This window comes from Aulonocara sp. 'chitande type north' Nkhata Bay, linkage group LG4 (assembly GCF_057382095.1).
Source record: "Aulonocara sp. 'chitande type north' Nkhata Bay isolate Kocher_YH1m ecotype deep benthic linkage group LG4, A_spYH_male_GT1.1, whole genome shotgun sequence".
Taxonomy (NCBI): domain Eukaryota; kingdom Metazoa; phylum Chordata; class Actinopteri; order Cichliformes; family Cichlidae; genus Aulonocara; species Aulonocara sp. 'chitande type north' Nkhata Bay.
In genome coordinates this window covers 25,573,486-25,685,916 of record NC_141347.1, presented here as the reverse complement: position 1 = coordinate 25,685,916, position 112,431 = coordinate 25,573,486, and the positions used below count along the sequence as shown (strand labels likewise).

General features: G+C 41.8%; 2 protein-coding genes across 4 annotated transcripts; both read right to left on the bottom strand.

The window, feature by feature from the left end:
• Positions 1 to 7,928: 7,928 nt before the first annotated feature.
• On the bottom strand, positions 7,929 to 20,500 carry cdc42ep4a (CDC42 effector protein (Rho GTPase binding) 4a). Of its 2 annotated transcripts, XM_086289393.1 has the most exons (3): positions 20,251 to 20,500; positions 18,601 to 18,686; positions 7,929 to 10,987 (listed from the first exon to the last, which is right to left on the bottom strand). In XM_086289393.1, the coding sequence occupies exon 3, from the start codon at positions 10,849 to 10,851 to the stop codon at positions 9,805 to 9,807; it is 1,047 nt and encodes a 348-aa protein (XP_086145519.1). In that variant the 5' UTR covers positions 10,852 to 10,987; positions 18,601 to 18,686; positions 20,251 to 20,500; the 3' UTR covers positions 7,929 to 9,804. The 2 variants fall into 2 exon arrangements, with proteins under 2 accessions (XP_086145519.1, XP_086145518.1); XM_086289392.1 differs by lacking the exon at positions 18,601 to 18,686.
• Positions 20,501 to 25,662: 5,162 nt separating this feature from the next.
• On the bottom strand, positions 25,663 to 111,928 carry LOC147332715 (protein sidekick-2-like). Of its 2 annotated transcripts, none has more exons than XM_086289389.1 (45): positions 111,576 to 111,928; positions 62,901 to 63,060; positions 61,373 to 61,479; positions 60,960 to 61,107; positions 57,017 to 57,150; positions 53,269 to 53,380; positions 52,660 to 52,850; positions 52,330 to 52,413; positions 51,998 to 52,192; positions 51,419 to 51,535; positions 50,971 to 51,138; positions 50,357 to 50,459; positions 49,192 to 49,368; positions 48,768 to 48,904; positions 47,910 to 48,057; positions 46,597 to 46,737; positions 45,242 to 45,423; positions 42,079 to 42,194; positions 41,708 to 41,903; positions 41,507 to 41,605; positions 41,192 to 41,383; positions 40,921 to 41,042; positions 40,687 to 40,796; positions 40,266 to 40,416; positions 38,624 to 38,861; positions 38,422 to 38,537; positions 38,110 to 38,299; positions 37,825 to 37,923; positions 37,122 to 37,316; positions 36,821 to 37,022; positions 36,625 to 36,728; positions 36,302 to 36,372; positions 36,057 to 36,192; positions 35,837 to 35,893; positions 35,308 to 35,409; positions 35,073 to 35,188; positions 34,801 to 34,987; positions 33,357 to 33,494; positions 32,669 to 32,851; positions 32,448 to 32,573; positions 32,190 to 32,354; positions 31,970 to 32,110; positions 30,784 to 30,952; positions 28,192 to 28,321; positions 25,663 to 26,846 (listed from the first exon to the last, which is right to left on the bottom strand). In XM_086289389.1, exons 1-45 carry the CDS (start codon positions 111,730 to 111,732, stop codon positions 26,427 to 26,429), a joined length of 6,732 nt encoding a protein of 2,243 aa, XP_086145515.1. In that variant the 5' UTR covers positions 111,733 to 111,928; the 3' UTR covers positions 25,663 to 26,426. The 2 variants fall into 2 exon arrangements, with proteins under 2 accessions (XP_086145515.1, XP_086145516.1); XM_086289390.1 differs by having other exon boundaries at positions 30,784 to 30,928; positions 32,669 to 32,830.
• Between the last annotated feature and the right edge of the window lie 503 nt (positions 111,929 to 112,431).

Here is a 112,431-nt window from a genome sequence, read left to right as displayed (position 1 = left end):
AATGTCCTCTCCCTGAACTCTGTATGCCTTGCAAATATGTGAAGAAAGTCAGAAAGAACATCTTGATCTATACAGCCTACACCATCATCCTATACTGCTCTGGGAGGATTTAAGTCATAACAGTTCCCGCCCACTCTGTGGGATGTATTGTTGTGCTTTACGCATTCCAGATGAGACCATAGCTTATCCCCCCCCCACCCCACCCCACACCCATTTGAGAGTTTCAAAACATCTGTTCTTTCGAGTTCCTCTAAGAAATGAATTTTACCCTTTAAAGACTAAAAGTAGGGTGTGGTCAAGAAAAATGATGCAGAGCTGTGAAGAAAAGTGATTCAGCTTTCCATTTTTAAAAAAACATTTATTTTATTCAATAAAAAATGGAAATGCATGACTGAAAATGCAAACTCAGGCAGTTTCCATGACCCCAAAACTGTGGTTCCGAATGTGCAGCCGGAAAAATTACATTAAATCCCATACTTGGTTATACGGAGCAGGCAAATGGTGAACGGCAGAGAAGAAAATATACATGGCAGCTTGGACGGAACTCCTCACTTTTTCGGGGTTGTGGGGGATGGGGTGGAAAGGCTTAATTGAAGCCAGGGCTTGTTTTTATATTTTTCCATTATAAAGTTACCCTTTCAAAACAATTACCTGGGCTCCCATTACACTGAGCCCACAATGCAGCTTCAGCCTTGTTAAATAAGCTCTGCTCCTGCAAGACAGTCTTTTTAATAACTTGTGTGCTGTACAAATACCACAAGTACAAACATATGTTCACTATATAAACAACAGCAGAGAGATGCAGGCTCGTGGAAAATAGTTCTGTATTTGAAGTTGCAAACAAAATCTCTTTTTTCTCTCGCTCTTTTTGCTCTTTCTTACACTCACACATGGAAAAACTACACATACAATGCAGCTGACAAGCCCGAAATGCCACTTTGGGGATACGGGGGTTTTCCACTGAGAATATTTAATTCTCTGAGGTCATGGTTAGGTTTGTAGATCTCAAGTCTGTAAAAACTACACACATGGTTGTGGGAGGAGGGAGTAGGCAGTGCTAGCCAACCTCTGAGGATCACCGTTGTGCAATGCATCACTTGAAACTTCATGGAAAACTGGAAAACTGTTCCGCTCGCACGATCACTTCCAGTAATTACAGTTAAATATCCTTCATTTTCATTAATGAATACAACTTCAGTGAAGTTCAATGTGAGAAGATCAGTGAAAGTTTAAAAATGACCCATGGATCGTTTTCAAGCAAAATTTCTGGTGACCAGGAAATTCCAAACAATGTGTACAGCTCTTTCCATTGACTAATTCATCCTCTGTGTGCGTGTGTGTGTCTGCTTGAGTCACTGTCTGGCTGGCTCTGCTCCTTAAGTGAGAACCGATGGGACAAGCTGGAGACGACAGGCAGCTGGAGCAACGTTACTACACATACACAAACACATACACGCAAACACACATGGCCACTCTGGTCACACCCAAGGCATTCCAAGCATGCAGGGCCAGGCGCTCACATAGCGGTCTCTAAATACGCCTGGGCCTCTGTGGGTGACTCACTTTCACTACGCACATGTGTGTGTACATGGCTCCACATGTGAAAGAGAGGGTCAGTGTTTGATAGTGTTCAAAATGGCAGCTCTGTGTGGAGTACTGTGTGAAAGAGTCTGAGTATTTCTGATGAACGGTTCAATTAACAGTGCGATCGAAAACAGTTGCAACACTGAGCCAAGTGTCTCCTCTTTCCCCACAGACATCCGTCCAGCCTAGGTCCAACAACAGTGTGACCTCACCCTGCCTCCACCCTGTATCCTGCTCCAACACTTCCTTGCTGGCCTAAAGCTGCAACACAGCTGGATCATGCACCAAGAGAATACATAAATATATATTTATATATATATATTTTTTTTTTTTAAAGGAGTGGGGGAGAGATTAATGATCCATTCCCTCCCTATCTGATCCACCCTGCTCTGATTCGCTTTATGACTCTCATCCATATAGCTCACCAAGTCGGTCAAACACCCACATAAGCATTCTTCCATTCCTAAATACACAGAGATATACAAGTCCCACTCACATAAAGATTGATGCGTTTGCTGTCAACACGAGATTTTTCCTGGGATGGCGGTGTGCGAAAGCCAGTGTTTCGCTTGAGATGAATCCTGAACAACTTCCTTTGAGCACTGCAGAGCGGTGCCAATCAAAGTAAACAGCTACAGATGGAGAGGGCGGAGGGAGCTTAAACCAGGCTTTACCATGCTAGCTACTCTGCCAGAAGGCAGTTGTTTGATACAGGAATTTTAGGAGATGGCCTCATGCTCAGCTGGATCTTTTGAGCTGAGAGCCAGACACGCCTCTACATCACATGCAAAGCGTCACGCTGAGTGTTTATGTTTAAAATAAACACTGCCGATTTAAATTTCAAGGCTAAATCTTCCCAGAAAAATAAAGAAAAAAAGTCTCATGACAGATGTGAGAATGTTAAGGTTGTTTAAAAGATCAAATAATTGCACAGTGGTTTTTATCCAGCATTTACATTTATAGCATGAAAGCCCGTAGGATCGTAGCGGATGTTTGCCACTGCTGCTTAAGGTTTTTGTGTGACTTCTGTAATTCAGCATAAGGCAGAAATTGTATATGTGTGAATTGAATGCGTGCAAGAGATGATGCACATTATTCCGGGATGCTGAACTCAGATAACATCCTCTTCCTGAGTCAGTATGATGCCTGTTTTGAATTCAAAGTCACATCTTTAATTGCTTTACCAAAGTAAAAAGTAACCCAAGCCTAATTCAATGATCAAATCATAAAAAAAAAATAAAATAAACTCAAGTCAACCCAACCCAACAGAGAACACACTAGTACACACAATACATCTGTTTATGGGCTGTCAGCTCTGATTGGCCATGTGAACTTGGAGGAGGAGAGTTAAATCCTGGCCAGTAAGACGATAAAAAGATCCAGCATCTGTTGAAGTTTTCCCCCTCTCCTCTCCAGCTCAATCCTGAGGGGACCATGGCCAAAGGGAGTAGTGCATAAACTGGATGACGAAGTTGTTAAATGGAGGACCAACACCCAGTACAGTGTGTTTTAAAAATCATCTCTACACATGGAGCTCTGGGATTCTTCACCCTAGTGTTGTTTTCTATCTCCAGGCACGCCTTGATTTATAATGCTGCTGAGATTTGAGGAAAGCGAATGAGGCTTTAGGTTGCGGCAGTATTTCCACAAGCAAAAGTAGAGCTTGCGTATAAAGTCGCATGAAAACAGGAAGGTGATTGCTGTGACTGTAATGGAAAGTCTGTCTGGTTGCCCCTGCCAGTGCTGATATTAGTAAGAGCAGTATGAAATGAACAGTGGGCTCTGTGTTTTCTAACTACAGAAGCCTGAACACATCCCCATCCATCCGACCGAGTGATGTGAATGAGAATTAGTTTAAATATCTTTCATCTTAGCTGGGAAATCAAACATTTTTTGAAGCAATACCACAGCTATTGAGCTGCATATTTTTTTTCCACTTCATTGGCCGAAAAGGGAGAAAAAAACAACATTAAACATCAAAATCTGCTCATGCAGACTTTAATTTTGAAGTACAGAGATTGATGTGACAGACTGGAATTACTTAGATGCTTATAAATGTGCTTTATGCGGGCTAATAAATATTCAAAATAACTTTAGATTGTTGAATAGAAGAGATGTTTAATGAATGAAATGTGGTGCATGAAAGGATCCATTTATTTCCAGATTAGCGTCAGGCATCAATCTCTGTCGGCCCTTCAGCTCTCTCTGCCCTCGCTGTGAAAGCTGGACAATTATTACTCATATTGTCAGGAGAAAAAAGAAGGGCCGGAAGGTCAAAGTTTAAAGTTGGACAACAGGAAGTGACCCTTTGTGTTCAATTTCCAGGTCAGTTTTTGCCCCACTGTGGACATGCTGTCGCTACCAAACAAGGGGTGCATTGTGTAGACACAGTGCCTCAGTAGAAATGGCGCCAAGTCTCACTGTGTGATCAACACCTGAAGGCTTGTTTTATCAGTCGTAGGTTCCCAGTATATATACATGTATATATTTAAATCTATTAACTTTACATTTAAAGAAGCTGATGAATTGCAAATGTGTGTTGTTTTGCCAATAACTGTCCAAAACTTTATGTGCAAAAGCTTTACATTTGACAGAGACCGAATGTGTGGGTGTCCGGAGGAGTGCAGGAGCCGAGGTATACAGAGTGCTCGCCTTCCTCCAGTTTCAACCAGCTGTAGATGACTGGCATTGGAAGGAAAGCGGCCTCTGGCAGAAATAAGTGTAGAGATCAGCAGAGCCTCCAGCTCTATCTATTGTGGTCATGGGTGCATGAGTGCAGACTAGGCCAGACCTCCTGGGGACACACTCGGCTGCAGGACCTGTGCTCTGCAGCAGAATGAGATGGGGTGAAGGCAGTACCACACAGACAGAAGCAAAGCATGGAAAATGAAGGGTTGAATCATATTTTTTTTTTCATCCTGATGGCAAAAATTAGTCCTCCATGTTGAAGTTTAAGTACTACATGTTGGATGCAGAATAAAAATTTAACCACGTATCCTTGTGTTAAATTGTTCCAGTTATTTGATTGTCAACTGATTGCTATAACAGTTATAAAACATAGTGAACAAGTGAGCTACGTCTACAGTGATTTCAGCAAACGTGGTTCGGCTAAAGGGGAAAAACCACATTTTTACCATGAAGATTTGAGCCCAGTCCAAGGAGGCTGTGACAAAGTCTCCACATTTATAACGGAAACTGCTCATTGCACAACAACAGGAGGAGAACGAAAGAGACAGAAGCGGCTTCCTTTCAAATAACCTTTCCATATGGGGAAGCCATACCTACATTCTGAAAAACCTGCAAAAATCCATGACTGGGAAAGCCACACAGATGTCTGGAGTATGGTTTAATTTTTCACAGTCCTCAGTTAAGGCATGTGAAGCTCTTTACAGCAAGAACACCAGAGACTTTTTGCATCCTCTGTACTCCTCCCCCCAGCACGTGTGTGTGGTCTCCTGCTGCTGGTCGTGGAGAGCCAGGTTTTAGAGGTCAAGAGGTCAGTACTGGGTACTGGAGTGTTTATGTTAGCAGCTCCTGTTAATGCCAATATCCCTAGTGCTCCATCTCGCTCTCCTGAAGGGACAACTCAGCTTAAAAAAAAAAAAAAAGTATTTATGATAATAAATAAGATTGCGATTCTATACATTTTTTTAAAAGCAGATCTTCTCAGCAGAGTTTAGCACACCCTTCTGTACATTGTGTATATATTTGCTCACAGATGTTCGTATCAAAGCATGGGAAAGGATGTCTGGATAGCATCCAGTTTTTTTTTTTTTCATTCTCGCTACCAACCACAAACACACAGTTGGGGCTTTTCAGCCCTGGCACTAGCCTTCCACTTGTGTTCCAGCAAACATCTCCACACACACTCTCTCACACACACACACACACACACACACACCACAGTACAGCTATACTGGAGAAACGGCTGTTTGTTTATGACCCATTTAAAAAAAAAAAAAAAAGGAATTGCGAAATACTGCTGCAGATATGAAAAAAAATGTTGCATATGTAGCTTCTTGGGGAGTGGTCTGGATTTTTTGGGGGGAGGGGAATGTAGCAGAGACAGGCAAAGGACGGTATATGAGCAATTTTTTATTCTGTTCCTATTTTCCCCCACCTCCCCATTTTTTTTTTGATTCCCCTCTCTCTTACTCCTTTAGCCACCCCCCACCTTCCCTTCCTCAATCCCCTTCACCAGCAGGTTGTTTAATACTTTCCAGATTTCAGCATGCCTTCAGCCTCCTGGAAGAGTTGCAAGTCTGCTGATGGAATTTGGCGGAAAAGGGCTGTGGGTCCAGGCCGAGGCTCCTAACCTAATAAACCTAAAGGCAATGAGCGCCTCCCATTGGTGGCCCAAGTAAGAAAATACAGCTTTCAAAGAAAGTTGAAAGCGAAGGGGAAATGACATTTGACAGCCTCCGAAGCAGATGAAAAGCTGCATAATGGGCGCTTGAGAGAGGGTAACAGCTGCAAGGCAAGACTCAAATTACAATGATTTTCTATGGGGGAGGGAGGTGGCTTGAGCCCCCTGAACAAATCAGCAGTCTCCAGTGTGGGACAAACAATTGTGCTCACGTCCAAAAGATTACCCACAAGAAAACTCATTTGAATGTTTTCCTTTTGGACTTTGGTTTCTGAATGCATTTTTAAAAACAAGAGCAACATCAGCTAATACGTTCTTGGGTTTACAGTGCCACACAGGTATTTACAACCCTCAAAGTCAAACCAGCCCTTGTCCTGACACACCCATTTTTGCATGAGTTTCGAACAACCATTAGATGGCAGTAAATAACAGCTTTTCGGCTTACAGCAGGCAGCTGTATCGTAATAATAAAACAGATGGGAAACAAATTAAAGGAAAAAAACCTGAGCCCTTGACCCATACAGTAAGGGAAACTGGGGCTCCATTATACTGTGCGGACCTAAACCTGTCATCATTTAGGTGCATCTGTCCACTGTGAGAGAATGGTCTCTTCAAAAAGATCCACCTTTAACCTATGATGGAACATTTATATCCCAATGTGATTTGTCTATTTTAAGCTTAAAAAAAAAGGCTCTGATCCACGAGCCATAAAAGAGTTACTTACTGGCTCAATGAGTATCAAAATTATGCTAAACATATGTGATGGTGTGTGCTGCAACTCCTTTTTTGGAAATGACTCTAGATAGAGTCACTATCATCATCATGAAAACGTCAAATGAGCGATTATCCGTCAACGTCCAGTAGAGCTCCAGGGTCTTGGGGAATCAGTGGCAAGGTACACTGAGGTAGTTCTTGGTGACCCCTAAACTTCATTCCAATGCGATTTTCCCTTTACTGTCACCCATTTATATAACCCAGTTATATGAAGTAATTCAAATTGAGATTTTCAGAATCAAATGCCAAAGTGGTGCACAGGGAAGATTTAGTCTCTCTCAAAGAAAAATCCTAACAATCTGAGAGAAGAATAATGACTTTATAAAGGCAGAGAAAAGAAGGATCAATACCACTACTGGTTTGTATTGACCACAACAATCAATATAAATGGGCTGCTTTACCACAAGTGTAAGAATAATGACTTTTTCTAGCCCTCTGGCAGATTGGACACTGGCATAATGTGACTATGAAAAACTCTAAGTGGAAAGAGATTAAACATTCCCTGAAGTGGAGATGAAAGAGTAGAATCGAAATGAGACACCAAAGAGAAGCAGAGCGCTGCTTTCTGAATGCAGTTTTAATGCAGAGGGATGCAGGATAAGACCTTGAACAGTCTGCAGCGAGCGTTAACAAAACAGCGCGCCGGACTTTGCCCGTGCTGCGAGGGGGCTCACCAGGGCAGGAAAAGCCAAAGCACTGCCTTTAAAATCAAAAGTGACAGAGCAGCTTTGAGTCAGCGATGATGAGCAGGATCCCGGTCTCAGGTGAGTAAAAAGCTCATCCATCCTCCAATCACCAAGGTAAGAGAAATTGCCCGTCTTCGCTATTTGTCAATGCAGCACTCCTCGGTGATAAACTTTCCCCCCTGAATCCATCTTTCACCCCTCTCACACCTGCACGATCTTTAAAAAAAACTAACCAAAACATTTTTTTAAACTAAGCCTTTAAGTTAAGATGCTTTTCTCCTCCACATGCACTGCTTTACTCAAAACTCTTTTTTTATTGTATATTTAAGAAAAGTGTACAACTAAGGCCAATAAGGTCTGAATTGCTTCCTTCCTTCCTCTGCTTGGAGAGATGGTGAATGGCAGGAAACACGAGGCACTCAAGGAATTCCTTTGTTAATGCTGCTGAGTGGATAGCACTTAACACACGCTGCTTTTTGATGTACTCACATAAAAACAAACAATCAAATATGAAACAGTGAAAGTATTCAAGCTTTTATTGAAAAATATAGGTTATTTTGAGCAGTACAGAAAAGAGGCTGTAAATATACAGTGGGGACAAAAATATGGTGTAATATCACACAGAAAACACAAACAACTTCTCATTCGCACCCAATTAACAGTTGGATTTACTTGCGTGTATTTTGTAGTGCATGAGTGATATACATCCAGTTATGCAACCTCTTCAGTTTCAGGACATCACACCTTATAGCACTTATCTTAATTTGCATGCTGAAACTTACAGTGAATACTGGTAGAGAGAAGGAAGTGAAATGTAAGTGGCAGACTCTCCCAAAAGCAAAGAGAGAGAAAAGAAGAAGGAAAAAAAAAAAAAATCATAATTTGGCACATCTGTCAGTTTCAGTTAAGGCAGTGAAGTCAATCAGCCCAACTAAGCCTCAATACTTTCTGGCCATGGCTTTTAATGATGCAAGAAAGGCAGTCGAGCTGCAACGACTATGCAACTTGCACAAAAATAGCAAGCTTTTCTTAATGCTCTTGCATCCATTGCTGGCTGTCTCTTTTCTTCCCCCCCCCCACGTTTATTTTTATTTTTCATTTTTTTTTTTTTTAAATCCACTCTCCAGACATAACAAACACAGTAAAGATTTCTTTCTAACAAAGGTAGAGAAAACAGCAGGTATTTAACACCAAATACTAGTAGTGTCTGATTTACTTGTGCCTCCTGGTACACGTAATTCATCCGTCACATATACACTAAAGCCCTACTCGTACGTAGTGGTGAAAATAGTTTACACATATAGGTAGTCCCCTTGAGTAATGAAAATCTTCTACACAGATCACTTGCACCGCTGCAGTTGCTCGGATGTAACGAAAAAAAGGAAGGAAGTGGTTATTCGGTTTCAACTCGAACTTGACACGACTAAAGGAAAGTCACTTTGTGTTAATTAATGGAGATTATCAGGAAAACTGCATCAGAAAAGATATAAAAGACAACTAAGAGTGGGCTACACTACTCCTCACACCTCCAGTTTGCTGTAGTAACACCTTGCTTTCTATTTAGTTCAGCCCAATGCATCTCCGTTAGCTCTACTTCCTTTTCTACAATTCACAGAGTCTATGTGAAGGAGACAATTTGGTGTTGGCTTTGAGGTCCAGCTTTACAGCAGGAAATTGTACCCTTTAAACAGTGTCACAAAGACCCTGAGATACATAAGTTATACTAAGGGAGAAAGAAATCTGATAGATCTATGGTACTGCTATAATATCTTCAGATGAAAGAGGCTCAGTGCAGGGCCTCACACACCAGTGACAACCACAGCTCCCTTTATTGTGACAAGACACCCACCAGTGATCCTGTTGTGACAGAGGCCTTCTGTTTAGCTCAGGCCTCATGACGTCCCACAGCCAGAGTGAAGAAAAGAGGCGAACCGAATGAAAAAAGCACATGTGACACATCAAGCGAGAGGGGAGAGAGAGGGAAAGAGAAAGGCTGAACTGAGTTTTACTTGTGGAAAGTGTTTTTCCTACAAAAGTTCCTTTCTAACCACTACTCCCTGCTTACTTCTGGAATGTTCCATATTCAGAAAGTGTGTTCCCTTCCATGTCAGTTCCCTCGGTGTTCAAAAGGGAGTCACAGATTGACAGAAAGGGAGTGGAGGGTAAGGCTCTCTGACAGACAGAGTTTGGGCACATCCTAAAGGAGCAGTCACTCTTTCTTTGTAGCCCTTTAAAGGAGGAACCCTCCATCTTCTTCAAAGGGCCATTCGCACAGTTCCTGACTACAGTATCGTCTTCCCATTTAACTGCAAATCCACACTGTCAAAGGACTTGCCAGTTGCGCATAAACCACTTCCACAGCTTATTCTTATTTTTTTTTCTTCCACCAGACTCTCATACATGAATCTCATCATCTTCATCCTCCAAGAAAGAGGAAAAGTTGCTCTCCTCCTCTGGTGGGGCACTGAAGGTGGCGCTATCTGTATCTCCTGCAAAGATCAGGCTGCTGGGTTTCTCATCCAGAGCAGCAGACCCAGAACTGGACATGGAGCAGCTGTCTAGGTGCTGCAAGTGTTTGGGGCGTATCTCAGGAGTGTACTCTGGAGTGTAAGGCCCTCCGTCCTCCTGCCTCAGATCAACAGAGCTGGCTAGATGCATAGATGCCTGGTGCTGCAGCTCTTCTGCTTCTTCATTTGCCTCCACATGCTCCTCATCTTTTTCACCCTCTACATAAACCTCTTCCTCACCATGGGCGCCAAGCAGTGGCGAGGTGCAGCCCTCGCTGCTCTTGCCCTCCTCGTAGCCAAGATCATCATCCTCCTTCTCCATCACACCCAGGATTTCACCCAGCATGGACGGACCCAGGTCAACGTGGAAAGACATAACCGACACTGCATGCTTCATTCCACCTCCGTACTGAATTGAGCTCTCTGGGAGCTCAGTCAGCTCACCAAAACTTTGCTCTTCCAGCTCTAAAGCGCGAGTAGCTGCAACTGCACCTCTCCCATCCAAGTCGCTGTGGAGCTTCAGCGGACTTGAAGACAAACTCTTTGCCACCATGCTGTCGCCTCCGTCTTCATCATTGAGAAAGGGAAGGGACATGGCATTTTTTACATAGGTGGGTGATCCTCCGGGGACCACCAGGGCGCTATCTTTCTGTTGGTCCACTCGGTTCACCGACTGAGAGCGCTTGCTGCTCCTAAAGGTGCGTGACAGGAGTCCAGGCCGAGGAGAGCGAGGAAAGGATGTGGACTCGGGAGGGGGTTCCCCTGAGCGTGTGCTGAGAAAGGAGGTGTCACCAAAAGCATCACCGCTGCGGCCTACATGCATGGTGTGGCGAAAGTCACCCAGGGGAGCACTGATCATCTCCCTGGTCAGGTCCATACGGGAGCGACGCTTTGTCTGGGAGGAGGACGACACTAGCTGTTTTAAGATCGGCATGGTGGCTGATCAGGGGTATTGTTGTGCACTAAGAGGTAGCTGGGTGGCAAAAAGATCACCTGAATCTTTGGGAAAGTCCTTCTTTGAAATCTTGGAATGAATATTGATGGTCCTTAAATCCAATCAGCCAGGGAACCTGGAAAAACACACAATAAGTTAGAAACAGACATAATCGAATCAAAATTGTTTGTTTAGTCAAAAAAACAAAACAAAAAAAACCTTCAAAGTGTGTCCACTCACACAAATTGATTTCAAACAATAAATTGTAACTTGACTCAAAACCAGCAGAAAGCAAAAAGAAAGAATCTATATGGTCCAGCTAAAGTATAGATTTTAAATTATGTTGCCAAGAAAGTCAACATTCAGCCCTTTAATTCTAAGAAAAAAAAAAAAAAAAAAAAAAAAAAAAAAAAAACATATGAAGGAATTCCAAATGTTGCCACTAATTGCAAGAGCTGAAGCTATCAATTATTGAGTCTATAATGACGAGCAAACTCTGTGAGATGAACTCTAAAATACGCTGCAGAAAAAAACCAAAAAAAAAAGTAGACCACCACAGGATTTTACTTAAACAGCGCTATAACTTAGAGGAAAACACCAACCACAGACCAACATGAATCAAGGCAAGATAACTGAGAGCTGCCACAGATTTCTTTTTTTTTTGCAAAGTATACTTCACTGCAAGACCGAAAACTATCTTCTACTGACAAAAGGACAATTATACATGCATCAAAAACAATGATACCCCTGTCATCTAACTATAGAGCTGGATTATTGCAACAAAGAAATCACAATGTATTCCCCATCTTAGGCAGTGGTGTTTAAGCCCCCGGAGGTTTATGACAGCTGACAAAATTGTGTTTCTACGTTACTGAGAGCTCAGACAGAGGAAACCCCGCCACAGGCAGCCAGCCAGACACCGCTGTTTCCTCAGGTGATGCACTGGAGGGCAGGAGCAGGGTGTCTCATTAACCATCAGTCCAATTATATAAAATACACATGAAAAGAGCACTCTCATGGTGGCCCACAAAGTGAAGTGCAAGCGGTTTCCACACAAAGACATCAAAAACACATGCACAGCTGACTTGTGGATGGAAAATCTCTGTGGTTGTGCATAAGCATGTCTGAAGAAAAGGTTTATCTCGCCGGCTTGAGCGTGCGTCTCTCTAGCTTGCTCATAGTGCCGTTTTCTTTGTTTACTTAACCTAAGACAGGAAGAGGAACACTTAACCTTGACTTTAGCTTTCTTGTAAGAAAGCCCTTTAAAACATATTTAAGTCACTTCTGTTTATGCTGGAAGAGATTTTAGCTGTTTAAAGTGGCAGGCTTTTGCATGCATTGACCTCATTCTTCGGTCTCCACCCCCTGTCTTTGCCAGCTGAGTCTCTTCTCCGCTTCCTGTTAATGCCTTCACCTGCTTCGGTTTCCATAGAAACACCCTCCCTCGTGCAAGCGACAGCGTTTCCTGTCAGAGGCTACGGGCGGCTCCAGGCTTCAAATGCAACGTATGGCCTTCTGTCAGCCATAGCCTGTGCTCACTCACCTTGTGTTATTACTTTCTATTGGCCAAAATGGAAATCGATTAAAACTCAGAAATATTCCGGTGCTGTAGAAAAAAAACAACAAAAAAACAAATAAATAAATAAAGCAAGCAAGCTCGATAAACCAGAGGCCGAGTTGTGATGACAAAACGTTCCATGAACTCCAAATGATTTCAACAAGATACATAAACAAAGTCACTTTTTGCTGAAATGTGTTTATTTTTGTAGCTGCCTGTTCTGATTTGTTTCAGGGAAGGCCAAATATTCACACCCAGCCAAAATAACAGCCTTTTCTTTCCTGAATAGTTGCTCCTGGGTGGCACAAACAGGAAAGAAAAAAACAAAACAAAACAACTACTGGATCAAAAAAGCGGAGATGGTGAAAACCTCCCTCCCACTCCTCTATATCACCCTCTAGGCCAGGATCAAGCTGAAAAGCTCTATGGTGCCCATCGCAGGGATATGGATACAGAAACTTGCTATAGACCACCAGACAGCTCCAAACCACATCGTACCAGAAAAAACAAAAAACAAAAACCGCTGCAGTTCCACATTTACATCCAACCCAAGACCTTCTATATTTATGGCTTTGTCATATTTGCGGAAGTGCATGCACGCACGAGTAGGGGGTGGGGGAGTGGCAGATATAGATGGAGAGTGGAAAAGGGCCTGAGAAGGCAGCAGTTAGCGTGGGAACCGCTGGATCGCAGCACCAGGGGTGAAGGGGGGAGGATTGACTTTATAAACAAACTTTCACAACACTCATGATCTAACTGCAACAGGGCCCACTAAAATGCGGGACAGGAACGGGGATGAACAGCAAATGAAGCACATCTGCATTTTTTCAGTTTGACAGTACAGCTTCTTGAAAGCTAGAGCTGTCTAAACTGATGTGTATAGATTATGAGGTTGACTGACCTGCCTTGATGTGGTGTTTGTGAGCTGCTCGGTAAAAGCAGCAGTACATGCACGCACACATACTGCAGTAACCACGAGTACATTGGAATGTTTCCAAACAGTTGTGAGTGCTACTCCACTTCTTCAGTCATCTCATGTTGTTCTTTTTTATAAGCGGTATTATAACCCATTTTGCCAGATGTATTTAGGCTATGGAGTAGTTCTAAACCTGGAGGGGAAAAAAAAAAAAAAAAAAAAAAAAAAAAAGGAAATCTCTCAGTCAGGAAAAAAAAGAGCAAAAGAAAAGAAAAAAAAAATCTGCTGTTTTACTTCTACTAAAGAGGTCAAAAAGGAGCGCGCTAAATGAAACAGTAACCTCACTAAACCTGCAGTCATTTCTTACAGCTATAAACAAATGCCACACTGGAGGAAGTGGGGAAAGAAAAATAGCTACGAGTTTAACCTACGAGTCAAAATTCACTGAGATAATTAACCCGCATTCAGTAAGTTTTTTACAGCAAACCTTAGACGAGCATAACTTCTCACTTCTTGTCAATATTCTCGCACCAAGCCAATCAATACCGAAACACAAGAGATCACTTGCAGACACATAAACCGAGTCTCAACCATGACTTATGGGCCATTTCCGGAACTAAGTATTGATGCGCCTTCTTTGTGCTCTGTGCATTCTGCTGTCTGGAAGACGGGAGGGGTTCAGACTCGCTGTGCACATCATTTGAAGTCACTGACCTGGACGGACAATCGAATGACCAGAGGGTGAACTGACATTAGGGGGAGGAAAAGCCACATGATGCACCCTAAATCTGTGTGGAAATTAAAAAAAAAAAAAAAAAAAAAAAAAAAAAGGGGTGAAAACTGCTCTGCTTGAAAAATACTCCAATTATCAAGCAATCTGTAAACATTCTGATTGCTTGTGAAAACCCTAATTTATTCCCAAATGTTTAAGTGCGACACCACCAAGAGGTACACAGTTGCTCAGTAACAGGCTAGCACAGACTCTCACACACATACTCTACTAATTACGCAGACAAATGGCCTCCAGTAGATAGGTATCTGCCATGCAGCTCAGTTAGTGGGCCTGAATATCTCATTTAGGAAGGAGCAGCCAAAGGACAAACAGTGGAAATCACATTATCTCTCAATCAAACAAACGGGGGACAACAGACATCAAGCTGATGATGCCCTCTGAGATAAATACAGCAATGAGAAAACACACTGCTCTAATGAGAAATTACAAATAAAGCCCTTTTTCTTACGCTAAAGCCAAATTTAGCCGTTGCTTAAATCGCCCATTTGGGGCAATCAACTAGACGTGCCATTCGCTTGTGGTGTTGCAGCTTCAGACGTGTTGACCGAGAGGGTATCTTTGGTACGTTTACACCCTGCCACCCATTTCACCATGCAGATCCTATATAGCACGGAAGCTAAAACATTTCAGAACAGACACGATCACACTAAATAAGCCCTGATATGTTTTGTTTGTTTGTTTATATATTTAAAGAAAAACACCAATGGCTGAACAAAACAGGACAATTGGGCACATCACCAAGCACTCCGGGAAACTTCAGTGCACGACAGCCCCAAATGGACATGCAGTCAAATCAGGAAATCGCACACCCCAAGACAACCCATTTTCCAGAAAATGATGAAAAATAACACAGGGACCAGAAGAAAAAATTGTTTCTGGGGGGTTTTTTGTTCTTTTTTCTGTGACCACAAATACCTCACAAGCTGCTGTTAGGAGATATGCTGTGTTAGTGTCACACCTCACCCAGTGGGGCACACCGTTCTGTAGGGATCAAAGAACAAGAGGTTTTTAGAGCCTTCCTGCTAATAAAAGTGCCTGTAGGTTTTGGAATTGGTATTCATGTTGCTGAGTACCAAATCCGTTTCTATCCTTAGATAGACAGTGAGGGGAATATTTGAGAGAAGCAGCAAGAACAAACTGACAAGAACTTTTGATAAACCATCGTGTAAACCGAACAAAGCTCACGGGCCAGAATCCGCCCAACAATCCGCCCACTGGAAGGCTTTGCAAACTGAATAAATGCATAGATTTTGGACTTAATTGTATTTTCACAAGTTTTACAGCTTTTGTTTTGTATTGATAAAGACCTTCGTCATGACATCATTCAGTACATGTAAAAAATAAAATAAAAGTGTCATATAGTGCAATATCATATGTTTACGTTTCCTAATGTGCACAACAAGGAGAAGCACGTTTGGGAACAAGAGCTACAAATCGATGACATTTTGTTACCTAAAAAGAGAACGACCTCAAAAACCTCCAGCAAAGTGCAGCACTTTGCAAAATATGTGAGAAAACTCTTCCTGCTAAAGGTGGAAACAACAAACGAGTTACAGACTAGGACGGCACAGGAGGAGGAGATACTAGTAGCTGGCGATGTGCAAAAATAAACAAACTAATCAATCAAGCATCGCTAGCACTCGCTGGTTGCGCGCCGTACGACAGGAAGAGCAAATGATGAATGGAAATTACTTGGATGGATTAAATTATGCAGTAACATGATGGAAAAGCAGGGCTTTTAGCAAGAGGTAGAAAATATCTATTCATTTTTTTTTTTTTTTCATGTGACAATATTATGCAGGCTCTGGGTCAATGGACTTTAGGTTTTGTTATACTAAAGTTTTAAGCAGCTATTTTATACTTTTACTTAGAAGTTTAGCTTATATTTAATTTATGCTGTGTCATGACTGTTGCATGCTAATGATGCTGTCATTGCTGGCACCTTGTTTCGATTGAAAATTAGGAAGTGTGACAGTAGTGCCATTGAAAAATATTGGATGGAAAACATCTTTTATTTATATGTATACTTTTCTTTATCATCATAAATATCCTCACAAATTTTCTTGAAATATCAGGATATATAGTGAGGTGACAGATCAATATACAATCCATGATCACTAAAACTAGCCTGAAGTGGGTTACGCTCTACCACAAATATTCATATTTGACATGTGGGGAATGTGCTAGCTAGGTTGCAGACTTGTGGCTTAGGTCTGTTTGCATGACAGACACCAGTGTGTGCCGGTTTCCTGCACAACTGTTTTGTTTTTGCTTATTTACACACATTTGTTCATTTTACGACAAAGCTAGTAGGCGTTTTCTCAACATAAGAGGTGAAAGCGGCTAGCGTGGAACTCTACCAACATTCACGAAGCAACACTTTAAAATTGAAAATGCCACTGTATTCACCATGCAGACTATTCAAGTTGGAGCTATTTACAAGTAAAGCAAATCATCCAGCTGGAAGGAAGAAAAGTGATGAAGACCAGGACAGAAGGTGACACCTCGGCAGTCACTGAAAGGGATTGTGGCAGAAAACAGGCGTGCTCGACGTGCACCAGCTGAACTCAGATACCCAAGAGGGGATGACTTGTCTCTTACATTTACAGCCAACACAGCCTCCAGACATGACACAGCATCTCTTTCTCTCCGTCCTCTGCTGTGATCAAACTGACAGCTTCTATTACAGGCACAATCAGTGGATGGCAAACAATAATGCTGCATTGCACTTCAAGAATGAAAAGTATTCTTTGGGTTAAACAAGGCTGATAAACATTATTTTCATGGATCTACAATGCCTTTTTATAGACAAACAATGTTATCCATCCCAGCTCTGCTATCATCTCTGATCAGAATAAAAAGTTACTATTACGCTACTGAAAATGGAGCCAATATGGCTGGACACCAACGTCATTTGTGTACTGGGCATGCTATCTAAATACAAACAGAGGGTGGGAGGCACAACATGCATTTAGAGGCATTTAGAGTGTCTCGGAATAATTACAGGGAATTGACGGAAAGCAGGTTCACGCTGGCAATATCAACGAGTGAGCATGCCAGAGGTAACCACTTAACATTAAGCCAAGAACATCCCAAAAGGACAGGCTGAGAACCTTCACAGACACTTAACATTAAGCTAATACCTTTCCAACTTTTTCCATCCTGTTCCAGCTGGATCTGCAAGATCAACGACCAGTCTTAAGTCATTAACAACTGTCCCCTTCTGTATGCACGAAGACATTTGAGCATTCTTAAAATGTGGATGCACACAGTTGCAAAAGCATAACTTAATTACCACTGAGACACATCACTGAAAACCAGTCTCTTCAAAACAAGCAATTAGCCAAGAACTTCCCAAAAGGACAGGCTGGACATACATAGCTGCACATGATGGAGCCGTTTAATGAAGACACGTGTTGGAGGGTACATCCACAGGAAGGGCAGGGAGAAAATTAGGCAGTAAACCCTCCCATCCCTCCGGAAATCTTCTCAGCCTGCCCTTCCTGATCACTCATAACGTAAACAAGGCTTTTCTCCATAATACTGTGTTACAGACAAGCTAGTCAAACAAACAGCTCATATCTCCATCGACACCCTGTTTTAATAAGCCTGTAGGACATTGTGTGTGTATAAGCAGACTCCAAATGCAATATGTATCAGTACATGGAGAGCGTCAGGTCCAGGTGACTTTAATCGTTTTCGAAAACGATCACAACCGGATCTTTACAACACCAGGTAGCTGAGTCACAACAGCTGTTGACAGCTCTGGCCTCAGGCCCAGCTGTCTGTGTGGTTGGTGTTTTAAGAGCTGCAGAAGATGAATGAGGTTCTATTTTGAACCATTTGGGAAGAAATCTGTTCTTGATGGAAAGAAAACCAGAAAACATTTTAGAAATCAGAAAAGCAATAGGATTTGGAGACTCCTGTTTGAAAGTGCTGCAGTGCCATAACTATGAGGTCAGACAAGCAAAGGAAAGCACAGGCTGGTGGGACATGGACGAACTCGGTTTATTTTTTTTTATTTCTTATTTTAAATAAAATAAATATGCTTGTGTATCTATGGCACAATTGTAATGGACAATGAATGTCACACAAATGCTAAACAACAAATCAAATAGAGTGAAAGAGGACATCTCTGAAAGCATTTGGAGTTTAAACAGAAGTCCCTGTCATTGTCTTTTGGTACAATGACATCAACTCCATGCAATACGTGCATCCAGTAACAAGGAAACAGAACAAACATGTACCTCTTGCTAACAGGCCCCAGCATACAGTGCAACAAAGCAGCATGCAGGATAGGCCAAGAACACAATGCAGCCAAACAAAAGGCAAAAAACCCCAAACAGACACAGCATTCACACACTGTCATATGATAAACTCTCAGTATTTGATATTTGGACAAGGTAATAAAAAGGTAAGTGGCAGAAAACTAATGACAGTTGCCATATGTCAGAAGCCAAACTGGCTAAAATACATCTTTACTGTGTAAGTGTTGAAAGACAAGTTCAAATCCAAGGCTCTTCTCCAAAGTAACCCAGATATTCCCTACTACCATCCTCAGAGGAATTCTGGGAAAAGAAAAGAAAACACAAAAAAAAAAACAGTTTATACTGGTATTTCCTGGAATGTGAAGGGGCTGGACAGGACACACACAGCCTCAAATGAGCACACAAACTGCAAACATGGGTGCAAGACTATTTAGCCAGTAGCCACAAATAACTGAGTTTCCCTTCAGCATTACCGCAGATGTATTTTGGAATATCCACATTAAAAGTGAGCAACTTTGCTTGCTCTTGTAAACAAACTTATTAGCAGGTTGCTCTTCCCAGGATACGAGCCAACAAATCCTGTCTACACTGTGCCTTGCATAATAACAGGGTGCTTGGCACAGTGTCCAACAACACAAGAGGGAAGGATAACTTTCACCTTCGGGCACTAACCACCTCCTGCAGGCAATTAGACACCAACTTTGTAATTTAAAAGAAGAAGAAGAAGAAGAAGAAACTTGTGCTTGTGGTGCTTGTGCGGGCTGGTTTAAAATCCTGTCACTTTGTATAAAATACAAAGTAAATAGGCTAAAGAAAGCCTAAAACATGTAAATCTGGTCAACTATGCTTGCATGCTTGTAGTGTCATCAACCTGAATCCATCACACCACTTCAAGACAACCTCACATCTCATAAAAGGCCCTTGCACATTTTGAAAAAGGCAGGTCAAATTTCCTAAAAGCCACCGTAACGTCCTCACAAGCACAGACCTCTGATAACATCACCTCTTCAGACAATTGCTGTAAGTTCTTATCAGTGCAGGGTGATGGAGAGATAGCCCGCTGACCTGAGGCCCATTACCTCACACTACCAGTCAGTGACCTCATCAAGTGCCAGCCTTACCAGGAAAACTGTACAAAGACCTGGACAAAGTGAATGTGCACTCCAAGGAGGCAGAAACTGTATAACGTATCTTTCTTTCCCAGCCTTATCTGATCAAGTCAAAGCCACCTCCAACTTCGAGGAAATGTGCCAAATCACGCCCTTCTATCACCTTCCACTCACTCTAGAATTAGTTCCCAGAAGCAAGTCAAAGTGTTTTAAGAAAATATGAAGGACCCCCAATACGCACAGCCATCAAACACGTTACTGGCCTAATTATGAGAATTTTTGAAGTTTATCATGTGTTCTAAAAGTCAGGCCTATGGGAGTTGTCGTTTGTAGTAAAGTCAGGGGTTAAAACAAAAGGAAACATGGTGTATCCGATTAAACCTGAAAACATCCCCAAATAAACTAACAAACAAAAAACACAAACTCAATTTGTTTCTGAGAGGACAAAATGGCTCGTTTCTTTCGACAACAGACACACAAAGAAATAAGCGCTAATTCCGCAGCATTTGATTCACTCTTGCGCTCACTGCCGATCAGCGAGATTTGATCATATACAATAAAGCGCTGATTCTGGGTGGGTCAATAGCAGGAGAACAATAATAGGCCAGCGGACTAGAAGCATGAGCAGCCCCGTGCGCGCAGGTGAACGGGCCGATAAAATGTCGGTTTAAAACGCGTCCTTGAAGTGCACACACAACCCAGAAGATCAGTTTTATGTTAAGTGCAAGTACAAATATTAAAGTACACACGCTTACCGAGCATCCCCATTCATAAAAGCCGGGTGCTGCTCCACTTTTAGGCCCCCAGCAGACCAACAATGGGGGTGCATTCATCAAACGAAACAAGCTGTGAGGCGCTCAGATTAGTTCTTTCTGCTCCAAACAACGCGGATCATGGACCCGTGAGTGTGGCGGTTTTTTTTAGAGAAATATTACAGCTGCTGTCACAACATCCTTACAAACGCTGCTGCTACTCTGAAGCGCATGAACTCACTACAACGCCTGCTGCGGTAGTGCGCTTGAACACGCCCTCTTTACATGGGTCCTTAAAGACACAGGGTGCCAGCATGGGGCCACTCAGACTGCCTTGACGCACTGACACAAAGGAAACCTCGAGGATAATTTATTAAATCTTTAATAATAAATATATAAATAGGTTAGCCAGTTTAAATACTTAATAATTAATGTACCAAGAAAATGTACTTGAAAGACCCAGGAACATATTAAGCCTTTTATTGATGCTATTATATACCAAGGTGTAATAAGCATTTATCAATAAGCAGTGTTGTGCATTCTTTAAAATGATTCTTCATATCCTTTCTAGTATTATACAATACTCATTTGCGTTTGCCTTATTAGATATTTTCGGAGAGCAAGAGTAGAGAATATCTTTGTTCATTTGTCAAAGGGGAAATGATGTCATCGTTTTAGTGCCTAGCATTGCATGTTTTAAGATTTAAGTATTAAATAAATCAGTAAAAATTGGCAAAGATAAATTTATACGGGACTGGTGTTTTCAGAGGGATTTGAAGGCGTGACATTGCCAAACTGCTTAAAGGTGAGCTTTGCCCTTCGTTTCTTTTACAGTTCCAATAAGGATGTTAGTCAGAATTATTACACGTCCACACATTTTTCTCTGACAACAGCAAAGACTGTATTGAGTTAACAAACCCTTTGATCTTGTGCATTGATCTTGTGTATTGAACTTGTGGTTGATGAGCTGACATCGGTCAGTGTCCACTCATTAGTACCTTCTGTAATGCAAATAAGCAGAAATATGCACCCCAGGTTTTACCTCAGGAGAAAGGTATGCATAAATGGCTGATAATTACTAAAGGACACAAGTCATTCTACCCAATGACATGACTATTCGCTTTCGTACTTCACAAGGTATGTAGTGACGCAAGTCTGTCTCTCCACGCTGTTCTCTGAAACCACAATGTTCCATATTTAACTGCATGTCCTGGCGTCCTTTACAAATATTTGAAAGTTATTTCTGCCTTTGCTTTTTTCCGACGATCTGTCCCACCAGCTGATGAGAGAATATGGCTTTTTATGATGAGAGTAAACTTAAACTCCCTTGGTATTTAAGCCTTGTGGGAGTGTTGCTGACCCACTATTGATCATGTGCCTCATCACATGAGCCACATACCTGTGACCCAAACTGAAGAAGCTTCTCAGATAAGAGGTGAAACATCTTCAAGTAACTTAAAGAAGTCTAGTTGTTTTTCTTTCCAAGCTCCTTACATTACTGTGACCTGGATGGCTGAGAACATGGACAGACACTCTATAGTATCCCATCTTCTTGTAACAGCAGCCCGTGGTTTGAATTGAGTGCCACTAACAAGCCATATGTTCATTCTTGTCTTTTGTCCAGAGGTTACAGTGTCCATGTTTTTCAAAAAATAATTTCAAATTTCAATTTACCTGACCACAGAACAGTTTTCCACGTTGCCTCAGTCCATTTACACGAGCTTTGGCTCAGAGAAGATGGTGTTTCTGGATCATGCTCACATATGGCTTCTTCTTTGTGTGACAGAGCTCTAACCTGCATTTGTGGATGACACGTTGAATTGTGTTCAAAGACAGTGATTTCTCAAAGTGTTTTGAATTGGGTAAACTGCTGAACCTCAGCCCATCTTTACTTCCGTGAAACTGTTGCCAGTTAATCTAATTACTTGAAGCTAATATCATTGATAAAACAGTAATATGTCTCAGTTAAAACATTTTATATGAGTTCTGTTTTCTGTTGTAAATTATGGGTTTTTCTGATTTAGAAATCATCACATTCTGTTTTATTAACATTTCATGCTGTACTACTCTTCCTTTTCATTTGGAGTTGTATGAAGTGAGCTTTTTTAAGCAACTGCCAGGTGGATATAAAGGAGAAAAAATCATATTTTCTTTAATAATGGAGGTGATTTCCTTTTTTCTATCCATTTTCTGAACCTCTTATCGCACTTAGGATCGCAGCTCATACTGGGCTAAAGGGTCACATTGGACAGATTGCCAGCACAAGGCCAACGCAGAGAGACAGATAATAACACTCTCACATCCACACCTGCGGTGCGTTTAGAATCACCAGTTAACCTATCTTTGATCCTTGTCTAATGAAACATCAGAAAATGATTTTTTATCCAATATTGTCTGGGCTGCACTCCACCCCATTCTTTAGGTATTCTTGGTTGTTCTCGTTTCTGTCGTTTGACGTTAATTAAAATCATCTGGCTTTTTGCTCTCATTCTCAAACGTTCAATTTAAACTTTATAGTGTTAGCAGACTGGAGTAGGGTGGCTGTGAAGCTACTGGATGCAAGATGACCATTTAGCCATGTCACCGCTCCCCAAAATACATAACTTTGCCCAGTTTGAGATCAATTTAGCTGTTCACTACATATAAGGGCAAGTATAATGGCAAATGCTTATGCAGTTCTGCTTGATTGAACTAGTGCATAAAAATTTCTGCATACTGCAGAGAAATGTTGTGAAAAGAAAACAGTTGGGGGAGCATCTCCTCAGGTTTTTAACTGATCTGGCAGAAGAGGCTTGAGCTAAGTGTATGTAGAGGAAATGCACTATGTGTACTGTATCTATGAGTGAAATAAGATAAACTAGAAGACTTCTGGTTTAACAATAACTCTCCCCCACATTAAAACAGTTTGAAAGCTGTAACTTCTCATTTTTCTCTTTATCACACACCATAACTTGGCCCCCGCCAGTCAACCAGACAAGTTAACTGTGCTGCCAATGCGGTCTTATGAACTCCAACAAACACAGTCAGAAATAGGACAAATTTTGTTTAAGTCAGTCCCATGAGGAGACGTTTCACTGAAATGTAAAACTGTGCCAGATTTGCAGATCTATCTCTTTCCTGCTCTCTGTCCCCATCTGCGTGAGCGCCTCGCTTTCTGTCTCTGTCTCACTCTCTTTGGCTTGAATGTGTGTGAGCAGAAGATTTGTCTGTGATCTCCTTAGAGTGAAGAGCTCAGTCAAGTCGGAAGAATTACATATTTATATATAATATATCCATGGTGGAAAGATGTTTTCTGATTTCACCTTACCCCTAAACCTTTGAGCCTGATCCTTCTGTTCTTTGGTTAAGATCAGTGTTTTCTGGCCTGAAATAAAGGGATTACCTGTCCAACCATCCCTAAGATTTTCAGCATGCTTGCACTGGATCAGGTTCTTCTTCAAGTTCTTCCCAGTATCTCATGCTGTTTTGCATCCCAATTATGGTTTTGTTTAAGATTCAGGTCATTTGTACACTGTAGGATTAGGTGTCACTTAAAAATGACTTTGCATTCCAGATCATACAAAATGCTCTACTTAAGACTGTCTGTGCAAAATTAATTTCTACAGGTTTTAAAATGGTTTAGATTTCCTTTATAATGAGTTTGTTGCCAATTCTCTTTATGTCAGAATCATAAATCCTGTAATTATTTTCATCAGTGTTCCACCATTTCATTATGATTTATGAGGAAAAGGTCATTACAAAATAGAATGTTTTATTCTAAAGAGTTAGCATTAACATGGCTATTCTGCCTTTTTCTCTTTTTTAATGATGTACACAGAGATGTTCACACTGGAAATTGGACAGATTACATTTTTAGACCTTGAAGACTGAATGCTTTAGTGTGCACACTATAGGTCACACTCCAGCACAGCAAAATCCATTCACCTTTTCTAAAGAGACAGCTTTGCAAAAATGTCCTAGAAAATTTCTCACTATAATATATGCCTATGGTACCATGAGCTGTAACACGAATCATGTATTCAGAAATTATATAAATGCAATCACACCTTGTAACATGAACAAAAAAAGTGACAATCCATTCTGACGGATTTCACACATCATTATACTTTTTTCTCCTGCCGCACATTATCATTTACTCTTTTGTATCTTTGTAAGTGACTGATTTCCTGTTTTCTTCCCAGTACATCAAGAAACACCCCAAAATTTGAGGTAGTTTTGAAAAGTAAAGGTTTTGTGCTATAGGTAAAATCTATTGCATTGTGAAACCCTTAGTGGATATGGATACTCTCCATTCTCTTTTAAACTAACCAAAATGAGTTATTATTTTCTTTCACTGACAGCTATTAATATATAATGATTCATATGCTTGTTAATAATACATGCATTGGATGCCCATACAAACCTGACAGCATCTCACAGATGGTGAAGATTTTTAAGCTGTACATCAATTATATGAATCTCCTACTCTAACCTATCCCAAATTTGCTGTATTGGATTGAGATCTGGTGACTATGGAGGTCATTTGAGTGCAGTGTAGCGTTCAAGAAACCAGTTTGAGATGAGCTTTCTGATATGGTGTGTAAACCTGGCTGTGCCCTTAAACAATGATCAATTGGTACAAAATGGTCCAAAATATGCCAAGTAAGTACCCCTCATGCCATGGAGCGATCAGGGCTCAAGAGTTGGGAGTTTGCCTTGTAATCGGAAGGTTGCCGGTTCGAGCCCCGGCTTGGACCGTCTCGGTCGTTGTGTCCTTGGGCAAGACGCTTCACCCGTTGCCTACTGGTGGTGGTCAGAGGGCCCGGTGGCGCCAGTGTCTGGCAGCCTTGCCTCTGTCAGTGCGCCCCAGGGTGGCTGTGGCTACAATGTAGCTTGCCATCACCAGTGTGTGGATGGCTGGATGTGTAAAGCGCTTTGGGGTCCTTAGGGACTAGTAAAGCGCTATATAAATACAGACCATTTTGCACCCGCTTAAGACAAAGGCAGGAGGCAGGATAGATCCATATTTATTGTTGTTTACACCAAATCCCGACCCTACCATTGGAACCTTCTATTTTAAATTTTGATGAGGTAGATCAGCAGTTTTTGAAATACTCAACCCACCTGACACCAACAAACATGTCACCTCTCTTCCTCATTCTGATGCTTTCTTTGAACTTTAATCATGATCATATCTACATGCCTAAATACACTGAGTTGCTGCCATGTGACTGGCTGATTAGATGATCGAGTTCAATGAGAAGTTGAACAAGTGTACCTACTAAAGCGGCCGATAAGTGTATGTATCTAATGAACCAAGGGGATTTGTGCTTTTGGGTCTTAGTAATTTTCTGTGAATAACATTAAAGCAAACAAATACACATTATAAAGCTTGCCTTTGCTTGTATATCTACTGACATGAGCACACAATCAACATCCTCAGACTACTATAAAGGTGCCACAATGCTTTAATGTGATTCATAACATTTTCACTAGTGATGCTCTGAAAATATTGAGCTTGAAGCTGCTTGATATAAATATCTGGTAAACAAGATGAGACAAGTACATATAGTAAATACACAATGCATTTCCAACAATGATTAGGCAGAGTGAGAAACTTAAAGGCAGCTGAGGGCTACAGTGACCGCAAGTGCCTCTCTCCAACTCAGAGTCATTTTCTCACAACATTTTGTCCTTTGTTAGGCATCGCTTGTTCCATAAGAGTCAGTTTTTCCATTGTCCAGTCTCAGCAATGCAAGTGGTCCATACTCTATATGGTTCTAAGGTGGTTGTTTTCAATAAAGCTCTCATGTTAAACAATAATACAGGGGTTTGAAAACAAGGATTTCTTTTTCAGAACTTCAGGTCCTGTTCTCTCTTGTTTACATCGATGATCGTTCAAATGAATTTGCTAACGCAACACAAAAACTTTCAAATGATTGTCTTTTCATAAAATACATATTACACAGATTGACCAACCGTACACACTCAGCACAATCATACATACACTCTTCACAGAGGAGAAAGCACTATTTAAGATGCCTGCAATGCTTAATATTGAGCAACAACTCTGTCGGTAAGACAGAACTAAAGATCAAAAAAAAGAAGAAGAAAAGGAGCAAAATACAAATAAACCAACAACAACAAAAATCAAAGTTTCGTCCTCAGGGTCCTGTTGTTATTGGAAGGAGAGCTGTGTGTCAAACAAAAGAGGAGAAGCCCGCGGTAGGTGCCTGAGCGGCACAGCCGAGGCTGCTGGGGGGCCGGTACAGGGTGCTGTGCTGGCTGGGGGGGTCGGAGGACAGCAGGGAGGGGGTGGGAGTCCGGCTTCCCTTAGGCCTGAAGAGGGTGCCCTGGCCTTGGCACTGGGGCTGTGGTGACTGGGCGCTCTGGGGGAGGAGAGGGGGAAGAGGGGGCAGGGGGGGTACGGGTGGTGGGTGTTGTCGTGACTCTTGCTCCACCAGGGGCTCGGGCTGGGAGTAGCCGTATGCCGGTGGACGAGTGACGCCCTTCTGTTGTCGCCGCCAGGAGTTGTAGTAGGTGGGGTCGCTGATGTAGTGGTTAACAAAGGAGTGGGTCTTCTGCCGACTCTGATCCATTTCGTATTCGCTGTCGCTGCCCTGTCAGTCAACAGTTCAAAGTCACTTTGGCAAAAAATGAGGACAGTAAGCAGAACACGTGCTACGACGCTTACTACAGAGTATAATGACAGCTACATTTTCATGGTCTCAAATCAAGGCTAATTCTATTTCCAGTATTGTACAGCTGGTTGACAAACAACACAGTAGCTACTGAGTCACGGCACAGCAGGACATATCTATTGACAATGGGAAATCTATGAATCCATGTGCATTTCTATGGGCCAGATAATCACTTCTATTGAGAATCTTTGAGATGTAGAAGCTCACCGATAGCTGTATGGAGTACAAACATGATACATGTAAACAAGTGTGTCCTAGAATTAGAGAAAGATAATGTTTACAGAATTAATCTCCTTTTCTTGTAACACAAAACCATCAGGCAAAAGCTTGTCTGAGTGAATCCTCTTGTTATTCTGCTACATGTATTTGTTTAAAAAAAAAAAATAGTAAAAGCCTCCCACAGAAAGCATTACACATTTGGCACATTTGTGTGCCTGATGAGCACTTGCTCATCTACTGCTCTATTGAGACACTGTAGCTCAACAGATGTTGAAGCACCATTTATTTGCACAAGTGTCAGGTAAACAGTGGGAGGCTACGCAGAGGAAAAGAATAACACCAGCCTGCGTCTCCTGGGAGATCTGTTTTTTCTCAAACTGGGATGAACAATGTTTTGCCTGTGCAGGTACCAGACAAATTGGCCAGGGAGACACAGCGCGGGTGTGGGAAGATAAATGTTCAGAATCTGCTACAATCGGCTTCTCTGCCAGTTGTAGGTACCATCCCTCATCACTTCAAGCCTCCCATCTCCTCACTGGGCCAAACTATTCTATGCACACACTCATCATATTGCGAGCTGAGACATGGAAGCCAAGATTAACAATTTCTATTTGACAAAAATGAATTAGTTGTGAAGATATTTCAGCACACGCGAGGCACGGGAACCGGCTGTGTATTCCCCTGCCATGAAAGAAATCAGTATTAAAAGATCCAGAAACGTCAGCCATCACTGCACGACGCTAACAGAGGGTATTTAATTTTGAGGTGATCCACTTGAGGCAGATATTGCTGCAGAATGTCATTAATTTATCATCACAAATGCTGCTTCATAATTAGACAGCTGTCTTGCTTCTGCATCTAGCAAAGCGGTGACTGTGACAAGCTGAATTGAGTTTATCAAGAGGATAGTTGCCAAATGTAACAAAAGAACAGAAAGTTGAACCAGAGAAGTTTTTTTTTTTTTACTTTAAAAAGGTTACAGCTTTGCCAGACGCATTCCAGACGCAGGGTCGGGCATAGACTGTAAGCCTGGGTCAGCGCTTACCTGCGAGTCAGATATCTCCGAGGGTTTTTCAGTCAGACTGCTGCTTTCTGCTGGGATCAGGTCATTATACTTAGTGCTGACATCCTCATCTGAGTAGTGCAGACTTCCAGGACTTGGTCTTGGAGGAGAGCTGAATTTAAAAAAAAGAAATAAAATACATTAAGAAAAGTAGAGAGTTAAGAAGGAGAGTTATAAAAGCAAGAAGATGATAAAGAGCTAATGTTATATAAGAAAAAAGAAGTTTCTTTTGATCATAATTGCATTCTCCGAACTGATTTTCTTAAGCTCTCACTTTTTTTTTTCATTCGGGAGTAAAAAGCTGTGTCAATCCTGTGACTGACACCACAGAGACAACTAAAGAAAGCCACCAAAACAGTTCTAAAAATGAAGCTTCAGAAGCCACAGGGTGTTCAGTGGGAACAACATGAATAGATCCAGCACAGACTTATTGATTATGAAAAAAAATGATTCAGACAAGCACAGCATGGGTTATTTGTGCATTCCTGGAAGCCACTACATTAGGCAGGACAGAGATTAGAATTGATCTTATACTTTTGCTATTCTTTTCTAATCTTTCAAAGTGTTTGTGGAAGTTTGGCAGTGGACTTGTGCCAACCTCATGAACAGAATTTATGCAAAAAAGAAAAAAGATCATGAAGATCATGAAAGCACTCTGTGGCGATTAGAGCTGAATTAATACACAGAGCGACTCAATCAGAGTTTTAGACTTCCTGCAGAAAAGCTGGGTAACTAAGCGTGGACTTGAGCTTTGTGAGCATTAAGAAGTTCTCATACAGTATGAATGCAAGTCAAGTAAAAAAAGAACTCCTTAACTTCTTTCGGCTCCAGTCATTAAGTCCATGAAGTGAAGCAGAGAGAAACATCTGTGCAGACAATTATTTTTCTCCTTCTGCTGTAATGACTACTGCTGCGTTCAAGGTCTGCTGAGATTGAATTGGATGGTCTGAAAGCCAAAACTGGACCACTACCCTCGCATCACTGCGCTACATCAGTGGGCTCAGTATGCATCTCAGGCTAATACATTAAAAGAAGGGTTTGCTCAGTTGGTTTCAGAAAAAGAGACTAACGAATTGCATAAACTAGACACTGCATGAAAGTAAATGTTTAAATGATCTGAAATGGAAAATGTATGTGGGGGCAGAATAGACAAGCATAAAATGCTGTGATGTCAAGTGGAATATTAAGGCATAAAGAAGACAACCTTGACAACCTCTCCAAAAAAAAAAAGTTAATATGTACACACAGGCGCTAAATCACCGGGAATGCCAAGAACAGGCTTAGAAGACACAACATGACAACGGCCATGAAAAGGTTGACACAACAAAGGGATATCTCCTCTGGGTTAAAGGGGATGCCGTGAGGGGGTGGACTGTGGAAAAAAAAAAACTACATTAAGACAAGGTTGAACCAGACATAAAAAGGATGGAGCCATGTGAGTGTAGGGGAGGAGGGGCAATAGATTCTGAGCTTTGAATTATTTAGGAGCACTGTATTTATCCCCTTCGCCTTATCTGTCTAATTCATCCTTCTTTCCTTCACCCTTTCAAATATCCCACAGGGAGCTCTTCTGCTCTTCCTCCCTTAGTCTACAGATCATTAACAAACAGTACGGTACCAGTTTGGAGCTCTTCAAAGAGAGGGAGCTACTCAAGGCTCTTTGATCCCCTTGGCCTCCTTGGTCAAGGAGAAAATAACAGATTCCTCTGCCCTTTAGTGCACCCCTAACACATTCCACCACAATGTGCACACTAATGTGCAAAAAAACAACATCTATTTTAGTGCTGTGACAAGAAGCAGACGCTGAAGCACCATCCCCCAAACACAACCAACTGACCATTCCTCCAGCCCTGACCTATGTCTACACACGTGCTTATCATGCTGCAGCGTTTGGGAAATTCTATTTATCTCATGTTTGCATAATCATTACCAAAGACACAGCCTACCAAAGTCCTGCTGACATTATTCTGCGTCGTGATAGCCTGCGTAGCACTGCGTGTAAGAGAACCTCTGCACTCATGCCCAAAAATAAATAGTCGGTTCTGTCTCATAAGTCCTCTTTATGTTATTTCCTGCTGTCTTTTGGATTACCTGGAATAACAATTACATTTTTTGTTTACAAAGTCTGTTTCAGAACTCTGCATTTGGGTCTGCAGCCCGCGATCCATGACAGTCCTTGCCTAAAGCTTTGATGAACAGACAAAGAGGTTTTGAATGTTAATTAGCCAGTATTGTGCTGTCCCCCAATATGTATTTTTGCACCACTCAAACACTGAATGTCAATGAGAGGAGATGAAGGAGGCTCAAATCACCAGCTGGTGCCCTCAAGGTTCAGTTGTTTTCACTCGCAACTGTTGAACTGTTGTTAAGGGAAGAGGGGAACACACAACAACAAATACTAATTCTTGTATATATTGTAAGTAATACAAAAACACTTGAAAAGGAAACGTGACAAAACTGACAGCAATATATCTGAGAAATGGAATATCTGCTTGCAAGCTTTAAAAGCAGTGGCCAGCTGAATACCGTCGGTCATAATGCACACAGGAGGTATTTACGGTGATGCTGACTGACCGGGTATAGATGCCGTTTTTACGGCAAAAAGAGTTCTTCACAGAGAGGCGTCGGTTGTTCAGCTCCAGGGCTGGGAAGCGTCCCTCATCGAGCCGCACCATCTCTCCGTGCGTCAGAGGCAGCGACGTGCAGTTGGAGTGGTTGCCTGGACGGGGGTATGAGGATGACACTGTGTGGGTTGTGGAATGGAATAAATGAATCAAATCTAAAATACATTTCAATACCTTGGATTATTTTATCACTGTATTCGGAAAACACAATTTTTGACACACAAAAAAAGACTTGCACGGTCATTCTGTTAATGGTTTCTCCTTAATTTATATTTGCAAAACCTTGCTAAAGGTCAAAATGCTGTTTAAGTACAGGACAAGCTGAGGTAAATACCACTTAGTCAGGCCCAATGTTTAATACTGATTCCAGATAAAACAGCCTCCAGTTGGCAGTACAGGTTCACAGCTAGGAAAGCTGGGAAATGTTTGGGAGGGACTAAGAGGTCATCTTTGTGTCCTCACACACATACAGTCCTTGTCTGAGCTGGCCAACCCTGATAACCTTGGCACCATGCTGAACACTGGCTAAGCTAAAAAGTCAGTAGTAGGAGGCATTAGGAAGGCTTGCCCTGACTTTCACTTCTCCCCCAAACATTGCTCCCATCTGTTTAATGCGACTCTTGCGTGTCAGTCATAATGTATTAATAATAATACCAACAATACGGCTACTTACAATGATTAACTTCCTGTACCGTACCCTTGCGTTTAAAGAAAATAATTGACTTGTTGATACAGTGATACAGGAGCAACCTTTGCTGTTGTTAAATAATTACTCTCAGTCTATCTAATGACCTGAGCATTAAATCACTGCCAAGCCATTTATTCCAGTATTGATCCTTGCTGCAGTAAAATACGAACAATAATATTTATTCATCTGCCAATTTCTGCTGTTCACTGATAACATTAACCCTCATCTTTCCCCTGTCAGCCAAACAACGGAGGGAAATCAAGGCCATTTGTCTAACTGTGTGAGCCTTTTTGCTCCCGTTTAACAAGATAGACTTTGGATGCTGCAGTCATTAAAATGCAGCGCTCAGCAGACCTGTCTAAGAGGAAGACAAATTCCACTTGATTGCCTGGGTTGCAAACAGAGAGAGAGCCTGAGATATTAGCAGAGTTTAAGGTGTGTTTCATACCTGAGTCTGCTTTTTTGGTATACTTTTTACTCTGGCCTCGGATGATGAGAATGAAAATAAGGAGGAGGATAAAGATGAGTCCCACAAGAGCAATGACTACCAAGAACCACCACTCCTCATAGAAGGGAGACACTTTCTGGGCTGAAACCAAAATAATAGATATTAATATCTGATATTTAGCACAACACTGCGTAAGTCTTCATTTTATATTACAACCGACCTGATATGGAAGGGGACGGGGCACTGGGGGACCCGTAGCCATAGTCGTTGACGGCAATTACTCGAAAGTCGTAGGTGACCCCTTCTCGTAGCATGTCCATATTAAGCGTGTAGGATGTCACTTCTCTGGGAATGTCTTTGATGAGAATGTCCCACAATCCTTCATCTAAAGGCAAAATAAGAAAATCTGTGAATAAAATTAAAGTGTACGGTGGACAGATTAAAACTCAAACAACATGTATGTTTGTAATTGGCCCACCAGATGGTCTGGCCTCTATGACGTATCGCGTGATGGGTGCACGGCCTTGATCGCCACTTGTCCAATGCAGTGTGAGAGCTGTGCCATATCGAGAAATAAAGGGTTCTCCTGGAGGGCCTGGAGCTCCTGAGAAAACAAGAACGGTGGATAAAAAATGACAAGGGAGTCCTCAAAGGATTTGATTACTGACACTGTAATAAAGAAAAGCTATAGCATCCCACCTTCTCCGGGTCCAGTGGTGATGTTGGCCTCAACCTCGGGGCCGTAAGTGAGAGTTTTGGCCCGGATGCGAAAGTTGTATGTGACACCATCGGCCAGGTCTTTGATCTTCATCCACTGGGGAGCACTGCCCTTCACATCTACTGTCACTATCTTACTGACACCTGGAGTGCGAGGAGAGGAGTCTGTACAGGAAACACTAAGACTCTAGATACTGCTTTCTACAAGCGACAAAGAGCCAAGCTTTGTGCATAAGCGCAGACATACAGTCACACACAAGACCAGATAAACTCACTGTCAGAGACGAGGAAAATATATTTATTGCTTTATCTAGCTTAACTCTTGGTCGATTAGCAGATAGCCACAGGACCACAGCAGCTCAGCGTTCCACCTCTGCTCCCAATTACTCGACAATCTGGTTCAGGCAACTGCATTTAGCTGGCTGTTAACCATGTTGCTCTCACTGAGGGTAAAAACTGTACAACACTCCAACATATTTTATCAGCCATGCCATATATGTTACTGCAGGGCCTACACTCATCTGTAACAAATTAGAGCATAAGCTTAAGCAGCGCAGGTCAAAAAAAAGAGTATGGTTAAGAGGCTTGAGGTCGTAAATCACTGCGTGAGAAAAGCAAGCTGAGGAATGTCAAGCAATGGCAGAGTTGTTAGGTTCCAGGAGTTTCTCACCATCAACTGGAGTGCAGGGCTCATAAACCAGGCGGTAGCCCTCAATGATGCCGTTGGCCTGCTTCGGCTCTCCCCAGGACACGTTGACCGAAGTGGTGGTCAACTCGCTGAAGTGCACGTAGCTCGGAGCACTTGGCGCTTTTGTCAAAGAAAGTGGGAAAAGTTGAGATGTTAATATAACAGTCGTGAGATGAAACCATGTATACAATGAAGACTTGGTCACAACACTGCAAAGTACTGACCAAGAGATGTCGGTGAAGTAAATATGAATAGTTTTCTTTAAAAACATTTTTTATTAGTTACTTGTGCTTTTTCCTTCAAAGCTACACTGGCAACAAAAAGTTTTGGTTTTTGGATCAGCAAATCAGTGAAATCCATGGGCAGTGCTTAGTGTCTACAGCCAAGAAGAACATTTGCCAAATTCATAAAAGACAAGCTATGCAAATTAACACAGAAATTGAATACTAGGACAGTTCAGAAAAAAAATAAATAAAAAGAATAATCAGCAGAAATTAAATGTTGCATGTAATTCAAAAATTTGGGTACCGTGAAAGAGGACCAAACAAAGTCCTGCACAGCAGTATAGGCAACTAATTCCCCCAAACCCAAAAGAAGACACTGAAGTGACACTAAAATTCATTCTGTGACCTTGAACAACAGCTTTGAGAAATTTGAGTGCTGAACCAACCCAGATCCAGCTAAGTGTCAGGATTTAGACACAATTCTGCATAAAAATCACAAAAGCTTGTGTTGGCTCACTTCCCAGTACCCTGTTGTGTGAGGAGCCAAAATTCCTGCCTGTGTTTTTAAGTTCTCAGCACTTTGTAACCCTTGCCAATGTCACAGCCTTCAAGGGGGTGGGAGAGACGTGAGAAATATACACTGTAAACCATTCTCTGCAGAAATCGCAGAGGAGGGACTTTCACTAGCTCGTAAACACAGACATCTTTGTGCAGTTGTAGCCAAAAAATACTAATCTACATATGTCCCCCCGCACTTTGTATTCTTTTCTCCCCTGCTGTCATTAGGCTGCTTCCCCCATGGCTTGTCCAGTAGGATGTGCCAAAAAGATCTCTAATACTACATCTCACATGACAAAACTAAACTGTTCAGTGAGAATGTTTCCTGCTGAATAGGAGGGAAAGCTTTTATGTTATTTGTCTTAAAGCTATAGAAACACAATGAGTCAATATGAAAACACCTTTTGTATCGCTCTACTCTTCAAAAGCTTTGAAAACCATGTATCCACCGAGCGATGTGGTTAAATAATGAGCCGTCTCGTTGTGCAGATGACAGGGGGAGGGGGGATTAACGAAAGATAAAGAGGAATAAGATATATAGATCCAAAGACTGCAAAAAGCACGATGCTGCAAGATAAATCCCTCTGGTCTTTTGAAGGATCACTGTAATCTTTCTGTCCACGTCTGGATTTTGCGTGACTCACCTGCTTGCTGAGTGCGCCCTCTGGTGGGCAGGGAGCGGGGCCCATCCCCTGCAGCGTTGAAGGCTGCCACACTGATCATGTAGGTGGTGTATCCTGTTAGATTTTTAAGCTTCACCCCAAGCTCTGGCAGGAACAGGGTACGCAGGCGCTCTGTCTCATTTTGGAGCTGAAACTCCCAAAAATAGATCTGGAAAGAAAATGACAGAGTTTGGGATTCATAAGGTTTTCAATGAAAAAATATAAACATGGACATAAATACACATTATTGATACCTTGTAGCCCTGTATGTCTCCATTCTGGGCATCCAGAGGAGGTGGGTCCCAAGTAACATCCAGCTGTGTTGCTGTTGAGGACTGGACCACCACATTTTGCGGAGGGGCTGTTGGGACTAGATAAGGGCAGGATTTAAGTAATTGAGCTATTATGTGATATAACTGCTAAAAATTGAATAAAGATAAAGGGTAAGTAGTCTTGCAAACTTGCTGCACAGAGAGAAAAGAAACATACCCGCCTCTCCAACAAACACTTCCTGTGGTGCACTGCTAGGACCCTCCCCCACTGCATTATACACACTGAGACGAATCTCATAGCGTTTGTGTTTACTCAAATCTGCAAGCAGAGAACCCATAGCAGTATTTTAATAGAACAGTTAGGATGAAAGAGTAATAAGAAGTTACTCCGGTGAGAGACAGTCACAGTGATGCCCGTGGCAGAACAATGGAGTGTGAGAATTAAGAAGCATACTGATAAAAAGATGAGGTTCTTGTGGGGACGTGGAAGATTTGTCAGTGATTAAAAAGACAGAACGCATGCTGAAATAATGACAGGGAAGCTTGGAGAGATTAAAGTCATTTGCACACAGTAAGAAACCGCGGTGGTCCCTTAGTGGCTACAGATGAGTGGGAGGATGGAAGGCACACTTGCTGTAAATTAGTATACAAATGGCATATTTTGTGCAAATAAACTTTCACAGATGACATGCAAACAGATGGAGGGTAATGGAAGAGAGGGGCATAAAGAGAGATACGCGACTTACTATCGAGTTCATACTGGGTGAGCGAGGATTCACTCAAGTTCCTGACGCTGTAGGGAGCTGGAGTTTAAATAGGAAAATAGGGAGGAATAAAAGCGGGTTTAGAAAAATGGCAAAGAGCGCATTTCTGTTTATATTTTTTGGATCGCCTGCAGCATTCGGTGATGCTAAAGTGAAGGTATTTAAATAACAGGCAAAAGCTTTCAAAAAGTAGCTAACTCACCAGTAAGATCAGCCCAGTTGGTTGAGGGACTGTTGACTGTGCGGACAGTGAAGCTGCGTACTCTGTCATAGTGTAGCTCCCTGTACCTGACTCTGAACCCCAACAAGACTCCATTTATATGGTCCTCAGGAGGAGGCTAGGAGGAGAGGAAGTCTGCTTAATGATGGCCAATTAATATTAGTTTCTATTCTATTATCCTTTGCAAAATAAAAGAAAGGAAAAGCATTTTCAAGCTACCAACCTACCTGCCATCTGACCAGTACAGAGGTGGTGGTGTGGGGTGTAACAGACAATATTGTTGGTGCTTTGTCTGGAGCTAGAAAAGATAAAAAACCAACAACATTGTGTTACCAGTTCAGCATAGCTGTGGAAAGCGATACGGCGTTCAAACAGTGTGGTGGAGAACAGCTCGACAGTAAATACACATACTGTTGACGTAAAGTATTCACTGCGATAATTCAAAGTCAAAGCTTAAATGTAAAGGCATGCTTTTGCAGTTAGAAACTCAATGGAAAAATCAATAGATAATGTCTCTGTGGTGCGTGCTGGGTTAGTCACAAATTCTTACCATCCTGTAGCGTAGTGATGGCTTCACTCTCCTCACAGTATTCACTGTCTCCAATGTCATTGGTGGCTTTAACACGGAACTGGTAAGAAGTAAATGGCTTTAACCTTGAGGGAGAGAAGAAGGCATGTATATGTCACACAGAGCTACTAACAATAATAAGGGTAATGCAGTTATTAAAGCAGACTTTTATGTTTACCTGTCCACTATATAGGAGTTTGTTTCATGACTGACTGATGCAGAGTGAACAGTCCAGTTGCTGTCTGGAAGCTCTCTGTACTGGACTGTATAGTAACGAACTGGGGACAAGCCATCGCTGCCTGGTTCCCATGACAACAGCACTCTACGAGCCTGGACTTCCTCTTGAGGCACTGTGGGACGGCTCGTGGGCTGGGGTCGAGCTAAAGGGCACAGACAGCCACACACGGTCCCTCTCAGCCTTAATATTTAGAGGTGGATCATTTAAATAATACATTTTAGCTGCAGCATTTTACACTAACCTCTCTTCTCTGTTGTGACCACCAGAGCCTCAGCAGCCTCCCCCCAACCCTTGCGTGTTTGAGCAGTGAGCCGGAATACATAAACCATCTCTGGTTTCAGTCCTGCTGCTGTGTACTGTCGTGCACTGGGGCTCAGCACATCTACGGTGGCAGCATTGCTATTTGAAGAGTTTCTTCTGAATGTGATCTGATAAGCTAAGAAGACAAACTCATATCAAAATAAAGTCGTGCATAAAAAGGGATAAGCAAGAAGAACAAATTGGCTCCAGTGCAAAATCAAACCAGAGGAGATGGGGAAATTTGAAGGGAAATTCCACTCTTGGTCAAAAAAATTTTTTTTAATCATGGCTTAAGACTTAAGGCTCTTTTTCCCCCCTCATTTTTATGAAATTTAATTTGGGACACTCCAGAACTGAAGCTGAGCTGTAAGTTTTTATTTTTCTGTTTAATTTGTCTTTTTTATTTTAACTGATTTTCATCTTCTCGTATATTTTACTCATTTTACATCCCATTAATTTGTGTCTGCCTTCTATGTCTTTTATACCTTTGCTTAATGTCTTTAATATATCATTCACTGCCCTTTATAACTCCTACATATTGAAAGCTGTTATAAAAATAAAATTCCACTGCCTTGACCAGCCTTGACTTTCTCTCCCAATGCTATCAAAGTCTATAGTAGAAGTTCTGCTTATTGTAAACTCACCCAGTATAATTCCATTAGGCTGTGCAGGAGGTTGCCAGATAAGCCTAACAGAGGTGGTTCTGACTTCTGGGAACAAGATGCCAACTGGAGGGCCTGGTACTGTCACAGCAAATGAAAAATCATTAGGCAAGAATATCATACATAACAGAAATCCAGTGATTTAAGAAAAGCAAATGTATACATTTGAAAAAAGAACATTATTGATATTACATTTGTTTAGAGATGAAACATGAAGAGCTTCAGCTACAGCAGAAAGGTTAAAGTTGCTTGGAAAAGTTAATTTACCATCATCCAAAGTCCTCTCTAGAATGGACGGTGAGCTGCACCTTCCGTCTCCGATTCGTGTGAAGGCTAATACCTGGATCTCATAGAGCACATACTTGCCCAGACCAGTTAGCTGGACACTATGACTGGTGTTTCCCTCTACTGTCCAGAAATCTGGAGCTGTGTCTGAGTCCTTCTCCTTATAAACAACCTGAAAGATGCAGAATATTTTACATAATGACTTTAGGAGTATTAGCACTTAGAAGCACATTATTTATATGAATTTTACTCTGAAATCTGTTTCAATTTCAGACAAACAGTCAGAGCTGTTACCTTATAGCCCAAGATGAGTCCATTGCGGTCAGTCTCTTGGACCTCTCCCCACCGCACCAATATGCTGCTGGAGGTGGTGGCGAATGCTGAGACATTGGTGGGGCCGCTGGAGGGGACTGCAGCAGAAGATAAAGGAGGACATTTAAAAGACTTCAATGACATTTATGTGATTTATGTTGCCATAGGATATTTATTTTCTCACCAGACTCCCTTGTCCTGCAGTGGACTGGCTGACTCCATGGTCCAGAGCCAATACCGTTGATGGCCTGAACTCTGACCTCATACTCTGTCCATTCTTCCAAGTCCTCTATGGTGAACTCCCTCTCTAGGCGGTCCATTATGACGTGAGAAAGGACCCCCCCTTTAGTTCCGGCTTTGGCGTACTGGATGCGATACCCAACCAGATCTGGATTGCCATTGTACTCCCACTCTGGAAGAGGCTAAGATGATTTTTTGTTGTTGCTGTTTTTATATCCACAGTTCAAGCAAGATCAATAGAAATTTCATCATAATTGACAGTAGGTACAAAGTGTTGCCAGAACAAGAAGAATTCGTTTGAATTGCAGGGATTAGCTTAGATTTTAAAATGCGATAATGTTTTAAGAAAACTGTAGAACTTTAAATCAGGAACTACAGGTTCATATTTAGGCTACAAGTCTTGAAAAGCAATTAAAATGTAGTTGCTTAGCAGGGCATAAATATAGCTTTTCGGATTTTTAAAAATATATTATTACTGAAATGCAACAATATTCTTCCAATCAAATCAAATCAAATCACTTTTATTGTCACATCACATGTGCAGGTACATTGGTACAGCACATGTGAGTGAAATTCTTGTGTGCAAGCTTCACAAGCAACAGAGTTGTGCACTTTCACTTTCACTTAACTTTGTCTGTCAGTACTAATAAGATTAACATAGATCAATTATTTGAGAATAGTAGCTATCACCAGCACTTGCAAACAATTGATGTTTGCAAGTGCTTAAGTGCACTGAACATAAGGAGCTGTAGTTTTTAAATTAGCGCAGTCCTGATTCATAGATGCTTCTATGCCACAGCCATGAAGTGAGCCACAAAATTTTTACGACAGTTTAACACTCAGCTTGTGAAAGGAGGTCACGATCAGTGAGCTATGTCATCAATTTGTAGAGCCTATTACCCAGCTGACACCTATTTGCTGGTATATCTACCTTTTTTAATCCTTTTAAGGAGCTGCAGGAATGCCACGAGTCTCTGTGTCTCGGTGCTTAGTTGACACCGCGGTGACGCAAAGAGAACCTTGCTGACACAGAAATTAGCCATAACCAAGGACATAGTGCATGTGGCTTTCTGAACCATCGTAAATATCATCTCCTTTATTTATTCATCATATAAGAGAATCCAGAGAAGAGCAGCAAATTTGCAGAAGCAAAAAAAACAACATAAAAAAGGTTTCTAAACTAAGGCTTTTGAAAACAGGTTTATTTATTTTAAACTGTCAAAGTAATCATTTTATTGCAAACTTTTTATTATGTGATTTTTTCCCCACGATTTTTATGGGACCGTAAAATGTAAATGGATGGATGAATTTTTATGTCCTTCACCAAAATCAGATTTTTACAAAGCTTATCTTAATAATTTTAACAACCCAAGGGCATTTTCCCAATTCTGTCTTATCCCAACCATACTTTCCAACATTTCCAGAAGAAAAAAAAGTAATTTAAAAATAGCCTTTACATGGTGCATGCAAAAACATGCTAAAATCTACATATCCAAAATTGAGTCCTGACCTAATAATATCTGATGAAACTCAATAAACTTCAGACTAACTGAATTGGGACCAATGTGAAATGAAGGGTGGCTTACCACCCAGCGAAGCCACAGGCTGGTCTCACTAGCTGTGCGCAGGGTGACATTTGCTGGGGCGATGTCTGGAGGGGCCTGCAGGGTCTGGATCTTTCTGGACGGCTGACTTGGAGGACTTGTGCCCACGATGTTTACCTGACGCATTCGGAACCTGCAACAAAGGAAGCCAGATAACTGTGGATAACATTGTGGATAAACTGGTGTTGATCATGATACAGAGGATTAGAACTGATCTGTTACAGGTCTGATGAAATGGGGCTTTAATGATGTCCAAAAACAAAGTCGGTCAATGTAGCAAAAGGGAACAGGATCTTTTTATGAGCAGAGTTAAAGGCTAAAATAATTCCTAATCTAACATTACACAGGAGAGACAGTTTCTGTGTGTGGAGGGTGCGCAGTGGTTTGATGCGTGTGCACTCACCTGTAGTAAGTATAAGGGTTCAGGTCCAGAACCTCCAGTGATCTAGCATCAGGTTCATTAGCCAGCTGGTGAACCATTAGCCACTCTTCATTCTCTCCAATTATACCAATCTAAAATGCATAGGGAAATGGAGTGGTATCAGCAGCTGAACAAATGAAACAAAAATGACAGTTCAACCTAAGCATGAAAATAAAGATAAATACAATAATCTTAAAATGTCTAACTAAATCATACCTGAGCTTCAACCTGCCAACGGGAAATGGATGTTTTGCCATCATAACCAGGTTTGAACTGGAGAGTGACAGAGCGGGGGCCGATGTTGGAGATGGCTAAATTGGTTGGAGGGCCAGGTAGCTCTGTAGTGAAGAATTGAATGAACACTTGAATAGTAGTAATTGAATTGTTCATAGAATTTAGAGGTTGCTGAACAGAAATCCGCTCAGTAAAATTACTATTCTAGTGTCTACCGAGTACTAATCGTTAAACTACTCAGTAAAGGCCTGACCTGGGGGTACACCAGAGGAAATAGTGGAAGCAGAGAGCTGGCCTTGGCCCTTGGAGGTCATGGCTGCCACCTGGATGGTGTAAGTAGTGAGAGGAGTGAGCCCCGTAACCTTGTACTCCTGAGTCAGGTTGGGCAAATAATGGGTTACTCTGGTATTTGTCCTGTTGAACTCCTCCCAGGAGATGCGATAACCTGAAAGTGGTGGGGAATTACCAAACAGTTACGCAGTAATTTCAGTTTTATGTCTTGGTGACTTAAAACAGTGGACAACGCAAAGGGACATAATCATGTTATATAGTCATCTTTAATGGTTACCTGTGAGAATACCATTTTTCTCTTGTGGCTCCTTCCAACTAACTTTTAGAGAGGTGTCCAATATGTCAGTGAAACTAAGGTGTCCCACTGCACCAGGGGCTATAAAAACATAATAAAAACAAATAGCGTATGAGTAGGACAACAGCCTGGCACATAATGATCTTTAAATACCAACATAACTTCCTGAACAGGGACACATACTATCCTCATGTGTGCGTAACCGCTGAGGCGGACTGCGGGGACCGTCTCCCGGGGTAGTGAAGCATAATACTGAAGTGTAGTATTCTGTGAACCTTTTAAGGCCTGCTATATAGCCAATGTGAACGCTGTCCTGAAAGTTGGGGCGCACTGTAACCACAGCGACTTCGTTGGGCCGACTTGGTTCCCAGGCCAAAAGCTGGAAATTGAATAACAGGAGATGTTATTGTGGACATTTTGGGTGCCAAAGATTTTTTTAGGATTTATCAAGTGAGTTAAAAAAAAATAATCTGACTGATAGTGCTTGTATACTGTAACAACAATGCCCTTCTTGACCACCAGAGTGCACCAGTTTACAGAAAGAAGCTGCTCACCTTATATCCCTGGTTGATTCCATTGATAAACTGCGGGCTCGGGGCAGTCCAGGTAAAGCGCACAGTAGTGGAGTTGACAGCCTCGGCTTGTACATTTCCTGGTGGCACAGTGGGCACTGATCCAGAGGAAGTAAAAAAAAAAACATTATGAGGTGCAGGCAGAGTGAAAGATTAAGGTAGAGGGAGAGAGGGGCAGACAGATAAGCAAAGGAAGAGAGAAAAATGGGAATAGTGATGAGACATGGAAGGAAAAGCCTTCAAGAGGCGCTTTCAGACCAACCTCATTTAGAGCGTGAGAATCAGGCTCAGGGAATTTTTTATTTTTGCTCATTTGGGGAGGTAAGAACATGCCAATCACACCGGGTGTGAAAGCAGTTGCCTCAGGCAGCTTCCAGGTGAACCCTGCAGCAGTTTGTTTGAAGCGAGCATGCCACTCTGATGTAACACCGGAAAACAGTCAGGGAGTTGCACATTAATGAAGCTGACTGGCCGGTACTGGTCCTCCTGTCCTTGTGCATTTCTTAATTCTCTTGTATTGAAATTCAGAGCATAACCTGCTCTTCTGCTCTTCTGTCTTTAATGGCACGAATGATGGAAACATCCAATTAACGAGAGCTCAGCTAAACATGTTCACTGCTCGTCTTCACTAACAATGACACAGATGATGAAACCATTTTTACATTTTTTGCAAGTGAAGAGAAAAGGGAAATAAAATTGCGACATATGCTATACTTTCCAGGTTTCATAGTTTTGCTAATTCGCCACAGCACGGTTGTGCTTCTCCACACATTTGTTTAATTGCAGATGCAACGGATTCTGAGCTGGAATCGATCATTAACTGGCTAATTGATCAGACATTACACAAAATGTGTGCACAAATTTCCAAGGTTTTAAGATTAGTTGTGCCAGACAGATTCCCTCATTTCAAAATAAAAGTTTGTCGTTAGACAAAACAAAGCGTTCAAAGAGACAGCTTGTATTCATCTCAAAGACACATGTAGGGCTCATTACACAAATGAACAATATTTATACAAAGGGCTATGTATGGAAGAATGCAAAGAGGAAACTGAGGGAGAAATGAGAAAGCACTCGAAGAGCAGTGTTTCTTAAAATAAACAAAAGGCATGTGCTGCTGAAGCTGCGCAATTATAATCATAACTAAGACAGACACAAGAGCTCTGTGTATTTATTTCCATACTATAGGAACAAACTAAGAGCCTGCTCTCACTCTCTTTTACGCTACCTGACATTTAGACTTGAAAAGAGTGTAACAGACTAGTAATGCAAAAACCCGAGCGCCTGTAAAATCCAAAGAAGTCAAAAATAACTTCTGAATTTTCCTTGGATAACTGTTTCTTAGCAGGAAATGGAACATATGATGAAATGTGAACCCTCCCAGTTTTCTTATGGATGCTCAAGGGAATATTTATTGAGTATGGTGCAGAGATCTCTGTTCATGTAATGGATTTACCACGACAGGCATCCAGAGATATGTGTTAAGCCTGTCAGAGCTTTATATACAAGTTAAAGGAATTTAAAATCACATTCAACGTCAGCACAGTGCATCTGAATCAGAAGGCATTTGGTAAAGTATAGAAGGAAGATTTCTAGACATACTGTCATCTATGGATTGACCTTGACTGGCAGCAATGATGACATCTTTAAATCTTAAAGTAAAAACTCAGATTAACCTTTCAACACGCTAACACAAAAGCTGGAATCTACAAAAAGTCAGCATGTTACTGTGTTACAACGTCACGTTGGAAAAAAATATGAAGCCAGATTTCCGAAAGCTAAATATCTAAAAGCTTGTTCCCTTCAGATCTGCTGCCACAAAGGCAAAAACAGATTTTGCTAATTTGACTTTTATCCTCTGAAGATTTTGAACAGACAGGGAAACAAGAAGCCTAAGGTGTTGGAATCAGTAGGCGTGTCGAAATATGTAGCTGTATGACACCGGGGAAAGTTCACAATATGTGTTCTAATTACACTACTCAGCATGTACAATGAGAAAAGAAGCCAACCGAGACAGGTTCTCTCTGCAAAAATCAAAAGATATGTCACATATCTGACACTCATCATCACTCGATAGTTTATATGCAGAAACAATTAAATCTGTGCTGAGAAAAACAACCAAAGTCTTTGGGCTGTCAAAATAAAGGTTATACTTATGGAGCCTGGGATGTCTGTAATCAGTTAACCTAATCTCACTAACTGCATGTCTTTGGATTGTAGGAGGAAGTTTAAGTCCCTGGAGACAACCTATGCAGACATGAGGAGAACAAGCAAACTACCCATAGAAACGTTGCCGATTCAAAACTACAACCCTCTTTGGACCTTGTTGTGAGGCAACAGTGCTAATCATAGCGCTGTTCCTGCTGCCACTACTGTATAACATATTATTATTATAATAAAAACCAACCAACCAACCAGCCAACCAACAAACAAACAAACAAAAACATTCTAAAATAAAAAAAATAAGGACAAATGCAAAAATCTGGAAACTATGAAACTATGAAAGTCTGAACAACAGCATGCATTTTAATGGGGCACTCAGTAAAAAAGACACACATTTTCAAAGAAAAACATATATATTTAAAAGGTAGTAAGCATGTGTTATGCATAACCATACAGAGATATGTGATAAAAATAAGCAAGGACAAAATTAATGAATCTAGATAAATCTCAAACCCCAAACTAAAAGTTAAGTAAAAGCCTGGGCTGAAGTATATGATGACGCTTATGGGCTCATAGCTGTATACTGTGTTTATCGCAGCATTTATTAAGACTAAAAATAAGCAGCGTTGAAAGGAAAATAGCACTTACTTATGACTTGTCATGCCTTTTACAGACCTTTTTGCTGCTCTGTGCTGAATGCTGATTTATGATTCAAGATAGGAAACAGAAATAAAAAATGTAGTGGCTGTACTCTTTAAAATGTGTACACATCACCATTTCAGTGGTAAATAAAAAAATGAAAACATGATTGCATGATTGATAACTCTTAATTTGACATTAAAGAAAGATAAATGTGTCAAGTTTCACGTTTCAAGCTTAATTTTAAGTAAAAAGGGAAACTTTGAAACCCACAGCGTGATGCCTGCAGACAACGATTAACTTGAGCCCTGCTTTTACTATAATATTGTCTGTTTGCTACTCTCACCTCCTTGCAGAGTCCACTCAGTGACTTTGTGGCTGTAGGTGCCCCGGCCTGCTCCATTGTACGCTGCCACCTCAATCTCGTAGTTGGTCCAGATGATGAGGTCCTCCAGGAGCAAACTTGTTTGGTCTGGGTTTGTGATGTTTTTCATCTGACAATCAACTGGAAGCCCAGACAGACAGTACCTGAGAGCAGAGTAATTGAAGGATAGAGAAAGACAGAAAGACAAGGACCGCACAGACCATTCAATTCAGTTCAGTTTTATTTATACAGCAACCAAATCACAACAACAGTCGCCTCAAGGCACTTTACATTGTAAAGACCTTACAATAATAGAGAGAAAACCCAAAAAATCAGACCACCCTGTGACCAAGCACTTGGTGACAGTGGAAATGAAAAAAAAAAAAACCTTTTAAAAGGAAGAAACCTCTGGCAGAGCCATGCTCAGAGAGGGACAGCCATCTGCTGTGACTAGTTGGGGGTGAGGAAAAAAGGAGATTAATAACTAATAATTAAACATAAAGTGTTATATAAACAAATAGAAAGTGAAAAGAGGTGAGAAGAAGAAGAAATACTGAATCCATAATGGAAACCCCACAGTAGCCTAGGCTTATTGGAAGCATTCAGGCTCACCTGATCCAGTCCTAAGTCTAATCTTAAAAAAAGAGAGGATGTCTCCTATATCCAAACTGGGAGCTGGTTCCACAGAAGAGGGGCCTGAAACATGAAGGCTCTCTCCCATTTTACTTTTAAATATCCACAAGTGTGTTAGGGAATATGAAGTAAACCAGCAGTCTGAGAGGGAAGTGGTTTTTCAAGGCGATATAGTTTTTAGAATAAGATGGGGCCTGACTATTCAAGACTTTATATGTGAAAAAAGGTTTTTAAATCAGATTCTGGATTTAGCAAGGACAACATGAAGACAAGCTAAAATGGGAGAAAAATGGTCTCTCTTTCTAGCCCTGTCAGTCCTCATGCTCCAGCATTCTGGATCAACCGAAGGCTTTCGGGGAGTAGACAGAACACAATAAACATATATTAGGATTTTACTGGCATTTTTTTGCCAATAGCGAGGGACTGAGAGCAGTAAGAGTACGAAAAAAAAAAATCATGCAGAGCAGTTATAAAATGGCTACAAAAAGAGAGGTGACAACAGATGGATGTAGAAGAAGGTATTTAATTTGCACCAATTATTCTACAGACACAATGAGCAAGAATGAAGCAAAATGGAAAGGGAGAAAAGGGACTGGCATAACAGTTATTATCGCATCTGAATGGCACAGGGCCAGACAGGCGCCTATCCCTGGATAAAAAAAAAGAGAGAGAGAGAAACAGGCAGGTTGTCATGGTCTTTTTACCTGATGATGTAGCCCTGGAGTGGACCATTTTGATGACTCTCAGGGGGTGGCTGCCATTGGATCATGATGGACTGATTTGTGCGGCCACTTGCGATGACTGTCTGAGGGGGGGCGCTGGGAGGTTCTTCGGGGAGAGTTAGTCTGCAGCGAGGAGCAAGGAGAAAAGAAAGAATAAAGGAGAGGTAAAAGCAGAGACAAAGTGAAGCCGTGCATTAATTATCCTGGGTTTCTGCATATTTCTATTCCATTTCATCATAGACATCAAAACATAATAAAGACAGCTTTTTGTGTTTTTTTCAGAACACCATAAAGGAAAGTTGGGTTAAGTGTTGCTGTGTCTTTGTCCAAAACATATTCTCTATAATACTGTCCGCAGAGGGACAGCTTGCTGTGGCATGAAAAAAGATCAAAGAGGCCTTGGTAAAAAATGGAGCAGCACAATGGAGAGACAGGGCGAGTGAGCGAAAGATATAAAAGAACAAGAAAGAGAGATCCAGGCAGACTTTTCCCTTAAGTCAATTTAAGATGACATCTTGATTTCTTCCCAGTGCACCGGAGCACTGCTCTGGAGGAGATAAAGCAGAGTGTTTAGGATCAAAGAGGTGTGCCTCAGAAAAGCCCTGCACTCACTGACGCTCAGTCACCCTCCTGTGGTGCATTCTTGTCTGGGGAGATTCACACTGGAATTTGGCTCCGCGAAAGTGTGTGGTTTGAGGAGGGTCTTTCTGCAGTTAGAAAAAAACATCCAATGGGTTGTGTTGATGCGCGCAAGGTCAGACAGTAGTGTGCATAGGTGAATAGTGATGAGCTAAGAATGTGTGTGAGAGTGCGCGGAGGTGGGCCTGCATGTTTATGACAGCTTCTTCTTCCTAGTCAAGAAAATTCACTTGAGATTTGAGTCTGTGTTGAGCTCTGCCACTTTCAAGCCTCTCTGTATTTTACTCATGAAGTATGGCAAAGGAAGTTAATAGGAGGGAGCGAGACGAAGCTGGGTCAGCGCACCCATCAAGTCTTCACAAAGCGCAATTTCAGCTCATTCACAGTTTTATCTTGAAAAGGCCCATCCTGAAGCCGGCTCATCTCTCCCTCACTCCCAGAGGAATGAAGACCAAAAAGTGGACTTACAGGAAATAATCACAGGATTTTCTATTGAACTGCCAAGACGAGCGGGGAAGAACGGCTTGTTCCAGAACAGTAAAAGCCCTCCAAAGTGCAACGCTTGTCTCGCGGCCAGTGTACACATTAAAAAACACAGTCTACGAGCAATATTTTTAACATTCAGCAGATGCATAACAGCTAAGTGCAGCACCCACCGGTCAGTCTCTTTGCTGAACTGGCCTCTGCCCACGTCATTTACGGCACACAGGCGGAACTGGTATGAACGCGCCGGGATGAGGCCACCAACAGTAACCCCAGTAGACTCTGGCTCAATGTTGGCCAGCAGCACTGTCCAAGGCGCATCTGAGATAGAGAGGACACACATAAAGATAAAGCTGTGAGCAGTAGCTAGAGAATGATGAATGACCTTGTGAGGTCATTAAGACTTGAGAAAAAAAACCTCTCTCCACCACTTGCGAACTTAAATTTAAATTCATTGTTATTTCTGACTATCCCTGCACACCACTGTTTCGTTTTTTCAGTAATAATAGTGCAGCTACTGATAGGAGACAAATAATTTATTTTGCATAAAGTCCCTCTAAATATCAAATTGCAATTCAATTATCCAAAACCCAGATCCCATCTGCATCCTCAGATTCATTTTCCTTATAATGAGTTGTCATCTACTCAGTTAGCCTGAGCTTCGATGAGAAATGGTTGAGCAATTTAGTCTCAGTGGGTGAAAACATTCCCACTTCTTTGATTTTATCAAGTGAAAGGAAGATAAGAGTATTGGACAGCAAAACAATTTGGTCTCCCTGTTCATTTGTAAGGAAACGCACAAGTGAGGCAATTGAGTTATACAGATTGAGGAATGTATGAGAGTGTGCAACTGCCAATTTTAGATACACAATTGAAATGTAATATAATAGGAGGGATTGCAAATTAGTGTTCCCTTTGAGAACAAACTAGCAATATCACTTTTGAAATTACTAATAAAACTATTACATTTGTGAGTTTGCATTAGGTGTGCATGGTTAAAGGTGATAGAGGTGCTTGGTGGAAAAACTCACTGTTTTCTGAGACCTCCAGGATGTAGCGGATAAGGGGGCTGTTGCCATCGAAGGCCTGGGCCCACGTTAGGTTGATGGCCCTCTTCTCAGTGGTACTCAGAACTGCTACTGGGTTTTCTGGAGCATGAGGTAACTGCCTGTACGTGTAAATGTGGGTGAGAGGGAACAAGTGATAAGAGAAATAGAATCAGACAAGAAGGCAGAAAATAACAGAGCTGAACAGTTAGAGTGAGAGCGAGGCATTGTAAATATTCGAGGGGTTTGATGGATTAGAGAGGAGAGCAGTGATAAACCACAACAGTGGAGGAAACATCCATCCATCATGTCCTGGTTGCATGTAAAAGAAAAAAAAAAAACACAGAGGAAAAAAACCAACTAAAAACAGCACGATAAGACTGGGGAGACATTGGGTAAATATGCAAACCTGACTCGGAGGTGGGCGCTGCGAGAGTCATTGCCACCCACCGAGGTCACCCTGCAGGTATATGTTCCAATGTCACCCGACCACGTTTGGGAGATGTGCAGGGTCCCGTCAGGATCCAGACGCAAACGCGGGGACGTGTTCACGTCAATCACAGCGCCGCTCTTCTCCCACACATGTCTGAAAGCACGTGCGTGACAACGTAACTATGTTACCCACGAAAAAACAGACACACGCATACGCAAACTTTAACACTTTACAGTTACAGCAAATTTGTTTGCCCTTTATGAGTTCATGCGCCAAACACAGAAGGTGCTAGCAACAACGAAAAGCGCAACAAAGCTGGCAGCAAAGTGTTTGGATCAGAAAAATCTCTCTCTGTGTCACAACTTATCATCCGCGGATTTCGCTCCTCGTTATTTAACCCACCCACACATATGGACACCCCCCATTACATGCGCACATGCATGCAGACATGCAAATATTAGGAGCTCCCGTGATTAATAGCGACTATTCGCGCTCTGCAGCTAATCTCCTCTGTGTTGCGTTTAATTAAAGGCGCTGTCTGAAGTTATTACTCTGTTTACATATTCATCTGTTTACCCTGCAATCTGATCAATGTCGTAGGCCCACAGGTGACAGGCTCTCTAATCACTGGGCTCCATAGACATCATTTCACTCCCTCTGAGACAGATGCCTGTACACACACTCTGTCATGCTCAAGACTGTCTAAAGAATGAGGGAAGGCAATGGACTAATTCCTAAATCTGACTCCAAGCATTTCGAATGCTTCCCATAGGAAGTCTTCTAAGGGTGGATAAACACTATGAGATCTCATGCAGATTTCATAAACTAATTAAGTACAACACTGATGCCCAAGCTTGTTCGCAAGGCTGGGAGTGATTAAAAAATATGGGATGGCCTTGGCTCAGGTAGTAGAACAGGTTGTCTACAGTTCCCATTGTTGACATGATGTCTGTCAACTCCATAAGCCAAAGTGTCCTTGGGCAAGAAACTAAAATCCAAGGTGATCCTAAGGGCACGTTACTGGTAAGTGAACGTATACTGCTCTTTTTGAAAAGTGCTACTTAATTGCACAACATTTACTTACATAAAAAGAATGAGGAGTAAGACCAACAAGAAAAGAGAGCATATTCCAAAAAATTACCTTACAGTGACACTGGGATCATGGGTTACACCACAGGTCATAACAGCCTTAGTCCCTTTGATGACACTCTGGTCTTGTGGCGGTTTAGTGATGCGGGTACGTGCTGTGAAAATGCCCAAAGGCTGTTATTCAGAGACTGTTTGATCAGTGAACCGAACAGAGATTACAGGAATTGGTCTCATCTTTCACTCAATATCTCTCTGAAATAGCATAAATTATATTCTATTTTCAGTGGGCAAAGTATTTTGCAAGGTTACAGAGACTTGTAATGTGAATTTAGTCACAAAAATGAGTTCACGTGCAAGTCCAACTGTCTTGACAATGACCTCTAGGAGAAAAAAAAGCATGTAATTCTTCTAGAATTTAACACGTCATGTATTTAATAATAACAATACAAAAAAGACATTTTCTCCTTTTATTTTTTCTCATATTCCAAAGGTCTAGAGTAGGTCTCATCATTTTCAGCAAGTTATACAAGTGTTGAACAATGTAAAAAATAAAGAGAGAGATTAAAATAGAATAGCTTAAATAGCTTAGATCACACAGTCTTATGGTGTGCTCCAAAAAACTTCTATTCTGTTCTACAGAGGGTGTCCAGTTGCTGTTACGCTTACCCCAGACCAACAGGTCAGCTGAAGCCTCGTCAATGCCCCTCGAGTTACTGGCCATGCAGGTGTATGTTCCAGCGTCAGACAGGTGGGAGGGGCTGATTAGTAAGCTGCCCGATTCCAGCAGGGTGAACCTGGGCAGCTGGACCGATCCACTGGCCAAGACACGTTCACCTGCAGGGAAGGGTGGAAGTGATCGATGATATGGGAGAAAGGACGGGGAACAAAAAAAGGGGGGGGGGGGGGGGTGTGGGGAAAGAACAAGAGAGATTAAAGTATTGGAGAAATGTCAGGGAAAACAAACAGAAGGGAAAGCAGCACAGCAACAGTAAAGAAATACAGCTTGTTTGGAGAAAATATATATTCTGGATCTTTTTCATAGCTCTTGTCTAACTGACGAGTCAAAATGCAGCATAATAATCTCCCCAATACCTCATGCTGTTAGCCCACGCACCTTTCTGCCAGGTGATGGCTGGCCGCGGGGCTCCCGAGGTTTCACAGTGTAGGATGACTGACATGCTGTCAATCACTGCACTGTCAGAGGGGCCAGCGGTTATGTTAGGAGCAATACCTGGATGGGGAGGGGTCAGGCATATGAGACACACGCACAGACACAGAGAAAAACGCATAGGTTCAAGCAAAATCAGGTAAGACAGAGGTGATAATGAGAGACATAAACAGCTTTCTCCCTAATAAAGCAGGTAGCAGCTGAGAGCTTAATGGACTTGACAAAAGGGGCAGCTGTCAAGTCTCATTCTCAGAGACAGCTCTGAGAATCTGACAAGGCGCCTCTGTCTCTCTGCTTCTCCTGCTCATTCTCTCATTCAAAAATAGGCAATAATTGCCCGAGCATCCAAGGCTGACAAATCTGTCACTGCAAAGAGATATATAGATAGATGGGTGTAGAAAGGGAAGACAGAGAGTGGGACAAGAGAGGATTAGGAAAGAGAAGAGAGGAAGGAGCTGAAAGACAAACAGAATGAATCAGCAGACGTGTGGATAACTTTGAAAAGAAATTTCAAGGGGGACATACTAGTAACGGCAAGGTAGGTGTTTGTCTGGATTTCTCCTGCTAGATTGCGAGCAAAGCACTGAAACATCCCTGTGTCATCTGGCAGGAGACCGTTGATCTGTAGACTGCCTCCTACCAACACCCTGTACCTGGGGATCTTCACCGGGCTGATGGGCACTGCATCTTTATACCACACTATCTCTGGCTGTGGTGTGCCTGCAGAGGGAGGAAAGGATTTACTTATTTTTTGTCTCTGGTCACTGTGACCCTGTAGTCCATTTTCTTTTCTTTTTTACTGCTTTTTTTAGTCTTTCACACATGCAGGAGCATAGTGGAAAAAAAACACCACAAACCTCGAGCCTGACAGGGGATATCCACTACCTTCTCCATTTCTGCGCTGATGTGACTCGGCGACTCTTTTACAAACAGAGGATATTCTGTTCCGAAGAAGAAAAGTGATTGCTCGCTAATAGCCTTTAAAAACAGCTACAAAACTAATGCGTGCTTTTTATCATCACCGTCATCTGGCAATAGCGCATTTACACGACTTTATATAACAGTATTAGCGTTAATACTGAAATATAAACTTTGAATGGAGACTCTGAAAGCTTGAAGATTAGCACTGATCATTTAGGCTAAGCTGCTTTCTGTAGGGTCAAAATGTATGTTGTAACGTTGTTTACCAAGAACATGCAGGTAGGCCCCGGCCGTGACGGAGGGGACACTGCTGCTCCGAAGTGACGCTTCACACTCATAGTAGCCACTATCGCTAACTGCAGGCAAGCTGATGACCAATCTACGGCCAAAATCGCGAATCCCTGTATTGACCACTGCCCCGTCTTTTCTCCAAGTGATACTCATTTTGACAAGAGGCCTGAAAAAGAAAAAGATGAAAAAGAGAAAAAGAGAGCAAGAGACCGAGAGCGTGGTTTTTAATATAGATTTATATTCTGTTTCAAGGTTACAGAGCACTGGGGGAGCAATGGGATACATCTGTCATTCTGATTAAGTCTTTGAATTTGAGATAATAGTCAGATTTCAGAACCGGGATTGTGCAAGATTGGAAGAACAGAGTGAAGCCCTGAATCAAAGGGAAGAATGGAGGAGAGGTACAAAATGAGAGATGTGCAAAACACTTTTTATTATGTTCAAACAAAAGATTCATTTAAATCACAAAATATCAGATGCGGGGGTGGGAGAAGGTGGTGGTGTTTTGATAATGTGTGAATGCCTGACTGTGTGTATTTGCAGTCTCCTCCTCAGGATCTGCATGTCTCTTTGTGAACATTTACCTTGCATTGGCAACACACTCCATGATAGCTTCGTTTCTCCCGACTGTTACACTGGTGTTCTTTGGGGGGATGATGATGGAGGGGGCAATGGGGTCTGCGGGTCCTCCCACATCTATCACACACACAGAAACGCACAAAAGTGAAAGAAATCTTTAAATTGCATGCCAGTCTCAGATTAAGCCTGTGCCTCTGCCTGATATAGCCAACTGAGCATGACTAGATCCTTACACAGAGACTGACAATTTGTCACCATCACAACCAAGTAGCCAGCATGCTATCAACCAACTATTAACGCCCCTGTCTTTACTTTAGATCCTCTTTCTAGTGCACACGGCATTTACTGAGCATGGTGTTAGCCCAGGTGTTAAGAAGCCATTATGTAACATAATTGAGACAAACAGAAAAGGCGATTAAATGCGGCACCATCACTCACGGGTTTCACAGAGCCTCCAGCCAACCATCGATTCACTGCCCTCAATCAGTGATCTCTCTCTGAATCTGATCTCATTTTCCCCCCACCTCCCCGGAGTACGGGTATGGGCCTGTGAACTTGTATATGTCTGAGTGATTGGACATTTACAGTGTGCTGTGTGCATGCATCGCTTTGAAGTTTGTTTCCGGATGTCCGTGTGAGACCATCTCAGGTTAATAAGGGCTCTAATTAAGTTTTTATTATTGTTGTTGTTATTTTGCAGCACCTGATTATAAATCTCAACCTTTTCTTGCTCAGTCCTGTAGAATCTCTACAGTACTGTAGCAATGCTTCCTCTACAAACACTGACTAAAAATAGACCTGTGAGTTATTACCACTTTGACTCTACTCGCCATGTGATTACTGCATAGTTTCCTGATCATCAGTCAAATAAATACCTAAAAAAAAAAAAAAAAAAAAAATAATATATATATATATATATATATATATATATATATATATATATATATATATATAAAACAAATTAAAATGCAGTATCCAAGTATCTTCAAATTCTTTCCAGAACATAACATGGAAGGAAACAACAAACAACACGAAATTAACATGCTGCTGACATTTCTTCAGAACGAATTAAACATTTCAAAAATAAACAATTAAAGTTAACGCCAAAGAATTCCCAAATATCCAAAGATTTTCTTCATGGCGGCACAGAGATTTAAAAACACACACACACACACACACACACACACACACACACACACACACACACACACACACACACACACACACAAAAGAGAAAGCAAAAATCATTTGTAGGACGCTTGACAGACGGAAATGAACAGATAGGAATGTTTTGCAGTCATCATCTCGGAAATTTGATGAGAGATCGAGATGAGCAGTTAAATGTTTTGCTCGTTTGAACCTTATTCAAAATTACTTTTATATTTCTAGGCAACAAATTACCTATTGATTAACTGGTAAATACATAGAATTGGTGGTACTGCATCAGTCTGAAGGCTTGGTATTATTAATTAAATCCTTTCATCAACGTATCAAGTATCATTTTGAGTACATTGTTGACATTATTAATAATCAGCATAATGAAGACCAATCAATCCATCTATAATAGCTGCCTTTTAGTCCCTAGAAAGCTAAAAAAAAAAAACCACACAAAAAGAAATAAACATGCTACAATGATTTGCCTTTGTCCAAGAGCTTAGTGAGGAAAAATCGTAGTTACTTGGTTCTGCAGTTACTGGCTATACTTCTGTGAGATTACAGAATTTGGCAGATCCGTGTAAATTTTGCGACTAATTAACAAGCAAGACTTTGCGTAAGGTTTGATTGGCATAGGTTTCAGTCGACAAGTAAGTGTGAAAGTGAAAAATGAGAAGAAAGAAACTGATGGAAAAGAGTCACTCAAACAGCATTAATATTAATCTTCTACAAAGAAGATTTAAAGCTGAAAATCACCAAGATCACATATAATTTATGAATGATTTATTAAATAGAACTCTTGACAGAGTCATGCTGAAGCTGCTGAAAATGTGATGATTGGCATGTTGTGTGAAGTACTCGCCTTTACACAGAGTGGCTGTTAACACTTTAATTTTGATTTGAGTTTTACTAAATGTTTTACAAATCTGTGTAAACACGGAAATTGAACAGTTTTGTTTAATTAAGTGAAATGCCCCACATATTTGGCTGGAAATGTAGCCCGTGTTTGCCAACAACGCAGCAAAAAGTGGGATTCCATTTGACTTATCAAAGAACTCATTTAATTTTCCAGTAGACACGACTGGTTCCTCGGCACACGGTAATTAATGCATTGCAGTTCATGAACTCCCAGTGTTGAGGATACCTCAAGTGTGTAATGCAAAAATTTATGCGGTGACTTGCATAGCAAATTCTCACTACTAAGGGTGCCACCCTGTTTACATCTGTCTGTATCTAAAAACAACTGTAAATCCAAGTCAACTACAGAGCACTTCACAATCTAAGGAATATTAAAAAGGATGCTGAATGTCTGCGTGCATGGAGCTTTATCCGACTCCAGTTCGCCTTTCACTATTACACCCAGCTCTGTCTCATTTGTATGCTCCCTTAGGAAGATGGTGCTCCCTCTACTGCATATTGTTTAGTCTTTTATCCAGAGAATTGCTACAACGAACAAATGCAGTTGTAAAATTAAATAAACTTATTGGCTTTCAGATGCAAACTACAACGGTGTTATCTGCAAGGTCAGACTGGGTGATATCCAGTGATATCTGATCCCCGTGCGTGTTGAGCACTGAATTACAAATGATGCATTAAAGATATGATGAGCAGATGCTGGCGCGAGAAGGAAGCTGCCATTAAAAGTGCGCAGAACAAAGAGTTTTTAATTTTCAATATTACAGTTAACATCCCACTGTTAACCCTATGGTGACTTTTATCATGTGGATACTATCATGTGGAATTCTGTCCAGATAGCTAGAAAAATACACTGAGTGACTCCTTTAATTGGGTCGTCGAGGTAGGCGAAGAAAGACTGATGTTGTTGAGATGAAAGTAAATAAGAGGCGCGAGCATTTGTGTGACTTTGTTTAGATAAGAAACGGTGACAGTAGGTGGGAGGATAAGGAAGCGGCAGGTTCAGTTAAACTACATAATCATTTGACTTAAAACCATGCTTCTGCCGCCAATGCCGAACTTTATTTGAAATTATGCACATGTGGGTTTTATAATTGAGGCCGACCTTCTGCTTTGATTTGTGTGTTGATGTAGGCGTGTGTATGCTTAATCATTCCCTGTGTGCTCAGCGTCATTTTCAGAATTCATTTTTGGTTTTTTTGTTAGGAGGATTTCAACCAAAGTTGTACTCCATGGGGCCTTTCTGCCTTTTCACAGAGGTCCTGCTGGAGTTCCACCTAAAACATTGTAATTCGCTATTGAAGCCAGAGGTTGGAGTAGGCCTTGGAGAATAAGAGGACATCTATTATGCTGCAGGTAATGAGTATGATAAGCATGTATTTTTTAGAAAGAGAAATCGGGAAATAAAGAAAGCACCTGTCAGTAGAGGGCGCTATCTCTGTTTCTACTGTTTTTGGCTGAGCAACCTGTTGTGTTGCCACTGTGTTAAATAAAATGTGTATCTAAGTGATGCGCCAAGAGGAAATACACAAATTTAAAAAAAAAAACACAACCCAAAACTACATTTTCATCTGCAACAACATGTTGACACAAACAACCTGCTGTGTCTTTACTCTGTGGGCGAAGAAGTCTGTTTCCTGTGTATACGCATGTACACATGTATGCGCACGTGTGAGTACTTACTCTCCACTGTGAGAGTGATGGGCTGACTGGTTTTGTTCTCCCCGTTTTTATCATTAACTGCCTGGGCATAATAACGTCCTGCGTCAGGGGCCACGGTGGACAGGATGACGAGCGTGTTGTCCAGGGCGATGGCACTGAGTATCCATGCAAATAAAAACACGCATTAGTTTTAAGGACAGTGCATTAGTGAATAATAATTCCTGCAACAATCACCCTAGTCTCAGAAAGCTACAAACTGCCTTTAGGTAGTGTGCAGCTGCACCAAATTAAGGCCACCAATTTGGCTTCCAATTAAAAGGTGCAAAGAGTGGTAGAAATTTCCAGTCCATTTCATTTCAGCCAACTGCTGTACATTGCAAAATTCATCCTCAAACAAACCCAAAACCGTACATTCGCACACATAAACACATTAACAAGCACACAGAAACACTCAAATCATTAAACCAGTGAGTAGTTGTTTCACACAGTCAATAAATCTGAAGGGTAAACTGACACACATACGCATACATATCACATAAATTACCACTGAAAAGAAGCAGAGAGAGACAATTTTATGAGCACTTCTCTCTACAATATACACAGTGTGTTTAGGAAATAACTCAGAACATGTCTTGCTTTTTATTATCTGCTTAATATATAAAGTACTTCATTAAAGGGTTCACTGTCATTTTAATTGTTATAGATCCCAGAGGGTTTCTACAGAAACACACTTGCGGCCAGTCTGAGTTTTGTCCATGGAAGCAGTTGCTTGGCTGGCTATTGACGCTGTTGGCTATTTCTCTTAATAGACAGCTTGGTGCAACTAATGAACTTTGATTTCAACATATTTGAGGTATACAAGAGACATCAGGATTCATCTTTATGCAGTTCTTCCTGGTTGATGGAGATTTGAAAAGAAAGTTAAAAAGCAGTAAAGTAGTATGTAAGGTTTAGGCTCTCACGACCAATACTGATGTTGATATTTGGTTAAAAAGCCGTTGATTCAGACATATTTCCTTAACATTTGCTGGTTGTGACATCTATGCTTAGTAAGGACTCAAATAAGATGATATGATAATGCAGTTTAAAAAATAATGAGTTTTTATTGTTTCAAGTGGATTACTCATTTTTAGATGTCCCATTTTGGCTGGTTGTTGTATTTGTGGCGTTCCCTATTTTTTGAATGAGGGAAGCGAGCGTAAGAGGGAGAATACCTTCTGATTGACAAACTATGCAACATCATCAGTCATGGGTGTTTCTCTTCTTTACTTTTTAAATTTGTATATTTCTTTAAATTTGTATATTTCTTGGACTGAAATATAGGCAAATATCAAATATTGGCTCTATTTCACAATAAATCTAACAACCGCTCGAGTAGTTATTTATGCACTTAAAATGGATTTTTCTCACGGTAATTGCATTTGTAGTATTTATGACAATTTTCAGAAAATACACACACATATAAAAACCATGAATGTGTAAAAGGTGCAGTTTTCAAGTCCAATCTTTTCTGTCACTGCTGTGGCCCAGCACCCTCTTGAATGACTAAATGTAGGTTAGGCTGATGGTTTGGTGAAAATGAGAGCTGACGCCAAGCATGGGGCCAGATTAGGCTCATTGTATCTGCCAGCATCCACCTGATCGGTGCAGGATAAACAGACAGACTCCTGGACAATTAGGAGCTGAGGCTCTTACAGATTCAACAGACACTTAAAGAAACGCACATTGATACACAGACACACACCTGTGAATATCAATGTGGCCTGACACAAAGCGAGCAAACAAGCGGTAAATGTAGAGTATCCTGTCAGTGACTCACATTGTCACGGTGCAAAGTTTCACTGCTTTGCTTCTAATAAGATTCACCTCTAAACAACACGATAACTAGCTCTGGGATTGGTTGGACATTCATGGAAAGGACTGAGATTTTTCTTACAATATTCCTCAGTGCTTCTACTGCAACTTTTACAGCTGGACTCCGAAAGTACTTTCACCAAATCTATGCTTTAACCAACAACATGCAGCCCAGGGTAAATGTCTTCATGTCAGCTATGACATGATGGTGATCATAGATAAGGAGGTGCTTTCTGTGACATTATAGACAGCCTACATCTCTTTTCTGGATAACAGATATTAATTTCACAGTATTTATTAAGGAATATTGGATATTTCCACATAATTCAAAAAACAGAAACAGATAAATAAAGAAAAATTCACTACACAGACCGGCACTTGGAAATGTGTTTCCAATTGGAACTGTCCCTGTGTGAAATGTGTCCTCTGAACCTAATAACTGGTTGTGGCAGCAAGAACTGCAGTCAAGCATTTGTGATAACTGGCAATAAATCTTTGAGATCGCTGAGGAGGATTTTTGTCCTACTCTTCCTTGCAGAATTGTTTTAAATCCACAACAGTGGATGGTTTTCAAGCATGAACAGCCTGTTTAAGGTCATGCCAAAGCATCGAAATTTGACTGAAGTCTGGACTTTGATTGACATTTATTTTGTTTTTTGTAGCCATTCATAGGTGGGCCTCTTGTCCTGCTGCACTACCCAAGTGCGCTAGAGCTTAAGACGTTCTCCTTCAAGATTTTCTGGTAAAGAGCAGAATGCATAGTTTCATCAAGTAGGGAAAGGCCTTAAAGTCCAGGTCTTAAAGCTGCAAAGCAGCCTCAGACCACCACGCTGCCACCACTATGTTTGATTGCTGGTATGATGTTTGTTTAAAACTAGACATATCAGAACCCGAACCTTCCAGATAGTTCTGTATTGATAGTCCACAGAGTATTTTCCTAAAAGTACTGGAAATTATCAAGACATTTTTTGCAAATGTGAGACGGGCCTTTGTGTTTGTCAGCAACGGTTTTCATCTTGAAACTCTTAATGATGCCATTTTTGTCCACTGTTTTTTCTACTGTGGAATCATAAACACTAACCTTAAATTAGGCGAGTGAGGCCTGCAGTTCTTTAGATGTTGTTCTCGGTCTTTTTTTTGGGACCTCCTGGATGAGTTGTTGATGTGCTTTTGCAGTAATTTTGGTTGGCCTACCACTTCTAGGAAGGTTGACCACTGTTACAAATGTTCTCCAATTGTGGATAATGGCGATCACTGTGGTTTGCTGAAATCCCAAAGCCTTAGAAATGGTTTTATAACCCTTTCCAGAATGATGGCAGTTGGTGAACTGGTGGCATGGTGGTTTTTTGAGATCTTTTAACCTACTTCACTTTGTCAAACAGCTTTTACTTGATTTAGTAGGTCTGGCAGTAATCAGGCCTGCTTGTGGTTAGTGAATTATTGATTTAACAAGGGGGGGAAATACTTTTTCAGTTATGTTTGGATAGCCTTTTCCCCCTTAATAAATGAAATCATCATTTAAAAACTGTTTGAAATACATAAACATAACAAATGTCTGCAAGATATGCAAACACACACATGCACACACACACACACACACACACACACACACACACACACACACACACACACACACACACATAGACCCTTCAAGACAGAAATCTAACCAGGGGTGAGTGCTGTCAGTCAAACCTATCATCAATTGAGGCCTTTTGTCCAATTTTGTCTAATTGGTTCCTCTGCTGCCTGCTCTATCTCTACCCTTCAATCATTCTGCCTGCAAAGTCAATAGGGCCAATATAATAACCCGCTTTATCACTGAGAGGCGATTCAATGATGAACACAAGGCCTGTGCCAACATTCGTTCATCAACTATTCTGCTCAACTTCACTCATGGTGTGTGGGGGGATTGGAAAAAAAAAAATCTGTGAGCAGTATTGAACCTCTTAGAGTTCTCTGAAGTGAAAGATATTCTATTTCAACAGCTCTGCATTCATCTACAGCTCATATATGAGAGAACTTTCTGAGACAGGCACAGAAAAACACAAGTAAGATGCATAAATGCTTTGTCTAAACTAAAGCAATCAAATTGGGGTGAATGGAGGCTTACATGCGACTGCTGGAGGGAATCTTACGCCCATCTCTGAACCAGGTAATCTGGGGCCTGGGGAAACTGTGTATACGTGGTGCACGGATTAGAGCACCCTCGCCCTGGGACACAGTTTGAGACCTCTCACCTTCCACAAAACCCCCCATATCTAGGAGACATAAAAAGTGAGTTAACAAGAGGGAGACAGAGAAAAGATACTAGAACAGAAAATGCTGAAAATGCCTGCCAGCAAAAAGGATGGAAATAAACAATTGCCATTATTAGCATTAATGTTATGTACCTTTTTCAAAAGCTAAGCGCCTTAAAACAAAGTGACTCATCCACATAGTGTGCATGACGAGCTTTTCACAAAAACAGTGTCTTGCCCTTAATCTGCCAGAATGGAGGATGTATAGAAAGAATCCTTTACTCACAGGCAACCTGCACTTCAGTGCTGCACTGCATTATAGCACCAACTCGGTTTCTCACAATACAGCGGTAATGGCCAGCGTGCGATCGGTCCAGCGAGGGGATCAGGTACCTAATGGGCACACGCAACACAACTGCAATTAGTCATCATCAGCATGACAGACAGCAACATTTGTCATCTTGCTGCTATTATCACCCACACTCAAGATGCTAAATTAATTGACATGTTTCAGTGGGCACCTGAAACGGTGCCTTAATGACATTCCTCTTTGTAATAAGACATAAATGGTCTAAAAAAAGGAAAATAACAGCGCATCTTTGAAGTGTTATTTGCTGCTGATGTAATCCTGGACAGTGGAAATTTTAATGTAGAGCGCAGGTCCTGACTGGCAGGACTCACAAAACGCGATTCCTCCATCCAGATGGTGCATGTGAAATACTAGCAAAATAACCTAAGCAGTTACTCCCGTTTGCTACAGCCACTTAGGAGTGTAGCTTCCACCCCAGCCATGTTCCCCCCTGCACTGCAATTCGGGGGGTAAGGGGGGGTGGGGGGTCTGATTAAATGGATTCCAGTTCTCCTCTTTGATCAGGGCTGGTGAAGAATAACAAGCAGAGGGCTGGCCTGCAAGGCAGACCCAGAGACTAAGCCACGTGAGAGCGCAGCCAAATGCTTAGGAAAGACAAGGAGAGAAGAAAAAGATGAAGGGGAGAGAGAGGATGTGTGAAAGAAGGTAGGTATAACAGGCAGCGAAGGGATGGTGGGGAGGGGGGCAGCGATAGCAATCAGACACTACCACCTTAGCGTGTCTGTCCATGTCTAGGGTTTTGGTATGACTGTGAGTGGAGTCTAGGAAACTGTGCTAAAATTGGATTGAAAGTGACTTCCACTGTGGACTGCATCTGTCACCTGTTAACTCGCATGCAGGCATAATGCTACACAAGCATACTGTACATGTAGAAGTGGGCACACACGCACACATGCACAGAGGACTTGTTAGCGCAGGGTGAACACTTCTTTTACCACGCTGAGTTGTTCCAATAATTCAACATTGTGTTTAGAGGCTGAAATATGTAATACGAGGTGTCCAGAACATCTCCAAAATAAGTGAAAAAGCATACTACAGCTCACAGATCAAAGTGGCCCATCCACACCATATAAGCTGATAAAAAAGAATTTGCATTGTCTGATTTTATTACGGCAGTGATAGTTTCAGCAAACCGCAAGAGAGGGGAGAGTAAAGAATATTTATCTGCACACACCATCTCGGAATGTTGAATGCAGTGTGAGATACAAATCGGAATAAATTTGATAATCCCTTGAACACAAGATGCTATGTTTCAAGGGAGATATGCAGCCAAATCAGTCCTGAATAAATCCATAGAAATGAGTTTGGAATATGAATAAAAATGAGCAATTGTGCTATTAGTTACAATTAAATGCCTCTAAAATGTCCTCATGTAGTAAGATACTTAGGGTTAAGATAAGGGAAAAAAAGAATTATTGCAGGCAAGCAAGGTTGCATTCCTCACCTGTATTCCAAGGAGAAACGTGTAAGCTCAGTACCATTGTAGATCCATTTGAATTCCAGGGGCCAGCTGCCCTCAGCCATGCAAGTAAGTACTAAGCGATTTCCCTCCAGGTGAACCTGGGTTTGAGGAGGCTCCATCTTAAAATAAGGTGGGACATCATCTATTAGAAAAAGAAAGAGAAGAAGAAGAAGAAGGAAAACTGAGTCATACAAAACATAAAGGAAAAGATGAGTAAAAAGGAAGAAAAAGAAGGAAAAAGCGAAGCAGCTGAGTGAGGGTAGTAAAAATGGCAGTGATTCAGTAACCTCTGCGAGGAGACACAACACAATTTGAGCAATTCACAGGGAAAAAAAGAGGACTCAGAACAAGCTATTTCCATTTTTCTTCTGCACTGATTGGGAACTTGAAGGTCAACAGAAAAGCCTGCCAAAAAGCACACGGAATAAGTTGTTACCGCGAAAGCAGCTTACTCCTTTATTTCAAATTGAAATGTGCTGGCATAGAGGTAGAAGAGCAATTTGTGCAGCAGAAGAAGTGTAAATGAACACTTCCATACCTCTACATCAGTAAAAGAGGATGGGGAGGGAGACAGGCAAGAAGAGGGAGATGGAGGGAAGGGGGAAGTGGAATAGGCCAAAAGCAGATGGAGAAAAATACTGCGAAAAACAAGCATGCTAGAGGTGGAGAGAGTGAGAAATTAGGAAGCGTTGGGGGGTAGGGGTGATAGGGGCTGCTTTAGAAAACACAAAGTTTCCCCGTCTTAAAATCCTTTCTGTGACAGGATGAGTTATACTCTGTGCCTCCCTTCATTTATCTTTATAGTTCCCTAATGCAACCAGATTATACAGGCCTCATCCGCAACACTGCACACAGCCAGTACAGCCACAAAAAGACTTTAAGGTGATATGCAAGGTCCAGGGCTGAGCTTGGAGACAAAGTGCTTTCATTTGAGCTGATGAAAAAGGCATGATCAGACCTATTGATCTGTCTGCCTCACGAGCCATGGGCGACACTGAGCTGATTGTGCCAGTGTTTGTGGCGGGCTAATTAAAGTCTGTATTAATAGCTGCAGTATGCCGCTGTGGCCTGGAGCATGCCTGGTACTGTGTCTACTAGGTGAGTCACTCTCATGGCTGATTACTGGAGCCACCCTTGCTCTCCGCACCCATATGCAAGTTCACAGCCAAGATTTATGGCAGTAAATGCAGAGGATGGTGTGGCGGAACTGGGTGAACGTGAGGGCAGCCTTCGCTGGGCAGAGAAGGGGATACAGCAAATTGGACCTGATTGAAACAGAAAATAAAAGAACGACTATGCACCTTTGTGTTTCACGTCGGCAATCATGCTTGCCACAAATCACACACTATGCTTAGCTGCAGCTTAGTCCATTTTCTATCATACAAAAAGATCAAAACTTGCAATTTTTTTTCTTCTTTTTTTGATAAAACTACCTGGGTAATCCATTCTTTCTACCACCCTTACATGAACTTTTCAAAAACAAACACTGTTAAACCCAACAGCCACTTCAAACTGATCTTTGTCTGAGCCCAAATGGAGAAGCCGTCCCTATTTTTCCCCAGACACTAGCTGCTGAGTGGTGGCTTTGCTATAATTCTGTCCTCTAGTAAATGCATTTGTACTTGACACACACACACATATCTGCACATACACACACAGAAAATCCCAAAACATACACTTATGGCTGAATAAACACACACCCAACCACTTCCAGCTGGTTTGGGGTTTTGGTGGCTATGTGCACTTAGCGGTATGGCTCTATCAAAAAGCCACCATTAGAGACCTGCACATGCAACTCACACATCGATTGTCTGGGGCAATACATAATACCAACTTACTGTTGTGAAATTGTGGACTGCGGAATTGAGTGCCCTGTAATCACCACCGCAGTTACCTGTTTCAGCACCATTCATGCATTCACATTTTTTCTGCCTCATATGACACATTCACACAAGCTCTAATAATGACTCCCCGAACAGTGGTTATCTGTGGCACTTGTGACCAATTTCACATCTAGAGCAAAGTGTATATTTTCAGGACCAAAGCCAGCACGAACAGGAAATAAGTCTTGCATGACATAAGTGTGCAGAATTTCTGCTGCGTACCCCAAGAAATGATTGCTATCCACACAAGACCCAGCTGAAGTGATCTTCTTTTTGAGACTCTGTAAGAACTTAAATGACCTGTGACCGCCAACAGTTCTTAATGCTGACAGAAGACAAGGTCAGCTCCTCCGAAGACTGGCCTCTGGGATCTAATGAGTTTCCAGTGGAGAACCTCTTGTCGGATGCGGATTTCTCTCTCCCTCACTGTGCTTTCTGAACTTCACAGTGAAACACTGAGGACACACGCTGCTGATCCATGTTGGTGTCAGTGGTAGGCTCTGCATGTGTGGTGTCAATGGCAGGATTACATTTTCAAGTGTGTTTCTTTTTTTTTCATGGCAGAAAAATACACAAGTGTGAATAGATGCACTGTCATTGCATAAGTCAAAGTTAGGATAACTTTTTCTTTGCATGCGAAAATTGACACGCATGCTCTTACAGGAGCACAAAGTTCTGTCAATACAGAGTGTGCACATGTCAGGACTCAATGAAAAGTATTCTTCTTAATTTTTATTGTTTAGCAAGACAAATGTGCTTTGGCTTTGACATATCAGCACGATCTACTTCTCATCATCAGTCTAAATAGGTTCGTCTTGCCCAGCAATGAATACTAAAAAGAATACTTAGCAGCGAGTGCGGGTTTTCTGTTTGTTTTCACATTTGATAGGCACAATAGAGCTTTAAGATTTGGGGGTCAGTGTACCGCACCTGTGTATTATATCTTACAACACTCTGGTGTCACAGGTAATATTTCTCTTAGGGGTCATCTCTTTTTAAACCACTGTGGCCTTGTGGAGCAAATTCTACAGTATAATAGACTTGCACTAGGGCTGCCACGATTAGTCGACTAGTCACGATTACGTCGACTATCAAAATCGTCGACGACTAATTTAATAGTCGACGCGTCGTTTGAAGCTTTGTAAGATCACAAAAGACGCAGGAATCAGTAGTAGGATTTAAGAGTGTAATAATGGACTGAAACAGAAGATGGCAGCACTGCATGTCCAAGGATGCCAGCTGCCGTTAAACCCCGAAGAAGAAGAAACTGTGTCCCAGAATTCATAGCGCGGCCCATCGCGGCCCTGCTTAGTTTCCAACAATGGCGGCAGCTGGTTAGTTTTAATATTACTCTTATTATTCTTTCTGGGTCACAAAATAAACGTTTAACATATTTTCAGGCGAGAATGTAGCTGTGTAAACCTCAAATATCTGCTCAGTTTATCAAGACACCACATATTTTCAAAAGCGCTCCGACGTTTTCTGAGACGTCTGTTACCCACTAGCTCGATAGCTAGCCGGGGGCTAGGCTAACTAGAGCCGTGAGAACACGGACTCCCGGCAGATCGTTTTCAAACCCACCGCCGTCTTTTGCTACTCAGGTTAAACATGATATATGAGTCACTTAGATAACTTCAAAATGTTGTTTGGCTTTTTTCAGTGTTTTATTTGTTCCTGAGTAAATCGGTTTGGATGAGATTAAAGTTATAGTTTTTACACAGCTGAATAAACGTCAAGCAGACAGCTGATCATCAGAAGTGTGAGATGCTGGAGAATTTACTCCGGTGTCCTGTTATATTTTAGATAGCAAGGAGTTTATTAAACTCCACCGAAACACTCTGCAAATGTCATTAAAATTTAATAAACTATCATCTTGTCTTTATTTTTAGTTAGCACATACCTTAAACACTTAAAGCTGAAAGCTAATGATAGTTATATAAGAGCAGATGCTGCTGGTGCAATAAGCTGTATGCTGTATGTTCAATGGATGATGATCTGATTAGTCGACTAATCGCAAAAGTAATCGCTGACTAGTCGACTATCAAAATAATCGTTTGTGGCAGCCCTAACTTGCACACACATATTATATCCACTGCATTCAGAAAGTGTTCAGCTTTCTTATAGCTCAATGCTAAAATTTCTTCATGCCCAATCTGTTTTTTTATCACTCCACACAAATCACCCAGAAAGACAACGAGAACTTTAAAAGCGTTCTTAAAACATTAAAAGAAAAAGCACAGGAAACCATTATAGACCCCTTGCTATGACAAAGGATGTGAATTAGGTTTGGGTTTGGCATGTGCATAAAATTTAACTTCAATCTCTCATTTTTTTTGCTTGATTCTCTGTGCTTCAGTGAAAAATTCCAGGAGTGGCCTTCAAAAGACCTAAACATAAGACATCAGTAGAATATATGATATTTCCCAGAACTTGGCCAAGCTAAACTGAGTAATCAAGGAAGAACCCTCGGAGGAGAGGTGACAAAGAACCCCAACATCTACTTCTTAGGTCCAGTGTGAAGGTGGGAGAAACAACACTGCACTGATTTTGGGGTTTTGGTTTTTTTTATGGTAGTGTGAGGAGACAGATGAAGTCTCTTCTTGTTGAAAAACATAACAGCAAGCTTTGATGTTGCAAAAGATTACCTAAGGGAGTCTCAGGATGTGATAAACAAGATTCTCTGGTCAGATAAAACCAGAACTTTTTTAGCCTCAGTTCCTAACGTTACATTCTGAGGACACCAGACACATTACCGGCTAGGCTCATTACCTGCTTGATACCATCCCAACAGTGAAGAATAATGGGGGCAGCATCGTGTTGGTCATGGCTGATGAGACGCTATGGAAAACAAGTCAGTGTCCTTTATGCAAACCTGTTCCAGAGGATCGCAGAATATAAGTGTTTAAGGAAGCTGAAAAGTTCTTTTCTTCCAGAGACTGGAATTAACCAGAGAACAGTTCCCTTCCTATGAAGCATGAAGTGATAGTGCAGTGTTTGGCAGGTGCACAACATTGTTACCTGCAGGTTTCATGTCTAGATGGAAAGCTAGGGGAAATTCCTTATAGAGGAACAATTCTTACACCACTATGACCAGAGGTAAAAGCTAACTGAAGCAAGCAGGTCTATGGATGACCGAAAACTGGCATGGAAGGACCAGGAGGGCTTTTATAATGTGGCTGCTGTGCAGAGCAGCTGCCCCTAACAGTCAGTCTGCACCACCACAGCCCATTCACCACAGATATAAAAACACCTTATTCTAACCTGACAGCTGAGGTTGAATGGTGGCATGGCTCCAGCCGGGTCCCCCGCTGCATACACACAAACGGTGTTCACATTCAGCTTTTGTCTTATATTCATTCTCTAGCTTTTTTTTTTGCCTAACCTTCTTACCCCAGCTCCACACCAGCAGCAGGGAGCTCTTCTGACCTCTGTTTAATCCTCAGCCACCTGCATTTGAGCCGACGTAACAGCATCCTAGCTGGCACTTGGCTCAAATGCATCTCTGATATTTAGCTATAGTGGTTAGCGGTGCCTGTTTCCTTTGAAGGTCCATTTGTATTCATTTCTCACTCTACCTTGGAAGCTCAACACAAATGCACTCATACTGTATATGTGTGTATAACTTCCCACCTTCAGTCCACCCATGGTGCATCATGTCATACTGGAAAATTTAGAGCTGTCATTTAGGCTCTTGAATTGGACCTTAAGATACGAAATGGGCCATGGTTACCCTCTGATGGGGGTTATGCAACTGTCATGGCTATGACCTTGGCCTAGTAATGGGATGGTGTAAGGGTGTGGGTTGCGGGGTTGATGGAGAGGGGTTAAAAGCATTTTGAAAGCTGATGAAGCTCTTCCCTTATGAATTCGCACATACAGAAGAACACTGACACACATGTATAATAGATCGTCTTAACATGGTGCTTCACGAGTTGAGATAAGAATGCTGGAGTGAGGATACAGAGCTCTTTAGAAGTCACATAAGCGCACACTAAAAAGTGTATATACCCCTCAGCGTCCCACCCCCACCATCACCACCACCCCGCCCACCTGCCCTTCGGAACATGGTTGGTTCTGAAGGTGAGGTTGCGTCACCGTGACAGCAGGTACCTTGTCGATTTACACTCTATCACCTAGTCGAGTCAGAAAGCAGACCGACACTAAAGGAAGAATTAAGCAAGCGATTGAGTGGGAGAATACAGAGAGAAGGAAGCGAGAGCGGCATTGAAACAGATGGTAAAAAGAAACACAGTGCTTAATGATAATGTCAAAGACACATTGAGAATTGGTGTAAAGAAATGATGAGATGAGGAAAGTGATAGTAGGGAGGAGAGCAATGAAAAGATTGAGGAGTGTGTCCTCCAACACAAGGCACCAAGGTGAAGTGACCCATTACAGTAGAAGTCAAGCAAGCACGCCAGACCTGAAACAGGAAGACGAGATGAAGAGCCTTCATTTAGGGAAATGGCCCATAGTTCAACATCTGTATGTGGTATTTGATAGGTTGATGTCCACCCACAACTCCTGCTTATGCTCTTTTGTTCGCAATCCAGAATGAACAAGCCCCCTATGAGATCTTATGCTGTGGAAATATAGAACCCGTGACATGCTATTTAAAGCTCATATACTCCTATAATTATGCTCTCTGCTTGGAGGAGGAAATGAAAAGGAACTATGGATTTTTCATGTTAAGTTGATCTGAATTTTTGAATTTTTTTTTCTTTTTGATGCAGCGCCTGCTTTGATGTTGCAGAAAGAGTCCTCAGGTTGCTACAGATGAAATGCTGCCTGCATCCCAGCTGTGTTTAGTGGATTGCCATGGGTTAATTGATGTGTAATTGATGTGATTAATTGAGGTGTAATGTACCGCGGTGACGTGTCTGGGATCCTACCCACTGCAGGGCCCGTGTGTGTGTGTGTGTGTTGAGGTGTGCCTGTGTGTCTACAGGAGGCTAGAGCAACACAATTAGAAGCAGTAGCATCCAGCCAACAAATGGAGATTTAATTAGGAGTGAAGACGGAGCGGGAGGCCAGTCAATGGGCAGCAGATTGAATTATCTGGACACACACTCCAGCCGGCAGCGTGGACAAATTCACAGTCACACACACACTCAAACGCACACACCCTTTCTGTTTGGAATTCTTCCCTGTTTGCCTCACTGCTCCGCTGAGTGCTTTCCTCTACCTCTCAGCTATGCTCTGCCTGTCTCACACTATCTTCCTCTTTTTGATTTCCTCCTCCTTTTTTCTCTTCCCATCTTAAGTTTCTTTTCTTTTTTTTCTCCCCCCTTTCCCCACAATAACAGTTTCCTTTCTGCATGTTGTGACTATCTCTCCGTCTCGGCAGCCTTGATCTCTCCCAGTACAGTCGTTTTCCTACTTTCTTTCCCTGGCCTCTCATCAGTTGTCATCTCTCACACACTCTTACTCTCCATGTCCCTTCCTTCTGAGCTCTCTGCCAAGATGTCTCTCCATCTTTTTATGTCTCTTTGCACCCCTCCTCACTCTGTATCCTCTATCCTTTAGTCCCACTCTCTCTCACTTTCCTTACCAGTGTTACTGAGTCACTAGCAGTATATTGTATGGCGTACCGAGGGACATGTCTGTGATATCCAGGAGCCTAATTAGCAAGTCCAGCTCCTGGCAGAGAACACGGCACGCAGAGGAGCATAGGCACAAGGCCCGGCATCAATTAATGAGACCTCGCACACCCACAACCACCATTACACACCCTCTGCAGCATTGAGTCTCTAGTCAGCTCAACCTTGTCCGATGAGCAGTAGAGGAAACCGCAGATGAACAACTGTAGCTAGATTTAAGAAAGTTGTGTCTTTAATCATGAAGGAATAGTCATAGCGCTGTACAAGATAAAGCTGGGAATCCTCCCTGACTTTGTGGCACTCAAACAAGATTTATGCACTGCAGCAGCGAGCTGTGAACATAGCCTTGCATCCAACAAATCAATGTATCATAGAAATGTACGCTAGACACAAGGCAATTTCTTCCTTTCAAAGGACAAAATGTATGAAACTGTTTTGGTCTTAAGGAAGTGAGGTTTGGAGAACTCTTTTGGGTTCAGTGCAATGGGAAATGATCCAGACTTCCCACCTGGTGTAGTGTGACTGACATCACAGTATTATTTCCCAGCTGTGACAGACAGCCTCTACAGTTTGGGGGAAGAAGTGAGCCTTTGTGCGCAAGATCACATACACGTATCGTTATGACTTTCCCTTTTTTTTCCTACCCACTAGAGAGAAGGCAGGTGGTTGTAGGTGGCAGAAATAGGTACACATTTTTACTTGATCTTTGTGAGATCTAATTGATATTTTTCAAAAATAAACCCAGAGAAATAGATAAATGCCAGTAAGTGAAACAAGGAGCAAATACAAGAAGAAAAAAAAGGACTGTAAGAGCATCATTGGGAACAGGAAGAGGGGTAGTCTTTTCTCGGGGAATGAGAAGGTTGAAAACAGGCCTAAGTGAATTGAAAAAAAGAAAGTAGGCTAATGGAATAAATAAATAAAATAAGCAAGTGCGTTGAAATGTGAATTCTACAGGGCCCCAGGTCATTAGAGTTAATACTGTGCATAATGCCATCTGCTGTGATTGTTTACACTAGGCTGGATAATTAGATCCTAATTAGTAGATGGTATGGTGGGGGAAACATTATTTCACACGCACTGAGACAGAGATAATCAGATCCACCTGCAATGCTGCCTTGCCTGTCCATCTTGGGACCCGTGGGCAGCTCAGCAAAGATGCAGCTATTAGACAAGTCTTGATTTAATTGCTTGATGCGTTAAACAAATCTGGGCCAGTTCCCCTCATCATTAACATACAGATAAACTTGTACGCTTTTGGACTCACTCTCTTAACAATCTGAAAACCTGTGTGGTACTTGTTCGCCTCTGTCCCTCACGCTCCCGTGTGTACAGGTGTGTCCCTGTGCATAAAAATGTGTGCTCACATTTTCAACCTCGCGCGCTTGTGACAGTGTGTCTTTAAGATAAAGACACCAGAATTTTTATGAGGCTAAATGCGTGGACTCAAACTGCCATGTCCCATCCGTGCTTTTCTCCCCAACCAAACCCTTTGAACCTCTGAATGGGAGCGATGCAACTGGCATGCTAATAGTGTTTTGCTAAGTGCAAGGTATCACGGTGCCTGCCATTATAATATATGCGCGTGGAATAGCTGGTGATTGTGATTCTTATCAGTGTGGCAGAGTGCATGGGCGCCAAGCAGTGAACGGCAGGGGCTGGCAGTAAATGTTAATGGCAGAGAGCAGCTGACAGAAAAAAGAATTATTATCTCCCTTCATTACATTTACACGGCCTGCCTGTCTGTCTCCCTTCCTTCCGCTGAGCCTAGGAGTGAACAGCAATCAGTGTTGGCAATGCTTTATTTACCTGTTTTGCAGAGAACAAACACCTTCTTTGGTGTGAATGCATAATCCACTCAGGGACTAGGAGTTTCTCACACTTACGATAGGTCAAACAGACTCGATTACTTGTGAGCAATAACGGGTCTTTGACGGGAAAGAGTCACAGATATTATATTAGAAGAGCCAGAGAGTTAGGGGTGGGTTTTTATAATCGATTCATCGATTAAAATCGATTCTGGCTTGGATAACGTGAAATCGATTCATTAAAATCCTGAATCGATTTTTTTAATATAAATTTATTTTGCCCGAAATGCCAGAATCTCTGGTGACATCTCACAAAATTTCAAGAACCACCAAACAGTTAAGACAGTAAATGAGAGCAGGAACACGGATTCTGCACATAGACTTAAACACACAGCGCGACCCGCGGATCAGAATCAGTGAGATGTCGCCTTTCTCACCCGACGGCAAGGACACGGTCGGGGCTGAAAGCCGACAGCTCGCTGATCCTGATGTTTCGGCGGGTCCAAGCTTTGTGTTCACGCCCTTTATGCGCCGATTCTAAAGCTGTTAGTTTGATCTCTCTCCAAACAATATTGACCGAACCAGCAGCAAAAGAAGATTCACATAAACATCGTCATGTATTCACTCTGACTTTTACTGTTTTGCTTCCACCGCGATGCACAGCTCTCTCTCTCTCTCTCTCTCTCCCTCCCCCCCCCCTCTCTCTCTGTACTTCAAGAACAGTTTCCCTTTCTTCATTATTCGCTTGCTTGTTACGCACAAGTCTACTGTTGTTTACAGCGCTGTCAGCCGCTGTTTTTTTCCCTTTTACATTCTTCCGAAAAGAAAACCTAATTTCTGCTGTTCAATACTGAACAAATTTAAACTTTTTAAAATTATTCAAAATGCAAAACGCTTAACCGTGTCTCTAATAAAACCGCTGTAACTTCAGAGGTAATGTTCATATGTTGATTAATGGTTTTCTTTCGTTTTTGATGTACTGCAGAATATTTTTATAAAATCCCAGGCCAGGAAAATCACCTTCATGTTTTTCTGTGTTTTATCTTCAGCTACTTTGACACAAAGGTATCTGCTGTGACGCTCACACCTTTGATAAAGTCTTGCGTGTGTCAGCTTCCTTTTTATTGATACAAAAATATGTAAATGTACTGATCTGAATTATAATATTTCTGACTGTCAAAATATCCCAGATTTAAATCGAATCGAATCGAATTAAATCGAATTAAATCGAATCGTGGATCGAATCAATTCGGGACCTTGTGAATCGGAATTGAATCGATTCTAGAAATCAGTGACGATACCCAGCCCTACAGAGAGTGTATGGAAGGTGGAATACATGCTTGTTTTCATGTTTTCTAATTTTGGTAAGTCTGACGTGTACCAGATGCTCCCACGGGGTGCCCTGTGCTCCTACTAGGCAGTCTGTGGGAGCACAGAGCCCCTTTTCCTAATTGAGACCTCTGGAATGTAAGAGCTGACAGAACGGAGCTTGTCACATCACTCCCTGCCCAGAACACATTAAAGAGAGGCCCACGACCATTATTTTCTTCCAACATCCAAGCTGCTGTAGACCACCAAGTACTTCTCTGTGTGGTGTGACAGCTAACCCCTCCCCCCCAATTTTGAGTTCCTTCAGATGGCCACTCAAAACTGCCAGCCTCCATGCAGGTCACTCATCTGACCTTTGAGACATCAACACAGTTCTCTTCGCCGGTTCTTTTCTCTGAAGTGCACGCGCACCTCAAGCAGGAGCGAACACAGAGGAGAAACACAGCTCTGTGGCACTGTCTGAAGACAGGCAGCCAGCACTACGCCAGCAGGCAGACAAAGATCTGAACGCACTGACATTATGCTAATGGTAGCGTTTGGCTGGTTCGTACATGACTTCACACCACATTGCTCATCTCAATTACCCGATACAGTAACGGGTGCTGAGTGGGAAGCGTGCAACTTGAACAAAGCAGGAAAAATTCGCAGTCAGAAATACTAATTGTTTCGCGCTCTTCTTGACAATCCTTTAAACAATCCTTCTTAAAACTGCTGCGCATAACAACGTCCTATGTGAATACTATAAATGTGTGCGTGCTTGCGAGTGAAAATAATGAATAATGATTAAACGCTTAATTTTTACAGACCGCACAAGAAGATTAAAGGTGTGATTTTAATTGAGGTAATTTAAGGTAAGAAAGCGGAATATCTGTCCTCTAAATTTGATTACATACAGCATTTGTTACACACACACACACATATCTTTGTACCTTACCACCCATCTCCTTCAAAAATGCCTGTCATCGCTTCTCCTCATGATTAATGCAACAAGCCAGCATTTCTACTTGAAAAGACTGTGTCATTTTGATCTATAAATTGCAATCTACCTCACAGGAAAACCATACCCCTTAATCAATAGCTTTTTTATAACACTCACAACATAACTACAGCTTTGAGCCCGGTGCCAACAATGCTATCTAATATATGAGGCTGATGATGTTTTTCTAATTATACACTTAAACCCGCACTCACAACATCGCTCCAAGTGCTGCAGTGATATTGGCAAGGATGTTTTCTTCCATTTTGGAAAACAGCAAAGATTAAGAACCAGAATCCAGCCTGTCCCATCCTAAACCTTTAACTCTCTGCACTGCAACATATCCAGTTCCCATGCAAAGGAATGTTGAGTGGAAAGGTGCTAGGAAGTTTTAAATTTCTGAAAGTAAAAACCAAGGTTAGCTCTATTTGTGGCACAGTCTTATACATATGCAAGTAGCACTTTATGTACAAAAAGGAATTACAACCACAGCAATTTTAGTCTTCACACAATGTCATGTATATCCTGAAGGTTATCGTTAGAAATTACATAAATTTAAATAGCAACACCATCTTTCATCAGGTTAATGTATTCAGTGAGCTTTTTTTTTTTCAACACTGTGTTATTGAAATGTTCCCACCAGTGCTCTTAACACGCCAGTGTAAAAAAAATCATGTTGGCAATTCTCTGAACTTTCTCCGCCTCTAAGGACCTACAAAGTGGAGGGATTGACTGCTGTTGGCTGCAATAGCACACTGAAATATGTGCAGACGATCAAGCAGATATGGCATAATGTTACTGGCGCCCAAGCAAAGGCATGAGTGATTTGAAGGCTTAATGTGGCCCTCCACACCACACAGAGTTATAGCTTGTGATTTGCATCATAAACGTCTGTTAAATTTCCACTTTTGGGAATGAATATCGTTAAATGACAACCTGACAGGGAGCCAGATGGGGGAGGTAGGAGTGACACTTTTTTTGCATTCATATTTTCCACTCATGATGGGACCTAATTCCATATTACTACATCTATAAGCCGTGCATAAATACACATCAAATAGTGCATTTTTCAAACCTCATAATCCCTGGATAATCTTCATCTACAATATGAGCAGCACTAAATTGGAGAGAAGATTTGCAAATGAACATATTTACATCAGTCCCATTAGTGAGACACTGAGGAGATACTGCACAGAGATCTGCTGCTGCTTTGAAATGCCTGTAGGGACTTAAGAATTTTATTAGAAGCACTTTAACTTATCATGCCATGGTAAGTAATGCGCTTTAATACACATATAATGCTGTGGATTACAACTCTGGATATTAATAAATCATCAGTTTTTTTATTTAGTATTGCTCTTTTAACATATTGAGTAAATGAAGTGCTTTAATGAGTAGCATGGATTCAAGGACTTTTTGTGCTTCACTGCATGTGTGTCTGTGTGTGTGTGAGAGAGATGTGGCAGTAATACTAGAAGTGTTCACCTTCATTTGAGTTTTAGATCATATCTGCTCAGCCAATCACATGGACGCATTTGGACATGAAAACTGTAGAAATGTTCAAGATGACCTGTTTAAGTTCAGACCGAGCATCATAATGAGGAACAAAGGTGATTTAAATTACTTTCAATATCGGATAGCTGTTAGTGGGCTGGCCTGAGCAGTTCAGAAACTGCTGATCTACTGGGATTTTCCCACACAGCCGTCTGAAGTGTTTATACAGAATAGTGTGAAAAAGAGAAAAAGGTATGCTGTGTTGGGGGTCCAACCCACTTTTAGCAAGGTGCACCTAATAAAGTGTCCAGTAAGTGTATAGAAGCTGTGACAGTGCGTGTATGTACATATCTTTCTATAAGGTGCTAATGTATATTTGAATTGCTGATCAGACTAAAGGGATGTGCAAGTAGTCGACAGCTCTTTAATGACAGACAGATCAAAGCCTATCATGCTCCGCTTTGAGATGAAAGGGATCATTAGCTGCGGGTCAACAAGTCATTATCAATGAGCAAGCTACCCATACTCTGCTTTGTGTGCACATGCGTGTGCATGTGTTCATGTGCCTTCAGATGCCCATCACAAACATCCATATTGCTCTCTGATCTCTGCACAGCATGTGGGAGGTTCACTGGTCTCTCCTGGGGCCCATTTCCCCACAGACAAATGCCGCTCCAGCAGTGAGAGCTAGCCTCATCTATTGTACCTCCTGCCTCCATCAACTCACTTTCCATCTATTACGACCCAACAGTCCGATCTTCATGGCTGAAGCTCATTGTAAAACCCTAGCCTTGCTGATTCAATAGGCTCTGGAGGGTTCTGACAATGACCAATTCACTCATGACTATTATTCATCACAAAACCTTTCCAGCTCTCCAATAAAATCCACCACCCACCTTTCCTACTCTGTTTGGTATGCTGTAACAATCCATCACTTCCAAATGTTCTGTTGCCCCTGTCGGATGTAGCATGCACACACAAACACACGTTTACACACGCACATAACTTTTCTCATACAACTCCACTGAACAAACTCTTTCTCACCTCAGAAATTGCTATTTTGGTGCAGGGCTATTCCTTCCCTCAGCAGTTTCACATAAATTCTTTCTTCCTTTACAAACATTCGCTCCTGGCTTCTTTCTATCATCCACCCTTCTCAACCGCAAACTGCTCTTTTCCACTGCCAACCCTGTCTCTCACCCTCCCTCTCACCTTCAGATGCCACCCATCCACTGCCTCTATGCCTGACTGCTTTGACAGGCCTAAGACTCAAGCGGGGGAGATTTGATCCCTTCCAGAAGTGAAGCTCTGGCAGTGGGGTCCACTCTCCAACCGCTGGACGTAGAGCCCTGAGCCACCAATTAAAAAGTCATGAAGGCTTTTAGGGCCATGCAGGACTGTATTTTGCCACTCTGCTGAGGATTGGCTGCCTGAAAATAGTCTTTGTGTTCCTGAGACAACAGTAGAATATGCAGGGGGTGGGGGTTGAGTAGATGCGGGTTAACAGAGCAGCAGTGCGTGGGCCACTTCGCTCTCCCTTGTGCTCTTAAGCAGCACTCTCCCGGCCCTTCATTTCCTCAGATTGGATGAAACACCCACTGTTTATATGTATGGTTCATCACGGACCCCTATATGAGCGCTGCATATAGGTTTCTAGTGGTGTGAGAGTACAATTGCCTTAACTCATGAGGGTCCCCACTTCCTTTCCATCACATCAACAACAGACTGAGCTACAAGAGGTTACATCCAAGGTTTATGCCTTATAACAACATACATTTTTTCTGATAGTAACTAGCGTACTATGGCATTCTTTTAAGATGAATAATATGCACAAAGAAAATGTAAGCTTGTATGTCTTCCAATCGTTTGTTTTAAAAATGAGCTCACAAATTAAGCAGGTGACCATTTGTGTCACACTTTTCCGCAAAAACCGGCTATATGCAACATTACACGTGTGAAACAAGATGTTAATGCACTGCGAAAAAACCAACTGGCCTTCCAAAATTAGTTTAGTCTCACCAACAGCAACCATCCATACCACTGTCACAAACAGCAGCCAGCTGTTAATGGAATCAATAAAGCTTTGCAAATATTTACAGGACAAGAGAGCCTCAAGGCAATCAATTCCAATCTATAGAACGATGGAAGGTTCTTCTGTGGCTATGTTTCAGGTTAGAGAAATCAATAAAGTCAGCTTTGGATAAAAAACAGGAAAACAAAAATAAAGAAATAACACCTGTAGTTATGACTGTGCCCTTCAGTCTTCCACTCCTAGGTCCTGTTCTTCCTTTCATCATCCTGACCCTTGTGTTGGTTCTTCTTTATTCCTCCAAAGTTGTCCAAGTTTGACATCAGCGGGTGTGACTCCCAGCAGGTAGCGGGAGCCGCGGGGAGTGCACACAGTGAGGTATTGGGAGACAGCTTTTGAAGAAGGAAGCAGGTAGTGGATGTGACAGGCTGTTGAAAGCCAGGAAGATAACAGCATCTGCTTCCGGAAGTCTTAACAGGTAGAAAGTAAATTATAGGGTGGTGGCAGGATGTATTGGAGGGGTGAGAAGGCCAGGCGAATTCTCTGGATAATGGGATATAAAAACAATGTTGCTCGGTTTCTGCATACATTCACAGCCAACAAGGATGGCAGGCTGAGTGACAGAAGTGCAGAAACGCTGCAGAGAAGGAGAAAGAAGGGTATATTAAAAACAGATTGCTTCCATTTCTCTCCGGGGGCAGATTTTTTTATGCACAAGGTTGTAATCCCTACTTTATGTTCTGTAGTAACTAGCTCGATAAAATACATCAACCCAGCACATTAAAAGTGAATAAAATGGAGTATATAAAAGTGTGTCAGGGTGGCAGGAATCTATAGAAGTCAAAACCCCCAGGGTGATTGCTGATTTATTGATGCATTGATGCCTGCTAATACACTGACGAGTTCAGCAACTTCAACAAAATAGGCAATAATGTCAGGATTTCCTTTGCTAGGCATCCGGTTATCAAGTCTCATGCAGCTCCCTGATCTTCAGCCTAACGATCAGGTAGTTGGAGGCAAAGGATGAACTGATCATAAAGAGACTGTTTCCCTCTGATGCCACTCTGTTTTTACTCTCTCGCACACAACAATCCTCGAGAGAAGGAGGGAGGTTCACAGGGAGCTACGGCGTCTGCCAGCGGCCAGCAGCATCTGTTTAACAAATCCAACCTCCCTTTCCGGTAACATGCATGTGGGGAAAGTGAGTGTACATTAAATAGCCACACAAAAACCCTCTGGTGGCCAGATTTAACATAAATGGATCATTCTCAGAGCAGCTGGAAGGCTGTACAAACAGTGCTTCTCAAGGGCATACTGTACAACAAGTGCACGGATAACAGTGGAGCAGCATGTGACTGTACATATTACAAAGCATCCCACTGCCCCAGGGCTTGAAAACCTGGTTGAATGCTTCATCACTTAAAGTGAATGCTTTACCGTGTGTATGCGAGTTACCGTACAGATAAATCAGGCAGATATGTGCATAAATCAAATGTTACCAACAGTTTATATTTTGCACTGTGTGTGTCAAGGAGATATGAATACTGCATGGTTCGCACTCTGAAAAATGACTGCATCCTCATCTGATAGATATTTCACAGCATGGCTCAATTAATCGGATTTTTCAACTGAGCTGCAAGAGAAATCCATAAAACAGATCAAACTGAAAATGCACCGGACAGAAAGCGCGTGTATGTGTGTGCACAGTCTGTTTGAGTAAGAGAGGAAAGTAGAGAGACACTGACCACACAAACTTGAGGGTCCACTTGGCAAAGCACATGTGGTTATGACTGCCAACTTGTGAGAAATGTCAATTACTTTCTCTACATCTGAAACTTTTATGAATGCTTCTAGGCTGTATCAAAGCCTTCCACCTCACCAGCTCGCTCAAAAATGTTTTCTCTCAGAGAAAATCAGCTTTAATTATTAAAAGCGTGGCTTCAAGTTTATTAGTGTTTTTCAGGACTTCCTTCAAAATGCCGTCCAAGGAGATGTCGTGCATATCAAAACGATTCTATTAATTCTAACCTCCTTTCTTTGTTGCAAACAGACAGACTGTCAAAATCCTCAGATCTCCTGCCTTCAGTCAAAGGCTTGTGATGCATTACAAAGACAACTGTTTGCAGACACACAAGTCATAATAATAAGGAATGATGCCAGTGATCAAAGCTTGGAAATAGCAGGTGGTCTTTTAGTTGGCCACACAGGGATTCCAATCTTTTGACCCCACCGTGACTTGACCCAGCCTCATAGCCTTCTCTACAGCAGAGAGCTGTATAGCTTTCCCAGCAATGCATCAGATAGACAGAGAAACAGACAGGCATGATCTTTCTACTTGTATAAGCAAGACTGTTTTAATCCCTTCAGGATCAAAGGCAGCTGCAAACCTTGCCTCCCTTTCATTAGGGTGTGACAGAAACCCTCCCTTTTATTCAGGACTGAACGGCCAGGTTTGATCAATCAATAGCAGTCCACTAACTTCGGCTTAAGTGGCCCTGGTCTAATCATTCCTTTCTGAAAAATGGAGGATGAGGTGGTGTGATCAGACACACTCCTGCACTGTTTCATCAAAACAGCCTCTGGTCTGGGAATGAGTCAAATTACACCATGCTTTGTTATGTTCTGTTTCAGCAGAAAATCTGCTGCCTGACAAGCAGAACCTAAGACTTTAAGTCCCATAACTCAAAAAAATGAAACTCAGAATTCTGGTGAAAGGACAGAATAGGGATCAGCCAGGCTGTTAGAGTGGCTAACAACTGGGCTGCTGTCTGACTTTGCTATTGTTACTCACTGGAGGAATGTAATCTTCTTAATCACAATCTAAACCTGCAGAACAATTGACCCATTTTCATATGCAGCTTCTTATCTCTCAATGCATGCCCATATCTCATTTAGAAGTGTTAGAAATCCCTTTTCAATCTAGGTGATCTCTTCTCACCAACCTGCCTCCACATTCCTCTAATCCACTCTGATATACTCTAATGCATATCAGCCAAACAGTGTCATGTTTATATACTGAGTAGCAGGTTCTGCTTTGCTATGCTATTCTGTCTATTCCTATCCGCACTCATCAGAAAAAAATGCAGGTTTTTCACTACTTTTTTCTATATACTTGTATTTAATTAAAGTGTAATATGTCATTCCTTTCATTGCTTACTCACTGGGTCCTTTTTTATACAAACGTGCCTAATACATTCCATAAATGTAAGCTAGACTTCACAGGATGTATTTCAAACTCTGAAAACAAATTCAAGTATTACAGAAGGCTGGAAATAGATTTAATTTCCAGTTTTAATTAAAGTTTAAATTTTGAAAAAATTGTGAGTTATTGTGATACGCACCAGAGTCATAGATTTAAACTCACTTTTGAAACAGGATTAAAAAGTCGCAATATAAAACAAAAAAAGAACGCAATAGCATTAATCTGGACGAACCACACACCCGCATTTGAACGCGATGAATGTGTGCATGTGTCTCAGTATAGTGCATATAACATAAATCAGTCATGATTTTTTGACAGGTTTCCAGTGGAGTGAGTTTGACATATTTTCTGCTCATATCGCACAAGGCAAAAAGCAAATGTCTAATGATTTTAGGTGCAAACAAGCAGCTGTGCTGAAATAGTAACCACATTGACATTTGAAGACATTTGAGGAGTATTTTGCTGACATCAAACACTTCCATGTACATATGTGCAAATGAGGTGATTTTAGACACAACAAATCTCCTGCTCATTCTTCTTCCTGGGGAAAACAATGACCTTTTGTCAAAGCAGCTGGCGTGTCTCAGTTAAACACACGGTGTCCTTTTGTTATGTTGCCCGATGCACTGGGTTATGGCTACTGGGTTATGGTCTGTCACTCCCAATGTGTCATTTTTCATTGTGCAGGGTTACTATTATAAAGAAGCGCATTGTAACAGCGATCAGTCTTTTTCTAAGCAAATCCTAGTTTTTAGTGACGAAGGAGTCCCGTAAACTCCCTAAAAAAGAACCCATTACTTTTAAATACCTAAACCGAATACTTTCTATGGCCCAAACTTAAACAGTCAGTGAAACTAAGTGAAAAGGAAATAAATCTGCTGGTGAAACAAAGCATAAAAAAAGAGACAAAGTGCAAAACAGAAGAATCCAAAGTGGACATCCAGTCCTGGTTGATAAACCAACAGGAGAGGTCTATAAAACATGATCATAATCATAAACATAATCTCTTGGTGTCTAATATTGCAGCGGCTGATGCATCAAGGTACCAAAGAGATGCAGGTGGCGTCTAACAAAACAGCATTAAGTGACATCCTGGGAGAACAGTGCATTGACTGCTCCTACTAGAACCAGCTCAGTGTTCAAAGCAAATTAAAATCTCCAACCTTCATAAAAATTAAAAGACCTCCAAGCTTAGTTGGTCATCATTAACAATGCCTGTTTTTTTGTTGTGCAGTGTTTAGATTTGATTATTATAATAATTAATTAATTTCCATTGGTACTTGTTTATCTATTACTAAAAGTGTTATCATATATACAAGTCGACTATGTGTGCACAAGCCTGGTTTATATAATCCACGCATGTGTTTTTCAATCTGACAGCCGAAGAAGGGTGTTGCTGAAGGATTACCATAGTGGTGGCAGACCGTCTGGAGATCAAAAAACTGTCTTTTGCCTTGACTGGATGCCAGTCTGTCTCCCCCTTCTTTCCCAATACTCAATTTCTTTCCCCCTCTCCCTCTCTGCATTCCTTCTCAATGGAATGAAAGGGGACGGGCTCTCTTCAGCGTGAGCAACGGTGGCATTATTGTCAGCGTGAGCTGCCTATCGTTGTCATGCGTCTGGCTGGACCCCTCCTGTCGGGCTGTCACCACGGTGTGAAGATGAGACGTGAAAACTTTGGTAAATTTGTCGAGGGGGAAATAAAGCATGGCGGCCCACTGATCTGACACCCTTATCTTCATGGTATCAGTCCCCTCAGACATAGACAAGTCAGTCAGCTGAATCAAATGTAAGTAATACACACAGGCACACAGATACACACGCAAAATCAATATAAAGTACATCAAAGATTGCCCATCTACTAGTCCATATGAAATTAATATGACATAAGCAGCTGATGCCAAGTCAGGGAGTATCAGAGAGAAACAAAGCCTGCTGCAAAGAAAGCTCTGACCTACATGAAACTGCTTCGGCTATATAGTAGACTGGACAGTACCAGAAATAAACTTTCCTCTATTGCTTTCAGTATTGATCCAAGTTTAGAAATCTGTAAAACTGTCTGGAGGAAAAAGGGGGTTTCAAGAAATCATACCGTCTATAAAAATGCAGTTTCTAAAAAAAATCTGCTAACCATTCTGCATAGGTATGTATGTGTGTATATATATATATATATATATATATATATATATATATATATATATATATATATATATATATATATATATATATACATTAGGGGTGCAATATCGATATTGAACCGTTCGATACAGTGCTTTCGGTTCGGTACGCATATGTATCAAACAATACAAAATTTGTAATTTATTTTATCAGCTTTCCTTCTGACGATGCTGTCTGTGTTGAGCGCTCAGTGAATCTGCGTTCGACTACTCCGCCTAGGCTGCACTGTCGAGCACAGATCCACTGAGCGCTCAACACAGACAGCATCGTCAGAAGGAAGAGCGCAGGGCAAGCCAGCGAGACAGAAGTTAAGGTCTCCTTGTAACATGGCAAATTGAACCTCCCCCACCCTCATTCAGATCTGGCGTTTGGAATTATTTTGGTTTTCATGTGACGTATGACCCTGAAGGTATATATATATATATATATATATATATATATATATATATATATATATATATATATATATATATATATATATATTATATATATATATATACATAGTAAGGCTGTTGTAAATAGGAGTGAAGCCACCAGCTGCTGACCTTTCCTAGGATCACAAAACTGCAGGGGGTGCCTTGGTTTACCTGGCTTACAGCTTGAAAACAGCTCATCAAAAGGTCTCTAATGGGTTACCTACCACCTGTGTGTGTTTGTGTGTGTTTGTCCATTTACTGATGTGTCTCTATTTATATACCAGGTCATAATGTGTGGAAGTATGTCTCCGCATGCATAATTCTGCTATGCATATGCTCATGTCATCTTTTGATTATAAGTCAAGAAGGAAAAGGAAATTACCTTTTTTGATCCACTAGAAAGTGGATGTGGGCTGTGCTGTGAAGGCCCTCAAAGTCAATGTGAGTCAGTAGACTTTAATAAATCTGAGTTTCACGCTCATCCTTTAATTTGTGATTACCAAGACTGTTCCCAGCACTTTTGCATTTCAACAACAAAACCACTCATTAAAAAGTTGCAAAGGTCAGATAAGGTCACAGTCTGTTCAGCATGGACTAAATAATTTTAAATAAAACTACATCTCATTTACAGTTCTGCTTTCATTAGGCAAAGCCATCTTAATATTTGACACCGTCTTTGCGAGACTTGCTATTAATTAGCTGTGAAAGTTTGTACTTGCTGCTGAAGTTTTATTGTTTTTAACCACTGGAACTGAGCAGTCATTCCAGCAATGAAAATCAAAATGAAATCAGAGAAAAGTGTCAGCATCCACTGGTACATGCAAACTGTTTCTAATTTTGGCTTAATTCTCCTTCAATGCTAAGGACGAAAGTACTGCAAGAGAGAGGAGTGCAATTAGGCTGAATAAATCCCCTTTCCCACAACCTACCCTACTTCTGAGAATTATTTTGTCCTTTTCCCCAGCAAAAGAATCCATTCCACCTCGTGACTCTTCTAGCAAACCTCCTCAAAATCTCTCATAATCATCAAGTGTTCCTTGACAGAGTGTCCCTGCGGCTGCTAAGGCTGTCCTGATAAAGGTGTGACTCACCTCAATAAGCCAGGTTACACTCTACAAGTAGCCACTTATCAATTACATCAAAATGAACCAAAGAAATCAGCTTGCTTTTAATTTTTATTTTCCACACTGTGAGAAGAGATAATGCATGAAGGGGGAAGAGAAGATAGGCAGGGAGGGAAAAAGAAGGATGTGATCACTGAGGAATAAAATCTCACTTGTGTTAAAACGTAAAACCCTCGCATGAGAGAGAACTCCATGAAGACTGGTGAAAACGGAGCATGGACGTGGGGTAAAACGGGTTGGGGGGGGATGTCTCGGCTGCTATTATAGCTCCCAGAAAGCAGGAACTCAATCAGCGGCCAGGCGAGAGGCCCATTGTGCTGGAGTGTAATGGGAACTGTGAGATTTTATTAAGAGAGAGCAATTGCATGTGCTCCTCATCAGGGTTTTCATTGTGACACTGGTGGTCACAATGACGTCTGGGAAAGATAGAAACAAGGTATTTACAGTCTTATATTCAGGAGAATAGACAGCTCCCAGAAATAGGGTTCCACTTTGACGTAAGGGGCTCTGTTACCTATAATTGTCATGGCATCCTCTTGTTAGGACTGTTTTCTTTTTTTTAATTCCTTTCCTATTCAGCTTAGTCTATTTTTCCTAAACTCTTTGTCTGTCTTAGTTCCACTCTTCTCTGTTTCTCAGTATTTCATTTCGATGCATTTTAATTTGTCTATCACTTTCCCGAATCCTCCTCTCTGCATTGTAGCAGAAGTATACTGCAGAAAGTCGACCTTAGCAAGTTGTGTCTTTACAGTAATTGCATGCATTGCAAGGCCCTATGTAGATGAGACAACTGGAAGGAGTGGAGAGAAAGGTGTGGGAGGACAGCACTGAGAGAAGGTGTGTCAGCTTGACTAGTGATGGGTGGATGCTGTCAAAGCTGGGCTCTACAAAATCTGTTCATTCTCCCTTGGTGAGTATTGCCAGCTGGAAAAAGGGCATGTTGTTGACTAGCCTTTACTTGCATACAGCTTCATGGTTGGAATATAATGAATTTTCCGGCCATTCAATTATGAATTCCTTCAAATCCTAATATGCTCTTTGTTGAGAATTGTCAGACATTCAACAAACATGTGATTGATATTAAAAAATCCAATGCCTTGTGTTCTTTTAGATGATATTTCTGTTTGCTTTTGTGGCATTTTTTCAGTCTGAGCTTTTATGTACATACTTATATTACTCACAGTGGGTTTCACCAAATCGCTGGAGACAAGAGTTTCCTGTGTTTTGTGCTTTCAGGACTGGGCGCATTTGATACCGTGTGCTTGAACATGTCACCTGAATCATTTCTTTGCTATACATGACCAATTACTCTGAAGACTGGACTGTCTCCCCCCCATAAAGTCACTTTGCTTGTTCTAAAACACAGTAACGTGAGATTAGATAAATTGCTGCGGTTATCCGATCAACAAGCAATTTATTCTCGCTTTATAAAAAAAGATTATTCTAACATTGCTTTTGAGGTTAGACTTTGCAGGCAGTCATCTCATTTGACTGTGAGATGATATTCTATTAAATACCAAGCCTCACTCATCACTCTCTGTCCTTATCCTAGCGCTGTCCAAATGAATTCAAACCTACTCCTCCCTGGTCCCATGCAGCCACGACTGCCACTCCATCACGGCCAATCTGATAAAGGGATGAGAGAGGATATCATGTGTTCCTCACACAAATCCTGCCTGTAATCCGTACATTGTTGTTGTTCTGCTTCCCTCACTGTAATCTCCTTGCAAGTCCTTTCTGTCCACCAAATATAGTATATCAAACATCTCGGTCAGCCACAATTTGAGGGAGCTAAAAAAAGAGAAAGGAGACAGTTAACTGAAAAAACCCTTTATGAAGTACCAGGTTCCCCTCGCTGTATTGCTGATAGTGCCAGTATTTGGCATAATACTGCTACAAATGCTGGCCATCTGATAATGAGGCAGGGCAGAAGGGGGTGGGGGGTGGGATTACATTCCCCAACAGAGATAGGGACCAGCACAGGCCGTATGTGGTCCAGTCCCTCATAATCCCATTTGACCACAATTCATTTAAAGAGGAAGACAGCTAAAGAGTAGAAAGCAGAGTGAGTGATGGAAAGATGTGTTTGATATGAGTGGATCGCACGGTTACTTTAATAAACAGATTAACTCTCTACCTTAATTCCATCAACATAATCAGCAGTTCCGAACAAAGCGTGCCAAATGTTGTTTTCTCTATTACTTTTCTGCTCTTCCCCCCACAAAGGTGGCTTGATTTTACCAGTGCTATTCACCAGTGAGATTATTTCACTGTATAGCACGCTCCATCTGTTAAGGTCTGAGAATGCAAAGTGATTGCTGTCGCATACTATTTTTCTGATGTGACTGTATTTGTTGCAAGTGAGGTCTCAAAATGAGCCACCCGAAGCCTAGGTAAAGTTGCATGCACGCACACTCACAGATAGACGTTTGCTTCCAAATACACACCTGCAGAAGCACACATGAAAACACATTCTCCATCTTCAACTGGCCTTTATTTTTATCCTGATGGTGACAGTCTGGATTGTGTATGGCATCTAAGCCCATTAGCATCAATAATATGGTTTGACAAAGGGAACAAAAACCTGAAAATGGATACAGACACGGTGAGAAGCACAGTGAATTAGACTAACCCGTGAAAAGGCGCATTGCAGCACAGCCGACACGGACTGCAAACCTTTAGACATGAACCACAAGAACTGTTTCCGAAGCCTAAAATATGTAGAACCGTGGTTTAAGTTAGACATGTAATGCAATGAGTACACAGACATTAGTGTTTGGATTGGATCCTTGCCTGTGATTAACAAGGGAAGAGCCAGGTGTTGTAGAGCCTGAGGGTCAGTTTGGGGCTCTGCTGGCTGGTTGATAGTGGCAAAGCTCCACTGAACACTGTAAACTTGACTGTATGCCACAGGATTCAATTTACAAGCTGCTGGTTTAAGCTGGCACGAAGAACCACCCCGTTGTTTGCACCAGGACACGCTGTCTGTTTTGGAGGCTTTTTGTCCTGCAGTTAACTAGCACTCTAGCGGGAGAGAAACCGTAATGGTCGATTATGGCTGTGATAATGGCAGACTCTTTTGTGTGCTCACAATGGTAGAAAACCTGTCCTCACTGAGAGGAAGGAAAACAAATGAGGAAAAAAATAAACTCTCAGTTTGCAATCCTGCAAAGCCTGCTGCTTTTATGTGATGTGCTGACTGAGGGCTCAGTGCTCTCTGCCTCTGGATCTGGATTCCAGTCAAGGGGATCACGCATGCCCACACCCCACCAAACCTTGTCTCATCCATTTTCCTCTTTCCTCCACAAACACACATTTGTCACACATTTTCTCACTTACAAAGGTGTTCTTACAGGTACACCAGAGCACTGCTCTGTATTCCTGCTATATTCTATGATTTCAAATTCATAAAAGATGCTTCAGGCATTTTCTTGCATTTGAGCAAAAAAAAGAAAAAAGAAAAAAGAAAAAGAAAAAATGCTGATTGAATACATTAAATGAATATTCAGAGTTGACTGCTTAACTTTGAAGCACTGGATAAGTAAACAGTTTCAAAACCAGCATATGGTAAGTGAGCAGGTGCAATCACAGACTGTAAAGTAATCAGAATAGTCTTCAGGAACAAACACAAAGGCTGCTTGTTATTAGAGATTTTAGAGCAATTTATGTTGCGTATGTGAACATCAGTTTCTTATAATAACACACACTGCAGGATGTACCATAGAGAAGAAGATTATTATGCATTTGGCATGAGTTTTAAAAGGGCTAGAATAAAAATATCAACTAAAATCTTACTCAAAGAAAGCTAAAAGAGCGAGAGCGTTCACATGGTGAACGAACCCAAAGCAGAAAATTAAAGTTTAACACAGCAACTCTAATAAGCAAAGCAAATTCATGGCGTGTCAAACAACGGGTGCACACAATGCATCCTAAATCTGTTAGAGATTAGAACCCCTAGAGATAAAAGGGTTTGAAGAGGACCACATAGATTTTTCACAATCACAAAGAGTTCACAGGTGTCTGGGGTGAAGAACCATCTTTCACCGACAATGCTGAGATGACAGTCTCAGTTAGAGAACTGCAATGAGAGTTCAGCACAATTAATCTCTGCCTGGGGCCCTTTAGCAGCAACTACAGTGTCAAGCTGTTGATGAGGTTGTCCAGAGTGACCATGCTCTGTCTTCAGCTGATTAGTCAAGAGTGTTTACAAAGCCACCACAACTGTGGGCCGCCATTTGTCAGATGCCCTGTAATTAATCCATTTCCATGGGAGCCTGTTGGGAATCTGTAGGGATCACTAAGGAGGCCCTTGAAAGGCAATTATTAGACACACAAAAACTCAGCTCTGAGACACACACACACACACACATGCTCGACAAAGAGATACAGACGTGTTTTGAGTGACACTGGACTCTGACGTGTTCCTAACCCTTTGACTCTGAGTAAGAGGTTTGATTAGAAAAAGACCACAGATCAGAGCCTGAAGCAGCTGCTGCTACAAAAGAGGCAGTTGGGAAAGTGATACAGAAGATGGAAAAAAAAATGCATTGTTGTCAGAACCATTTTAAGGCAAGATATGCAACAGCTACACTGGTAGCTTCATTAGTGTGTTAAAGTGACATTAAAGTGCTGTGAATGTTCCTCGAGGCTTTATTTAGAAATACCCACAACAGTGATGGAAAAAGCCATAGTACACAAGAAAGAATTGCCAAAAGCGTGAGACTGGACAAAAAGCGGGTGCCAAGACTTGCGTGCAGGACAAATGCGGAACATCATTTTTCATCATTCAACACACTTTAATTATAATCCCACATCTCTTACTAAACAAAATTAAGCTTTTTTTTTTTTGCAATGAACACATAAAACTCAAAAAAGGCACAAGAGAAATATAATCACAATGTTCCTTGAATCTATCCATTATTGTGACTGCATGTGGTTCGCTCGTGTGATACATTAATATTACTAGGTTTGAACTACCTTGATTGCTGTTACCGGGGTGCTCATTCAGACATGAAGCCAACATATTCAGATGCCATCAGATTAACAGAAAAAGGAGAGCATGACTGAAAGGGGCTTAAGTAGGCTCATTTATCCAGACACTTTAAGGTCAGCTGGTCTTTTCGCCATGACAGATAATATTTGAGTATAAATGGCTGACATTTTCAGGAGGGTGTCTTGAAGATACCTTACAGAGGACTGCGATGATGGGAAAGGCAATTCACAAGCAGTATCTACAGGAGTGAAAAAGGCCCGTTGCCTAGAGAGACAGCAAAATGGTCAAGAATGTTTGAACCAATGTGAAGCTATGCCACGCTAATAGATATATCCTCTGATGATAGCATCAGTTGATTTATGCTTAATAATGGGGAAAACGTTTCTTCAATCACTCAGGTGTTTGAGACCATGCCTGAGTGCACAATGCTATCTCCTAGCCAAGCAGAGAAAACAGATGTCCACTGTCTCCCTATAGTGCAGTATCCAGCTCCCACGGGGCATGCACAAAGTCACCCAGTCACCCATCCATTAAAGAGAGGCAGCTGCCAGAGTGTAAGTGTCCAAAAACTCAGTAAGAGACAGATATAAACAAGCATGACAGTTGGTTTTGGGGATGCGAAGAACACTGATTGACAGAGCTCTGTCGGCCGGATTAGAGACGTTCATTTCGTCCTGAACTCAATTATATTTTACAAAGGCTGACATCCCCAGTTAATTGCAGCCTTTCCACATGAGGGAATTATTTGCACTTCTCAATTCCCTGGCCATGTGTACTCTGTTCCGCGTGTACAGGCTTCATCTAATATGTGGAAATATTGCAAATTAGATCAGTAAAAAAAAAAAAAAAGTAAAAAAGAAAAAAAAGATGGGTAAAGAAAAAACTTAGGGAAGTGTCGAGGGGCAGAAAGCAGTGAAGTACTAGTACAAGTTCAAGAGAGACGCATCTGGGTGAGTCGTCTGCCTCAGTCTCTCAAGTGTGTCTGGATCTTAACTCTGAGACAGCTTAGTTCAGAGACAGATGTAGAGTGACAGCGCTGAGATGATCGACACGGTGATGAAGAGACGAGGAAGAGAGGAGAAAAAGGTTGTGCAGCGCCACTGGCTCCGCCGTAATGAAAATGTGAGTCTTGCCCAAGGAAGGATGTGACAGGAATCCCAGGCTGGATTTGTGCTGAGGAGGTAATGTCAGGGTGGTAATGTCAAGAAAGCCCACAGGCCCAGCACAGGAATTTCTGCATATGTGTGCCCAAATGCCTCCGTACCTGTGTGTACGTGTGTGTTTTTGCGCATCCAGGGTGTGGGAATACAGGAGAAAAAAAACTCCAGGGTGGTATATCCTGGATTAGCCAGCCATTTCTAACTTACCCTCACTGCTCTCAGCAGACATCCCATGGCTGACATGTGTCACCACACACAGCCAGATTATCAGGACTCTAATCCACCTCTGAGGCTGACTGGGTGGGTGAGAGGGCTTCAGAGGATCTGCCGCACCAAGAGTAATCCAGGACCTAGCATTTCAGGAGTGAAAGGGAGGGGGGACATGTTGTTGCTCCCCTTACTGTCACTGTCGATGTATGTTTGAGGTGCCATGTGGCCTTGGATTAGATTTGTTGCTCTTGCTGACATTTGGACAGACAGCTGTCAGCAAACCCAAAACACTATGGAGGCCTATGTATCTCTGCTGTCCTTGGGCTATCCCTGATTGTGGGGAAGCTAATCCTGTATCGATGTTTTCGCGGTCTCCTTTGTTACAATGGGTATCAATGACATCACACGTGCTGACATTGCCTCGCCAGCAAACAACACCATTGTTTGTCTGTGAAATACTGGGTCGAAAACATTTCCAAATGGGAGCAATGTACTGCCAATGATGTACCAGAGTAAACAAGTAGACAGGAAATATTTACTGATAATAATCTCATCAAACAGATGAATGAAGCTTTTCTGAGGAGTAAACATCTTTTGTGTGTTAGATTTGTGGAGATACGACATGGTATAATATATTCTGCAGCTATCCTCGGAGCGCAGCCTCGTAGACTCCTGAAAAAAAACAAAACAAAACAAAAAAATGCTCCTTAAATGGTAAAATAATGATTCATGTTTACATTTAATGGTAATGAAGCTGAATGGAGGCACAATAAAAGTGCCTGGTCTGTTTAGCTCTTGTCACTTGACACTGATCCTTCATTTGGTCGCAGGGGCGTTGGTAAGTGGAGCTGCAGGAGTATATCAGTGTCACACTACACAACCGTGTGAGAAATTAAGAGGATGATATCATGCAAATGTATCTATAGTTTTTTGTTCCAGGCAGAAATGCATGCCACTTATTTTTCATGTTAAATATTGGACAAACTTGTCACTTCACATACAAACATAATCAAATGAATGTATGTATGAACAAAAAGTGTTTTTTATGAAACATTTTTCAATCAATTTTCTTAGTGTGTGGAAGTTTGTCTCATACGATTTATGTTTTTATTTATTTATTTAATTTAACTTGGGTATCACTAGTACTGAAATTAGCTTCCAGCAAACAACATGAACATTGATCGTTATCTTCCCAGTTTTCGAATCCTAATAAAACATTTGTGTAAGTAAAAATGTAAATAAATGTACGTATCCTTGGCTAAATAGTTACGCAGACAATACATATGACTTTGTACAAATAAATAACCTTGACTATTGTATACTGAGGGCTACTTGTGGATTCCCACATGTTTCAGTGCTGGGTCCTAAACTGTTTATAGCATATTGTTTAGAAATAACATGTTTAAATTGTTAAAATTCACTTTGTTTGCTGATGATGCTGGAAAAATCTTGGAAAAGCTTGTGAATAAAGTCAAACTGAAAGCCAAACTGAAAGTTTGGGACTGGTTTGACTTTCATAAATGATCAAATTTACCAAATTATTAACAAATTACAGCAAAAACAAATACTGAAAAGGAAGCAACAGAATAAAAAGTACAACAAAAAGGATCATCTTGAGCAGGATAAGTGATCATAAATTATGTTGGAAAGCTCAAATAAACAATGAAATATTGAAAAATGTCTAAGACTATTGTACTATTACATAGAATGAGATCATTGTTATTATTATTTTATTATCATAAAAAGAGATCTTAAATTTAAAAAATGATGAATGGCTCTGACAAGGAATTAAGATAGGAAAAATCTAATAATATCCAGGAGTAAGCAAATATGAAATTTAAGAATAATTATCACTGTTTATGAAACAACATTTTTTCCCTTTGTTTATTTATTTATTCTTAATTTGTCATTTCCTTTGTTCTCTGTTTTGATTAAATCTGTTCTTAAAAATATTGACATTTAGAATATGCAATATAAATAATAGAGGTGTAATAAAGAAAAGATTCAGCCCGCTCCTTTTCCATCAATAATTTCTGTTATTCTGTTTCATTATTATTATTTTGTTTTTCCATCAGCATTTATTTTTATAGGGATTTGTGACTTAAAAAAAAATCTTTAGCATCCTTAATTGTAGCATTATTGTGCTGTAAAAACAAACAAAAAAAAAAACCTGCTGTGATACCACATGGTGACTTTTTGTGGAATGAACTGCCTAAATGGCATCAAGTCTTAGCGAATAAAAAAACGCTACTGTTCACCACAGCTTTTAGCTTCACATGCTTGGTTTTGATAGAGTGTTACACTGGAAGCCCTTCCTGATAGAACCCCAAAGACAACTTTTATCTCCAGCTGGAATCAAACCTGCGATCTTTCACTTGCCCAGGTAACGTGTTAACCACCACACTATAAAATATTTATTTTTAGCATTTCGGATTATAGCTGTCTCTTCCAGTAGTTAAACTTGACTGAGAAATTGCAAACACCCTCTTACTCAAGGGAAGTCACAAATTGAGTTGGGCAGCAGGGCAGTGGGGCAGGTTAGGTGTGCGCCAAGGACAGGGACTCCCTGCTGCTGCAAGGCACTCCACTGATTAAGAGAAGCCAATCACTCTTAGTGTCAGGTCTGCTAAGGACACAGCCTTTCTCTCACCTCATAGAAGATGAGTGGCTTGCCAGAGCACCAACACCAGTTCATCCAACTCCCCATTAGTTGTAGCAAATCAGTGAAATTTGACCTCTGGAGACCCCTGACTCAATACTGCCAGCTTATTAAGCTTGGGCAGTTTCAGGTTAGACAATAGTGCTGTTGCTGTAATGATGTAAACAATTCATAGTGGTAATACTGTGAGACAATTATTTTGCAAGTTATTGTTCTGTCATTGTTTTGAGTGTGGGTGTTGCATTCCATCTGGGAGATAGGGAAGTCATTAACTCTGCACAGACCGTTTCCAATCACTGAATTGTTGGAAATTGCATAAAACTAGCATCCATGCAGCAATACTTATAACCTTCCTGCCCATATTTTGTTTAAGGTCAGATGTCATATAATAGAGCTCAAAGACTGTGTCCAGTGACTAACTTTCACACATGTAAGACAATTAAATGCAAAAGAGAAGAAAAATAACACCTGAAAACTACTTTTGCCGTGCCTCTGTGGTTACCGGGATGCATGAATGATGTGGAGACAATCATACTGTAGTCATGGCATGGCTGCAGTGGTGATGCAGGAGATGTAATGTATTCTATGTGTCCGGACTGAGCTGTTGCAATACTATCTTTATGGTTAAATGTGTCCCTGGAGACAGCAGTGCAGAGGTTAGAGCGCAGAAACACACACTGAAGACTGCCCACCTCTCTGCTTGAGGGCCTGGCCACCAACCTCACAGATTTTTTAATAGCACACTAAAATGCTGCGTAAAGACTAAATTGCTGCCCTCAATGGGCAACAGATGATGGAATTAAAGAGATTTAGAGCTGTGGGGGAAACAGGCTGCGGAATGAGGGAAGAGAGGAAAGAGGGCAGCAGAGCTCACCAAGGCAGCATCTGGCCCTTGTAGGGGCAACACAGCTCTCTGGGAAGTCTCTATGGAGCGAGAAAGGGTCTGACTGATAGCTCTTTCTAACACCCACTATGTGCACAGACTGGCACACACCTACTAGTAACACCTGCTGCACCCATATGGCGCTACAATATCACCTTATCACCTAAACAAAACTAGAACATGTGAGGCGTAAAAAAAAAGTTCTTACCGTGAAATTGTGAGGGCATCGCACAAAAAAACACTCATTCCAACCCTACCCCTACTCAGGGTAACCATAGCAACCCATCACCTGTCGTCTCCTTGACAAGAATAAGCACAGAGCCAGGTCAGAGTGACACATTTTCTCTAACTCACAAACATGCAGGGTGATTTTTCATGTGCTGTGCAGTTACTCATAATCTCTCTTATTCCTACCAGAACATGAGCAGACACATACAGCCTACTCTATGCACACCAGATTTATCATCTGTCTTTTCTCATACCCTCCCTTTGTTCTCTGCTGTGCTCTCCACTCTCTGTTTGCCTCTCATTAACTAACACTTGTACTGTCACCGACATACACATAGACACGTGCACACAATGACACATTTCAGCATTACTACTCGTGCCAGAGGAAGCTGGTAAAAATGGCAACATTTATCCTGACCTGGCATATTCCGAGCCCAAGTGGAAATCTGGCCCACTATGAAGGGCCGGTGGGCTGGAGCGGCCTCTCTATTCACTGGAGACAAAACCTGGATCTGTTGCATGGTCTGGCTGGCTGGACTTATGAATAGATCCAACAATCCAGCAATGGCAGACCCCGTTAACCTTTTTACTGTGAGGTTCTGCCTTGACGTATATGTGCCATAGTTTGAAAGAGGTGACGCACGTGTTTTGTACTAGAGACAGGGTAGGTATTTAAGAAAAAATGAACCCACTGATGACAGCTTCGTGCTGCTTAATGTGCGCTCATGATATGGCCACACACAGTACAACAGCTGCAATATACTGAGCGACAAGTCAGGGAGAACTCCAGCAAAAATTTACTAACTGCAGCCTCATCCCTGACTACTCTCCCACACAAACTTGTGCTTTTATCTCATCCCAAGTGTGAAGGAAAGTTAAAAATAATTCAGAGTAGAAAGAGGGGGCTAGCAAACTGACACACTCCAACAAGCTCTGGTGTAAAGGATGAAGCGAAAGCACAGTGCTGTTGATATGTTAGGATGGGACAGGCTTTGTCCCAGGTGATAAGAGGGGGATGGGTCTCACCACCTTGGCTCTTATTTTCCCATTGCTTTCATCTTGCTGAACAGCGTAGACCCAGTGAGTCACCCAGTGAGCAAAACACAGCCAAAACCAATAGCCAGCAGATAGCATCTCTTACGCTAACAAGCTTTTCACTTGGGGATACCATCAGCTCCCTGGTTTTCTCGTACAGCTAATTAGGGATGGACTGAGAAGCAAACCTGCAGCTATCTATACACCCTGTTTTTTTATTCTCTGTTCTCTCAATCCTTTTCAAAAGTGATGCTTTTCTGTCTCCATCCTGCCCCTCTTTGTCTCCCTCTCTTTCTGTCTCCCTCTCTTCCTCACATGCTCACTCTTCGAAGGATATCGCTCCCTCAATTCCATCCACACTTCATTCACTTTATATGCCCCTATCTAGCATCTTCCAATCCACTACCAACGCTGCCATCACTGCCACTATGTCCAGCCCAAGGCCACTACTGCCTCTTAATCCCATTAGACCAAACACAATCAATTATCCAGCCAGCCATAAGGATCTGAGAGCATTAAAAGGTTAGCTCAGGAGATTTAAAGCCATTGATGTCTATGACAGCAATGCACCCTACACCTCCTCCTTCAAGTACTCTCTGCTTACCAATGTAGTAGTGTGTGTGTGTGTGTGTGTGTGTGTGTACGCGTGTATGTATGTCAGCATGTGTTCATCAACATGACACCCTGGCACCAACTTGAGCCACCATGCATCGCTAGCGGATCTTTAATCATGTCCCTGCAAGTCCTGGCAAATTACTGCCTTGTGATGGTAATCGATAAAGCGATAAACACAGCCGGGGACCGAAGCTGCTGGAGCGAAGAAATACCACTGCGGCCACTGGTTGAGGTTTTTTTCCCCCCTCTCATAATCTGATCCGTCTCTTGCAAAGAGTAAAAGAAAAAAAGTAAAGGAGAAAGATCCCCTTCTTCCAAGGGGACTCTTGTAGGTGAGAGAATAATGCACCCTGATACACTCTACTTGCATTAAGAGTTAGGAAAGTTATGAGATGCAGGTGTAGGTCAATTTAATGCAGGCAGGTAGAGTGACATAATCATATTGTAATCTGTAGACTCATCTCACCTCCCTCCATATGTCCCAAACTCAATGCCCCAGTGCTGCTCCATTCATCGCTTGATCTAATTCTCCTTCTCCCTCGCCTTTATCTTTCCCATACACTCTTCTCCTACGCTCTCTCCTCACTGACTTGTTCCTTCTCAGGCGAGAAAATTAAATATGATCATTCCTCTTCAAAGGCTCCACTATTAGCCACATAATGAATATTCAGTTAATGTAGCAGAGAGGAGAGTGTGTGAGGAACAGAAATAAGTGACAGCAAAAGGTAAATCTCTTCAGATGGTGCCACAGCACAACTACTAAAATCTCTTGAATGCACATAGCATTCCATACATGACTTTATAGCCAATAAATTTAAAGCACAAATTAATACATGTATCTTATTGCCATGAACAGACAGCTCTGTGGCATTTAACGGTGTGATTGTACATCTACATCATCAGAATCTAATACATCACTTATGGCTTAATAACATTTTGAATGATGAATCACTGATTATGGTGCTATTATGAAAGACTTCCTCAAATCACGTGTCCCTGAAGCAATCTCCACTGAAAAATGATTTTTCAGTGACCCGGTTTGTAGAGTACGCTTGGGGAGTGTGATTGTGTGTACAGCGTCTCTTTATGTCTGTCTCCACGTTGGTTGAGTGTGGAGTGAGTGCATATGAGAGCATGAGGGTGGGAATGGATGTTTGTGTCTGTGTGTGCCTGTATGTCTGTGTCTATATGTCAGGTTGGGTATCAGACGCCACCTCTCTGGGGACACCTCAGGCCCTCCAAGGTTTGGAGGCCTATCTCCACCCACCACCACTTCCCCTGCCGGTGGCGGACTCCCTCAGGTGTCGGTGTGTTGGTGGTTCTTTGTGTCTGGGGGTGGGCGTCCGGGTACACACCGGCTCACTCCTTAGCGGCCGCTTGTCGGGGCCTGGGGCCTGGGGCTCGCTCGGGCCCCTTTGGAGGTGGGGTGCCCCCGGCCTCTCGGCCTGGGGCTCGGTCACTCAGGCACAGCTGGGGGCCGGCGGAGCTCACGGGCGCGTCACTGCAACTCCCCCTGACTTCTGCTCCGCGGCTGCTGGGCGAGCCCTCATCTGGGACTCTCCTCAGCTCTTACTGGAACAGTGGCGCAGCTGCCCCTCTGTTGGTCTTCCATGGTCTCTTGTATTCTGGGGGCCTCTGGATGTCTGGAGTTTTGATCTCCTCCATACCCGCTTCACACCCTGGAGGACGGGGCTGTGGCCCCCCCACACTCCCTAGCAGATCATTACATGGAGAAACCTTTGGAATGCAAGCATGCTGATCCACACAGGTATGCACACATGGGTATTCACAGACGCGGACTAAAGCTTTCTTGGCTGCTACCTCAAAGCACACTGTGCGCTGTCTATCTTGCGTGCTGCACAATATCGTTTATTATTTAGTAAATATTGATATCTATGACTAGCTAGTTTATTGTGATGGTGCTTTGTTTTCTCTATTATTATGTTGCTCTTTGTTGTTTGCTGTCTCCTCTGTTTGTTTTTTCTGTTTGTTTTTTTTTTTTTTTCTCCATACAGGTGACCCAGGAGTTCTTTTTTTTTTTCTCTCTCTTCCCCCCCCTTCTCACCGTCTCTTCTCCCCTTTGGTTTTCTTTCTTTCTCTCCCCCTCTTTCTCTCATTCATTCCCCCTGTCCTATTTATTAAAAAAAAAAAAAAAAAAAAAAAAAAAAATGACAAAGGATGAACTGAAGCTCTGCCGTCACGTAATGTCGCATACTGCTGTTTCTGATGTCATTTAAAAAAAAAAAAAAAAAAAAAAAAAAAGATTTTTCTATGGCTTGCGAGGAACCGAAGCACTTGTGGCTCCACCTTAAACTCCCCATGCTAAGAACTTGTCCGCTTGTGTTCCAGATGCAGCTGCCAAGCACCTTCTCCACTGGGATTCAAATGTGTTTCCTCATGCAGACACGATAGCCACTTTCCAATTTCAACTTCATCCTAAAGCACCAATTTCTACTGCCGTGCTGGTGATTGAAATATGAAACCCTGCATATATACAGGCCATTACAGAGAATACAAGGCTCCAGCTGCTGTCTATCCGCCCAGGGAAGCGAGAGGAGAAGAAACAACAGGGATCAGCTACGACCGGAACACATTTCTATTTATTTATTATTCAATAAGGCTGAATTGGCCCCTGACCCCCAGTAGCAGCTCACGCCAAACTACCCTCAGAAGAAAATCGCAGCATTGCTGAATCGAGAGGAAATCAAACAGAATCCCTGGGGCTCAGTGGTATGAGAGTTCAAATCTGACAGAATTTGATGAGTCTCCCTTTTGAGTAATTCCTTTTTTGCTGTTTTTGATTTATGTGAACATGTTTCAGAAGCACAAACATTCACTTTCTAGGGCAGTACCATCAACACAGACATGCCGACATAGAAATAACAAGTAAATAAGTGAGTCGCCCCAATAAGCAGAGTCGTTGTAGGCATCCTAAGTGATGAGCATTTCTCTAAGATTGGTTTTGCATCTGCTCTTTTCTTCGCTCTCTTTACAACCCTGCAAACCAATGTGTGTGGTTTTTTTTCTGGGACAACAGATATTGTTTTTTTTCTTCTTTCTGTTATGATCCTCCAATTTTCAGCAGAAAGAATGTGATGAAAAAGAACTTCTAACCTTATTTCAGCTTATGAGAGAGAAACAGAAAGAAGTAACTGTTGCTCAAGAGCAAAAAGGAATGAACTGAGTAGCACAACACCTAAAACATACAGCAGAAAATATTTGGGGAATGAATGTAGAAGGGTGAGCAAATGCTGCAATTACACTGTTGTTTGCAGCTCCCAAGGTTGTTTTGGCTGTTAATTAGTTCAACTTGATGGCTTGCATCCATTGGTGCAGTCTAACCCAGTTAAGTCAGTTGCTCAATGAGTTTTTTCTGGGCCTTAAATACTGAACCACTTCTCTACAGGAACCTGGCCCAAGGTTAGCACCATGGTGTCAGTCATGCCCAGTGTCCGACACTGAAAGCCTGCCATGCTCCTCAAGTGCTTGCCAAAGAACACTCACCAAGGTTACGTCTGTCAATGGCAATGAATATCCTACTTATCTCAATCAAAGTCCTTCACAAATCTTTGAGGAATCGGTTCTGCCTGTGCTTCAAAAATGGAAAAAAATAAGGACATTAACTCTTATTGATGAGGGGGAAACAGTCACGCTGTTGCATCTAAATTGAACAGCTTGACAGATAACATCTTGAATTATTAAGCCGCAACCAATCAAATAAACATCTTCAATTAATCAATTAAAATAGTTGCCAACCAAGTGAAACAGATGAAAGCATTTGCATATCCTTGTTTGTCATACCTCTCATCTGTGTAAAGGGAAGCACACACTATTCAGTTTCTCTTATGTGTTTAGGATGGGAAGACTGACAGACAGAGCTTTTGATAGTGATGAAAAGAAAAATAAAATACATTTCATACTGAGAATTAAAAAAAAATCTGCTTCAAGCAGCTGCAGCAAAAAAGCCAAGTGCAGAACTGAAAGCCTTTCTCCTTGCTTTATATACTGGATGCAATATGAACGCTCATGTTGAGTTAACAGTGGTTCATTATTAATGGGCATGTACGGTAATGACTGTGCTTAAATGCCAAACCACAGAGAGATAAATTAACATATCTTCATGTCCCCAAAGTCAATCTCAAAGAAATGAATCGTGCAGTAATGACAATAAATTGCTGCACTTTGTTTCCACAGGATATAATCTATAAGTTGGTTGACAGGCAATGTAAATGTGTTGTTTGTGCAGCATAAATCACAAGCTAACAATGCAACACCTGTGGATTTTCAAAAGTAAAAGAAATCCTCTTTCAAGCCTCCCAACTGCTCAATATTTCACACATAATATTAACCGATCTTTTGTGCAGTGACATCGTGCACAAATGGAGGCATAAGCTATGATGGATGCTGTGATAATTATAATTTCAGTGATATAACAGCGAGGTAGAGAGATGCTTGATACATGGGTTTGTTTGCATCCAGTGAGTAAACACTATCGTGAAATAACAATGAAATGACAAGCGTGTCTTTCTTAAATGTTGGAGCCTTTTTAAGTATGATCATGCTGGGGCATTCACCTGTGTGTGTGTGTGTGTGTGTGGCTGTTTGTCTGATCCCTGCAACATCTTCCATCTCCAGGGGCACCGGTTCCCTCTCTCATCAACCATGCCCAGCCAATGTGACTGTCACTCCCAATCTGCAATGAGAGGGGAGCCTGTGCCTATTTTTATAAATGTATTCATATTCATTAGTCCTGAGTGTCATTCATAGCAGCAGTTCTATGCGGTGCGTAACCATCAGAGGCTGGAGGAGCCTGCCTCCTCTCATCGCACAAATTAATAACACAGGCAATCACTGCAAAGGTGCCTACTGTCAAACAACAATGGCTACTGATTTCCATCACCTATGCACACTTCCTCACTTCCAGATGACACAAAAAAAAACCACTCAGTGGTTTTCCCTCAGGGAATCACACCAAAAAATGCTATTGTAAAAGCCTTTGAAATATGAAATCATTAATTTAAGTGAGAATTAATTACAGCCTTTTTTTCCCCTTGACCCACCGCAATATTCTGCGTCATGACATCTTTGTGGCAGCCGGTTAATTGTGCAGAATAACTGTGTGAACGCTGGCTGCTAATGAGAGCAATTAGGCATTAGGCTCGCACAAAACTTCAAACGCTTGCTCAAAGACTCCACACTTTGGCTTGATTGGCTTGTATGCGCCACATAGGGCACATGATGAGCGCATGATCCTTCGCTGCACTAGCTGGGAAAATCGGCTCTCCCGGTTAGACCGACACGACTGTACTTTTTGAAATAAAATAAAGTTTACATGAAGACTCATTTGCGGATGCTCTTCTGTATGCCGCCCATGCATTTTTTTCTTGCACCATTATGGGCACTGTGCATTCCTAAGTGATGGAAGTGGGCTGCTTCTCACAGCCTTGCCATGTTTTTTTCATGGCCATTGTTTCTGCTCCACCTTGCTTTAAATCAACAGCACAATGCACCCCCCCCCCCCCCCACACCCATCCCCCCACACCCCCCATTACTCCACTGTACTTCACTCTGGACAACATAAATAAAACAGGCTTTCAATGATGCAGCGAGGAACGCCACATTGGGCTCTGAGCAGTGGTGTGATTAAAGCTTTTAAACACCGCCACCCTTTGAGTTTGCATATGTCAGCTCTGCAGTCTGTTTGCAAGAAGACTGGTAGGGTAAATGTTCCCTCTGTAGTTTCCCTTATCATGTCTTTTTTTTCCTTTTTCCCTATTTCTCACTAATGCAGTAAGGCCAAGACTAGGTCCACTTTAACATACACAGTAATAAAGCAACATTCAGTAATAAAATTGGAACATCAAGAGCAAAGCCCACAAAGGAACATAAAAGCAGAAAGGTACTTGCTGTGCAACAGTGATGGATACGGTTCTAGCAGCTCTACATCCTGTACTCATGTATCATGCAAACCTATTGTTACACTACCTTTGTTCCTTTCTGTTTCTTTGCTTGACAATTAAGTTGCAGCTTTCCTCCCCTAACAGAGCAAGCATATTCATTCTAAAGCATCTGGAGATTGGTGTAACAAAGACTAAGAGAACACATTTTTGACTGGTCATTTCTTCTCACAATTTGCTCACTGTAATCTAATAATGACAACCCCTTGAGTGATCACAGAAATGGAAATCAAGACTACTTACTGAATTCCATGTTGGCCAGAGCAACTTCATTTAACTGATACAATCCAGCTGACTTCCCCATTTTTGTAGGTGCCACAGGCAAGGAGCATGTCCAGTATTGTTACAATAAAACATGTGCTCAAACATTTTTTTCACCGAATGAGGAAGTTATTCTTTGAAAGCACACCCACCCCACCACCACTTACAAATTCAAACAGCTTGACCAGCAGTTTGACAAAAGATTTGGTGACAGTGATGTGGAAATGTAGCCCGAGGCCTCCACGTGTACAATCTACTCACTAAGAGGGACAACAATAGCCAGCCCTTCTTTTGTTGCTGCAGTAATGCTTTCGGTTAATTCGGGCATCACAAATCAGTTTTGAGCTATCATATGTGTCGTATGTGATGCAAATCTGATTTGGCTTTACTCTCTTGAGTGAAGCTCTGTCTCAGCCCATAGTGCATACAAGAGGTTGCAGAGTCTCCAGTGTAGAGACAGACGTCCAATTTTGTCAGAAGACCTGCTGGTGCAGTACAGTGCATGTCCCCAATAGGGCACACTGGGGCCCATTTGTTTAGCTACTTCACTCTGGCTTTGAGACAAGAGGAGACAGTGACCGAGGCATCTGGGATATGGTAGTCCCCTGCAGAATTAAACAGGCTGCGTCTCAAGCCCCAGTGACAGGAAATCTCACTCAGATCACAAAAGGCAGCACTGATTGCGTCTGACATGTGCATCCTTTTCCTTCAGATGCAATGTCTTTGTTTTGTCTGGATTACTTGCGTGTAGGCATTTGTATTTTAGTGTAGCCTCTTTCTGTTTGTGTGTTTATGTCTACAGATGTGCATGTGCATGCGTGTGCAAGAGTCCATTCAGCCTGCTCCTCATCTAAAATTGAAACCGTGACCTTTTCATAAATATTAGCTGTCTGTGAGAGTACGCAAAACCTAAAGAGTGTGTAAAAGGGTGATTCCAAATTAAAAAATTAGACTCATGGGGGATAACCAGAAATTGGTTGTGTCTAATCAGCCGAGTAAAGTGCTGAAATACAACAGTAAATGTATAAAAAGGCTGGCAGTAGGAGAAGTGGAAGGGTTACTGTTTGGGCTCAAACTGGGCACACTAATCCCTTTGATCCCCCCATTTTACTGTCAGCTGTTTCCTAGCTACCGTCGGATCTGCACAGAATTTAGGATTTGTGCTACTGTACACCACAGCAATCTCTGCCCCACTGATGCAGCGCTCTCCTTTCTTTCCTCCATCAATACCCCACCCAGCATCAACATCCTTAGTAATATTCATTTCTCTCTCTGTTCCTCTCTCTCCTCCACCTCACTGCAGCTGGCAGTGACTGCGACATGGCAATGAGACAGGTTAAATTGGAAAGTATTTTGCACAGAGGACCATCAGAACATGACGCCTCACACTGAAAAAGCTGATTCTGATTTTGTCTATTCACACGAGACACCATGGCTGTGCCCCACTTTCATTAGTTGTGCCGAAAGTAGCATTCAAATACTGGTCTTTTGAGAAAGCTCTATTTAGCGATAATGAAACAATCTACATGTATTTGTGTCAATGCATGTGTTTGAATAAGGAAATGTGTTTGGTTATTAGCATACTTGCACACTTTTGCCGTGTGCATGCTTGTGCATCTGCTAACATGCATTAAAGCAATAAAGACACTTTATTGGATTCCTCTTTCAAGCTGCCTTTGAAATTAAAATAAATAGGCAAATGTATCTACGCAGGATCTCTTTCATCCTTGTCAGTATTGGTTGCTTTTAGAGGTGCAGTGCACCACAGACTTCCCACTTAACCTCTGAGGAGCTCTCCCAAACTGATCCTAAATCATTCCAGGCAGAAACACATGGCCAACTCGATTTGCGTATTGGCAGATTCATGCTTCATTGTCAAACACTGGCTCTCCATGGCTCTGCGCCCATTAATCCTGTAAGCATGTAAAAGAATGAATACCACAAGTTTCTCAATTTGCCAATTTCAATAGGAGCTGCCAGACTGTATTGATTTTGTATGTACGGTACACTTGCATAATTTGTATCATTCACACAGTCAAACTCTCAGGCCACCTTTTTTTCCGGAGGCTTTGTTCATTGTGTGTATTTTGATTAAGTACTGTAAGGTTTTACCAGGCATTGCTTGCCTTGGCAGATAAATGAAAAAGCAATGATCAAGGACATGGTCAAACACAATATCACTTAATACATTCAGGAAAAATGGCAGAAAAAACATATTTATCCAGGACTTGATCACGTTGAAGTTTGTATTTTAGGTGTGACTATATCTACCTACATGCAACCTTCCTTAAAAGGAGTAAACAGCATTTGTCTCAGCTTTCATCTGAAGTTGAACCCCTTCTTATGCTTTTAGTCTTGCACCTGAAGCGCTTTTGTGGCTTGTACTGAGGGGCCAAGAAAAGAGAATCCAGATGTGACACAAGCCATAGAGAAGAAGCCAGCAGTACCACTGTCAGTGCCTGTCACCATCACACTTCTTATGAGACACTCTGCTGATGTCACAGGCAAGGACGCCGATCAAAGATATATGTACATTAAAGTGCCGTCATACTACAATGACAACCTGCTCCACTCTGCCATGCCTACCAGCTCAGAATTCCTTATCAGCAAACACAAAAGCTCTGCTGGATGTGATGGTAGGTATGAGTTTCTGTAGATTTATCTCAGTTGATGCCTTTGGCTGTTCCATGCTTTAACATCTGCAATGATACCCCTGATGCAAGAGAGATACTCTCTAGCACACCATTTGTTTTTTAGTGAAGGTGGAGTACTGTCAAGCCATGACATGAGAGGGGGGGGAGGGGGGAGGACCTGATGTTGAGCTCCCTACTATCTTGGAGAAGTGCAAAATGGCAGGTGTAAGAAAAAAGAAAGATCAGCCACAAAGTGAAATCCCATGTTTCAAAGAAGGGGACAATGGCGAATGAGGAGCAGCTCTGGCCCTAATCAATAATGAGCACAAGGCATGAAGATACATTTTCTCAGCCCACCAGTGGGTCTGGTAAGACTGCTGCGAAGCAGAGCAGCAAACTCAGCCCTGCGATTGGGGAACACTGAGACTCCTTCTTTACAGACAAAACCTTGCCTTGGACTAGTCTGCCCAACCAGTTCAATTCACTTTTATTTATATAGCCCCAAGTCACAAAAGCAGCTGCCTCAAAGCACTTCATATTGCAAAGTAAAGACCCTACAATAATACAAAGAAAATTCCAACAATCAAATGACACCCCCCAACTCCTTGTCGACAGTGGGAAAGAAAAACTCCCTTTTAACAGGAAAAACCTCCAGCAGAGTCAGACTCAGGGAGGGGAAGCCATTTGCCCCTCCGGAAAAGAGCCAGAGATTAATAATAACTAATGATTAAATGCAAAGTGGTGTATAAACACAGAGAGTGGGAAAAGGTGAGTGAAAAAGAAACACTCAATGCATCATGGGAATCCCCCAATAATCTAGACCTACTGTAGTGTAACTTAGGGAGGATACGCTTTATCAAAAACAAAAACGTTTTAAGCCTAATCTTAAAAGCTACCAACTGACCCTGCATTCATACATGGTCGAAGCAAGAAGAATAAAAGGAAAGGTGCCTATATCACCTGAAAAACACAGCTTTCATTGGAAACAAAAAAATGCACTGGAAGCAAAGACAGGAATATACACACTCTTTCGGACCTCTTTAGCTTCATATGTTGAGGAGCTTGTTGTTCAGCAGACTCTGGGTGTCTGTACCAAGTTTAACAGCAATATCGGCGTGCCTATTCATGTCATCACTTACTGCAGGGACTCACAGCTGGTAGTAGCGCCGTTATTGGCTTGGTTTGAAGTCAGGACAAGAATGGAGCAGAATGTCAAGATGTGAAGTCGTTCATGTGAACGGACACAGAAAATAGATACTTGTACCGCCAGTTGTTTTTATGAGGACAGGAGGAAAAAAATGTACCCGCCACCCCCGCCTCGCCACAGTTTTTTTCCTCCATTTCTCTATGTCTTTGTCTCTTTTGCCATTTTATTCACAACACAAGAATACACTCACCAGTCCCCAGGAGGGGCACGCTGGATGAGAGCAGAGATTCAGTGAGCACATTATGCTGTAAAAAGCATTGTTTCTCACCATGGTTTTCCTTGAGTTGCCTTTGTGTTGTTTAAATGTTTACATGGAACAGCTTGGGGGCTTGAAGGCAGATGTATGGTCCAAGAATAGTCGGTAAGTACAATCTCTCTTTTCCCTGGACAAAAGTATTGACACAATTTTAAAGGCTTTCATATGGCTCCTTACAATAATACTTTGATGAAGACGCATGCACAACATCCTGCTGCCTTTTCAAAATGATATTACACAAATTAACCAAAAAGTGCCCCTTCACATTCCCCTCCCTTTAGCATTCAAGGTCACATCCTCTTTGAGCTTACGTCCCAGCTCAGGGCCTTTTTTGAGACATTTTTTGTTGTTGTTGATAGTTGAGGTGCCTTTCAGCCTTGTGTCAAATTGATTAGACGTTTAGCCAGGAGAATTAATATGTGAAGAATTTGCCTGTTTTCCCCTGCAGCACTCCACCCTCCAAGTCTCATTTGTAAACAAGGAGACATGGAAGTGAAACTACTCTCAGCTATGTGATTAAAATGGGCCCCAAAAGAAGAGCTTGCCTCCAGATCAATGCCGTTATTATTGAAAAATTTAATTTGAGTACCCTATACCTTGCCCAAACTGTATTTTTGACTCAGTAAGACAAGAAGGACTCTCTGTGGGTAACGAATCAATCTGGATAACACAATTTTGTTGAGTGAAGATCCCACAGGTTCTTCCACATCTTGTATTCTCAGGCTCACACTAAGTCCCAAACATTCACAAAGCAAAAAAAAGCAAAAAAACCCAAAAACCTTCATTCTTCATAGAAAGTATTGATTTCTGCTATGCTGATAGGCAGACATCAGCATAGCACACACATGGAAGGAGATAAGACTATTTCCTGCATGCAAATAGCCATTTCCATAGCCCTTTGGGCAAATGGCAATTACTGGGCAAGGGGCGAATGCCAAAACCCTGCAGTACAAGTTAATTTGATTACATTTCCTTTATGAACTATAAACACAGTTTTGCTGCTCGACTGAGCCAATTAAAGGCTTCCTGAAGCTAAAAAGCGTTGACAGCACAACAGCCCCATTGTTCTTCAACAATAAACTTGATTGTAATCATTTGTCACACTTAAACCCATTTGAGGCATTTGTATTTCCTTTTTTTCTTTTTTGGGGGAAAATATTACCCTTAATTTAGAAGGAAAAAAGTCTGTCTTTTTCATTCAGTCATTCGAAAGCACCATTTCATTCCCCCCCCCCCCCCCCCCCCCAGTTAAGCTGTGATATGTTCTATCTTGGAGGATAAAGCCTCCTGTGGCAACAGAAACAAAAAGCACCCCCACCCAAAAAAAAACAAAAAAAAAACAGAGATGAAAGCAAGAAAAAAAAGGCAGCTGTTTGATTTGGAAGTCGTAAGGCTGCCGCCACATTTCACCTGAGGCTGTGCAAGCCACTAGCAGGTCTCTCCTGGCATGAGCCAAATTGAGAAGTAAACAAGCATTTAGTCCAAATTTCAGCAGCTGTTAGCTCTCAGGAGCAGTCAACATGTTTAATTAACTGCATTTCACCAAACAGGGAGATACATATGTCATAAATATGTACACCGTGCAATTATGCAATGGCAGCTGAGAAGTTACAGCACTCCCAAATCACCAAGCCACATATAGGACTCCCAACACAATCCAAAGAGCTTCAGGTTGTGGAATATGCTGTGATTTTGTCACCGATAGATCTCATGATCTATTGTCATATCACAAAATCAGATGCCAGAGGCCAATGTCGAAACAATGGGACTATGCAGGTCTACTGTTATGGAGCTACATGCGAAACAGATTGAGCTTTCTATTATTTGTGATGGAGGGTTGTATGTGTGGGTGCAGACGAACAGGTCTGTCATCCGTCTTTGTGGGAAGATGACTTTGATTCCATTAAAACTGTATTATATTTCTCTTGATGGAGTTGTGTAATCTTGTACATATAGATTTTTGTATCTTTCTGTGGATGCACTTTGCATGCATGCATGCGTAGTTGTGTGTCACTGATGTAGATGAATTATGATCTGGTGCCCGCATTAGAGCAGGGAGTTTTAATCACACAAGGATTCAGAGTGTTTTAAACAAACGCTTTTTTGTAAGCATGGTGGATTATTATAAGATTTAAAGATTTGGAAATGGCTGACAGCTGTCAAGCTGCATAATAACGTACGTCCAGAAAATTATAGCAGCTGCCGGTTGGCAGAATGTCAATGCTGCTATCTAGATTAAAGCTCAATAGACAGGAACATGAGCACCACTAAGCATACACACGCACACACACACTTTTACAAATGCACGACAAGATGCACATAAAAAACACAATCACTTGCAAGAAAGATTTCAGCAGAAGGGGCTTTGAGGAGAAAATGAGGAGATACAGAGGGGAAGACAAAAACTCACATCAATTTACTTGGTATTTTGATGAGGGGCTCTAAATGAGTCTTAAAATGGCTTGCTGAGAGCAGCCTGTAGAAAGGTTCCCCCATGGATCTATCATGTATCCTCTTGTGCACTGAAGCAACCAGCTTTTATAACACAGCTGGAGCCTTGCTAGGAACTTGCTGAAAAACAAGTTCACACCACCTATGGCTCCCTGGGGAAAAGCACGTGCATCTATGTCACCTAATTTATGACATCCTCAGAGGTTCTCCCCTCTCAGGGAATGACTACAGCATGTCTAACTTTATCCAGAGGCACTGTTGCACTGCCACTCATTTGCAAACAAGGATTCCCCATGAGGAGGAGATCTGCTTCCAGCTTCAGAAAAACAAGACCTCTCTGGATGCTGAGATGACCCCCTGCAAAGACTGCGACTGCATCTTCACTAAAGAACCAAAAGCAGCAATTGTGCGCAATAGAGGAGGCCCTTCTCAATTGAAAGAGTAGGCAGACTGAAGAGTGAATCTCTCACCAATGCTAATGCACACCCGGGAACATTCAAGGGGCCAGAATACCAACAGCAAAGATGAGAAAAAGGTCTATTTGGGGAGAAAAGGTATGGCCCTGTCAAGTAGCCTAGAAGCGCTCAACAGATCCTCACAGACTCCAGGCATGTTAGTTTGAGAAAAGGATGCTAATAACTGTTAGAGGAACTGTGCTCTGCATAATAAGAGACGCCTGAGACTCTTTTCAGATAAGGTTGGAAGCACTTTAGAGCAATGCGACCTGTTCAAAGACAAACAAGCAAAGGGATTATGCTGCTTTTAGCACTTTGATTCACTGAGCATTGTGATTATAAGATGGCGCGTGCATAGGAGAGCCACTTCTCATATGAACTAACTTCCAAAACAAGACTTTCTTCATCCTTTGGGATCTATAGAAGTAAATTCTTCACTGCTCTGTATGTCAAACATTAATCTTTCTGCGAGACCTGCTGTCCAAAAAAAGATCCTGTGTTTGAATTCCAACAGTAAGGTTAAACACGATTCAATACAAATATACTCAGATTACTAATGAAATTCAAAGTCAAGTGAGCCCACAAAGTACATTTTATTATTTAGAAACTTATCTTCCGTTCTTGTGATAACTGGCTTTTCCATTTGTGAAATTAGAAAGCAAGGTGGAAATGCTCTCTCTGATTTTCTGTCTTTATTTAGTTTTTACTATAGATCTCATTATCTTCTCACTGGCCAAGAGGACATCCACGAACAGATGTAAAGTGAGAAGTCATACCAGTTCACAGTAATTGTTTAATTAGTGCAGATATAGTCTCCCTGCCTCCTTACATCTTTAACTGTGCAAGGAAGAAATGAACACCACATATTTTGTAATGGATTCATTTTGCGTCAAGCCCGTTACTTTCACACACTCTCTAAGTGGGAGACTACAAAGGACCAAAAGAGGCACAGCACAGCAGCACAGCCTTCAAACAAAGGCCTTGCATTACTGTCCCATAGCCATATTCATGCACGTTAATAACAGCATCTGCTGAACTACCTATAGGCGGATGGGGAAGATCAAGCTTCAGCAACGGTGAAATGTTCTGAGGTTTTCAGGACCGATTGATTTTATGAGGCTTAATCTTATAAATAATACATTGTAAAGCAGTTATAGCATGGAATACAACACGTTATGACATGAATATTAAGTCAGACACCTGGTGTTTTTCAGCTATTATGACACAAAGACAAAACATATCTACATTACACTCTAAATATTAGCGACTTTTTTATTCTTTCTTTTTCTTTTTGAGAAGCCAGGCGGTTCTCCTTGAGCGTTTGGAGCAGTCGAGTGGCCCCGTGGTCACAGTGGGGGTACGTTGTGGAGAAGAAACCCCGACAGTTTACGCGTTGTCTGAAGCAATTAATTTAACGAGTGACGAATTGAAGTGTGGTTGTCCTGTAACAAATGTGACTTTTTCAACTGAAAACGCACACAGTTTTGCCACAGTTTTTGTTTGACTGACATTAGTCACATACCTACATCTCCCACAGACTTTCCTGCGCGCTTCTTTGCTTTTATTAACAGCAGCAGTCCGGTGTGAATAAAAACCACTGACTTGCGCGTCTTACCTTGCGCCTTGGCGCCGAGGACACAAGTCGTCAGCAGCAGAACCCAGCAGGACACCCACACCTGTCCGACCGGTTCAGTCCGTCCAGCTGTAGTCATGGTCCGCAGTGGTACCGTCGAGTTCCCGGTGCGGTTTCCCCGTCTCCACGCTGGGAACATGTTGCTCCGTGGGCACACACTCCCGGGAAGAGTCCTGTTTGCCGTTGGTCCTGTGCGTCAGAATGCTCCTCACTGGTGATGAGGTTGAGTGACTGGAGGAGAACGGGGAGACTTCGTCAGAGAGCACCAGGCGTGCATCAGATAGGCACGCGGTAGTATGAAAAGCCTGTGGACAAGTCCCGCATGAGCAAGGCGGAGTCAGTCCAATTGAATTTGCTCGGCTGTCAAGTGTGCGAGACAGAGTATTGACATCATCTTCTTACTGCTCCGAATAGCCTCTGAATATATCACAGAGAGCAGTGAAATAAATAACAGGGAATGACGGGGCTGACGAAACTGCACACAGCCTCCCAAGTTCTTGTGATACAATGGACAGTTTTTAGCCCCTCCTAACTAAAATAAACAAACAACAACAACATAAAAAAACAGGTATTTGTTTATTTGTTTTCTAAACAGCCTCAATTCTCACTACAGCTGTCCTTAAGCAAGGCACTTTAGCGACCGGTGGCAGGCAGTAAGGTTTCACACTAACTCGCTTGTACGTGTGCTTTTGTGTATGAGCTGTTGACAGTGGGAATAGACTAAATATAGGTTAACAAGATTTCTTTGCATCTTAAACACTGAAAAGAAAAAAAGACCCATATGCTGCTCAGAGTTTGCCATTAAGGAAGGCCTCTGACAGGACAGTCATTTTTTAAA

What these genes read in the sequence shown, in the direction of transcription:
- cdc42ep4a (XM_086289393.1), bottom strand. Translation starts at nt 10,851, where the DNA reads ATGCCGATCTTAAAACAGCTAGTGTCGTCCTCCTCCCAGACAAAGCGT.
- LOC147332715 (XM_086289389.1), bottom strand. Translation starts at nt 111,732, where the DNA reads ATGTTCCCAGCGTGGAGACGGGGAAACCGCACCGGGAACTCGACGGTA. An exon ending in TTCAGCAAAGAGACTGACCG is followed by an intron (nt 46,738 to 47,909) that starts GTGGGTGCTGCA and finishes TCCTCGCTGCAG; the next exon opens with ACTAACTCTCCCCGAAGAAC. An exon ending in AGGGCGCACTCAGCAAGCAG is followed by an intron (nt 33,495 to 34,800) that starts GTGAGTCACGCA and finishes CTTTGACAAAAG; the next exon opens with CGCCAAGTGCTCCGAGCTAC.